The sequence below is a fragment of the Elephas maximus genome, chromosome 6 (genome assembly GCF_024166365.1).
Source record: "Elephas maximus indicus isolate mEleMax1 chromosome 6, mEleMax1 primary haplotype, whole genome shotgun sequence".
Classification (NCBI taxonomy): Eukaryota; Metazoa; Chordata; class Mammalia; order Proboscidea; family Elephantidae; genus Elephas; species Elephas maximus.
In genome coordinates this window covers 85,698,363-85,842,541 of record NC_064824.1, presented here as the reverse complement: position 1 = coordinate 85,842,541, position 144,179 = coordinate 85,698,363, and the positions used below count along the sequence as shown (strand labels likewise).

At 36.4% G+C, this 144,179-nt stretch overlaps 1 protein-coding gene across 5 annotated transcripts; it reads left to right on the top strand.

Annotated features, from left to right (window-relative positions):
- The first annotated feature begins 63,863 nt into the window (after positions 1 to 63,863).
- Positions 63,864 to 143,744, top strand: TFPI (tissue factor pathway inhibitor). Of its 5 annotated transcripts, none has more exons than XM_049887628.1 (9): positions 63,864 to 64,141; positions 91,322 to 91,444; positions 108,306 to 108,503; positions 113,709 to 113,744; positions 117,519 to 117,695; positions 118,366 to 118,437; positions 129,458 to 129,637; positions 130,408 to 130,494; positions 141,237 to 143,744. In XM_049887628.1, exons 2-9 carry the CDS (start codon positions 91,324 to 91,326, stop codon positions 141,290 to 141,292), a joined length of 927 nt encoding a protein of 308 aa, XP_049743585.1. In that variant the 5' UTR covers positions 63,864 to 64,141; positions 91,322 to 91,323; the 3' UTR covers positions 141,293 to 143,744. The 5 variants fall into 5 exon arrangements, with proteins under 5 accessions (XP_049743585.1, XP_049743587.1, XP_049743588.1 ...); XM_049887629.1 differs by lacking the exon at positions 63,864 to 64,141 and adding an exon at positions 89,245 to 89,782; XM_049887630.1 differs by lacking the exon at positions 141,237 to 143,744 and having other exon boundaries at positions 63,865 to 64,141; positions 130,408 to 133,128.
- The last annotated feature ends 435 nt before the right edge of the window (positions 143,745 to 144,179 follow it).

Sequence of the window (144,179 nt, the reverse complement as noted above, 5' to 3'; positions counted from 1 at the left end):
GATACCTCAAAATTAAAAATGTGATGTATAGGGAATAAAATTTCCACTTGAGGGCTTTGAAAATGTGTCCTCACTGATTGTAATGTAAAATACATAGTCAGCTGCAAGCTACTCATGGCCATATGGCTAAGTATAAGTGATTTGACTATGAGTCAATGTTTCTTGTGCACACAGAAAATGGCTTGTATCGCAATTATATTTCAAGAGCAATTCAATTATAGCTTTTTCAAAATCAAGGAAAGATGTTCTGAGTATTCTGGGTTACTTGCAATAGCCACCTCTCAGCTTCATATTAACATAGATGATGAACTCAATTCATCACACAAAATCTGAATTTTTATAATTTGCAAATTTTAAGGTTGTCTATTATTTATAGAAATTATTTTACCTAAAATAATTTATATTCATAATCATGGATTTAATATATATACTTCTGATCTTAGTGAATGCTCAGACTACTACTATAGAAAATAATATTTTAATTTTATTTAAATTATAAGGAATCTGTTATACAAAAAAAAATTAAGTGGCAAGATCTCATATAGTAAGTTGGTAGTAGAGAGAATACATATTTTCATCTAATGCTAGCTATATAATTTATTCTTTTGGTAAGAAAATAATCCCACAAAACCAGTTTTCAGTCAGAAAAAAAAAAATTACTCAAGTAAAATGTGTATGGCTAAATGGCACTCAGTGCATTTGTGCTTTTACTTTTCTCCTTTCCAACATAGTTGTCTTGGTTCTTCAGATGAGACCACAGCTCTTAACCACTGCACCAACAGGGCTCCACTTACCTATTATTGATGTATAATTCTATTTCAAGCATTCTAACGATAATATCAATTAGCTTTTTTTGTTTGATTCATTTTTAATACAGGAGTAAAAACTTCCAAAAATGACAGAATTAAATTTCTTTAGAAGCATTTACATTTGTAAACTACAGTACAGTAAGTAGGCAACCATACCCTACAAATCCCCTGCATTCTCATTCATACCCTCTCATCTCACACCAAGATGTTTATCCCGGTAGCATCAGGGGCTAATGAACCTTAAGAAAGGCTTGGAATAGAAGTTATAACAAGTTATTATAGAGTCTTGAAAACGTAAACTGTTAAAGCAAAAATAATATTAAGCCAATAATAGAAATTGATTGGTTTATTTAATATATGATTTGCAAATCAGGGTAACATTTTGACTAAAATCAAAAATATGTCAAAGATGAGAGAACCTCGAAACACTCTTATACCAAATCTTACCATCATTGCCATGGGAAAATGGGTCAGAACAGAACTGATAAAGAAATTTGTGGTTAGGAAGGCTATTCATACAGCATTGTCTTGAAGAACAATTAAAATAATTACTGATTTACCCTAAACATAGCTCCCAGTCTGACTCTTGGAGTGTGTTTCCCGAAACTGAGTGAATTCTTCAAAAGAGCACAATGCCCAAGGCAAAATGGTCTTACCAGTTTATCTAGACCATTGCTTGACTCAAAAGTGTCTTTTAGGGGCTCAAGTTTCAAAAGGACACCTAAGAGCTATGGACTCTACGGATTAACCCAACTACCATGAAAGCCAGAAATCTGGATTCCAGGAGAATTAAAATGGTTTCTCAAAACCAAAATGAATTTAAGCTTCTACTCCTTGTCACACAGATAGTGATGAATTCTTAAGTACCCTTGTTTACACATGACCCTCAAGCGCTACAAAGTCACTGTTAAATGTCTTCCACTCTTGAAGTTGGATTCTTTTATAATGATTTCATAGATCCAGAATTTACTACCAGATAAATTAAATTCTTTAGTTTGCAAATCACACAGCTTATTGGCCAGAACTCATTAAAAATATATACAATAATAACCAATAAGGATAATGTTGATTTATGGCTAACCATACTAAAGAAAATCTATTGACCTTGAGCCAATTCCAACTCATAGCAACCCTATAAGTAACATCGTGATAAACAGAGAAAATACTGAAGTCATAAAAGATTTCATTTCACTTGGATCCACAATCAACACCCATCAAAACAGGAGTCAAGAAATCAAACAACGTACTGAATTGGGAAGATCTGCTGCAAAAGACCTCTTCAAAGTGTTAAAAAGTTAAGATGCCACCTTGTGGACTAAGGTGTGCCTGACTCAAGCCGTGGTATTTTCAATTGCCTCATATACATACAAAAGTTGTACAATGAATAAGGAATACTGAAGAAGAATTGATGCCTTTGAATTTTGGCATTGGTGAGGACTATTGAATATACCATTGGCTGCCAGAAGAATGAACAAATTTGTCTTGGAAGAAGTCCAGCTCCTTAGAAGTGAGGATAGTGAGACTCCCTCTCCAGTAATGTTGGACATGTTATCGGGGGTCCAGTCCCTGGAGAAGGACATCATGCCTGGTAGAGGGTCAGCAAAAAAAGAGGAAGACCCTCAATGAGATGGACTGATGCAGTGGCTGCAACAATGGGTTCAAGCCTAACAATGATTGTGAGGATAGTGCAGGACCAGGCAGTGTTGTACACAAGGCCGCTGTGAGTGGGAATCAACTCAATGGAATCTAACAACAACAACAACTATATCAAAGAAGAAGAAGGAAAAGGAGAGAGTGGGGCAGGAGAAGGAGAAGAAAAAGTGGTATAAGTAAATGCAGTTACTCTTCAAACACTTTAGCAGAGTATGCAGGAAAAATGGAATGGGTCCATTGTCATTCAGGATTCTGCTTGGCTGGCATGACTGAGCAGGTCTTTCTCTAGTTTGCAAGTATTATCAGGAAGAAGCTATTCTGGGCCACTGTTTCTGGATGGATCAAATAGGATTCCAATTCATAGAACCTAATTTGTGAACTGCAAAGGAAAAAATGTCCTTCCCTTTTAGGGGATTCTTAGTCTTGTTTGGGGCCCTGGTGGCATAGTAGTTAAAGAGCTCCTTTGCTAACCAAAAGTTCAGCACTTCAAATCTATCAGCCGCTCCTTGGAAGCCCTATGGGGCAGTTCTACTGTGTCCTCTAGGGTTGCTATGAGTCAGAACTGACTCAACAAAAATGGGTCAATGGGTGGTTTTGTTTGTGTGCAGTATGCAACTCAGACTAACTGAGTTTTGAAATATAAGTTAATATACATGGAGTTTTTAGGAGAAATTAATTTGACATTCAAACACAGCAGGATTTGAATGTTTTAAAATGGTATTTCCTATATAATTCTCTTATTTAAAAAAAAAAAAAGTGTTCTCCCTTATAGTCTTAGTTTTACTTATACTCACTTTTTTTTGTTTCTATTTCTTTAATGTTACTTCGTATGCTTTGGGTATGTGATAGGTTTAAATGTCAGTTAGGAAGTCACAATTTATCTTCCATACTTTGAAGTAAGTTTTCAAGAAATGTTAAAAAATATAGACATTTGTCCCTTAATGTCTTCACTCACTAAAAATTTAGAAACTGGAAGAGCCTGAGGACTTATAGGAAAATATTGAAATTTCAAAGATAATTTAGTTCTTAAAAATGATAAATAAAGCTAAACCATTTTGTAATCCTTGCTCTATGAATGGATTTCCTTTGAAAACTTCAATAAGAGCCTTTTACATTTGACTTGAATCCCTAGATTTGATAAAAGAAAATGTATTTTAAATTACACAATTCTTGAAAGAATTGGATTGATTGTTCTGCTTTTTTATAAAACTACTAAAAGGTCTAAATAAAAAAAATAGAAGGTAACTGATGTCTAAAGGAAATAAGTCTTTTTATAGATGAACTTTAAGCTTATTTTAATTAATCGCTCAATACTAAACTTATTGACATTACTTTTCACTGCTTAAGAATGTTTGCAATAATTTAAACATGTCTCCTTTTTCTCTGAATAAATTCACACCCTAAATGATTTTTTTATGTTCTTACATATACATTCATTGTGATCAAATTAAATTCAATATATATTTGAGAATATGCAAACATTTTTAGGAGATTTCACATGAAGTGAAGATGCATACAAGTTTGCATGAACATACTCAAATTATATATAAACCAGATGTTAGAAAAAACTTCAATTTAACAGTTTTGAACCAATGTTATAGCAGTTAAGAATGTTCCCTATTGATTTCATTAACAGGTAGACAATTAGAGTTCTTTGATCAAGCTTTGTGAAGACTCTTTTCTCCTTGTGGTGGGCAGCATAAAGGCAAAAACTTTCAGAGCATTTTTTGAATACAGCCAGAATGAATTAACTATAAAAGGTGAAGTTACAGGATGGGATATCCATGTCTTATGAAGCACCAATACAACCTACTCTTCCATTTTTAAGGTTATAATATCCAAAATTTCAAATTAACATAGTTTTCCAATTAGCAGAAGTCTGTAGGTTCTGACTTCTGATATTAATGCTGTTATCTTAACATCCAAACCAAACCCATTGCTGTCGAGTCGATTCCGACTCATAGTGACCCTATAGGACAGAGTAGAACTGCCTGATAGAATTTCCAAGGAGCACCTGGCGGATTTGAACTGCCAACCTTTTGGTTAGCAGCCATACCCCTTAACCACCTCTCCACCAGGGCTCCTGTCTTAGCATAGAAAAGTTAATTCTAGGCATGTTTAAGAAATTTTGGGCTTTATAATTGCACAGTTGATCAAAGGTTTTTGTTGTTGTTTTGTTTTTTCTATTCTTGTTAGTTTTATGAGAAATATTATTTTGCTTTCCATAGAATGGGCTACACTAGTAAAAATGAAGATTTCAAGATTAGATCAATCTATAGATGTAGGAAAGGTAACGTAAAAAATTTCAGATGGATAGGAAAGCACTACAATAGATGCTAGATCTATGCTTCCTTTAGGTGGAGAAAAACAGCAAAAGGAAACTCTCTTAGTTATCTAGTGCTGCTATAACAGAAATACCACACGTGGATGGCTTTAACAAAGAGAAATTTATTTTCTCACACTTTTTTCTAGTAGGGTAGAAGTCCGAATTCGGGGTTTCAGGTCCAGGAAAAACTTTTGTTCTCTGTCGGCTCTGAAGGAAGAGCTTTGTCTTCAACCTTCCCCTGACTAGGAGCTTCTCTGCGCAGGAACCCTGGGTCTAAAGGACGTGCTCTGCTCCTGGTGCTTCTTTCTTGGTGGTATGAGGTTCCCAACTCTCTACTTGCTTCCCTTTCCTTTTTATCTCTTGAGAGATAAAAGGTGGTGCAGGCCACACCCCAGGGAAACTCCCTTTACGTTGGATTAGTAATGTAACCTGGGTAAGGGTGGTGTTACAATCCCACCCTAATCCTTTTAACATAAAATTACATTCATAAAATGGAGGACAACCACACAATGCTGAAAATCATGGCCCAGCCAATTTGATATTCACATTTTTGGGGGGAACATAATTCAATCCATGACAGAAACCATTAACACATATGCATGGAACACTTCAAAACCAGGAAATCAAATGTAGGATGATATAGAACTTCAGGGCTGGTCATGTGGTTCATATTCTTGCTACATAACCAGCTTCCACAAGAGTCCTCTAGGGATCTCATTGAGCCCAACTTCAAATCATCTATCTCACTGTAATCAACAAACAGTGCTAACAAGTTACTACAAACCATGTATTATCAGACCCATGGTTACAAAGGAAAAAATGTGCAAAGCAACAATTAATCAATATGTTTCATGCCTGGGGGGGCAGCGTGTCATATATTTATTATCGCTGTAGGAGAGTTAAAACTCATATCGAATTTGCTGAAATTAACATCACAGCACTACCAGCTCTCCAACTGATAGTCAAGGACTTTTTCCAGCCAAACAATGGGTCATAGCTTGTCAGCAATTACTTGTTAAATTGATGCAGTGTAGCAAAACAGAATACTGTACAGACAAACAACGAGGTTCCAAAAGACCTCCCGTGAGCAAGATCCCCATAAGTCTTTAATCACACACATTGACCTTGCTCTGTCTCCAGTTTGAACAATCAAGTTCTGTGCAAAGAATCTTGGCTTTCAGAGAGCTCAAATCGGAAGTACCAAGCAGAGTTTTTAGGCCTTGGGCTGCTAACAAAAAGGTTGGCCACTCCTCAGGAGAAAGATGTGGCAGTCTGCTTTCATGAAGATTACAGCCTTGGGAACTCTACAGGGCAGTTCCACTCTGTCCTATAGTGTTGCTAGGAGTCGAAATCGACTCGATGGCAGTGAGTTTTTTTTGTTTGTTTGTTTTGGCTATGTAATCAATATAAAACTATCAATGAAGAAACTAAGCTTGAAGGATCTCTAAAAGCACTTTAGGAATTTAAACAATTATCATAAATTCTACCACCCTTATCTTAGCCAAAAGCCAAAAAGCAGACATCATAATTCCCCAATAGTGTTTCCAACCCAACAGTAAATTAACTCTATCTCCTATTCATCTGATCATAAATACTTGTATTATCATATGCTTTACTAGGCAGTAGATAGGATATCAGAAATAGAGAAGCCTTATGATAGGTGTCAAGAAACCAGCTTACAGAAACAGAGATGTTAAACAGTGAATCAAAAATTGCAAAGACTCGGGGAGGGGGAGTGGGTGGAGAACAACTGAGATACAGTAGAAACAAATTACTCGAAGTGTAGGGGAAGTGATAAACCTAGTAAAAAATGGACTCACGATCTTGACATTAAGTTACATACCTTAAGGTCCTTGACCTATTCATAAAAAGACTCTTTTGAATTAAATTGCATATCCCCAAAAGTATGCTGAAGTCCTAATCCAGTACCTATAAAAGTGACCTAATTTGAAAATAAGGTCTTTGAGGATGTTATCAGTTTATTTAACATGATGTCATAGTGGAATAAGGTGAGTCCTAATCCAATATTAGCCCTTATAAAAATAGGAGAAGAGACACAGACAGAGACATAGAGGAAAGACAGCAATGTGGAGACAGAGGCAGAAATTAATTGATGCATCTACAAGTCAAGGAATGCTAAGGACTACCAGAAACAGCGACAAGCTAGGAAGAGGCAAGGAAGGACCTTCCTTTAGAGCTTCAGAGAAAGTAAAACAACTTGAATTTAGAATTTTTGACTCCAGAACAAAGAGACAACAAATTTCTGTTGTTTTACGTCAACCACTTTGTGGTACGTTGTTACTGCGGCCCTAGGAAACTAATACAGAACTCACACACTTTCATAACCAGTTGTCATCAAGAAGATTCTGACTCATGATGACCCCATATGTGTCAGAGAAGAATAAAAAGAAAAATAGTGCTCTAAAATTGCTTTCTCCTTGCAGGGATAGAGCTTGTCCTGGGTTACTTTTCACATATATGAACACAGAACTGGTGCTTCTGAGTACAGGGGTTTCCTCAAGAGAAAATCCAGAAGAGCTAATTTAGAAATGTCCAGTTTCCTGAACCAAGGTCATTAGTCAATAAGATACACCTCGTGGGAAGGAATAAGTGTGGAGATGTGAAGAAAAGGGCTACAAGTTGTCATCATATTCTTCCACATTTTCTTTCCTTTGTAGCAGCAAGTTCCCTCTCCTTTCTGAAAAATGAGGATTTGGGCATAAACGTTTTCCCCAACAGAGCTGGTGAGTCAGAAAATAATGACAGTATCAGTGACTATGTCTGCAGAGCAAGATGAAAAATTTTTGACAAATCTGCTTCAACACATGATTTTTTTAGTATTTTTTTCACTGTTCCTTCTTTATTGAAATGTTTTCATGATTATTAGACGTATTTTTTTTTTCCCCTGGGAAAAATACAGTTATATGTGCCATACTATATTCAGTATTTTATATTTGAAATTAAATTATTATATGTGTATGTACAATATGAGATGCCTGTGTGGTGCCAACAGTTTGGGCTCAACTACTAACAAAAGGCTGGTGGTTCAATTCCACCCAGAAGCATAATAGAAGAAAGGCCTGGAGATCTACTTCTGAAAGATCACAGTCATTGCGAACCCTATGGAACACAGTTCTACTCTGAAGCATATAGTGTCACTGTAAGTTGGAACCAACTTGATGGCAAGGGTTTTTTATATAGTATAAAACATATTAATTAAAAATATTCCATATTTTTAGTAATTTGGTAGACATTGTTTCCAGTTACATATCAGATTAAAACCCACTGCCGTTGAGATGATTCCAACTCACAGTGACCCTACAGGATGGAGTAGAATCGCCACATAGGGTTTCCAAGGAGCAGCTGGTGGATTCAAACTGCTGACATTCTGGTTAGCAGCCATAGCTCTCAGCAACTGCACCACATACCAGATTAGCAGGAAACAATTGCTGTAATTATACTTTAGTGGACGTTCTACGTATTCTGCTCGCTAGTAAAAATTAATTCTAAAATTTTTCCCAATTGGTTTCATCTTATTGGGTGATAGAATGTATAGATAGTGACCTAGTTTTCCTTTTCCATTCTTTCAACTCACTTATTGAGACTAAACCCATCATTTTAAGGATGTGGGACTTCAAACCAACAGTGATCAGAATGTTTAGGTTTTTGTCGTTCTTGCTGTTGTTGTTCCTGCTGTTGTTTTATTTATATCACAAAATTAGTATTAAATCTAAGTCTTCTGAATCACAATCCATCACACCCTGCCTGATGCCTTGCAACATAAATGGTGTTGGGATTTGAAAAGTGTACCTCCATTTATGAGATAGATATTCAACATAGTATGTAAAGAACACAGTTTGGTAATATACAATATGTGTAATGTAAATTCTGTAACCCTGGCAGACACACTGTTCATCTATAAATCAAAGTTCAGTACCATACACTTATTAACATAGTATTTTATTAAATAAACAATTTACTATTCATTTGTTTTAATTAACCATTCTCTTTCAATGTATGTTTTCCATATTTCTCTCTTCATAGGCTATTACTGCATATAATCTTTATTGCACAGATAAAACAGCTTTCTTTTTAACCTGAAGAATCCCTATGTCCAGAGATATAGCTCATTACATCCCTATAAATCATCAATCAACTTGTTTCAGTCAATCTCTGAACCAGCCTTTCTTAGAGATTTCCACAGTTTAATCAGGAATTAAAATTCAACTCTTAATTCTTCTCTGTCCTTGAATGTTATATTTTGGGGGATGATATTTCCTTCTGTTTTGCATCAAGTAGATAAAAAATTACACGTTCTTGAAGAACATGATTTATACTTGAAGTATAATAATTGGTTTTTTATTATATAAATGTTCAGTAACATGTTGAAAGGAATAAATAAATAAATAAATAAATAAATAGGTTTGTAAAATTCCAGTAAGAAATGTGTCTCAATATGCAATATTTGAGTTGATTAAAATAATATTTTATTCTAATAAATTTATTGAGATACAACTTTTCGGTTTTTTCCACCTAAACAAACTACTGGAGCCTTAGTGGCACAGTGTTTAAGTGCTATGGCTTTAAGAGCTATAGCTGCTAAAAAGAAGGTCCGCAGTTGGAATCCATCAGCCACTCCTTGGAAAACCTCTGGGGGCAGTTTTACTCTGTCCCATAGGGTCACTATGAGTCAGAATCGACTCAATGACAAGGGTTTGGTTTTTGGTTTTCATCTGTAGGAAGGGTAGAAATGACAAACAAAACAAATTATGATGTATTAAATACAAACAATTATAAAACATTATATTTTAGAAAATCAGAAGCATTTATCAAAATAAATTAAGGTACTTAAATAGTTAAAGCCTAATTTAAGAATAGAGAGCATATTTTAAAACATTATCCACTGGGCATGAAGGAAAAGTTTAGAAACAAATCTTGAAATGCTATTTCTAAATGTTCAAAAATTTGACATTAGATAAGCAAACAACTAACAATATTATTTGAGGGTCTCATCAGTATTAATTAGTAATTAACTAATAAATTTCTCATAATTAACCATCACATGTCTGTCAGCTTGTTGGACTGTGCTGGTTTGCATGTTGCTGCAATGCTAGAAGCTATGCCACCAGTATTTCCAATACCAACAGGGTCAACCATGGTGGACACGTTTTAGCAGAGCTTCCAGACTAAAACAGACTAGAAAGAAGGACCTGGTATTCTACTTCTGAAAAAATTGGTCAGTGAAAACCTCGTGAGTAGCAGTGGAACATAGTCTGATATGGTGTTGGAAGATGAGCCCCTCAGGTTGGAAGACACTACAGATATGACTGGAGAAGAGTTGCCTCCTTAAAATAGAGTCAACCTTAATGATGTGGATGGAATAAAGCTTTCAGAACCTGCATTTGCTGTTGTGGCACTCAAAATGAGAAAAAAAAACAGCTGCAAATATCCATTAATAATCAGAACATGGAATGTACAAAATATGAATCAAGGAAAATTGGAAGTCATTAAAAATGAAATGGAATGCATAAAACATAAATATCCTAGGCAGTGAGCTGAATATTAGTGAGCTAAAATGGACTGGTATTGGCCATTTTGAATCAGGCAATCATATGGTATACTATACTGAGAATGATAATTGAAGAGTAATAGTGTCACTTTCATCATCAAAAAGAACATTTCAGGATCTATCCTGAAGCATAACGCTGTCAGTGATAGGATAATATCCATATACCTACAAGGAAGACCAGTTAACATGACTATTATTCAAATTTATGCACTAATGCCAAAGATGAAGAAATTGAAGATTTTTACCAGCTTTTGCAGTATGAAATTAATCAATTTTGTAATCAATATGCATTGATAATCACTGGTGATTGGAATACATAAGTTGGAAACAAAGAAGGATCAGTATTTGGAAAACATGGCCTTGGTGATAGAAACGATGCTGGAGATCACATGAAAGAACTGATAGAATATGAATTGAGATGTTTCAGCAAATGGACACAATGCTGGGAACACTCATCTATGCCAAGAAATTTTGAAGACAGCTACCTGGCCAACCAACTGGAAGAGATTCATATTTGTCCCCATTCCAAAGAAAGGTGATCCAACAGAAAGGGGAAATTATCCCATGCAAGTAATATTTTCTGAAGATAATTCAAAAATGTTTGCAGCATTACATTGACAGGGAACTGCCGAAATTCAAGCCAGATTCAGAAAAGGATGTGGAACAAAGGATATCATTGCTGATGTCAGATGGATCTTAGCTGAAAGAGAATACCAGAAAGATGTTTGCCTGTGTTTTATTGACTATACAAAGGCGTTTGACTGTGTGAATCATAACAAATTTTCGATAATATTGCAAAGAATGAGAATTCCAGATCACTGAATTGTGCTCATAAGGTACCTGTAAAAAGGCCAAGAGGCAGTCATTTCAATAAAACAATGGCATAGTGTGTTAAAATCAGGAAAGATGTTTGTTGGGGGTCTATCCTTTCACCATTTTTACTCAATCTCTATACTGAGCAAATAATTCAAGAAACTGGACTATATGAAGAAAATGCAGCATCAGGATTAGTGGAAGACTTATTAACAACCAGCAATATGCAAATGACACAACCTTGCCTGCTGAAAGCAGAGAGGATTTGAAGCACTTACTGGTGAAGACTATATAGTCTTCAGTATGGATTACACCTTAGCATAAAGAAAACAAAGTCCTCATAACTGGACCTATGAGCAACATCATGATAAACAGAGAAAATGTTGAAGTTGTCAAGAATTTCATTTTACTAGGATCCACAATTAATGCCCATGGAAGCAGCAGTCAGGAAATCCAAGGACATACTGCATTGGGCAAATATACTGAAAAAGACCTCTTTAAAGTGTTAAAAAGCAAAGATGTCACTTTGAGGACTAAGGTGCACCTGACCCAAGCTATGATATTTTCAATCACTTCATATGCATATGAAAACTGGACAATGAATAAGGAAGACCAAAGAAGAACTGATGCTTTTTAATTTTGGTGTTGACAAAGAGTATTGAATATACCATGGATTGCCAGAAGAACAGATAAGTCTGTCTTTGAAGACGTACAGCCAGAGTGCTACTTGGAAGCAAGGATGGAGAGACTTCATCTCATGTGCTTTGGACATATTACCAGGGCAGCCCAGTCCCTGGAGAAGAACATCATGCTTGGTAAGTCAGAGGGTCAGCATAAAAAGAGGAAGGCCCTGAATGAGATGTATTGACACATTGGCTGCAACAATGGTGTCAAACATAGCAATGATTGTGAAAATGACACAGGAGCAGGCAGTGTTTTGTTCTTTGTACATAGGGATGATATGGGTCAGAACCGACCGGACAGCACCTAACAAAAACAACCAATCATTAATTTTGGATAGACTGCTGGAATATTGAATTGGTCTAGCTTCTTTTCACAAGATAAGCAAAGATATAAATGAGAAAACCTTTGTTATTTCAAGCAATTTTAATTATCTAAGTTAAAAGGAAAAATACATAAGTAGTGATACCCCAATGTAATTATAAAATCCCATTTAGTCAATGTTTTAACCTCATTTACATAATATTTAAATCCAGTATATATGTATACTTTATGCATACATGTATAATACATAAAGTGTATAAGAGAACTACTTTTCATTTTGAATTTTCTGATCTGGCTTTTATTGAGCTAAGCTTAATAAAGAATTGTGTAAGGTAGATATACAAGGGCAATCTCTAGATATAGGAAAGCGTATATTCATGCATAAAACAGTTAAGTCATTCAAAAAAATGGAACGTAATTATGAATGTAGGGATAGGTTGGATTGAATATATGGTAATTGGCATTGTATATTAACTGAATACATACGGAGTAAAAGATGTTTGTAAAAGCAATATAAAATCAGTATTCTGTGATTTTGTTTTTCTCAAACCAATACTACCCAAATATAAAAGGGAAGGAAAGTATGTAAGAGAAGATTTAGGGGTTTCTGAGAAACACATAAATACAGATGGCTTACATCTTACCTCTCTCCATTTGCCTTGTAAATTACATCTGTGAAGAACAAAGGCATATAGGAGCCAAGTCATCTCTATGAATAAACATCATACAGAAGTAACAGGACAAGGAGTTGTAAAGTCAGTCATAAGTATAAACAAACAGAAAGTTGTGGGTATTAGGGCTTTCCTCTGACTTGGCTTTTCCAAAGTCCTCTTGTTTATTCTGATTGATAATAGAGTAGGAAAGAATCCATAATCATGAACTTTAAGGAGATGTAAGGCCAAATTATAGACCTTCAGTCCATAATGTTGAAGTTCAGAGTTGAAAAACAGATCATTTTCTTTCTAGGAATACTCTACTCCAACTCTGTCCCTGTCACCTACTGCTGTCGCATCACTGAGCAAAAAGCAGACCCTAAAGTTTACAGCTAAAAAGGAGGATTCCAATAGCAATCAAGTAAAGTGTTTATGGAATCCAGGATGACTCCATGCACCTGACAGAGTTCTCCTCATTCAAAATGAGTGGTCTGGTCAAAGAAAAAGCCACAAGGATATGAACAAAGAGTAAAAACAAAGGATAAAAACATCAAATATAGGAAGTAGAAATAAATTTCAGAGAAAGCTTACTGCAGAAATCAAAATAAAATTTATCTTCAAGAATATTCATGTTAGTGCTATTTTAAAAATAGAAACTACTAAAATATCTCAAAATATGGAAATATTAAATAAGTATAGACGATGTACATAAATAAAATACAGTGTTGTTAGGTCGCATTGAGTCGCTTCCGACTCATAGCGACCCTATGCACAACAGAATGAAACACTGCCTGGTCCTGCGCCATCCTCAAAATCGTTCTTATGCTTAAGCTCATTGTTGCAGCCACCGTATCAATCCACCTAGTTGAGGGTCTTCCTCTTTTCCACTGACGCTGTACTCTGCCAAGCATGATGTCCTTCTCCAGGGACTGATCCCTCCTGACAACATGTCCAAAGTATGTAAGATGCAGTCTCGCCATCCTTGCCTCTAAGGAGCATTCTGGCCGCACTTCTTCCAAGACAGATTTGTTCGTTCTTTTGGCAGTCCATGGTATATTCAATATTCTTCATCAACACCACAATTCAAAGGCATCAACTGTTCTTCTGTCTTCCTTATTAATTGTCCAGCTTTCACATGCATATGATGTGATTGAAAATACCATGGCTTAGGTCAGGCGCACCTTAGTCTTCAGGGTGACATCTTTGTTTTTCAACACTTTGAAGAGGTCCTTTGCAGCAGATTTGCTCAATGCAATGCGTCTTTTGATTTCTTGACTGCTGCTTCCATGGCTGTTGATTGTGGATCCAAGTAAAATGAAATCCTTGACAACTTCAATCTTTTCTCTGTTTATCATGATGTTGCTCATTGGTCCAGTTGTGAGGATTTTTGTTTTCTTTATGTTGAGGCGTAATCCATACTGAAGGCTGTGGTCTTTGATCTTCATTAGTAAGTGCTTCAAGTCCTCTTCACTTTCAGCAAGCAAGGTTGTGTTATCTGCATAACGCAGGTTGTTAATGAGTCTTCCTCCAATCCTGATGCCCTGTTCTTTTTCATATACTCCAGCTTCTTGTATTATTTATTCAGCATACAGGTTAAATAGGTATGGTGAAAGAATATAACCCTGACACACAGCTTTCCTGACTTTAAACCAATCAGTATCCCCTTGTTCTGTCCGAACAACTGCCTCTTGATCTATGTAAAGTCTCCTCATGAGCACAATTAAGTGTTCTGGAATTCCCATTCTTTGCAATGTTATCCATAGTTTGTTATGACCCACACAGTCGAATGCCTTTGCATAGTCAATAAAACACAGGTAAACATCCTTCTGGTATTCTCTGCTTTCAGCCAGGATTCATCTGACATCAGCAATGATATCCCTGGTTCCACGTCCTCTTCTGAAACTGGCCTGAATTTCTGGCAGTTCCCTGTCAATATACTGTTACAGCCATTTTTGAATGATCTTCAGCAAAATTTTGCTTGTGTGTGATATTGATGATATTGTTCTGTAATTTCCACATTCGGTTGGATCACCTTTCTTGGGAATAGGCATAAGTATGGATCTCTTCCAGTCACTTGGCCAGGAAGCTGTCTTCCATATTTCTTGGTATAAACAAGTGAGCACCTCCAGCGCTGCATCTGTTTGTTGAAACATCTCAATTGATATTCCGTCAATTCCTGGAGCCTTGTTTTTTGCCAATGCCTTCAGAGCAGCTTGGACTTCTTCCTTCAGTACCTGATCATATGCCACCTCTTGAAATGGTTGAATATCAACTAATTCTTGTTGGTATAAAGACTGTGTATTCCTTCCATCTTCTTTTGATGCTTCCTGCATCGCCTTCACTATTGCAACTCGAGGCTTGAATTATTTCTTCAGTTCTTTTAGCTTGAGAAACACCTAGCGTGTTCTTCCCTTTTGGTTTTCCATCTCCAGCTCTTTGCACATGTCATTATAATACTTTGTCTTCTGGAGAGGCTCTTTGAAATCTTCTGTTCACTTCTTTTACTTCATCAAAATACATTAGAACCTTTAAAATTGACATTATAGGGAAATACATTTTTTTAATTTTAATGATTACATTTTAAAAGTAATATTTAAAATAAGTCTAAAAATATAGTGTGTACCAAAAAGCTGTATATTATATACAAACACATAGATATAGACACAGATACAACTATAAACCAAAAACCCATTGCTGCCTAGGCAATTCCAACTGACAGAGACTCTGTAGGGCAAAGTAGCACTGTCCCATAGGGTTTCCAAGGCATGACTCATGGATTTGAACTACCTTTTGGTTAATAGCCTGAGCTCTTAACCACTGTGCCACCAGAGCTTCAGATATAGTTATAGATAGAGATAAAACAAGATAATAATTGTGACTCTTCCTGGGTATTGCATTATTTGCAGGTGTTTTAAAATATCTTTTTCATAGAAATTTCCTATAGTTTTTAAACTTTCTTTATAATAGATAATTATCTCATAATCAGACATAAATATTTTAAAAGAGACTTTAATAGAAAAAAAAAATGCCATCAAGTTGATTCCAACTCATAGCAACCCTATGCAACAGAGTAGAACTACCCCATAGAGTTTTCAAGGAGTGCATGGTAGATTCGAACTGCCAGCCTTTTGGTTAGCAGTCTTAGCTCTTAACCACTCCATCATCAATGGCAATAGTGAAGGAAAAAGAACGTGCAAGTGTAGCCCATGTTTGGGTTGATAGTTTATTATTAATGGATCACAAAGAAGAGATCCTCTTAACTCACTTCTGCAAACAGGAAATCAGAAAATAAATATTACATAATCAGTACATTGACAAAGCAGGTGTCACACACAACCTTACCTTTTTCTTAAGGCTGCCCCTGAAAATTCACTAACCAAAACCCAACCCACTGCCATCGAGTCGATTCCGACTCATAGCGACCCTACACGACAGAGTAGAACTGCCCCACAGAGTTTCCAAGGAGCGCCTGGTAGATTCGAATATGTGGGACTATTTCTTCTCTGCCTGAAATAAAATCTAGGAAGGCCCCATAACTTATCTATTTACTCTTAAAAAAAAAAATTCACTCTTAGTAAACAAAATTCTCCAATTATTTTACTAAAACAGTCTCACTCTATAATTAATGTATCTGAACAGAGTAATAATCAAAACTCTTGAGTGAATTCAAAATTAAAATTCTACCGTATTCCAACTAAGCCAGCTTCTCCTCTTACCCAGTCTAGCTAGCTGTAGCTTCTAACCCCTCCAGAACTGGAGACACATGGAGGAGAAAATTTAAATGAGTATAAAATCTTTCTTAAGATCTTTCATCTGCAGTCCTAACGGAAAGAATTGCAAGTTCTGCCTGGACATGTGTGACACTCCCTTCAGCTTCTGACCCAAATAGACTCTTTAAACTGAATTTTTTTTTTCCTCACTCCTTCTCCTCCTAATAGTTCATGAGAACTCAGCCCTATTGACCAGCCATCTGTGGGAGTCCTCTTCCAAACCACCCCAGTCCATTTCTTCACTGCCACAAACTATTCGTTTTTCCAAGAATGAAAACACAACTCCTTGTATCCCTCAAGCTTCTAAACTTTGGCAATACTTAGACCAAATTCTTCAAGGAGTTTTGTCTTTATCATTATATCTGAGGTAAGGAGGAAGCATGTCCTCCTCAAAACAAATTTATGGCTCTATCTTAAAAATTATTTCAACTTGATAACTTTTATACACTCAAGAGATTGAGAAGCCAAGGGTTGCAAATTTCTTTTCCAAAATGGCCAATTGCCTCATTTATTTTCCTGTCTCTGACTGAATAAGGATTAGGGGATGGGATGATCTGGTTTCTTTGACTTCAGTAGAATCTCCCTGCCCAAGATAAATAAATACACATCCTATGTATGGACCCGGTTTTATGCATTCCATAGACTAGCTTAGCACCACCTGCCTCTTAGGCTTCTCCTGATTGCACTGCTTGCTAGCCAGCAGTTTCAAGCAGTAGTTATCACAGTCCTCACCATCTTAAAGGCACAGTTTTGTAACAGACGACAGTTATGTTGGAGTTGAGGAGAAGGCTTCCATCGTCTCCATTACAAGCATCACCATAGGAGTCACAGCAACTCCAGTGGCAAAAATTGCATACCAGTGGAGGCTCCATCTTCCTCCAGATGCTGTCAGAAGTGTGGAGGAGTTAACACCAGACAGGATGAGCTTTGACTAATGAGAGACAGGAGATGGGACAGTTCAATGAGCATTGGTTTTATTCCGCCTCTCTGGAGGTATTCTGCACAACCAAGCTGCCAGTTGGGTTTTCTTAGGGGTAGAAGCCAGTTTGGAATTGGATTGTCTTGTATTTCCTTTTCCTCCTTCTCTGCCTCATTTTCTTTCCTCTCATGTTGTCTTCATTTGAAAGGCATTCTCCAATAAAACATGTGTATGAAAGTCTGTCTAGTACTAAATCATATAACAGCTATTAACCTCCTATAGAACTATAGCACTGACAAACGCACTTCCCTTAACATTGGACCAGTTATCTATTTTCAAATCTAAAGTTTTATGATTCCCTACCTTTATAAGTAGATCTATTAAACTCAAATATGCTATAAATTCATTCATTCAACCTATGAAAATTTCCAAGAGGTCACAATTCTGACTTTGAAAGGGAGAAGCAATAAAGTTAACAACTTTTTGCACAAAGATATGTGTCCAGCAAAAGTCATCTACAATGTCTTCCATTTATTTTGACCTCATATCAGCAGAGCACTGAGCTAGTAACAGCTCAATGTCAGAAAGATGAACTGACCCAGAGGAAGTAAAGCATTGGCATTGGCATACAAATTGTCGTGTATTGAAACATCATCTCGCTTGTACCTGGCATACTGGCTCTACTTGCTGACACTGAAACTAGAAACTGGCACATGACATCGCCTGACAAAATTTAGAAGGATAAAGGTTCAACATAGAACGTGATGCAATCACAGTCAGGCTGTAATTATGAGGGCAGTTCTCCTAATTCACATTGACACTGAAATGACAGTTCTTGTATTTATTCAATAATGACACCCTAAGAAATTTACATTAAATACTAAAGTGGTTTCTCTGCATTAAAAACATAAAATCCAGTGAACTTTCAATTTTAGAGCAGAATCTAACTACTAATCACGCCTCAACTGATTACAAAGAAAAATATTATATGATTACGAATGTGTCATAAACACAAAAATAATACCCTAATTATCACATGAAGCCCTGGTGGCACAGTGGTTAAGAGCTACAGCTGCTAACCAAAAGGTCGGCAGTTCAAATCCACCAGCTGCTCCTCAGAAACCCCATGAGGCAGTTCTAATCTGTCCTCTAGGGTTGCTATGAGTCAGAATCGACTCAATGGCAGAAGCTATTATTGAATCACCTAATATCAAAATAATTAGCTCAATCATAATAGGAATAGGAACATTTGTAGAGTACTTCTGCTATGTCAGAAACTATCCTGAGTGCTTTATACATGTTAATTTCCTTCTTTATTTTCATGTGGTAGTTAGTCTCCAGGATGGTCATCAATGATCCTCACCTCCTGGTACCCTTGTGTAGTCTTCTCCCATATTGAACCAGATTTGTTCTCTGTGACCAATAGCATACAGCAGAAGTAATGGTATGCCACTTCCCTGCTCAGATTATAATTGACTGAGGCTTCTTTCTTGGACTTTCACTATCTGCCTGCCCGTCCGCCCGCCCGCCTGCCTGCCTGCCGGCCTGCCTGCCTGCCTGCCTATCATCTATCTATCGATCATCTTTCTCTCTCTCTCTCATCACTGACTCTGGGGTAAGCATGCTGAGATGGTGTGAGCACCCCCTATGAAAAGAGAGGAAATAATCCAGAAAACAGCCCACAAGGAACTGAGGCCTGTTAAAAACCATGTGAGTGAGTTTGGAAGTGGATTCTCCAGCCTCATTTGAGTTGAGAGATTATTTTAGGCCCAGCTGACGGCTTGACTATAAATTTGTGAGAGATCCCAAGCCAGTGGACCTAGCTAAGCTACTCCTGAATTCCTAACCCTCAGCAACTGTGTGAGATAACTATGGATTTTTTGTTTGGTTGGTTGGTTTGTTTGGGTGTTTTATTTAAGCTACTTTGTTTTGGTGAAAATTTTTACACGGTAATAGATAATACACTCACGAAAGGTAGGTGCTTGTTGAAAGGAGCTTTTTTTTCTCCATTAAATCCTTAGCAACTTTGTTGAATTATCAGCTGATAATACATGGAGTCTGAATACATGGAGCCTCTATTCTGTTCCAGTGACCCATCTATGTTTTCCCAATACCTAAGTCTCAATTAACTCTATGGGGCAGTCCTACTCTATCCTGTAGGGTCGCTATGCATTGGAATCAACTCGACGGCAGTAGGTTTTTTGTTTTGTTTTGTTTTGTTTTAAGTCTCAATTTCTGTCACCTTTAGTAAATGCTCTAGGGTACGTTCTCCAACTTCGTTCTCCTTGTTTTCATTTTTTTTTTCTTTCTATCCTATGTCCTTTGCATTTCCATATAATTTTAGAATTATCTTATTAGTTTCTACACAAAAGTCAGCTGAGATTTCGATTGAGATTGTGTTGAATCTACAGATAAATTTGGGGGGAAAGTGACATCTTAACAATAGTGAGACTTTCAATCCATGAACTTGATGGATCTCTCCTTTGGATTCAGTCGTATTTAATTTCCCTCAACATTGTTTTATGGTATCAGTAGAGAAGTCTTGCACACTTCGCAAGATTCATTATTGTGTAATTTTTGCTTTTAAAAGTATCCATTCCTAAAGTACTCGATCTTTCTTACTATACCTACGTATTATGCCTTTGTCTTCCTGTCTGTATTTAATTCTATTCAATATTATTTAAAAGTAACATTTTGAGAGAAAAGTATAAAGTTTACAATCATCATATATTACTAATAAAATATGCAAGCCTTCATACTTTAATAAGTAAAAAGAGAAAAGCATGAAACTAAAATGTACCACAAAATATTCTTTTAAAACTCACTTCTTCAAATTTAATTTATTCTTAAGCTATTTGCAGGCATATTTTTATTGATTATAATACATCTAAATTATATTTTACATCATCACCCCACCTTCTTTAAAAATATCGATACCTAATTTGTAAGAATCATTTCACACATTCATTACACATAAATAAATAAATAAATAAATTGGAATTTTTTTGCAAGTGAAGAAATTGGATTGGCTCATTAATTTGGAGTTGCATGAGTCACTAATTTGAGGTTAGATATTTTAAAATTCTAGGCTTCCATTAGGTGGATGCTAAAGGACATGACAGGAATTTCAGTCAAGAGTGGAATTAGAGAATGGAGAAATAACCAATAGTTAACAAATCAATGACTACTACACTGTTAAAAAACCCGAACCAAACCCATTGCTGTTGAGTTGATTCTGACTCATAGAGACCCTAGAGATGGCGAATAATTGAGAGTAGTACAGAGCAAGGCAACAAAATCAGAAGGATTGCTGTGCTGGCAACAACATACTAGGAGGCCAGTGATTCAAATCAAAGTCTCAAATAAAGGAGCTCAGTGATTCAAATCAAAGTTTCCCTTTGGCATGTGAAAATCCTAGTATCGCACCTTGTGAAGGACAGGTGAAAATAATACTTTCATGACCTCTTTTCCCTTATGCTTTCTTTAATCATACTCACAAAATCTCCCAGGAGCTTCTTTCAAAATTTATAGCTGCTATGGAAAACGGTTTGGCACTATATAACTTAGCAATTCCACTTAAAAGCAGCGTCCATGGAAACACTATTCACAATAGCTAAAAGGTGGAAAAACAAAAATGTTCATCAACAGATAAATGTATAAACACAATGTGGCATGTACATGCAATGGGATATTACTAAGCCATAAAGAGAAATGAAGTCCTGATGCATGTTACAACATGGATAAACCTTGAAAGCATTGTGCTGAGTGAAACATCAATCACAAGAGGACAAATATTGTATGATCTCACTAATATGAAATACCCAGAATGTCTAAAGATTAGAGTTTATTAGTGGTTTTTTTTTTTTTTTTTTTTTTTTTTTATGGGTAGGAGGAAGGGGCAAAGTGGAAATCACTGTTAGGGAACAGGGAGTTTCTTTTTGTGGTGATAAAAAATTTGGCAACTGATATTGATGATGGTTGCACAATATGGCTGATGTAATTTGTCTCACTGAATTGTACACATGAAAAAATGTTGAATTGGCAAATATCATATTGTCTATATTTTTACAACAATAAAAAAGAAAAAATATACATGAAGAGGTTTAATCCACAATACAAAAAAAAAAAAAAAAAAAAAGAACCCAAACTCACTGCCATCGAGTTGATTCCAAGTCATAGAGACCCTATATGACAGAGTAGAACTGCTCCATAGAGTTTCGGAGGAGCACCTGATGGATTCGAACTGCCGACCTTTTGGTTAGCAGCCGTAGCTCTTAACCATTACACCACCAGGGTTTCCACAATACCAATAGGTATTGTAAATCCCAGGCATATGTGTATTTTAACAAAGACACCCAAGTATCAGACACAATCTAAAGAATATTTGTTATTTTATTTAAGGCTCACAGAACACTGACATTGGTAATATGAGCATCAGCTTATAAAAGAGGGAAAATAAGACACAGAGGAAGTAATTAATAACTTTTCCAAGGAAACCCATCTAGTTATTACAGTTCTAACCACTATGCTGTACTAAGCTCTTTAGCTACTAGTGATTTATATAAAGTAAGCTAGTGATCTCTGTCATTTTTTTTTAAGCTAGTGATCTCTGTCATTGTCATTTCACAATGGGAAAAATGGAGAATTATTGGAAGTGCTTCCAACATGAATCCCTACAGGAAGGAGGCTGCCACACTGATTCCAACATGTCCTTGGTTATGCTCACACCATTTCCTCTTCCAACACTCTTCCTGGCACCACGTATGACTACAAAACACCTAAGCTCCATTAGAGAGCTGAGTGTCCTCCTTTTCCTCCCTGCCTTCACGGTGTTGTGGAAGGTTTGTGAGAGTCTACTTTCCCTTAAAATGAGGAAATCTGTGAATTACTTTGTATTTTAAAATCTAACTCTGCTTTGGAAGTTTGCTTCAGAAACAGATGCAAAAAATATCACAGTTACATTCTCAGTTTTTAGGGGGAGATTTTGAAATGCATCACCAGAAGTATACAAAATGTGTTTACTGTTAACAAATTGATGGGCATAATTGGTTTTAGTTTGTGATTTAAAAAGAAATCCATTTATGCCCATTTTAGCTACTCAGCTTAACTTTTAATTTCACACTTTATCAACTTTATTTTTGCTGTTCTCATCACTTGAACTGTTATTTTTGTTATGCTTGGTTAACAGTCATCTACTTTGGCAAGACAGCCTTTGCTTTGAGCAGCTATCTTTCCTGATTTAGTCAATACACTCTACTTCACTTAATATTCCAATAAAAAGTTACATAGGGAACTAGGAAGAAACAACCCATACATTTAACAGTTAGTCCATAAAATTAGTAATTACTACCTTAAACACATGAGAATAATTAGGCCTCCTCAAACACTTTTAATGGCAATGTGCACTCTTCATTTGATGATAATGACATAATATTACCCAAGCCAAATCAAATCCTTTGCCATTGAGTTGACTCTGACTAATAGTGACCCTATAAGACAGAGCTGAACCATCTCATAGGGTTTCCAAAACTGTAACTCTTTACGGAAGTAGACTGCCACATTTTTCTCCTATGCAGTGGCTGGTAGGTTTGAACCACCGATCTTTTGGCTAACAGTTGAGCACTTTAACCACTGTGCCACCAGGACTCCTTATGACATAATATTAGTATTTATTAAGCAATAATAAATATGTAAACAAAAATAAAGAAGAAAAACTACTTGTAGCTGGCTATATCTTCACCTTGTTAAACTTTTAAAAAAATTTCCATGTGTTCCCATACCACACCATAAATAGCTAATAATGTCCCCAAATCACAAATATTATATAAATTTTAGTTTTGCCTCAGCAATTTTAGTAAAATGTGACATTCTCAAAAGTTGTCACCAGGAAAATACATTACTCAATATTGTATGTTTTCAACTGAACTTCAAAAATAATAATTTCACCGTTCAGAGAAGAAAGACTTGTTCCCTCAAACAATGCATTTATTTTCTTATTCTGGTGCGTATGACTCCATAACTCCTAGTCTCAGATTTATCAGGGCATATATCCCAGCATCCTGAGACTCTGGCCCACCATTAAAAATTAGGGCTTATTTGGGTCACATTGGCAAATCTCTGCAGAGCAAGGCTTATCTCCAATTCTCCCTTGAGTTTTCCAAGCAGGTCAGGAAACAATAAATTAAAACAGAAATACAAAATAACTTATCTTCTTCTCCAGCTAGTGTTTCCAAGAAAGTTAGAAAGTTCTAGAAGTTGGAGAAGAGTCAGGGGAACATTGCTACAGACAAGTACCCCCAAACTGATGAAAATTACCCATTCCTTTCATATTCTTGGAGAGAGACAACAACAAATGAACAAATGTTTCTTGAGTGCTCATACCTGCCAGGCAATTTGTTCAATGCTTGACCTGTATCATTTCATTCAATCCTCAGAATAATCCTACAAGGTAGATTGGGGGGTGGGGGGTGTGAAGCAGTTTAGGCTTAGGCTTGATGAAAAGTTTTACTAACTTGGCTAGGTGTGTTTGGGCAAATTTCTTAATTGCTCTTTGCCTCAGTTTCCTTGTTTCTAAAATAGCAATAATCACAGATCTATTTTGAGGATGATATAATTTAATGCATACAAAATACAACAGTGTCTTATAAATGGAAAACTAAAAATTACTTTTTTAAATTATTCTCTCTAGTCAAATTAATAAATACCTTAATTTTCTTTTGTTTGTGTATTCATTTGCACTAAGCCCATAGTATGCACTACCTAGCTAGGTGCTACGTGGGAAGCTGAGGAATAAATTCTGAGCAAAGCAGGCAGCCCCTGGACTCAATGATATTAAGATCTTATAAACCCCTAAAGCACTCTCGTCAGATGACCTCAGATATAAAAATGAAAAGAAAAATAACTTCACAACTTACCTACAGTCATTTTAAGGGTAAAATTTGTTCTTGGCTGTTCCAAAATATCTGCTAAAACCTTGAAAATTGGGATTTTTTTTTCAATTTAATTTAAGGATAATTGTCACACGTAAAATCTTAAAAGAATGCCTCCGTGAAATTTAATTTTTTTATACAAATTCTAATATGAGGTGTTTATAAAAGATCACAAGCCCTAAGTTAGGAAACTGACCGGGGAAAAGAAAAATGGAAGTAATAATAGTTCGGCATTAACACGAGGACTGCTCTTGACTTTTCCATTCTTAAAAATACCCCATTGGCTTATCTTATTACTCTCCTAGCAGTCATTATTCTTACTGATGTGACACCTCAATGTGTTTACAATTTCAAAACCGGGAGATAATTCACCTTCTTTGACAAGTTGCATCAGGAAGCTATAAGGGATCTTACCGACAAAAGAGTTATTACTCTTCGATTAAATATTATGGATGTTGTCCCTGAATAAATAGTGCTGAATTCTTTTAGCTTGTTACTGTTGCCCATGGTAATATCCAGAAATTTCAGTTCTTACTTTTAGGTAACAATAACTCATATAATGCAGTGTAATACAGCAAATCTATTTTTTTTTTTTGAGATATCAATAGCTTGCTAGCTGTAAGTACACCAAAGCTTCTTTTAGACAAGTTAATACTAGAGAAATCAATTGGCTGCCTGCCCTATTGAGTAAATAATCATGTTTTGTTTAACCTCTTTTGTAATAATTAAACTCTAAATTATAACTTGCAGGGACTATTTGCCCAGAATTTATGGACCAAATGAAAAATAGATCTCTAACACAGCCTATTAACTTAGTCCTCTCAGCTCATACCTGTGATTTCCGGAGACCAACGTAATCACTTCTCTTTCATAATGACCCATTCAGGCTATATATATCCTCTCAGAGGAGTTACAAGATTTTCTTTTTCTTTGTAGGCCATTTACTAACTGGGCAGGCTTACCGCTGGCACTATTTCTACAAAGTAGAGAGTTCTTCAAAGACCCATGACAAACATAGGATGTTCATCCACAAATCTAAATACTATCTCTTATGTAGGATACCAGGGCAACTGGAGGTACTAAGAATACAAGTAATACATGCAAAGGGACATGTTTTGAATAATTTTTGTGTATTTTTTTTTTATTTACTAGGGGTCACAAAATAAATCCTTATCAAAGAAATTACTAAAACCAAAATGTTATCTTCAACATGTAACAACTTGTTCTTTTCTCCTATAATATATTGTAGAAATATTGATATGATGTTTATATGCATAAATATATTAATACTAATACATATGTTGATAAGAATAGATACAACCTTTCCTTAGGAACTTTATATTTTCCTTAGACTTCTCACGTTTAAAAATATAATAACATGAATAATCTGCAAATTTGATCCATTAGTTTGTTATATAAACCAAAATTATGTAGCTTATATGCTTATGCACAGCTAAAGGTGAGCAAATATCTCAATGTAAGTTATAGGTTATTTGTAGAAAAATTTAAAAATAAAACGTTGTTAGTGTTCAGTCATCTTGCACTTGATTTTCATTTTTTGTGTCTTGTCCGTGCAGTATTGTTTTAAAATGCAATTTGCCAAAAGCATAGAGAAATGTCCAGAGCCACAGGAAATATTTGAGGCCACAGTGAAACAGATATTCTTCTTCCCCTTAAAACCTATCTCTAGGAGATCACCGTTTGCCTGTTAGGTCAATTCTATCTGGCATACTACCAAAAGCAGTGTGCTTATCAGTCATTTGTGAGCATTTTCAAAGTCATTAATGGCCAGTAAAAGATAGCATAGAGGAGCAGTCCGGTTGTTGACCACAAAAAAAAAAAAAAAAACCCTCTACTGAGTATACTCTGTACCCCTTTGCTGACAGTCTATTCTGACTCATAGTGACCCTGTAGGACAGAGTAGAATAGCCCCATACAGTTTCTAAAGCTGTAATCTTTGGAAGCAGACTTCCACGTCTTTCTCCCACAGAGTGGCACATGGGTTCCGACTGCCAGCCTTCCAGTTAGCAGCCCAGTCCTTAACCACTGTACCACCAGGGCTCCTTATATACTCCATAGATAGAGTTACTACATAAATTCATATCGCGGAAGGGGAAAAATGAAGACTGAAAAGTGCTGATACCTCTCCAGAAGTCAGCGCTATATGCTACTGGATAAAATTCCCTTTGTTAACAGAAATTCTTTATCTAAAACTTTTACACGATGTACTGGAAGCTCAGCCATGAACGGTTATGGAGTCCCACACAGTTGGAGGCATCTTGCAGATCTGCTGAAGCCTGCCTCCTTTAATCAAGGACGCTCTCATCTTCCTTTAGAGGCCTTGCAGCAATCTACTGTTTGACCATAGCAATTACCAAGCTCAGTCATCACACAGTATCATTACTCATTAACATCAACCAGACCTGACGTAAAAATTCTCTGTGATTACTTGGAGGAATTTTCTCTTTTATTCTAAAAGTTTCCTGTGGTTTAGGTTATCAGTCAGAGATTACTGCATAGTTTGGGGGTTGTATACTATTTTAAGAAACTAATGTATCATTAAATGTGGCACTGTATCCATACAGTATGTGGCACCCTGGAAGAAAGTCTTCAATATAAGATAGCTTTTACTTCCTGATTGTAACTCATTCTAGTGTTTAGTTTTATACCTTTTTGACTGTAAGGGAAAACCATGACATTTTTTATTCATTCAACATCTAACTTTTCAAGCAACAATATTTTAACAAAATAGTTGTCAGAAGATCCTCACTTCTACACCACAATAATTTGTTTACAGAATATCTTTTATAATTAGCACTTTTTTTTTATTTATATACATTGAAAATTGTCAGAAAAACTTACTTTTTGATGGTCAAACCTCCAATATGCCCTAGGTTTGCAAATTTGATCTCTATGGCAAAATGGTTGAATCTAAAGGCCATGGCTGAGACTTATCTGGACAGAGAGGCCCCTCACGTGAGAAAAACCCCATTACCTTACTACGCTCTAACGAAGACCCTAGCAGAGGGCAGTATGTCTTGATTGACATTCCCCCTAAGTCCACCCAAAGTAAGAATGAAATACAGCTAAAAATGGAAATCAGAGTTGCCAAAGAAGGGGTAAATGAATGCTGGGCAGGCAAAGTAGTAGAAAATGATGGATATTTTATAACTAAAGTGAATGATTTCTTCTCTGTAACATGTTTATATATTTAAGTTCTTCATGAACATTAAGTACCACTAAAAACCTGTTGCCACTGAGTCGATTCTGACTCATAGAGGCCCTATAGGACAGAGTGGAACTGCGCCATAAGGTTTCCAGGGAGCACCTGGTGGATTCGAACTGCCGACTTTTTGGTTAGCAGCCGTAGCTCTTAACCACTATGCTACCAGGGTTTCCTTAAGTACCATTAGAGAGTAGTATTTTAATAATATGGTCTCTAGAGTCAGACAGACCTGCATTCACATCCTAGCTCTGCCTCTTCAAGCTTTAGGATTTTGAATGTGTTTCATAATCCTCATAGTACTCCTTTGTTAATTCCATGGGGGTTATTATGAAGTTTTTTAAAAAAAAAAAAAAAGTAGGTCAGGAAATAGCATAAACTATTTACTATTTCTCTATAATCTACTATTAATATAAGTAGCACTAAGAGCTTAGTGCACTCAGTAAGTGCTAGCTATGATGACAGTGAAAATAACCATTATTATTTTCATTAACTAACAAAATACATAACTGTCATGTCAAAAGAATACTTTTCCAAAGGAGAATTAACTGAACTAGGAACTTTCTTTGGTTAAATAAAACTTTAAGTATCATAAATTGCATATGCAAAAACTCTGCAGTCAGAGCAAAAGAGATGACTTTGTCTTCATAGAATGACAACAATAACAAACTGCTAATATTATTGGAGCTACCTTTCATTGTGCACCTACTTTGCTCCAAACAAAATACATAATGACACCAAATCCTGAAAGGTAATAGTAATTAGGAAAAAGAATAGTAATATTAAAACTACCCCAGGGAGTAGACAGAGGAAGACACAAATTTTCTGAAGATTTTAATTTGAGAGGCAGTCTTTATGAAAAATCATGTAACATTATTAATATAAAATTAGATACAGGATCTTGGAAGGAGCTCTTAATAGCCATTTGGTAAGTATGCCTCAGGCAAGAAATACTATCATTATTACCATTTTGAAAAGAAGATACTGCTCCACAGAGTGGTTAGATGGCTTGACCAAAGTATCATAGTTGATGAATGTTAGAACTAGGTATCAAACTCGAAATTGTTTTTTCATTTTACAAATAATAAATCTCATTCTAAACAAGTTTATGTAACTTGCCAGAGGTCCCAGAATTATTGAGTGATGAAGGCAAGATTAAAACCTAGATCTGTCAAACCCTAAAGCCCTTACTGTCTTCACCAAGCTTTTGACGCTGACTTGTGAAGAATTACAGCACAGGATATCGAAATTTTTTTTCCCAGATTTTCATTGCTTTTGGTCAAATACCCAAAAGAATGAGAGTTAGACTGGATCATGAAGAAAGGATAATTTCAGAGACAAGACTGCTATTTTCTGAGGTTGTGTTTTATATGTTTTAAGTGAGATATTTTATATCTCTTATTTGCAACACAGTTTCCTATCCATCAGTTAACTATTATGCAATAGAGCATTGGATATTTCAAAACTAAAATTTCCATATTAATTTTATCCTAAAGCTTTCTGAGTTTTACATAAAAAACTCATTGTAATATAAAAAACCTTTTCTTTGGATGGAAACCCTGGTGGTCTAGTGGTTAAGAGCTATGGCTGCTAACCAAAAGGTCAGTAGTTCGAATCCACCAGGATCTCCTTGCAAACTCTATGGGGCCGTTCTACTCTGTCCTATGGGGTTGCTATGAGTCAGAATCGACTCAATGGCAACAGGTTCAGTTTTGGCTTTTTTGGATTCTTTGGATATACGAACAAGCTTGCTCTAACTTTAGGATTTCAGAAAATTTCTCATTTTCTTTATTACTGTAATTCTTCATAGAATATCCTTTTCCCTTGTATATTATCATGTACACAAATTAAGTAAAATTGATGGTTTCCCCCTAATAACAATAATGAAAAAGTGTATTCATATCAAATTATCTCAATGCACTACACTGGGACCAGAACAAGGATGGTGGAAAATATATTTTTACTATACTTATTTCTCCATAATGTATCTAACATTTGAAATTGTTATACAACTTGACAGGCAAGTGAAAATGTGGTAGTAACACAGTATTCCTTTACATCCTATTTTGCTTAGGAAAAAGTGGTAAAAAAAAAAGAAAGAAAGAAACCCCCTTTCTTATACTATTAAGTTATACAGGAAATAGACAAGATATTTTAGGATATATCAATTATTCAGCAACTCCATTGATTTTGAAACAGTAGTCAAAATCCTGAAGTTTCTTAACAGGCTCTAATATTCCTTTAACTAATTCTGTCTCTCTCCGTTACTCTCTCACCACCCAACACAAATGCATGCCATATTTGTGGGTACAATGTCAATCAGTAACATCTCTGAACTATTAATTTTAAGAAGGATGTTGGGGGTATGATGGGACAATGGGACAATTAAATAATGCTAGATATCAGTGATTCTAAAATGACAATGTAGCATTGGTCTGTGATTTCTTAAATATTTAGCAGCAAAATAAGAAAAGTCATAACACTATAGCTAATTATTCATTAAGCTAAAACTACTCCCTTTAAGTAATCATCTTTTATTCTGGGATTTTTTTTTCTTCTATTTAAAAGATAAAATATTCTTTCATTGACTAAAGTAAATGGAAGGACTATAATTGTCTTACAAAAATAAAAATTTGGTATTCTGCTTAAATCACCTTATTTTTAAATAGAATGGTACTTGACCAGATAGATCTAAAAATCCAAAAACTACTGTTACCTAGAAATTACTATGACATATATTTTCGGCAGAACAAACATGTGTATATCTTAAAACCCTCAGGGAAATAACCCTTCCCAATAAAAGTGACTTGTGCCAGATTTCTTGTTTTTTCTCTTCTCTACATCTTCATGCCTTCTTGGGCTTCAGTGCTTCTGCAAGCACCACCGTTTGTGGCCTTACAGAATGTTTTAACCACTGTTATGGATTGAACTGTGCCCCTAAAAAAGATATCTTGAAGTCCTAACACTCGGTACCTGTGAATATGACTTTGTTTAGAAGCAAGGTCTTTGAAGATGTTGTCGGTTAAGTTAATGTGTGGTCTGGAATTGGGTGGGTCCTAATTGAATATGAGTAATGTCTTCATAAAAGAGGGGAAGAAACACAGTGACACACTGAGGGCCATGTGAAGACAGAGATGGAGCAACGTGTGGCTGCAAGCACTACAGGAACACCTGGGGCTATCTGAAGCTGGCTGAGACAAGAAAGGATCTTCCCCAGGAGGCTTTGGAGACAGCATGGCCCTGCTGACACCCTAAAACCATACTTTTAGCTTCAACAACTGTGAGACAATACATTTCTGTCATGTTAAGTTACCAACTTTAATGTACTTTGTTACAGCAGCCCTAGGAAACTAATACATTCAATATTATGGAATCCTGTACAAAATCACCTCAGGTCACAGGCACCATTTTGTGTGTGTGTGTGTGTGTGTGTGTGTGTGTGTGTGTGCTTTAAGTGAAAGTTTACAAATCAAGTCAGTCTCTCACACAAAAACTTATATGCACTTTGCTACATACTCCCAATTGCTCTCCCCCTAATGAGACAACCCACTCCCTCCCTCCACTCTCCCTTTTCATGTCCGTTTTTCCAGCTTCTAACCCCCTTTACCCTCCCATTTTCCCTCCAGGCAGGAGATACCAACATAGTCTCAACTGTTCACCTGATCCAAGAAGCTCACTCCTCACCAGCATCCCTCTCCAACCCATTGTCCAGTCCAATTCCTGTCTGAAGAGTTGGCTTTGGGAATGGTTCCTGTCCTGGGCCAACAGAAGGTCTGGGGGCCATGACCACCGGGGTCCTTCTAGTCTCAGTCTGACCGTTAAGTCTGGTCTTTTTACAAGAATTTGAGGTCTGCATCCCACTGCTACAGGCACCATTTTTAACAAAGAAAATGTGCTAGTAAATTCATATCCATGGAGTTCATATATCACATCTCTCAGAAGTAACATGTTTGATAGGGAATGGAAAGCTGAAGACTTTAAAGTGATTACTGAGAGATTAAACCTTTGCTTCCAGCATGCTATCCTACAGATTGCTAAATATGCCATAGGCCGGTGGCCAATATATTGTGCCAAATTTCCTACTGGCAATATGAGCAAGCCTGTGATTCTAAGACAATGACTTTCTTTCTTGGTCTTCAATAAACTGCTAGAAAAAAAAAAATAGATCTAGACCTAACTACATCTAGATATAGATATAAACATGGATATAGATATTGGTATCTTCCTTCATGAAGACCTTTGGTTCCATAGATTTAGAGATTTTATTGCCCAGTGAAAAAATATTTCCTTGGAAATGGTCGTAGTTCCAAAGTAGTAGAAGCTGAGACTACCCCTGGCCATTTTGATCTCCTGTGACACTGAACCAACAGGTAGTGAAAAGCGTCATTTTACTGTACAGGATAATTGACACTGATTAGTGGGGGAAATTTGGATTACCCCTACTCAATGAGACCAATGAAAACTATATTTGGAATCCAGGGAATGCCCTTGGGTATCTTTTTAGTGCCTTTTTTGGAAGGGTGTCTTTTTAGCATCCATGTGTACATAATATTAAGTCATGGAAAACAACACAGTGAGCAAAGAACCAGTAGAGACACAAATACTGCAGGAATAAAGGTGAAGAGTTTCATTTGAATCAAGCAGAGTATAACAGAAACATGAATGGTTGTGGAAGGCAGCTGTAATTGTCAACTATGAATTCATGAATGATGACATAGGCAGGGGCTACAGTAGCTATACTTCATATTTATTAATTAGTTCTTCCCAGCACAACTCTTTTTTCACGACAGAGTTTAAAGTTTTAAGTTTCAGATGGGAGTAAGACCTAATTTATGTCTCCCTTTTATGATAAGGTAGCTGATGAAACTTCATGCTTCCTTATGTTGGCAGCACAAACTTTTCACTCAGAAAGAAGACAAGACTGGATACTCAAAGGCAAAAAAGGTAGACTGTGCCAGGTTTCTTTACATTTCTAGGTTTATTTCTAACCCTTCTCCATCGTGTTCTATTTCTTTGGGAGGCTGATATCTATGGACTACATCAACAGGGCTACCATTGCCACTAGTTTGGGGTTGGATTCTGTCTTTGTGGAGTCCTGGTAAAAAACCAGGAAAATAGATGAAGGCGAGGGGGTAGGGAGGGAGGGAGAGAGGGAAATAAGAGAAGGGAAGGGAAGAGAGAGGAATCAAGGTATTTACCTCATGTTTTTTTCATTCTAAGGTTGCCTTGAGGGGTGTGTCCCTCACATAAAGGTCATTTACTGTCAAGGTGGCACCACTCAAGGCAGTCTTCTCTAAAAGACTCTCTTTCTTCTGGATTCCAGTCCCCTCTTCTCTCCCTCTGACATGTTAGTTCTAGAGGTACTGACAGCTAAGTTAATATTAGGCCTGGATCCCTGCACTATTCTTATGTCAAACCTTTGTAATTAGCCCTTTGGAAAATAAACTATTTTTGAATTATCCAAATGTACATGAGCTATCTATTTCTTGTAGGAATTCTTACGTAAAACCAGCTATTGGGCCTGAGTGGTGCAAACAGTTAAGTGCTCAACTACTAGCTGAAAGGTTGGTAGTTCAGCCTCAGAAGATCGGTCCTGGTAATCTGCTTCTGAAAGGTCACAGCTTTGAAAACCCCATGGAGCAGTTCTACTCTGTACACATGGGGTAACCATGAGTCAGAATCCACTTGACCACAACTAACAACATTTTCATTTTATTGTAAGAATAGAAAACGCTGAAGATAGAGCACAATCCAGTCATTAAAAATCAGAGAGCGGATATACGTAGGGACAGGGAGGTAAGGGCAGAGAAATAAGCCTATAAGATTACAAAGAGAAGCAGAAAAGAAGCTATTAATTGCATAATATGTAATTTGTAGCAGTCACTATCCATATTAGAGCAATAGAATTAACAAACACTCATTAAAAAATAAACTGTGAGATATCACATAAGCAGATTATAGGAATTTTCTGATGAAAATAATGGTTTGAACATGAGAAAGAGACATTGCAGCACAAATCAGCATGTGCAAAGGACAACACAGGACAAACAACACAGACTCAGAAGTACTTGATCAATATTAGAAGCAAAGGATATCCCATAGGGACATGCAAGGCAATTCTCATAGCCACACCTAACTGAGGGTATTTCAGTTTCTTAGTGTGAAAAAGAAAAGTTGTAAATGAATATATATTATTATAGTTTCTTGTATAGTATTAATTTGCAATTCAATGCCTTTGAGTGTGTTATTATTATTAACATATGATTTTTGTTTTTAAGTTTGTTTTAATAAGGTACTAAATTTAAAAAAAAATTAGGTTTCATGATAGTGGGTGAGTAGATGTAAACATAATTAAACCAAACCAAACCAGTTGCTGTCAAGCCAATTCTGACTCATGGCCACCACATGTATGTCAGAGTAGACCTGTCCTCCTTACGGTTTTCAATGGTTGATTTTTCAGAAGTAGATCACCAAGCCTTTCTTCTGTGGTATCTCTGGATATATTCTAACTGCCAACATTTTGGTTAGCAGAAAGGCACTTCAGCTGTTTGCACCACCCAGGGACTATAGTTAAGTAAATAGTAAGTAGATCAAACATAGGTTATAAAATGAAGTGGGCTGTTGTTATTGTTATTAGTTGCCATCCAGTAGGCTTCAACTCATGGTAAACTTACATATAACAGAATGAAATGCTGCCCTGTCTTGCTCCATCTTCATGCCTGTTTGTATATTTGAGTCCGTTGTTGCAGCTATTGTGTCAGTCGATAGCACTGAAAGCTTCCCTCAGTTCCCCTCTGCTTTTACCAACCATGATGTCCTTTTCCAGACATCTGTGGTCTTTCCACAGACTGAATGCATGAATTCTTCTCCTGTCTTCCTTTTTCATTTTCCAGTTTTTGTATGTGTATAAGGTGTTTATTTACTCATGAAATATGTTCCAGAATGAAGTTGGGGAGGAAACCGATGTGACCAATATGAAGAAGATATTTTCTTAAAAAATACTTTTTCTGGGGGAAATATTTGGGTACACTAGAAGAAAACAGCTGCAAACAACCATTGCTAATCAGAACCAGGAATATACAAAGATGAATCTAGAATAATTGGAAATCATAAAAAAATGAAATGGAACACATAGAGATAGATATCCTAGGCATTAGTGAGATGCAATGGACTGGTATTGGTCATTTTGAATTGGACAATCATGTGGTCTACTATACTGGGAATGACAGCTTGAAGAGGAATGGTATTGCATTCATCATCAAAAAGAACATTTCAAGATCTATCCTGAAGTACAACACTGTCAGTGATACGATAATATCCATACACTTACAATGAAGACCAGTTAATACGACTATTATTCACATTTATGTACCAACCACTAGGGCCAAAGATGAAGAAATAGAAGATTTTTATCAGCTGCTGCAGTCTGAAATTGATCGAACATGCAGTCAAGATGCATTCATAATTACTGGTGATTGGAATGCGAAAGTTGGAAACAAAGAAGAAGGATCAGTAGTTGGAAAATATGGCCTTGGTGAAGAAACAATGCCAGAGATCGAATGATAGAATTTTGCAAGACCAACGACTTCTTCATTGCAAATACCTTCTTTCACCAACATAAACGGTGGCTACACATATGGGCCTCGCCAGATGGAACACACAGAAATCAAATTGACTACATCTGTGGAAGGAGACAATGGAAAAGCTCAATATCATCAGTCAGAACAAGGTCAGGGGCTGACTGTGGAACAGCCCATCAATTGCTCCTATGCAAGTTCAAGCTGAAACTGAAGAAAATCAGAGCAAGTCCACGAGATCCAAAATATGACCTTGAGTATATCCCACCTGAATTTAGAGACCATCTGAAGAATAGATTTGACGCATTGAACACTAGTGACCAAAGACCAGACAAGGTGTGGAATGACATCAAGGACATCATCTATGAAGAAAGCAAGAGATCACTGAAAAGACAGGAAAGAAAGAAAAGACCAAGGTGGATATCAGAGGAGACTCTGAAACTTGCTCTTGAGCATCGAGCAGCTAAAGCAAAAGGAGGAATTGATAAAGTAAAAGAACTGAACAGAAGATTTCAAAGGGTGGCTCGAGAAGACAAAGTAAAGTATTATAATGACAAGTGCAAAGAGCTGGAGATGGAAAACCAAAAGGGAAGAACACGCTTGGTATTTCTCAAGCTGAAAGAACTGAAGAAAAAATTCCAGCTTCGAGCTGCAATAGTGAAGCATTCTATGGGGAAAATATTAAATGATGCAGGAAGCATCAAAAGAAGATGGAAGGAATACACAGAATCATTATACCAAAAAGAATCAGTCGATATTCAACCATTTCAAGAGATAGCATATGATCAGGAACCAATGGTACTGAAGGAAGAGTTCCAAGCTGCTTGGAAGGCTTTGGCAAAAACAAGGCTCCAGGTATTGATGGAATATCAATTGAGATGTTTCAACAAACAGATACAGTGCTGGAGGTACTCACTCGTCTATGCCAAGAAATATGAAAGACAGCTTCCTGGCCAAATGACTGGAAGAGATCCATATTTATACCTATTCCCAACAAAGGTGATCCAACCGAATGTGGAAGTTATACAACAATATCATTAATATCACACGCAAGCAAAATCTTGCTGAAGATCATTCAAAAACGGCTGCAGTGGTATATTGACAGAGAACTGCCAGAAATTCAGGCCAGTTTCAGAAGAGGACATGGAACCAGAGATATCATTGTTGATGTCAGATGGATCCTGGCTGAAAGCAGAGAATAGCAGAAGGATGTTTACCTGTGTTTTATGGACTATGCAAAGGCATTCAACTGTGTGGATCATAACAAACTATGGATAACACTGCAAAGAATGGGAATTCCAGTACACTTAATTGTGCTCATAAGGAATCTTTACATAGATCAAGAGGCAGTTGTTCAGACAGAACAAGGGGATACTGATTGGTTTAAGGTTAGGAAAGTTGTGAATCAGGGTAGTATTCTCTCACCATACCTATTTAATCTGTATGCTGAACAAATAATCTGAGAAGCTGGACTGTATGAAGAAGAATGGGGCATCAGGATTGGAGGAAAACTCATTAACAACCTGTGTTATGCAGATGACACAACCTTGCTTGCTGAAAGTGAAGAGGACTTGAAGTACTTACTAATGAAGATCAAAGACCACAGCCTTCAGTATGGATTACACCTGAACAAAAAGAAAACAAAAATCCTCACAACTGGACCAATGACCCACATCATGATAAACGGAGGAAAGATTGAAGTTGTCAAGGATTTCATTTTACTTGGATCCACAATCAACTGCCTTGGAAGCAGCAGTCAAGAAATCAAAAGACGCATTGCATTGGGCAAATCTTCTCCAAAGGACCTCTTCAAAGTGTTGAAGAGCAAAGATGTCACCCTGAAGACGAAGATGCGCCTGACCTAAGCCATGGTATTTTCAATCACATCATAGGCATGTGAAAGCTGGACAATGAATAAGGAAGCCCAAAGAAGAGTTGATGCCTTTGAATTGTGGTGTTGGAGAAGAATATTGACTATACCATGGACTGCCAAAAGAACGAACAAATCTGTCTTGGAAGAAGTGCGGCCAGAATGCTCCTTAGAGGCAAGGATGGCGAGACTGTGTCTTACATACTTTGGACATGTTGTCAGGAGGGTTCAGTCCCTGGAGAAGGACATCATGCTTGGCAGAGTACAGGGTCAGCGGAAAAGAGGAAGACCCTCAACGAGGTGGATTGACACAGTGGCTGCAACAATGAGTTCAAGCATAACGGTTCTAAGGATGGCACAGGACCGGGCAGTATTTCGTTCTGTTGTGCGTAGGATCGCTGTGAGTCAGAACCAACTCGATGGCACCTAACAACAACAACAACAACAACGTAATAATGCAATAATGGATCCTGGGAATGCCCCTTGAGTATACACTCAGTAGCAGGATTATACTATCGTAGGAAATAGGCAATCTCATTTCCAACAAGGATTGGTAATTTTCCTCCATATTGGTTTTCCCGGTGTTCACTCTGATCGTCAGGATAAGTCTTTTCGTAATTCTCTGCATTCTCACCAACACTTGATGTTATCAGACTTGCTATTTTTTTACGTCTATGCATATAAAGTGGTAGCTATTAAGAAGATACACAATTTATCTCTCCAAAACATGGCATTTTTTGAGAGTTCAGGGGAACAATAATAATAAATCCAAAACGATATCCGTCATAAACTGCAATCATCGCAGACAAACCAGGTCAGTCGCCCAATCATTAATACTTTAATTAGCAGGTCTTTGATTATTAGTGAAGTTGAACATTTCATCTTAAATGTATCAGCCATCAGAAAAATCTTCTAACAAAATGTATTTGTATCCTTTGCATGTTTTTCTTCTAGTTCCCTTTTTCTTATTAATGGTCAAAACCTTACTGTACATTTTAAGTCTAATTCCTTGGTTTCAGTTATCTTCTCCCAGTCTGTCCTTCACCTGTCTTTGTCTATTGTGTCCTTCACTGAAGAAAGATATATGTAAACATATTTCATGCTTTTAGGGACTTAAGAAACAATACTTCATGGTAACAAAAAATATTCTCTTTTTTCTTCTATGAGTAGCATATTTTACCTTTTACATTTAGGTCTTTGATCCATCTAACTTTAACTCTTATATAGGTGTGAGGTTTACATAGAAGCCAGCTTCTCAATCCTACCCCCTATACAATCTATTCTTTTCTTGCAAATATGTTAAGCTATACCTATCATGCACCAAGTTTCCCTATATTAATAGAACCTCTTTTTCTGGACTATTCTGCTCATGGTTATAGTTGTCTGGTCACGTGCACATATCAGGAGGCTTTTATTATTATATCTTTGCAATACGTCTTAATATCTGGTAAGTTAAATACCCTCTTTTTCTTTCTAAACTTTCTTCACTGTCTGCGGGCCTTTATTCTTACACACACACACATGCACACGCACACAATTAAATCAAGTGGTCAAATTGCACAAAATTTCTTATGATGTTTTCATTTAAAGTGTATTGATTTTATAGATTAGTTTAGGTACAAGGAGATTTTGTAGTTACGTATCAGAAGATCCAAACACCACCACCTTGATACTTGAAAGAACTGATGTCCTTGCATGTAATTCCTGCATGCATTTACTTTTTCCTTCTAAATCTGGTAGATTTGCACCTGCATAGCAGAGCCTATGTCACATCCAAAAGTGTAGATTCAGTTATCTATTGTCAAGCCAATCAAAATCAAGGTAATTCTCTAATAAGCCTTGATTTAAAGGGAAGCCTGCATATGCTGATTATACTTTTATTCAATCTCATTCAAACTGCATCTTAAATACCCACATAAAATGAAACTATCAGGATAAGGTATGAATATGAAAATATTTCATAACTTATAAGATATTATAAGGTATAAGGTGGGATGATTGATTTTGAGGGTAGAGAGGCAAATGCTGACTAGCTTCTGGAATAGAGTGGATTCTACAGCAAAAGTAGTTTTTAAAGTAAGTTAGCACTCTGTCTTACCAAAATATAATAAGATAAAAGCAGCCAAAAATAAATAAATAAACTGCTTTTCAAGATAGATTTTAAAGTTCTATATTTTCCACAGGTTTCCTACTTAATACTACACAGCAGTTCCTAAGGTAGTAGGAATGGGCATACAGGCAGGTACATGAGCATATAAACTGAATTGCTTTCATTTTAATTTGTTCTAGCCAATGTTGAATAAGTGAGCAAAATTTTCATTAACAATAGTCTGGTATTGCATGAACTATACATAGATACGGATATAGGTGTCCCATTGCCATTGAGTAGACTCTGACTCATAACCAAAAAAAAAATACCAAACCCACTGCCTTCGAGCCAATTCTGACTCATAGCTACCCTATAGGACAGAGTAGAACTGCCCCATAGAGTTTCCAAGGAGCATGTGGCGGATTCAAACTACCGACCTCTTGGTTAGCAGCCATAGCACTTAACCATTATGCCACCAGTGTTTCCTTCTGACTCATCCAAAAAATGACTCATAGCCGCTCTTATATCAGAGTGGAACTGCCCCATAGGGTTTCCAAGGTTGTAATCTTTATTGAACCAAACTGTCACATCTTTCTCCCACAGAGCAGCTGGTGAGTTAGACCCTCCAAATTCTCGGTTAGCAGATAGGCACATAACTAGTGTGCCACCAGAACTCACTAGATATAGGTATAGGTATAGATATATAGATTTTTTTAGTTGCTCTTTGGTCACCATAATTTTCCTAAAAGTAATTCATTCCTTAAATTATCATTAAGTGCTTGGATTTCCTGATACAAGTTTTTCACTTACAGAGTTCCAGGTTGTTACTCTAACATTTATCTAAAAAATATATCTTCTTATTTCCTTCCAATATTCTGAAACCAATATCATTACCATACATTATTATCCTTTATTATTAAAGTTCTGTTATGCATATTATATTTTCCCAACATTTTTGTTGTTGTTAGGTGCCATCGAGTTGATCCCAACTCATAGTGACCTTTGTGAAACAGAACAAAACACTGCCTTGTCCTGTACCATCCTCACAAATCTTACTGCGTTTGAGCCCATTATTGCAGCCACTGTGTCAATCCATCTCATCAAGGATCTTCCTCTTTTTCTCTAACCGTCTACCTTACCAAGCATGATGTCTTTCTCCATGAACTGGTCCTTTCTGATAAAATGCCCAAAGTAGGATGAAGTTTCACCATCCTCACTTCCAAGGAGCGCTCTGGATGTACATCTTCCAAGACAGACGTCTTTCTTCTGGCAGTCCATGGTATATTCAATATTCCTCACCAACACCATAATTCAAAGGCATAAATTCTTCTTTGGTCTTTCTTATTCATTGTCAGTTTTCGCATACATAGGAGGCATTGAAAATATGACTTGCGTCAGGTACACCTTAGCCCTCAAAGTGACATCTTTGCTTTTCAACACTTTAAAGTGGTCTTTAGCAGCAGATTTGCCCAGTGCAATACGTTGTTTGATTTCTTGCCTGCTGCTTCCATGGTGTTGATTGTGGATCCAAGTAAAGTGAAATTCTTGACAACTTCAGTATTCCCTCCATTTATCATGAAGTTGCTTATTGTTGGTTCAGTTGTGAGGATTTTTGTTTTCTTTATGTTGAAATTTAATCCATACTGAAGGCTGTAGCCTTTGACCTATATCTCTATATTACCCATTGCCATCAAGTAGATTTCTACTCATAGTGACTCCACAGGACAGGGTAGAACTGCCTCCATAGGGTTTCCAAGGACTGACCAGTATATTCAAACCATTGACCTTTTGGTTAGCAGCCTGAGCTCTTAACCACTGACCCATCAGGGCCCCATCTCTATATTAGAGAGGATGAATTAAATTGCAAATAAGAGGCCTATAATGACAGCAGCTTAAAAAGAAAAGTTTACCTTTCGTTAAAAACTTAAAAAAAAACTTGTAGTGGTTTTGTTCCATAAAAGTCAGGAATGGTAGACTGGTATGTTGATTGGTAATGTTAGGAACACAGGATCCTTTCATCCATCCTCTTTACCATTCTTAGCTGATGCCCTTGTCCACCTGATACAAGATGGTTCATCATCAATGGCATTCTAGCCAATAGAATTAAATTATATGGCTACACATAGCTTCAAGGGAGACTGGAATAAATAATCTTTATTCAGGGGGCCATAAATTCAGTTTTATTGTTAGTATTATAAAAGAAGGGAAAGAATAGATTTTAAATAGGGTGAACACACGTCCCGGTTTGCTGCGTAAGTTTAGGTTTACACGTGTCCTTTGAGAATTGAGCCCCCTTTCACTCTCGGTAGACTCCCAATTTAGAAAATAAACTACTTGAATACCTAATATTAGAAGAAACTAGCAATAATACAAGAAGCTGGACTATATGAACAAGAATGGGACATCAGGATTGGAGGAAGGCTCGTTAACAACCTGTGTTATGCAGGTGACACAATCTTGCTTGCTTCACATGAAGAGGACTTGAAGCACTTACTGATGAAGATCAAAGTCTACAGCCTTCACTATGGATTACACCTCAGCATAAAGAAAACAAAAATCCTCACAACTGGATCTATAAACAACATTATTATAAACAAAGAAAATATTTGAAGTTGCCAAGGATTTCATTTTACTTGAATCCACAATTAATGCCCATGGAAGCAGCACTCAAGTAATCAAAAGACGCATTGCATTGGGCAAATCTGCTGCAAAAGAACTCTTTAAAGTGTTAAAAAGCAAAGACGTCACCTTGAAGACTAAGGTGTGCCTGACCCAAACTGTGGTGTTTTCAATCACCTCTGATGCATGCAAAAGCTGGACAATGAATAAGGAAGACTGAAAAAGAATTGATGCCTAAGAATTGTGCTGTTTGTGAAGAATATTGAATATACCATGGACTGCCAAAACAATAAAAAATATGTCTTGGAAGAAGTACAACCTGAATGTTCCTTAGAGGCAAAGATGGCAAGACTACATCTCACGTACTTTGGAAATGTTATCAGGAGGGATAAGCCCCTGGAGAAGTATGTCCTGCTTGGTAAAGCAGATGGTCAGCAAAAAAGAGGAAGACACTCAATGAAATGGATTTAGATAGTGGCTACTACAATGGGCTCAATCATAACAATGTTTGCAACAATGGCATAGGAACAGGCAGTGTTTTGTTCTGTTGTACATAGGGTCACTATGAGTCAGAACAGACTTGATGGCACCTAACGACAACAACAGTAAAAAATGTCTGCCTGAAGCATTATGCTTTTTTAAGAACTGCCTATATGGGATCAAATCGACAACAACAACTCAAGAGATTAGGGGTCAGTGAGTTTATGTGAATAAGATAGGAACAACTCAGAAAAGGAGGGTGAGAGTTGTTGTACAACTTGAAGAATATAATCTAGTATCACAAAAGTGTACATGTAGAAACTATTGAATTGCTATATGTTCTGCTGTGTATATTCTCAACAACAAAAACATAAGTAAAATATAGAAAAAAAACTCATGGGTCAGAGGATTTCTTTCACAATGTGTAAAAATATTTCATGTATGTTTGAATATCTATGACTTACAAGATATTATTTTTTAAAGTTATACTTCAGAGACTTTTGTTACAATCTTACTCCAAGGACAATGCATACCACTGATAGGTAATGTTTAGAGCCATGTCTCATGTGTCTATGTATCCCTTAGAATGTGCTCAATAGAGCATGTCCATAAGCTAGATAATTATTATAGTTTAAAGTGTTTATTAAAGAACAAAGAATTTTACATAGAAAGGCATTTTTGGAACATTAAGAGAGTGTATTGTAGCCTGGTTATTTTACATTACGAAGTTTGTCTATTTGTTTTGTTTTGACTCTGTGTTTCTTTTATCATGTTAATTTTAGGTGTCCAGAAACCCTTTGTCCCAATTCTTCTCTTGAAACCACAGTATATTTTTATCTTGTTGTATTTCCGTTCAGCACAGAGATCCAAAATTATGTCCCAGTTCCTATAACCTGTTGCCGTAGAGTCGATTCCAACTCATAGTGACCCTATAGGATAGAGTAGAACTGCTCCGTATGGTTTCCACAGAGCATCTGGTGGTGATTCCTATAACCAAAACCCAAATCAAACCCACTGCCGATGAGTCTATTCCAAACCATAGCAACTCTTTAAGATAGAGTAGAACTGCCCCACAGGGTTTTCAAGGAGCACCTGGACTGGAACTGCCAACCTTTTAGTTAGCAGCCAAACTCTTAACCACTATACCACTAGGGTTTCCAAAATACAGGAAAATGCAAATACCTAAAATAATTTTGTGCCCTTTGAAAAATTCAATGTAGCTCTAGCATTCGTCTATGGTCTCAGGTACCTCCAGTCACCACTGAAGCCTGTCTCTGATTTTGTGCCTACAGAACATAGAAAGCTGAGAGAACCTAGCACAGAAAAAAATGGGAGATTCATTTCCATTATATAAATCCAACTAGGTACCTAGTAATGTAGCTTGTATACATTATTTCAAGACTCAGAAATAATATGCTATGTGACTAATGTTACACATTGGAACTGCCATCACTTTCAGACCTAAGGATGGATAGAGAGAGAGAGAGAACACAGCTGCACATGTATGTGTGTCTATAAGTATGCATAAATTCTGGATCTGTTCAGTGAAAGGGCCTGGAAACAGATACTTGCTTTAAATACTACCCTGTAATAAAATGTATCAGGCAGGGATCCTTGGACAAATGGCTGATTCCAGGACTTAGGTACAAGACAGCCTGGGACATCTTTTGCCTGAAATTCAGGATGTGCTCTAAGAAAAATCAAAAGAATATTTAAAATCAAAGGTGGGTATCAAATTCATATTTATATTAATCCTCAGGTGTATATAAACAATGTTTTATATTTATTTTCTCGATGATAATAAATGTACAATTATATACTGAAGTATAATACAATGGGAAATGATATATACATAAAGATGTGAGTCCTAAAAATTGCTTGATATGTATTCATAAGTATTTCAATCCAGGGAAGAGTTAAGTAAATTATTCCTTTGAAAATTAACATTTATTTTAAATTTATATCTTATCCCTACCTCCAAATTAATTTTAACGTAATATTCTTTATGATTATAAATCACTTTAAGTGTTATATTTTGCAGTGTTTAAGTAGTGATTGCCTAAGCACAGGTTTACTATTTAACACATTTTAATGAATAATATTCTAAGTGCTACTGTACATTGTGGTGTTGAGTCTGACTCATAGCAACCCCATACACAACAGAATGAAACATCACCTGGTCCTGAGCCATCCTCACAGCCATTGCTATGTTTCGGTCCATTGCTGTAGCCACTGTGTCAATACATTTTATTGAGGGTCTTCCTCTTTTTCACTGGCCTTCTACCATATACTTGGTAAAGTACAGGACACTAGCAATCAATAAAGCAGATACCATGTCACCTTCAAAAAGTTTATAGCTTAGTACGGCAAGTAGGTTCAACAATATGTTCCATGGAGGTGAATGTTTAGAGAAAAAAAGCACAATGTTCTAAGATAATGTAGAGTAGAAGACTCTAACCCAGTGTAGGAATGAGAAAAAGATGCTTAATTAGAGAGAACTGACAGAAATTCAAGCTGATTCAAAAGATGACCTGGAATAAGGGATACCATTGCTATCAGATGGATTTTGACGGAAAGCAAAGAATGGCAGAAAGATGTTTACCTGTGTTTTATTGACTATGCAAAGGCATTTCACTGTGTGGATCATAACCACTTAGGGATAACATTGTGAAGAATGGGAATCCCAGAACACTTAATTGTGCTCATGGGAAACCTGTACATAGACCAAGAGGCAGTCATTCAAACAGAACAAGGGAGTACTATGTGGTTATAAATTAGGAAAGGTGTGTGTCAAGGTTGTATCCTTTCACCATATTTATCCTTTCACCGTACTATATGCTGAGCAAATAATATGAGAAGCAGAGCTGTATGAAGAAAGTGGTATCAGAACTGGAGGAAGACTCACTAACAACCTGCAATATGCAAATGACACAGCCTTGCTAGCTGAAGAGAACTTGAACGGCTTACTGAAGATCAAAGACCACAGCCTTCAGTATGGATTATTCCTCAACATAAAGAACAAAAATCCTCACAACTGGACAAATAAGCAACATTGTGATAAATGGAGAAAAGATTGAAGTTGTCAAGGATTTCATTTTACTTGGATCCACAATCATCATTCATGAAGCACATTTAGGATATCAAACAACGCATTACACTGGGCAAATCTGCTGCAAAAGACCTCTTTAAAGTGTTAAAATGCAAAGATGTCACTCTAAGGACTAAGGTCTGCCTAACCCAGGCTATTGTGTTTTGAATTCCATCATATGCACGCAAAAGCTGGACAATGAATAAAAAATACCGAAGAAGAATTGATGGCTTAGAATTATGGTGTTAGCAAAGAATATTGAATACACCATGGACTGCCATGAAAGAACAAGACTGTCTTGTAAAAAATAACAGCCAGAGTGCTCCTTTAGAAGCTAGGATGGCAAGACTTGGTCTGGCTTACTTCGTATATGTTATCAGGAGGGACCAGTCCCTGGAGAAGGACTTCATGCTTGGTAAATTAAAAGGGTCAGCGAAAAAGAGGAAAACCCTTGACAAGACAGATTGGTTGACACAATGGCTTCAACAACGGGCTCAGGCATAACAATGATTGTGAGAATGGTGCAGGACTGGGCAGTGTTTCGTTGTTATACGCAGGGTGGCCGCGAGTCAGAATGGACTTGATGGCACCTAACAACAAGGAGTGAGTAGTTTAATTAGACAATGGAGTGGTGAGAGAGACATATATAAAGCACAGGAGGAAATGTGTAAAAACAGTTTTAGCGTAACACTTTACAAGATAAGCTGATCTTATAAGCAGTTTTATCTGGAGGTTGTGATAAGCTGCTCTCTTTTAGACATTTTTTTCCTAAAGGAAGACATTTCTATAAATACATCAGACTGCAATAAAAAAAAACTGTATATAAAAAAACTTATTCCACTTTTATATTAAGCATATGTTTTTAGTACTTGAGTTTATATATGCATGAGTATATATATATTAACAAGCTATACGTATAAAGTGAAGAAGTCCTGGTTGCTCAATGGTTAAGCACTGGGCTGCTAACCAAAAGATCAGTGGTTCAACCCATCACCAACTCCTTGGGAGAAAGATTTGGCAATCTGCTTTGTAAAGATATATAGCCTTGGAAACCCTATGAGGGCAGTTCTACTCTGTCCTTCAGGGTGGCAGTGAGTTGGAATAGACTCTATGGCAATGAGTTTTTATATACAACATATATATAGTATTTAGGAAACCTGGTGGTGCAATGGTTAAGAGCTCGGCTGCTAGCCAAAAGGTCAGCAGTGCAAATCTGCCAGCTGCTCCTTGGAAACCCTATGGGACAGTTCTACTTTGTCCTATAGGGTCACTATGAGTTGGAATCAACTCGATGGCATTGGGTTTTTTTTTTTTTTTTGATAAAGTAAGTGTATATATATGTATGGATGTAGTATGAAAGTATGATTTTAAAATGTTTTGTAATAAAATGTTTTTAATTTTTAAAATATACTACATATTAATCTACCACATGTAGGCTAAACCTTAATCTGCTCCTATTGAAAAGCAAAAAAAAAAAAATCATTATTCAAATAACTTATTTACTCCTGCAGGAATTTCTTAATGAATTCATAGTGCAATTTGAAGTATGTCTCTAAGTTTAGGAAGAAACATATCATGTAATGTAAAAAATGAAGTATTTTTCTAATCCTTGCTATCCCGTGTAGTTTAGACCTAAACCTAATTGACAGGAACTTAAGGTGTGGATTTGCTTTTCTAATAAAGTGCTTATTTAGAAAATATTTGAAATCACTCACTGTCTTTATGAACAAAAGTGTTACATTTGGTAAAGCAACAGTGACACCCAGCGACTACTGGGATTTATTCAAGGAGTAAAGTTAAGATTTGCCATATAAGAAAAAAATGAGTTATTACATATTCAACTGCACCATTTTTTTCTGTTTATTTTAAATGTTTTAAGTCTGTATTAATTTAACAACATAACTGGCTGGAAAAAAAAAAAAGCCATTCATTAAGACAATGAAAAGATAAGGCATGGCCTGGGAGAAAATATTTGCAAAACATATACCTGACGAAGGACTTATAATCAAAACATACGATAAATTCTTAAAGCAAAAATAAGAAAATGAAAAACCCAATTTAAAAATATGCAAAAGATGTGAACAGACACCACTCCACAGAAAGTATACAAATGGCAGACAGGCAAATAAAAAAATGTTCGATGTTGTATGTCATTGAAATTAAAATAGCTATAAGATATCACTACCCTTATTAGAATGGCTAATAGAATGAAGGACTGAGGAATGGAGTGCAGTTAAGGTTGTTTCTGAGTAAAATAAACTTGGGTCCTTATTGGTTATCACCATGTCTTAGTGTCCTAGTGCTGCTGTAACACAAATACCACAAGAGGCTAGAAGTCCAAATTCAGAGCACCAGTTCTAGGAGAAGGCTCTCTCTCTGTCAGTTTTGGGGAAAGATTCTTATCTCTTTCCATATCTGTTTTTCTGGCATTTTTGTGCCATCTATCTTCCCACCCCCACCACATCGTGCTTCTTGTCTCAGTGTCTATGTTGTTCCTTACAACTCAGAAGTGATTAGGTTTAGGACACATCCCACACTGACGTGACCTCATTAACATAAAACAAAAAAAAGCTTGTTGCCACAGTAAATTCTGACTCATAGTGACCCTATAGGACAGAGTAGAACTGCCCCATAGAGCGGCTGGGGATTCAAACTGCTGACCTTTTTGATTAGCAGATGAGCTCTTAACCACTGTGCCACCAGGGCTCTGTTAAAACAAAGAAAATCCTAATTCCAAACAGAATTATACCCACAGGTATAGGATTTAAGATTCCAACACATATTATGGGGGAAGACAACTAAATCCGTAACAGACCACCACTTGTCTGTTGGTTTGTTGTACTGTGGTGACTTGTGTGTTGCTATTGATGCTGACAGCTATACCAACAGTATTTCAAATAGCAGCAGGATCACCCATAGTGAACAGGTTTCAGGGGAGATTCCCAACTAAGACAGACTAGGAAGAAAAGCCCGGCAATCTACTTCCAAAAATTAGCCAATGACAATGTTATGGATAAGTACAGAATATTACCCAATATAGTCCTGGAAAACAAGCCCTTCAGGTTAGAAGGCACTCAAACATAACAATAATCAAGATGTCACAGGACCAGGCAATAAGGTCACCTCGAGTTGGAGCTGACTCTACAGTAGCTAACAACATCAACATTAATTATGACTAGTAAATGCTACCAACAAAGTAGTAAGTTTGGAAAAAAAATTGTAGAAAAGCATAAACAGAACACGTATCAGGAGAAACATTTCAAGACAGAAAACAGCCCTGTAACTTACGTCGATAAAGGGATGTTAATGCTCACTGAAGATTATTTCCAGGCTTAGGAGTATAGAGATAATAGAACATAAAGAACATGCAAAAATATGTATTACCCAGTTTTCATCTAAATTTGTGAAAGAAAACTTACAGATATTCTCTAACTTGCAGATAAATGTGAAAAATCTGAATCAATATTGTCACTCATTTCATTACCTAGAGTTTAGTGAGGGAGTGAAAACTGAGTATCGTCTTTATGCTTTGTTTAGTCTGACTCTTGGTTGCAGTAAATGTCACCTGGCTTCTGAACAACTTATACCTGAAAGAAAGAAAAATGACGCTTGCCAAAGCAGTAGACATAGATGTTCTTCTCAATCCAGGTGGGATTTTAGCAGACACCTCACTTTCTAAGCTGTCTAATGAATCAATAATACATGAATCTGACACAATACTAATAGAACTCAGAAAAAAAAAAATAAATCATGCCTTGAAAATACCCTTTCTTGAATTGGTTTTAACATTAATGGGCCTGAATTTGTAAGTGCAGTATTCTTAACTAAACTTGCTTTTCTGTGTGTGCAATGAACAGCTGCTGTTTATCGCTATGTTTCCAGGGAGAAATAGAGGATGTGGTTTTGGGATTGCCTATGCCATGTTACGGTACCAATTAATCAACCTTATTCTGTTTACATTCCACAATACCTCTCTAATCTGAAACAGAAGCTCAATTTATATTTTCCCTATTTCTTTCCACTTGCAGCTCTACTCATTAAATATTGAGAATGTTGTTGGCTGCAATGATATTTTCCGATTATACTTCCGCATTTTTTTTTTTTTTTCTGCCAGAAGATTTTCCCCAAGGCCAAACTTTTTTGCTCCAAGTGTTCAGGTAAATCCTTCTGTAGTTGTGACTTCAGCCAGCCGAAACTACATGATGTAGTAAAATGTAAGTTCCAAGAAAACAGGGGTGTTTAGCTGCAGTAGCGGTATGCAGTAGGTGATCAATAAGTAATTGGTAAATGAACGATTCAGTAAATGCTCTGCTTGTATTATAAGAAGGTGGGAGGCAGCAAGGCATTATGGCTACTACATGTTAAATATTTAAAGTTAGAAATCATGTTAACAAATTATTACATAAAAATTCTACATCCTACTTAGACAAAAATGCATCATAAAGATGAAATTGAAAGATATATTGTAAAGTGATGATATTCACATGGCTGAAAGTTGATAAAATACCAAGACATCTCAATTGAATTTGTATTATGTGTATTTGGCTATTCTGTTAACTGCTTAGTGGTGCTTAGATGAATAACAAATTAAATGCACATATAATTCACAAGTATTTATATATTCCATAGTAATGATCTTTCTTGCCTTCATTTCAATAAAATTAGCAATTATGTTATAATGAAGATTGTCAGATACTTTGTCTTCTACTAACAGTAATGTTAGAGAAGATTAAAAAATTAAAAGGTAATAGTATTTAAGTATAATCAATTTGAATATATTTTGTTAAAAAGGCAAATTAAATTAAATGTAAACATTTTTACATTTTCATTGCATTCATTTAATTTCAAAAGGTTTTTTCTTTCTAAAGTGTTCAAAATTATTAATTAAAATGCAAATGCGCATTTTTTTCTTTAAATCAAAGTTTAAAATTAAAAAAATTATATGAAACTAAAATTTTTAAATATTTGGAAATTTTAACTAAATCTTATCAAATGTTTTAAGAAAAATAAAACCATCAGCAGTTCTGGTGTTCAATATTCATCTAGCACCAGTGAAAAGAATCTTTATTGTACTTCACATACAATAGACCTACATATTAACAAATTTCACAATTATATGAATTCTTTGATACGGTAAAATGGGTTTGCTAGCTTCCGTTGTTGCAAATACCTCACTGATCTGTGTGCTTCCCCAGAAACAGGAACTGGAAGCAAATGCGAAGCTAGGAAATGGGCACTCAGCACTACGGGAAATGCTCTATTGTATTCCTGAGAAACGATTTGACAAGGTGGTTAATGTGGTTTTTTATCTTCGAGGAACACTTCTGTCAGTCAAATTCCCAGCACGCACGGAGCAGGAAAATGGGGTAGCTTACAACAGAGGAGCCTGGCCGACACTACCTTAATCAAGTGATCAAAGTGGACATTCATCATCAGTAATGAGACAAACCAAAGTCAAGTGCCCTCAATGAAATGAAATGAGAACATAACAGCCTTACATCTGTAATAGTTCTAGAAGAGATGCATAACCTAAATTTAATCATGAGGAAACATCAGACAAACCTAACATTCTAAACTTGTCTATAATTCTCAAAATTGCCAACAGAGGCAGTCATGTTAAAAATGCCCTGTGTGTCTGTGTGCTGATATGCAATATATTCTATGATGTATATTTTAAGTTTTAAAAAAGGAGTTGGAAAACAGTATCCCAATTTTGAAAAAAAAAATATGGACATAAGACATCTCTGAAATGACAAAGAAACATTTAACAGTGGCCACATTTGTAAGAAGGATGTAGTCAGGAGATATTTATTTTCAACTTCCCATTTTTCTATACTGTATTTTTTTTTTTTTTACCTGAGCATATATATTCTTTAAAATTTTTTTAAATAATTTAATTTCTTTGACTATTGCAAACTTCATATTTCAGTCTCGGAAAATGGGAAAATATTGCCAAACAACAATAAAAAAATATTGCTTAAATTTAATCAACACAAGACTGAATTGCAGGTTGTGATACCTGGAGTCTTGTCCTCTTCATGTCATTAACTATCTATGAATATTTGAGCAAGACACTTTGACTCCTTGGGATTTAATTACTGATTTTTATAGATGAGATTTCTTCTGACACTAGTCTTAAAATATAACATAAGATGCATATAACATGTCAACAGAGGGCAGTAATTAACCACAAGTAGTCCAGTGTTCTCTATGAGCAAGAATGAATCATTTTTATAGAATTTGAAGGAAGATAGTATTCAGAGCACCACTATTTCTTCTCCATCCCCTACAATTTGGATTATTTTCCATTATTTTTTCCCATCCCTGCCTTCAGCGAACTAAACACATCCTTGTTTCAAACAACTGCAGTCCTTTGGGTTAGACGGGGAAGACAAAGGAGAAAGAAGGGGAGATTTATGAAGTGTGTCTCATGATGACAGAGGAGGCCCTGTCAAAAGAACTCAGTATGCCATTTACTGTCTCTGCTTTCTAGCCACCTGCATGGTGGATGCTAACTCAGTAGTGCCCACTGGAATGATCACAGACAAGGTAACTTGACAGATTTGGGTTTTAAACGATGTTCAGCCACATATTGCCTTAAGTACTAAAGCTCTGGCCATTTCATGAAGCTTTCCAATTATCAGATTCTTACAATTTAAAATAGGTTCAATTGCTACTTTAGAGAATTGTTGTAAGAATCAAATGAATTATTTATGCATACAGTATAAAACCAAAAAAACTAAACCCATTGCCATCGAGTCGATTCTGATTCATAGCGATCGTACAGGAGAGAGTAGAACTGCCCCATAGGGTTTCCAAGGAACGCCTGGTGGATTCTAACTGCTGACCTTTTAGTTAGCAGCTGTACCTCTTAACCACTAGGCCACCAGGATTTCTGGATATGGTGTAGTGCCAAACATATAAGAGTTGTGCAATAAAGTTTATTAGTATTAGTAGTAGTATCAAATAGATTTCTTTGTTTTAGGACAACTGAGCCTAACAATGGAAGGCATATTGCATTTTTTATCCTTAAACATATATACGTGCATGTGTGTACGTGTGTGTGTATTTATATATTCCTTTAATAAAAAATGACTCATTTTGTTTTCCTGTACCAAATTTCCTGTACCAAATTGTAGGGGACAGAGAAGAAATAGTGGTGCTCTGAATACTATCTTCCTTCAAATTCTATAAAAATGATTCATTCTTGCTCATAGAGAACATTGGACTACTTGTGGTTAATTACTGCCCTCTGTTGACAACATGTTATATGCATCTTATGTTATATTTTAAGACTAGTGTCAGAAGAAATCTCATCTATAAAAATCAGTAATTATAAAGGTCTGACTGAGACTAGAGGAATCCTGGTGGTGATGGTCCCCAAACCTTTTGTTGGCACAGGACAGGAACCATCCCCGAAGCCAACTCATCAGACATGAAAGGGACTGGACAGTGGGTGGGAGAGATGCTGATGAAGAGTGAGCTAATTATATCAAGTGGTCACTTGAGACTGTGTTGGCATCTCCTGTCTGGAGGGGGGATGGGAGGATAGAGAGAGTTGGAAGCTGGCAAAATTGTCACGAAAGGAGAGACTGGAAGGGCTGACTCATTAGGGGGAGAGCAAGTGGGAGTACGGAGTAAGATGTATGTAAACTTATATGTGACAGTCTGACTTGATTTGTAAACGTTCACTTGAAGCTCAATAAGAGTTAATAAAAAAAAATCAGTAATTAAATCCCAAGAACAGGTAAACTTTCATCTAAATTATAAGCTTTACAAAAGGAGAAAAAAAAAAAAAGGAGGAAATCATTCACGATATTAAATAAGAACTCTCATAAGTCAATAAAAAATACACACAAAAATAATCAAAGAACATAAATGGCAATTCACAAAGCAAAAAATAAAGATATCCAATTAGCAGGTAAACATTTTATTTCAAGGCTATTCAATGAACTGTAATGTAACATTTCACCATGTTTTGCCCATAAAACTGAGAAAAAAAGTTTTTTAATCTCATTGAGGGAGTTAGTATTACAGCAGTTTACTATCACAACTGTGAAGTGGGAGTGGTAGAAATTTATATAAAAATATAATTTATTAACCATCAAATTCTGCTTTCAATTTTGTATGAAACAAATCAGCATATGAAAACAGCAAAGATTTATTTTTAATTTCAGATACTGAATAATCAGTGAAAACCTCCACAAGATATACCAATGCTATATTGTATATATTAGAAGGAAGAAACAAACAGAATTTTATGTGAAATTTCTTGAATAACTACTTTAAAAACAGCTTTAAAACAAGAAGATATTTCTAAAGGTGAAGTATTCTTTCTTAATAGGTGCATCAAATCGGTTCCCACTCATGTAACAGAACACAACTTTGCACCCTCCTGCATCATCCTCCTAGTGGTTTGAGCCCATTGTTGCAGTTACTGTTTCAATCCATCTTGTTGACGGTCCTCCTCTTTTTCACTGACCCTCTACTTTACCAATTATTTACTCAGCATACAGATTGAGAAAGCATGGTGAAAGGGTACAACCCTGACGCACACCTTTCCTGACTTTAAACCAATCAGTATCCCCTTGTTCTGTCCAAACAACTACTTCTTGATCTATGTAAAGGTTCTCCATGAGCACAATTAAGTGTTCTGGAATTCTCATTCTTGTCAATGTTATCCATAATTTGTTATGATTCACACAGTTGAATGCCTTTGCATAGTCAATAAACACAGCTAAACACCCATCTGGTATTCTCTACTTTCAGCCAAGATCCATCTGATATAAGCAATGATATTCCTTGTTCCACATCCTCTTCTGAATCCAGCTTGTATTTCTGGCAGTTCCTGTCGATGTACTGTTGCAACCATTTTTGAATTATCTTCAGCAAAAATTTTACTTGCGTGGAATATTAGTGATATTGTTTGATCATTTTTTTCACCTTTCTTTGGAATAGGAAATAATACTGATCTCTTTCAGTCTGTTGGACAGGGAGTTGTCTTCCAAATTTCTTGGCATAGACGAGGGAGTTCCTCCAGTGTTGCACCCATTTGTTGCAGCATTTTCTCAGTTTGTTACAATCCTCATTCACTGAGTAAAGATTGTATTTATTAGTAGGATTCAGCTTATTGCACTAAAATGAAAATTCCAAGAAGACAGGGGTTTTATCTGTCTTGTTCTTTGCTGTTTCCTTAGATCCTGAAATAGTATTTGTCATATAGTCAGTGTTCAGTAAATAGGTCCATGTAATGTAACTAAACGGTATTTTATTTTATCCTTTAGTTTACCTTAAAATTTTTTCTAAAACAGTTTTTAAGTAAAAATATTTTAATAGAACTTTTACTTATAGAAAATAACTTTTTAAGTTTCTAAAAAAGTGATTATATCTTAGCAATGTTTTTACGTTTCTTAACAGTAATCCAGTCAAACCCTCAGCCTGCCAACTATTGCTGCTTTTGTAGATTGTGTCTTGTGTCATTAGACAAAGGGGGACAGATAATCATAAAACTACCATATCAGTGAGCCATTTTTGCTAAAAATTCCAAATCACACTAACTAATACTATTTTTTCTGGTTCCTCTTAGAAAATATTGGAGCCCTGGTGGCATAGCGATTAAGAGCTCAACTGCTAAAAAAAAAGTCAGCAGTTCGAGTCCACCAGCAGCTCCTTGGAAATGCTATGGGGTGGTTCTACTCTGTGCTAAAGGGTCGCTATGAGTCGGAATTGACTCGAGGGCAATGAGTTTAGATTTCTTAGAAAAGACTGGTGAAAATACAAATATATACTTTAAAAAGGGAGATAAGAATTTTAAAAATACATTTTGAATTAAAAATTATGACCCAAACTAAGTTACTTATAAAAGGCACTTAGAAACTAAAGCATTCTGGATAAAATAAGAAAGACAAAATGTATTCAATTACTTTTGAGCTCATAAACATATCATTTAGAACTTTTTTTGAGATATATGGACATAAAAATAATCTTGGAACTCTAATACAATATAAAATTTTAATGAACCTTTATAGACACATTCCCCCATGTGTCTGTCAGTTTGTTGTGCTCTGGTGGCTTGCATGTTGTCGTGATGCTGGAAGCTATGCCACTAGTATTCAAGTACAGCAGGGTCATCCACGGTGCACAGGTTTCAGCTGAGCTTCTATACTATGACAGACTGAGAAGAAGGACCTGGAAGTATACTTCTGAAAAAAATTAGCCAGTGAAAACCTTATGAATAGCAGTGGAACATTGTCTGATGTAGTGCCAGAAGATGAGCCCCTGAGGCTGGAAGGCACTCAAACTAGGACTAAGAACTGCCTCCTCAGAGTACAGTTGACCTTAATGACATGGATGGAGTCAAGCTTTCAGAACCTTCATTAGCTGATGTGACATGACGCAAAATGAGAAGAAACAGCTGCATATATCCATTGATAATCCAAATGTGGAATGTATGTAGTATGAATCCAGGAAAATTAAAAGTCATCAAAACTGAAGTGGAATGCCTAGACATCGATATTCTAGACATTAGTGAGCTCAGCTGGACTGGTACTGGGCATTTTGAATCAGGCAATCATATGGTCTACTATGCTGGGAATGACAAATTGAAGAGGAATGATGTCAGGTTCATCATCAAAAAGAGCATTTCAAAATCTAATCTAACCTGAAGTGCGATGTTATCAGTGGTAGGGTAATATCCATATCCTACAAGTAAGACCAGTTAATACAACAATTATTCAAATTTACACACCAACCACTAAGCCCAAAGATAAGATTTTTGCCAGCATCTACAGTCTGAAATTGATCAAACACGCAATAAAGATGCATTGATAATTACTGGTGATTGTAATGCAAAAGTTGGAAAAAAAGAAGGACTGATAGTCGGAAAATATGCCTTGGTGATAGAAACAAAGCTGGAGATCGCATGACAGAATTTTGCAAGACCAGTGACTGCTTCATTGCAAACACCAGTTTTCAACAACATAAATGGTGACTCGTGGACCTCTCTAGATTGAAATGTTTTCCGATAAGAATCTCTACGTTTTTTTTAAATTCCTTCCTGTGACATCCCAAGAGAAGAATCTTACTTAGTCTCTGGGAGATAAATCTTCAACTAATGGAAAGATGTAATTATTTATCTAATAAAATGTAGTTGTCCATTGATCTGTGGCAACAATCTTGGGCCAAGCTTCCTTAGCAATTTGAATCAGTAAGACAGATGAGATGATCTATAGTATAAGTAACTATCTCTCAAACCCAATCCATAAAGAAATATAAATTAATTAAAGTTTATGCTGGTAGTGGAGACAGAAATAGAACTTTCTGTCCTAACATACAATCTTCCTTGGTGATTCAGAATGAAATAGTTTGTGGTACGAGAAGATAGACTTTTCATGCAATTTGTCAGTGTCTGTCCTGGAGGCAAAGTCAAGTCTGTCCTTAGAAATAATTTTTGCCTGTGGGACTATTAAATTATTCAATATTGTGATCATAAAGTTACTGAGTCCTATTTGGTTTAAGGGCTAGAGGGCTTGCTGCTATATCAATTAGAAGGAAACATTGATCCAACTTCTCTGGTTTATACCTTGCTATATTGACAGAGATGGACTTCATACATTATATATACATTAATAACAAACCCACTGCTGTCCAGTCCATTCCTTCTCCTATTGACCCTGCAGGAGACAGTAGAACTGCCCGTAGGGTTTCCGAGGCTGTAAATCTTCAGAGAAGCAGATTGCAACATCTTTCTCCCACAGAGCTGCTGGTGGGTTCGAAATGTTGACCTTTCAGTTAGCAGCAAGCACTTAACCACTGTGCCACCAGAGTTCCTACATATACATTAATACAAGGCCATTAACAAGGCTGAAAATAAAAACTATGAAAATTAGAGTTGAAATAACATTGAAATCAATAAAACTATTTTATATAAACTATTACAGATGGGATAAGCAAATTGTAAGAAATAAATGGAGTATATGTAATTTAAATTAGAAGATGATTAATAAAAATTGTGTCACAGGAAAATAATTCAAATAAAAAGAGCTAAAAGTTAAAAACCCAAAACCAGTGCAAAAGATAGAAAATACATGGAAACAAAACAAAGTCCATGAGATTAAGCAATAAAACCCAAAAGTATTTAAAAGTATGAACTCCAAGGCTTAACGTTCCAATGCAGAAGCAAACAGTATCCTGAGCAGCAGGAACCATAAAAATCGAGATTACTCCTTTCTACAACAACAGCATTGTCCTCTGAGTCTTGGCTTTCTTTGAAAGGTGTCTCTAGGCAGACACACTGAAGAAATACATACTGAAACTCAATGGAGTGCAGCAGTAGCTAATCTCCTTCAGGTTAGGCCTGTGGAATTATTTTCAGAATTGTTGATTCTCCTTTCCATGGCCTTTTCTCTTTGTGTTCATTCACCCAAGGTTTCCATATGTCCATACTGATCTCACCCCTTTTGTAAGGAAAAGATCATCTTTAAGTCACAAACACCTTAGTCTGATAAAGTGTGGTGAGTCATCACGGCTTAATGATTAAGCACAAGCATTCCGAAGTTAGGTTTAGTACTTATAACTTATTTAAACTCTTGCGTGCTACATAGGGTTGTTATAGAAATCAAATTTAGTTAACCTATTTAGGTTACTTATAATAGTTCATGGCACATAATGGCTTTAAGATTTTTTGCTAAATAAAACATTACTTCTCCTAATAAAACTTGAACTTAAAGAAACTGTATGGTGTGTAGACCAATGCATTCTTCTTTATTAGACACATTTCATATATCTTAGACCTGGGACAAGAGATTGGGTAAAATTTACTGCACTTGTATCAGAGCTTATCAAATTGAATCTCACAGGAGTTTACTTTTTTTTGCTCCTAGGAATGGATGGAAAAAGTAAGCTGGGCAAGACGACTGTCTTGATTTTTATATTCCACACAGAATTGGGGAGGGAAAGAAAGAGACAAGAGGTCTTATCTGCTAAACCCCAAACCCAGTGCTGTCGCGTCGATTCCGACTCATAGTGACCCTATAGGACTGAGTAGAACTGCCCATTAGAGTTTCCAAGGAGCACCTGGCAAATTTGAACTGCCAACTCTTTGGTTAGCAGCGGTAGCACTTAACCACTATGCCACCAGGGTTTCCTCTTATCAGCTAGATGTCCCAAACCCCCATCAATTCTTCACAGAACTCTCCCAGTATGAAATTGTGACACCACTAAAGTCTTGTAACTTTGAATATAAATCTTGGAAAAAATAATTTGTGGCAAAAGAGAAAGCACACAGAAGAAATTCAGTCACCTCCACCCCCCTCCACCCCCCACCTTCTGATAAAATTCATCTTTTCTGTGAAGGATTGATGGTGGTTTAGGACATCTAGCCTCTTATCTGCCTCTTATCTGCTAGATGTCCCAGACCTCCATCAATTCTTCACAGAAAAGGTGAATTTTATCACAAAGTGGGTGGCGGGGGGGGAGGTACTGAATTTCTTCTGTGTGCTTTCTCTTTTGCCACAAATCATTTTTTCCAAGATTTATATTTAAAGTTGCAAGACTGTAGTGGTGTCACAATTTCATACTGGGAGAGTTACCATAGCTTTCAATTTATTTAGTCACACAGTTCACATTAAATAGAGTTGATGTTTTTGTTTGTGGTATTTTTAAGGTAACCCCATCACAAATAAAGGTTGTTTCACTCAAGAGAAAAAGAAAATGGAAGCAAAAAAGCTCCTCTGGGAGTGAAATACTGAAGGCATTTATTGCCATACTTGTCTGGCATGGGCTGCCCGAGAGCACTGTATGTTGAAATTCACAAAACTTGCCAACAAGGTCACCCTTTTTGCAGTAAAAGCAATTGACAAAAAAATCAGTGGAAAGTAAACAGATTTAGAGTACTCTTTTATTCCTGTTTTAGAAGTTCATATATTTTTTGTCATATTTGCACAAAAGGAGTTAGACAAACTAAATCACATTAGGAAAAATCTCATTAATAAAGGGGGGGTTTCTTAGAAATATCATGATGCTATTTAATAAACCTGTTGTCACTGAGTCAATTCCAACTCATAGGACCATATAGGACAGAATAGAGTCTAGAAAGCCAGAAACAAAAGAGCTAGAATTCAATTTATTTAATTTTTCCTTTGTGTCATTTTTTTTAATTGTGCTTTAAGTGAAAGTTTACTAATCAAGTTAGTCTCTTACTCAAAAACTTATATACACCTTGCTACATACTCCCAATTACTCTCCCAGCCCGCTCTCTCTCTTCACTCTCTCTTTTCATGTCCATTTTGCCAGTTTTTAACCCCCTCTACCCTCTCATCTCCCTTTCAGGCAGGATGCCAACATAGTCTCAAGTGTCCACCTGATCCAGGAAGCTTACTCCTCACCAGCATCCCTCTCCAACCCAATGTCCAGTACAACCCCTGTCTGAAGAGTTGGCTTTGGGAATGGTTCCTGTCCTGGGCCATGACCACCAGGGTCCTTCTAGTCTCAGTCTGACCATTAAGTCTGGTCTTTTTACGAGAATTTGGGGTCTACATCCCACTGCTCTCCTGCTCCCTCAGGGGTTCTTTGTTGTGTTCCCTGTCAGGGCAGTCATCCATTATAGCCAGACACCATCTAGTTCTTCTGGTCTCAGGCTGATGTATTCTCTGGTATATGTGGCAGTTTCTGTCTCTAGGGCTCGTAATTACCATGTGTCCTTGGTGTTCTTCATTCTCCTTTGATCTAGGTGATTTGAGACCAATTGATGCATCTTAGATGGCTGCTTGCTAGCGTTTAAGACTCCAGATGCCACTGAGAGATTATATTTTTGAAATGTCAGTAATTAGCAATAACACGTTATGAAATGCAATGCCCAGATAGAGATCATATATAGAGATTAGTATTCTTTATTTTCTTAGGTTAATATGTGTTACCTGTTAAAGAAAAACCACTTTCCCAAGATCTCCAAATTTAAAAAATCCAAAGTATGACAGATTTCCTTCTCTGGAGAATTTTCTTAGTCCTCGAACCATGACTGGGTCTTTGCGGTGCCACAAGTAACAACTATGTCTCAGTAGACATTATCATTTTATAATTAGCAAGGGATATCTTATTAGTAGGAAACACTAGATAAAACAACAGTAACATAATGATTTTGGTAATCAACTTTGCATGTGTGTATTTATTTTATATCCATGTGAAAATTTACCCTAATTTGAGAAGAAATTGCTTTTTCTACAGATGGAATCAGCTTGCTTGCCACCATAACATTTCTGAACATCCTGTTGTTATTACCACACTGCTTAACTAAGAATTTCTGAAACATATTTCAAACTGCTGTTTAATTTTATTCATAGTTATTTATAAGTGAATTTTCAGAAAGCATTCCGCTGAAGTTACTTCATGTCCAGGAATGAAGTATACAGGAAAAGGAAAGAAGATAGGGCACCTATGAGATGCAGGGGATGGGGACCAGTGGTCCAATTCAGTCCCGTTGGCCAGGGTTACTTAATCAATAATATGGATCCCGTCAGGATACCGTATCTTTGAGGGATGAAGAAGAGAATAGGGAATGTAGTATTCATTTCTGCCTAAATTATGCTGCAATAGCAAATAATCTCAAAATCTATAGAGCTTTTATCAACAAAGGGTTTCTTTCCAATCCTATTGTGGATTATCTGTGTTAGTGCCTGTCTTAGTTATCTGGTGCTGCTATAACAGAAATACCGCAAGTAGGTAGGTTTAACAAACAGAAATTTATTTTCTCAACATTTGGGGGCTAGATGTCTGAATTCAGGGCACCAGGTCTAAGGAAAGCCTTTCTCTGTCTGTTGGCTCTGGTGGAAGGTCCTTGTCTCTTTTCAGCTTCTGTTTCTTGATTCCTTGGAGATCTCACGTGGCATGGCATCTATTTTCTCCCATCTGTGTTTTCTTGCTTGCTTGCTTAATCTGCTTTTATATCTCAAGAAAGATTAACTTAAAACACACTGTATGCTAATACTGCCTCATTAACACAACAAAGAAAACCCTATTCCCAAATGGGATTATAACCACAGGCATAGTAGGATTTGCAACATATATTTTGGGGGGCATAATTCAATCCATAACAGTACTCCACTTCTACTTTTTGTGGTCCAGTTTGAAAAAGTAGCCCTTATCTTGTTATGATAGTCTTCTTCCTGAGAACCCAAAAAGCCAGTGCCATCGAGTCGATTCCGACTCATAGTGACCCTATAGGACAGAGTAGAACTGCCCCCATAAAGGAGAAAAAAAATAAGAGTAGAACTATAAAACTGCTCATAAAGCTTATAAAAATTCTATTCAGCTGTGGCTTATTTATTTTCCCTCTGCTGGTAGTATTTTATTCTATTTGCCAAAGGTAACAATATGGTAAAACCTGACTTCAGGATGGAGAGAAATATCCTCTTCTCAGTGGTTACCAAGGAGGTACCCAGAAGGTAGGGTACCAAATATATTTAAACAAATAATATAATCTACCACAGAGAGGAGTAGGAAAAGAAGCTAAATTTGCCCCTGCTCCCTTACACATATCTAATCATTCCTGCTTCCTGATGAGATGGATCTTTTTTAAAAAATATCTCCATTTAGAAGTTAAGAAAATTGAGGTACTAAATGGTTTTAAAAAACAAATCGTTTAAAGAAAAATAAATCATGCAGATACTCTGATTTCAAAGTCATGCTTCATATATACTCTAGACATCTCAACTATTATTAAAATGTTCATGATCTTAAATGTTGCTACGAAATAGGCAACAGGATTATACCAAGTAGTATTTTAAAACTTTTCCTCACCTTTTAACTCAAGCAAATAAAACCAGGAAGAAAAAACAAAGGCTTCATATCAGTTGTTGAGTTGATGTTTCAACCCATAGGAGGGAAAATACGCTTGAAACCCATGGTTTTAAAATGCAAAGACAATGGTCTAAAGCGAGAACATATTTTTAGTTCCAAAATATTGGCAAAATGCTAACCGACAAGACTAAACTAGAAGTGATAACTCTCGGTACAGTGAGAACAGTAGGCAGCAAGTGAACCAGATGCCTTTCCCCAAACACCAGGAAGATATCTAAGCTCCTTCAAGTTTTTAGATGTCTTGTTATTGTTGTTGTTGTTGTTGCATCCCATCAAGTACATTCCAACTCAGTAGGCCTATCAGACAGAACAGAATTGCCCATAGGGTTTCCTAGGCTGTAGTCTTTACAGGAGCAGATCATCAGGTCTTTTCTACCATGGAGTAGCTCATGTGTTCAAACCATCAACCTTTTGATTAGTAGCTGCTCTTGGGAGAAGGAATTGACTGGGTGAGAACTTTCTTTTTAAGGTAGTTGTGAGATTCAAATGAGATAATTTATGTGCCAGGCACCTAATAATTACCTAATGAATACTTAGAACACACAAGAGGATAAGTTAACCCTTATAGAGAGATCAAAAGAAAGAAAAAAAAATCTGAGATGGAGAAATAAACTGATAGATTTTCTGATAAAATGGCTTCAGACTTCACTGGCAAGTAGATCCTTTCATGTTATTAAATCTCTAGTGACCTTAGTCTAATATGACCATATGCATTATGGAAATACGGAGGCCTAACCTCATTTATAGGGACCAAGAACAAGGCAAGGACGAATGATAGCTTTAAAGATAATAATAACAACAGCATTGAGGATGATGGTTAACATATATTGAGGGCTTGCCACGTGTTGAGGCTGTCATAAGAGCTTTATGAGTGTTCATCCCTTTAGTACTTATATCAAATCCTGGAATATTTATTATCCCTATTTTAAAACAACAACTTTAGGGAAAAAGAAACTGAAAACAACAACTTTAGGGAAAAAGAAACTGAGGCAAGTGAATTCAAATAACTTGGCCAGAGTTGTAAAGCCAGCAAGTAGCTGAGGCAGGGTTCAAAGCCCAAACCCAAAAATCAAACCCATTGCTGTGGAGTCGATTCTGACTCATAGTGACCCTATAGGACAGAGTAGAACTGTCTCATAGGGTTATCCAAGGGGCACCTGGTGGATTCAAACTGCCAACCTTTTGGTTAGCAGCTGTACTACCAGGTTTTCCCAGCATTCCGGAATTAAGAATACAAGATACTACCTCTAATAAGAGTGACCTTCAGTAGTATTCAGTGATTTTTCCATAAATACGCAGATACTGTGGATAAAATAATTTGCAGGAAAAAAAATGTTCATTTTATTAATAACACTGTAATGATAAATATGTAATGTTTGAAGAAAAAAACTCTGAAAAAAAAGTGTTGCTGTTTTTGTTATTTTTGTTTTAACTGATTACCAAAAGAATCCTGGAAAGTAAAAAAATAATTATTCTCAAATAACAATGTCTGAAATCTTAGTGTAAGCTTTTTCTTTCGTCTATTTACTCCATAATAGAAAAGCCTTAAAAGAGTTTGGCAAAATTAGCCTAAATACAGTCAGAACTGGAGTGACCTAAACAGGAAGCAGCGCTTTTCCCAACTGCCGGTGATCTCTGAAACAGACTCTGAGGCTCCCTCTTTGCTCCAATAGACAGGAGCTACTTAGCTGTATAATCGCCAGATTCTCAACTGGCCTTTTCACTGCTAGCAGGATCAGATTGCATTTCTCCCATTATTCTCCACTCCCAGGCTTCTTGATCAGTTTAAGAAGCAGAAAAGATAAATTCTTCAATGCCTGGAAGGGAAAACAAAATAACCTCAACTCCGTTTTGAAAAAAATTCTTTCCAAGAACTTTCTTCAGAAATTTTACTCGTGAGTACTTGGCAATATACTTTCTAGCGCGTAAGAAATAACCTTTATTGCTTTTTCTGGGGGGTGGGAGCGGGGGGTGGGGGGGGCAGAAGCAGGATGCTAAGAGACCATCAAGGGAGATCCACTATCCCTCTAAAATAAAAATCAGTAGTGTCCTGTAAACAAAGCGAACTTACATTGTAATTCAAAATTAAGATCTCAGCATTTTGCATTTAATTCTTAAACAAAGAATCAGATTTGTGATTATGCTTATAAGACCATGAACATTTTTTAAAGAAAATGGTGAAATACAGCCTTTTTAAATTTTAAGCTTGCAGTAGCAATTACTCACTGATTGTGTCTGTTGATTGGAATTTTTTTTGAAGGTTTAGCTTACCTTTTATTTAGTAGAATATAAAGAAATATAATAAACCATATAGGAGCAGCATGTTTAAAGAATTTTTTATTGCCATTAGTCAGTGATATTTAAAATTAAATATAAGCATTAGAATTCTTGTAATCTAAACTAAATATTTTAGGCCAGTATTATCTAACCTGTCTAGAGAAATATTTTATAAGTTTCCAAAGACCAAAGCTCATATTCAGGGATGCTTAAGTAAAAATTAAAATGGTCAAACTTCTGTGTAGTACAATTCTGGAAATTTAAGCCATAGATTTCATACCTACGTGATACGCTGTCTGTCCTGGTTGCTCAGGACACAGTACTGAATGTTGTTTCCGGTAGCAAAGGAAAGCACATGGTGTAATAGTGCCCAACAGTAGAACTATAATGGGACAAACATTTAATTATGACAGAAGTTCATTTATATAAAGGAATTAGAAAAAAAGTAAGGGCCAAGAGCCAGTGCCATCTGGAAAAAAAGAAAAGATAAGCAATAGCTATACTGTGACTCAGTGCTCTGGAAATTAGTCACAAAATGACTTTGTATAATATGTGATAACAAACAAAAAGGGCAAACCCCAAGCAGGAAACTACAGCCCAGAGAGTCATACTTATGTGTGTAACATACTGTTTATGTAAGAGGGAAAAGCCTGGGAAAATTTTGAGAAATTGTGAAGCTAACAGAATCCTTATGTGGGACATTTTAAGGATTCTTTTAAATTTGTCATTCTATTGCATGATTATCTCAAGGCATGTTACCCATACCTCATCTAACCCTTAAACTAAAGAGTGAATAGTCTCTTTGAAAACTTACTGGCATAAAAAAGTTTAATTCAGGACCGATTGTTGTTGTCGCTGTTGTTGTTAGGTGCCATGGAGTCAGTTCTGACTCACAGTGACCTTATGTACAATGGAACCAAACAGTGCCTGGTCCTGTGCCAGCCTCACAATTGTTGCTATGTTTAAGCCCCTTGTTGCAGCCACTGTGTCAATCCACCTCGTTGAGGGAACTTCTCCTTTGCTAACCCTCTACTTTACCAAGCATGATGTCCTTCTCCAGGGACTAGTCCCTTCTGATAACCTGTCCAAAGTATGTGAGATGAAGTCTCACCGCCCTCACTTCTAAGGAGCATTCTGGCTGTACTTCTTCCAAGACAGATTTGTTGGTTCTTCTGGCAGTCCAAGGTATATTTGATATTCTTCACCAATACCATAATTCAAAGGCATCAATTCTTCTTTGGTCTTCCTTTTGCATTGTCCAGCTTTCACATGCATATAAGGTGGCTGAAAATACAGTTTAATAAAATTATAGACATATTTATAGGGATCAACAGAGATTGAAAAATATTAATGTAAATACAGACCACAATATAGACATAAAGGTATAATTTTAAATATCTATGTTTAGCAAATGGAACGGTTATATTGAGGAACCAGATTAGTCTTCTTCAGGCTACCATAGAATCTTGTTGGGAACTTTAATGACATAAAACACTACTATCTGATTTCTCTATCAGGTATGATGAATTGGACAAGTTTGTTTTGTTTTTTAAGGTATCAATCTGATTATCAGTAAATCATGTGTTTTACCACCAATGCTTAGATGAAAACCTCTTTTGAAACTTGGATCCTGGTCAAATGGTTTATGTCATCAATTGGTGTTTGCTCAACTGATTGTCAGTAACTACGCCTCATGTGCCTGTTGGGTATATATCTAATTCGACAAGAATTTTCTATTGTAAAGTAATAAGTTGTAAATTATTTTAAATACATGAAATGGAAAATCGATTTTTATACTAAACTACACTTTTCACAACTTTAATTTACTCCTTTCTCAAGAATTAAATTTCTAACCTTAGCTGTCTACATTATTCAAATTCAGGAGATAAGTGGGCAGGATGGGGCAAACTACTAGTGGAAAAAAGCCATGCTCCGAAGTCTTCATTTATTCCCAGAATGTCTAGCACAAAACTAACCAAATAACAAATGTCTTTTAGATTATTTAAGGCTGATCGATTTACTGAATTTAGTGTCACAAATTTTTAACATAGATCTCAACAGACATGTCTACAAAAAAGAAGAAAAAATACAAAGTAAATACCCTTACCAAAGAAAAAGGCAAAGACAATATCAAAAATAAAAGGAAATACTTAGCAATTTTAAAAATCCTATTTCGGTATGTATTTCGTATATTAAATAAGATGACTAAAATGGGTTAATTATATCACCAGTTCATTTTACTATGTGGACATGACCGGTGAATTTTATTACAATCCAACTCATCTATTCTCAATAAAGGTGGTCTTCTGGACCCTTGTTGTTGTTGTTGCTTTGTTTAGCATCTAAAGCATATGACTTATTTGGGGTATTTAACTTGGGGGTTTGCCTTTTTATTAAAAAAAGAAATTTTTAAATGCATCTGCATCATGAGACTTTTTATAAACATATAGTAATGCTGTAATTCTTTCCTATTGTTACCATCTTCATTAAGAGAAATCTGTAGACATGAAGTGACTTAAAATTCTTATTTCTGGAATCTCAATATTATGATAAAAAAGTGCAAATTTATTCTAAAGACCTCGTTTTATGCTAGGGCATCTTTCTTGATTCTCTGAGATTCTCGAAGACTGTTTTCTTGGTGCAATATATCATATCCAGGGGCCCAGGCTTCCAATTAACTTTTCTGGATATCTTCACTTCTCTAAGTGGCAGGTACCATGTAGAACTAGAACCTAAGATTCAACCAGCAAAGGGCTGAGGACTACCTGGTCAACTCCACCTTTCTTCTTTTTCAAAACCAACAACAACAAAAATACCGGGCCTGTATCAAATCTGCCGTTTCACCTCTCTTTGGGCCTCCCTTTGGGATTCTATGTTCTCTCTTGGTTGGGATAAGCACATTTTAAAATTGTTGTTTAAATAAAGGAATAAAAGGTCACTAACGTCCATAACAGAAGCCTCAATGCTGCAATACTTCTATCCCAATGGTGAACCACAAATCTTTAGGGAGACTTGGAATCTTTGCAAGGAATTCTCCAATCAAAAAAATATATTTGTTGATTAGGGCAATTTCAACATCAGGGGTGTGAAAGTATCCATCAATATGACACTGATAAATGTAAATAATATTTTTTATTACTATGTGTAGTGTGCTGACACTCTTAATCAGTACCACACCCTCAGTGCATCCCCACCACCAACCTCATTGTGTACCACCACCTATCCTTTCAGTTTCACTGATCTTTCTCTACTGTTTTTCTATTTTCTGTTTCATTCATTTCCATCTGATTTTTGTTGCTTTCATTCCTCTGCTTCCTTTGTGTTTCACTTTCTCTCCCTCTTCTAGTTTCTTAAAACATGAGGTCACTGATTTGAAACCTTTTATTTTTCTCTAATATAAACATTTAATGTTATAAACTTACTTCAGCTTTGTCTTTCTTTAGGTTATCTATATTTTCATTTCCGTTCATTTCAAAATATTTTCTAATTTTGTTTGTCATTTCAACATTGACTCATGGGTTATTTGTTGTTGTTGTTGTTGCTGTTAGCTGCCTTTCAGTCAATTCCAACTCATGCTAACCCTATGTTTGCAGAGTAGAACTGCTCCATAAGGTTTTCAAGGCTGTGACATTTTGGGAGCAGATCACTAGGTCTGTCTTTCAAGGCACTTCTGGGTGGGTTTGAACTCCCAACATTTTGGCTAGTAGTTGAGTGCTTAACCATATGCACCACCCAGGATACAAATGGGCTATTTTAAAATGTGTTATTTAGCTTTCAAATATTTTGAGGGTTGTCCAAATATCTTTGTTACTTATATCCAATTTAATTTGATTGGGGTCAGATAACGTATTTTATATGGCTTCAGAAGGTTCTGATGCAGTAAGACTTGTTTTATGGTGCTGAATACAGTGTAACTTGGCAAATGTTCTAGATATACTTGAAAAGTATGTGTATCATGATACTATATAATGGAATGTTTTAAAATTGTCAGTTAGATCAAGTTGGTACATGGTGTTAATCAAGTTTTTTAAATCATTACTAAATACTTTCATCTACCTATTTTTTATTGAATATTGGGAGATGGTTGTTGAAATCTCTAATTCTAAATTTGACAATTTCCCTTTCCAGCTCTGACAGTTTTTGCTTCATGTATTTGTAATCTCTATTATTAAGTATATAAATATTTGATTGTTTTGTCCTATTGAGAATTTTACCCTTTATCACTATGAAATGACCCTTTTTATCACTGATAATATTATTTGCTCTAAAATACATTTTAATATTAATATAGCCATCCCCAGTGGCCCTGGTGGCACAGTGGGTAAAAGCTCAACTGTTAACCAAAAGGTCAGCAATTTGAATCCACCAGGCACTCCTTGGAAACCCTATGGAACAGTTGTACTCTGTCCTGTAGGGTCACTATGAATAGAAATTGACTCAATGGCAATGGGTTTATAGCCATCCCAGGTTTCTTTAAATTAATATAAGTATGATATAACATTTTCCATCTTTGTACATTTAGCTTATTTGTATAAAAAAAAAATACTCATATAAATTGGGTTTCTTTAGGCAACATGTGGGTTGAGTATTGTTTTTTGATCTAGTCGGCCAATATTTGCCTTCTAATTGGGGTGTTTAGAATATTTACATTTGGTGTAATAATTAATATGTTTGGGTTTGAATTAATCATCTTCCTACTGGTACTCTTTTTTTTAACTTATTTATGCCCTTTATTATTATTTATAAATTATTATTTAGATTATTTTATCTTGTTTGTTGGCTTATTAGCTATAATTCTTTGCTTAGTTATTTTAGCAGTTGCTTTTGCATTTATAGTATATATCTCTAATTTACCTGCATCTACCTTCAAGTGATATTAAATCACTTCTCTCATAGTATAAGAAACTTAAAACAGTATACTTCCATTTTTCTCTTCCTAGCCTTTGTGCTATTGTTGTCATACATTTTGTTTCCACATACATTATAAATCATATATTCTAATGTTATTATTTTTGTTTAGACAGACAATTATCTTTTTAAGCAAACTTATAACTCGAGAATACTTTTAAATTTACAGAACAGTTTCCAGGATAGTACAGAGAGTTTTCATATACCAGGTCCTCCTGTTATTAATATCTTTCATTAGCATGGCATATTTGTCACAGTTGATGAACTGCTTATCTTTTAAAGAGATTTAAGTTCTAAATCTAGCATCCTCATTCCTTTGTATAGATCTACTAACTCTTTTCTGTGTTATTTCTGGGTCCATTTTAATTGTTTGATTTCTCCCTGATTTTGGGTAATATATCACTATGAGTCAGAATTGACTCGATGGCAACAGGTTTTTTGTTTTTTGTTTTTGTTTCTTTTTTTTGCATCCCTAGTTATTTTAGTTTGGATGTCTGATCTTGTGACTTTTACTTTGTTGGTTGCTGGATATATTATATTCCTATAAATATTCTTGAGCTCTATTCAATACAGTTAAATTACATGGAAATAGTTTTATATTTTGGTATCTTGCTATTAAGCTTTGTTAGGTAGGACCAGAGCAATGTTTAATCTATGATTAATTTTTCTCCCACTACTAAGGCAAACAACCTTCTGGATACTCTTATTTTTGATGCCCTGGGAATTGATGTTTTTGTCACTTGGAAGTAGAAATCATTCCCAGGCCTATTTGTGCTCTGGAACTCGTCCTCCCTAATCCTTTTAGGTGGTTCTTTAAAGAGACTTGGGTAGTTTCTTCATATGCATGCACTGATCAATACTCAGCTGAACCTTGAGGACCATCTGAAGATCCATGGATCTTTCTTTCTCTCTCTATAGTTCTCTACTGCCTGGCATTCTGCCTGCAAACATGCCACCTTGGCCTCTGCAAACTCCCTGCTTTGTCTATCAGCTCAGGGAGACAACTGGGTACCTCCTGGTTTCCCCTCCCGACACTTCAGCATGGAAATTCTCTAAGGGCAGTTTGCTGGAGCAAATGAAGGGCTCAGCTCTCCTGTTTCCCATCTCTGTGGAATCACTGCCCTTCGCTGCCTGAAATGTAATTAGTTAAAAACCAGTTTCATATATTGTATCTGTTTTTTCAAGTGGGAGGGTAAATCCAGTCCGTGTTAGTCCCTCATGGTTGGAAGTGGAAGGGCTACTCTTTAAGCTATATTTTAATAATCGATGCAAATAAATAGAAAGATAAATTTTAAGGGCACCTAGACTATATAGCTCATTAGTTTGCCTGGATAAGATTAAACACACAGTGATCGCCTGTTAATTCAGGAACTATGCTAGGTGAGTTCGTACATTTATATACATTTTCTTATTTATACAAGGCAGAATTTAAATTTCAGCATTTTCACAAAATAGTTATTTCTTCTCAAATAATTTGTTTCATTATGTTTTTCTGATAGCAGTAGCTGCTTGGGCAGCTAATGCCTCGTTCACTTCTATTTTCAATGACAAATGAGCTCTACATGCTCAAAAACAATCAAGTTATCACTTGTTCAGCAGGCACTTCCAAAATACAAGGCTTAGTGTTATGTACAGGAGCCTCTAGAATTTTCTAAAGAATTAAAGAGTAATCTTTATGAGCATTTTCTATCACAATATCTCATATTTATCTTTTCTTCCCTGGTTGCTGATTACTTACTTCCACATGTAGCAAGCTGGGAAAAGTTAACATATAGCACGAAATACAACTTTCTCTTTTAATAAAAGGAAGCACAGTGCCAGGTGCATCCTGCTCAATTATTTATACCACCTTAGGTAAATGACAAATTTACAGACATAGTTTATATTTTAACATTGGAATTTGGCTTCATATCTATGTAGGGATACGAACATTATTCAAGTTCTTATGTATCCAACTGGAATTCTGTGGTCTTAATATCATTCAGCAAAACTATTCAATCTATGAGAAAAGGAAATAGGTACACAATAAAGAAATCACTGTGACATTCATATTCAAGTGCTAATGCAGGTTTTTAAAAAAATTATGATAGATAATTTATCTTAGAAACTTCCAGGCCTTCCTTTCAATACCAATAATTTTATTCTGGTTTAAAATCACTTCTGTGTTTTTCTCTGAGGTAGTTGCAGAAGAATATATTAGCTCGGAAAGATGTTTCATCAGGAGAAACATAGACTAGCTTCAGTTCACATGGCAAAAGAGCTCTTTTTTTCTATGTGTGGCCAGCTCTGCCTGAAACTCTTAAAGCCTTTCTAATCTGCAATCATTAATATTACTCTGAAAAATTCCGGAGGTACCTATGTTTGCCATGTAACATGTATTGTGTCAACACTGTTCTTCCCATCACTAAATTCCATGTTATCAATTCCTAACTCAGAGGACATAAAGATACAAGTGATCTTCCATCCTCCCTTATAGGTGCTGAAGGCCTGACCTACAAGAACATGGGTGTGTGGGAGTCCATGGATGTCTTTGAGAATATGTGTGAAAAATGTCTGTGCTTGTGGGTATTTGCACTCTGGGAAAGGGTCCATAGCTTTCATCAGATCCCCCAAGAGCCTGCACATGACCATGAAAGATGTATATCTAAAAAAAAAAAAAAAAATAGAATATCTAGATATGATTAAATATTTAGGGGTTAGAATATAGAGTAAGGAACAAAAAGTGTCCAGCAATAATATGTCCTAAAGAAGGTGACATAAATATTTCAAAATCAAATAAGCTTAACATTGAGTGAGGGGGTGAGGCAGAGGTATTTTAGGGATAAGAACTCTTTAGGAAAAGAAGAGGCTTTATCTTTTGAAGAAACCAGGGAAAATATTAAATCATTTTACTCTCTCTTTCAGTTTTATCACAACATTTGAATAAGCAATTCAATTTTTAATATCTTCAAAGCTCAGTACACACTATAATTATGATATATTAGATCCTTTGCAATATCCAAAAATTGTATAATGTACTATATTTTCATCATTTATAAATTAACGTAATTATTAGAACTTGAAGTAGCTTACAAAGAAAGCAAATCTCTGGTCTCCATTTTCAAGAAAATTATAATCAAGGGAATTATAGGACATTTAACCAGAAAGCATTGTCTGATTCCTGATTATATGATTATGTGTGAAGTAGAAGTGGGATACAAGAAAAAAGAGAGGCATTTTAGACTAACTTAATGCTCCCAGTGTTTACGTGTGTTTTATTGACTATGCAAAGACATTTGACTGTGTGGATCATAACAAATTACGGATAACATTGCAAAAAATGGGAATTCCAGAACACTTAATTGTTCTCATGAGGAAACTTTACACAGTTGTCTGGACAGAACAAGGGAATACTGAGTGGTTTAAAGTCAGGAAAGGTGTGTGTCAGGGTTGTATCCTTTCACCATACCTATTCAATCTGTATACTGAGCAAATAATCCGAGAAGCTGGACTATATATGAAGAAGAACGGGGCATCAGGATTGGAGGAAGGCTCATCAACAACCTGCGTTATGCAGATGACACAACCTTGCTTGCTGAAAGTGAAGAGGACTTGAAGCACTTACTAATGAAGATCAGAGACCATAGCCTTCATTACGGATTACACCTCAACATCATAAAGAGAACAAAAATCCTCACAACTGGACCCATAAGCAACATCATAATAAATGGAGAAAAAGATTGAAGTTGTCAAGGATTTCATTTTACTTGGATCCACAATCAACTGCCATGGAAGCAGCAGTCAAGACATGGAAGCAGCAGTCAAGAAGTCAAAAGATGCATTGCATTGGGTAAATCTGCTGCGAAGGACCTCTTTAACTGTTGAAAAGCAAAGATGTCACCTCGAAGACTAAGGTGCGCCTGACCCAAGCCATGGTATTTTCAGTCGCATCATATGCACGTGAAAGCTGGACAGTGAATAACGAAGACTGAAGGAAAATTGACGCCTTCAGTGAAAGGAGTAAAAAAATCAGTCATTATTCCTTATCATGTTTATTATACTTAGGGATAAAATCTTTAGTTAATATTAGGAGCCATAACATTTTTTTAGTCAGGAAGAAAGTTATCTGATTTATCATATTATCTGAAACCAAAAAAATAAAAATCCAACCTCAGCCAACTTGAGCATGATTTTTTTCTTTTCCAAATGATGATAATATTGTAATGTTTTGTAGGATATTCCCATACATAGAATAACACTTCACTCTCCTTTTCTCATACTACAAGGTGAGACAATCAGAAGCAGAAAGTTGGGAAATCTCTAATACATTTGCCTAAGCAGAAAGAAAAGTTAGGGATGGAAAGAGACTTACAGGAGAAATGACAAAATTGACCTGGCTTTAGCTATTGACCCATGAAATAATAACAGATAATATTAATCTGAATTACATGTTATAAATCAAGGTTCTAATTTAAACTCTGTTAGGAAGATCTTCCACCACCCATCAGTTTGTCTTCCTGTGGTAACTTGCATGTTGCTGTGATGCTGGAAGCTATGCCACCAGTATTTCAAATGTCAGCAGGGTCTCCTGTGGGAGACAGGTTCCATGTCCACCAAGAACCTGTGAATGTGACCTTATTTGGAAATAGAGTCTTTGTAGATGTAATCAAGTAAAAGTGAAGTCATACTAGATTAGAATGTTCCCCAAATCCAATGTGACTGATGTCCTTTTAAGAAGAGAGAGATTTAGACCTAGAGGTGGAAACACATAGGGAGAAAGTCATGTGATGATGGAGACAGAAGTTGGAGTGATGCAGTGGCAAGCCAAGGAACACCAAGGATTGCTGACAAGAGAAACTAGGAGAATGACATGGAAAAAATTCTCCCTGAGACTCCAGAAGGAACGAACCTTGTTGACACTTGATTTTGGACTTCTAGGCACCAGCATTCTAACAGAATAAATTTCTGGTTTTAAGCACCTCAGTTTGTGGTAATCTGTTAAAGCAGCCCTGGGACTAATACAAGGGCCTACCATGTATATTGCACTGTTTAGTGTTTCGAAGGGAATTAACACTTAAAAACAATAAAAAAAAAAAAATACAGGCTCCTTTTCCTCCTGCTATACCATGAAAATCTGCCTTCTCGGCATCTCTTTGTCCCTTAGGTGGTCCTCTTTTTTTTTTCATTAAAGGTTAATTCTTTACTTCTAGGAAAATTTATTATGTGAGCGCAGTTCTCCATTCAGCTTCCACGTGTCAAACTTCTCACACATTTTACACACTCCTCATTCTAATTTATCATATTTTCTTTCCATGATTTCAAAGTTTTTTTTTTTAAATTTCACTATACTTAAAATGCATCTCCAGATAGTAATCCCTTCCCATTTACAGCTCTCAGATTATTCATGGCACTAATCCCTTTAGCCTTCTTTGGTTTTGATTATTGTCTGATAATCTTTGGTTTTGATTATCCCTGGTGTTGATTATCCACGTTTGGTTTTGATTATCATATGACATGATTTATTGGCACATTGTGTTTTTCCCTCTTATTTTGCAATTTTATACAGAGAAAGGTCACTCTGTAACCCCTTTTGTTTAGTATCAAACTAAACTCAAATTGTTAAGGGTTACTGCTGAGGAAGATGATGTGTTGTTGTTGGTGATGTTAAAGATGTCCAGAAATTCTGTGACTATAGCCAATGGTTCAAACTATGCTTTTTTAAAATTTGAAAATAAACTAAATCCTGTTTCTCACACTTACTGCCTCTTCTGTTTTATTTTTTTCCTGTTGCCTGATTTGGGGTCACTGATATTTATTATTCTAAAAAATAGAACAGAGCAATTTCCTCTAACTCACAACCTTTATTAAAACTTTAGGCTCTATTCTGGAGGTATTTGCTATGTCTGTAGAAAAATCACAAATACTACTTCGCAAATTTTTTGTAATGACTGCTCCTTCACCTAAAGTTTAGTGGTAAATATTACATATTTAGTTTTAAAGCCCTGAGAATATTTATTATACAAAGATTATGGTACAAAATTATGGAAAAAAATCTCCAATTTTTAAAGAAAACTTCTGAGTAATTTCATAGTTATTTAGCCCACACAACTACGGGCTGAGAAAAAAGCGTTCCTCAATTTCAAGTAACAAGAATTGACGTAACTGGATGTGCTTCTCTACCAGATCTGTGATTACAGTTGAGAAATAAAGGTAGAGATACGTAAGCAGTGAGGACTTGATTTACCTGCCAAGGCTTTCCTCCTTGTTATGAGCTAAAAGAGACACTTTCTTATGAGAAGAGTATTATAGAGAATAATTAGTTTCCCAGGACAGATATTCCCTCTTAAGAAACAACAACACCAAAAAAAAAAAAAACTGCAAAATTTGGTAAAGCTGACGTCCTTCTTATGTAGGTGTATTCTACCTTTCCTCTAACAGCGTGCTAGGCCATGGCCAGTTCTGCCTAAATCTTAATAATGCAGCAAAAATGGTACATGAAAGTCTGTAGCTGTGCAGAAAGGAAGGATTGGCTAACACATTAATGAGACTCTAGGGCTGCTGCATCCCCTGCCCCAGTCTAATGATAAAAGGGCTGGTTACCCTCAGTTTTAAGAAAAATCTCCCGATGAGGTTTAGAAACAACTTCCTTGGGATAGCAGGGTGGCCTAAGCGAGCTGTATCCACAAAATCACATGCATCCTTAACTAGTGAGAATTCATTTCAAGCCTTGGTGACTGGTTTGGTAGTGATCGCAAAGCAAAGCCAACATGAGCTAGACCTGAATCAACATTATTGCCCAACTGCACACCTGGACCTGTTCTTTGCAGGTTGCCTTCCTTAAGCAGTTACCCAAAAAACCAAACCCAGTGCCGTTGAGTCGATTCCGACTCATAGCAACCCTATAAGACAGAGTAGAACTGCCTCATAGAGTGTTCAAGGAGCACCTGGTGGATTCGAACGCCGACCCTTTGGTTAGTGGCCGTAGCACTTAACCACTATGCCACCAGGGTTTTCTTAAGCAGACAGAGAGGATTTTTTTTTTTTTTTTTAACCAGCTGGCCTGTCAATCCGGAGCCCTGGTGGTACAGTGGTTAAAGCATTCCACTGTTAACCAAAAGGTCGGTGGTTTCAGCCACCAGTGGCTCTGTAGGAGAAAGATGCGGCAGTCTGCTTCCATAACAATTTACAGCCTCGGAAACCCTGTAGGGTCTCTATGAGTCAGAATTGACTCAATGGCAGTGGGTTTTGGGTTGGGTGGCCTAAGAATATAAATTTTATTTATAACAGTATGTGCTCAAAGTTCAAAAAAACTGACTTGTCAACATGGTTTGGAATATGATTCTCATTGTAGGCTGGTGATTGCCTTTTGAAATCCTTACTGACTATTTTTAGAATAACAAACGACACTAATAAATCCACAGATTAATGTGCAAATTTATTTTCATGAATATTTAAATTTTCTTTAACCAAGAATATTCTAAAAAATCTGACAGTGTAATGATTACAAGCAAGTTCTTCAGAGTCAGGGATGCCTACTCTGCCACTTACAAGCAATTTTCTTAGATAATTTATTTTATCATTTTGAACCACTGTTTCTTTCATTCATCAAATGAGGATAAAGTATCATAACTTTAGGGTGAGCGTGAGATATAAACAAGAAAAATAAAGTAATAGTAAAGATTTGATAGTGGAAACTGCTATTTTTATTATCATTGTTATCAAAATGACAATAATAAAACCGTCTCTGTGGTGATGAAATGGTGTAAAAGCAGGCATTTAGGGAGAAAATCTAAACAAAGACTTAATCTACAATATAAAAATTAACCCAAATAATTCAATAGTTGACTATAATTACATGTTTTAAATAGGGCTCAAATGAAATGAAATAGGAATTGGCTCTTTTTAACTCTGGCTTCAACTTTTTTTTTTTTAAATGTGGTGTGTATATGTGGTTTCCACTTCCTTTAAAGTTATTGGGATAAAAGGGAAAATATAATCCTTGACAGATTTTTAAGTCCCTGTTTTAGATGTGCTCTGTTTAGGCTTGTTCTAATCTATTTAGTCCGGCTGTGATTCCTGGGTGAAATTCTGTGCTTAGTCCCAAGTGTAAGGGGAAAGCCGTCACATTTCCTGTGTTGCAACTTACGCCCTTCTCTAACGCGGTTAGCTAAAGTTTGGGCCAACAGCCAGCTTCCTATCTATATACTAAAATAGCAATGTGGAAGTATTTTTATAGTAATAAAAAACAGTCACTTAAAACTGAAATACAGAGTGTGAACCAGGAATAGAAAAAATTTAGCAAAGTCACTGAATCAAAAATTATAATAATGATCGTTGTAAAAACTTATAATGAATTATACTTGTACAGTTAGCAGATTAGAAAAACCAATTTTTATCCTGTAGTTTCCTTGGTGATATTACCTAACCATTTTCTCAAGTCACAAAAAAAGGTGAGATTTCAAAGAGAAATAAACATATAGAGATGTAAGCAATTATTTGTTACTCATATTTTACTGAATTGGAGTTTGGTCTCTGTTTCCTAAATCTTGTTCATTTTAAGGAGGCTCTAGGATACTTTGATTCAGGATTTAGTCGCTCCTTTCCCACTTATTTGTCATTTAATCATATGATGCTAGAAAATGAATCACTTGTCATTGCCAACATACATTCAGTATACCTGCCCTGTTGGCTGCGTAGTATTCTCTTCAGGTTACAGTGACCTAATAGATAAGAAACTACTTTAAAAATAGTAAATCATTACAAAAAATGATGTGTTATAATAACATATCCTTGTACTTCTACCATCATTTCTTAAGTGAAATATAGGCCCTATACAGCCAGAACGTCATGATATTTGATCTTAATATTAGTCTTATACCATAGTCTTAATATTAGTCTTTTACTTTTGATTCCAAAATAATGATTATAGTGATGACTTAATGCCCCAGGAATGCAGGACTAGGAGGGTAGTTAATAAAGAGATAAAGAAGGCTAAGTACTGACTTGTTAGGATTTGGAACGTGGCAAATGTTCAGTTACACAGCCTAAGATCTCCCTTGGGAAACTACCCAAACATTTGCATTCTCACGAAGTATTTATTCAGAAAATACCCTTTCCCTGAGAAAAATCCAGCTGTTCAAGTCTCTCCCTAAGATTATGCAAGCTCAGTAACCCTTCATGCTGGAACAAAAGTTAGAAGTCTACTGGGAAATATATTTAACAGAAAGCCACTACTAGACCCTGATCATTGTGAATATTTGGGAATTCTCAGCTGAGAATACTACTTATAATAAGTGGACTTCAAAACTGAAAAGAGGGGGAAAAATGCTATTTGTTCATTTTTCACTTAGAATTCTCCTGGGGTCTTTTGTCTCCATCTCTCCCCTCTACCTCCCAGTTTTATTCTGATGTCTCCTTTCTTCATTCATTGTTCTTGGTGTTAGTGTGCTGCAAGCTCACCCTAAATGAGAAACAGCCAATACATGGATTAAAGACAAAAACAGGCAGTCAAGTTTTAGTGAACAGAAGGGTAGACCCCATGAGGATCAGTCCAATTGAGTGGATGTAAGTAACAAACACCAGAAGAATAACAACATTAGGCACTGCTGAGCAGAAAATTGGAAGTATTCTTCAAGTTATCTCTTTCCCTATTCTGATTGTCAGGATTTGTCTCTCTGGCCTTTCTTTGTAGCCTGTAGAGAAGTAGCCCATTTGAGATTTGTTCCTTTTAGACATAGCAAATTACTTACTGAGTTTAGAGATTAATAATAAAACTTTATAAAAATAAATGACATCCCATTATTCACCTAGCACCCAGATTGTGGTTTTTAATGCCAGTCCCCAACTAAAGCAACCAGGACTCCCTTGATAAATTGCTAATTCTACTACTCAGCCAGTAAATATGCAAGACAATCCTAGAGCATCTTGCAGTACCAGAAAGTAAAGCTTGCTGTTGTGTGCCATCCAGTCGATTCCGATTCATATTGCCCATAGGACATAACAGAATTGTCCCCCCATAGGGTTTTTTGGGCTATAATCTTTGTGGGAGCAGGTCACCAGGCCTTTTCTCCCACAGGGTGGGTGGTGGGTTAGAACTGCTGTCTTTTCAGTTAGCCAAGTGCTTAACCATTGTGCCATCAGGGCTCCTCAGAAAGTAACCAAATCCATTGTTGTTGTCCAGTCAATTTCGACTCATAGCGACCCTACAGGACAGAGTAGAACTGCCACATAGGGTTTCCAAGGAGCGGCTGATGGATTAGAACTGCTAAATTTTGGTTAGCAGCTGAGCTATTAAACTCTAAATGCAGTGCTCAAAAAACAGCCCCACACACACATTGATGGGGCTATGTCAAATAATCACAGAAAACCAACTAAGAGGGATCCCCATAGCCAAAGCTGGAACAACTTGAGCAACAAGAAATATAAATAAAAGTATTGGATTGTAACCCAAAATATAAAACAAATATCCATACTGATATAAATAAGTGGTTGGATAAATTAATGGATGGGAAAGAGGAAACAAATCTTCCATGCAGAGGAATTCCAAAAAATTTATGTAGATACTTGTCTTAGTGCTGCTGTAACCCAAATACCATGAAAGGGTGGCTTTACAAAATAGAAATTTATTTTCTCAAAGTTTAGGAGGCTAGAAGTTCAAATTCTGGGCACTGGGGAAGGACCCCTGGCGACTCAGTGGTTAAGCACTCCACTGGTTACAGAAAGGTTGGCAGTTTGAACTCGCCAGCCACTCTGAGGGAGAAAGATGTGGCGGCAGTCTGCTTCCGTTAAGATTTACAGTCTTGGAAAGCCCATGGTGCAGTTCTACTCTGTCTTATAGGGTCATTTGAGTTAGAATTGACTCCATGGCAATGAGTTTGGTTTTTGGGGCGGGGGGAGGTTTAGCTATACAGGAGAACTATCTCTCTCTTGGCTATGGGAGATCTTTGTCTCAGTTTCTATTCCTCAGTTCCTTGGCAATCTTCTCATGGTATCTGTCTTCCCCCTTTTCTGTTTATCTCCGTCTATGTTGCCCCTTGTAACTCAGCAACAATTAGGTTTAGGACGTAACCTACACTGATAGAGCCTCATTATCACAACAAAGAATACCCTATTCCTGAATGGGATTATATTCACAAATATAGGGACTATAATTCCATGTTTTGTTGTTCTTGTTGTAAGGTGCCTTCGAGTTGCTTCCAACTCATAACAATCCAATGTACCTCAGAACCAAATGCTGCCCAGTCCTGCGCCATCCTCATGATCCTTGTTATGCTTGAGCCCATTGTTGGAGCCACTGTGTCAATCCATCTCGTTGAGAGTCTTCCCCTTTTTTGCTGACCCTGCATGGTTTGCGTGATGTCCTCCATGGACTTGTCCCTTCTGATAACATATCCAATGTAAGATGAAGCCTTACATCCTCACTTTTTAAGGAGCATTCTGGCTGTACTTCTTCCAAGACAGATTTGTTTGTTCTTTTGGTAGTCCATGGTATATTCAAAATTCTTTGACAACACCGTATTGAAAAGGCATCAGTTCTTCTTCAGTCTTCTTTATTCATTGTCCAGCTTTCCCATGCATGTGAGGCAATTAAAAACACCATGGCTTGGGTCAGGCATGCCTTAGACCTTAAAGTGACATCTTTGCTTTTTTAACACTTTAAAGAGGTCTTTTGCAGCAGATCTGCCCAATGCAGTATGTCATCTGATTTCCTAACTGCAGCTTCCATAGGTGTTGATTGTGGATCCAAGTGAAACGAAGTCCTTCATAACCTCAATCTTTTATCCGCTTATCATGACGTTGCTTATTGGTCCAGCTCTGAGGACTTTTGTTTTTTATGATGTTGAAGTGTAGTTTATACTAAAGGTTGTAGTCTTTGATCTTCAAGAGTAACTGCTTCAAGTCCTCTTCACATTCAGCAAGCAAGGTTGTGTCACCTTCATAATGCAGGTTGTTAAGGAGTCTTCCTCCAGTCCTGATGCCCCATTCTTCTTCATACAGTCCACCTTCTCAGATTACTTGCTCAGCACACAGATTGAATAAACCCATTGCCATTGAGTCTCTTCAGACTCATAGTGACCCTATATGACAGAGTACAACTGCCCCATAAATTTTCCAAGGAGTAGCTGGTGGATTCGAACTGCCGACATTTTGGTTAGCAGACAATCTCTTAACCACTGCGCTACCAGGGCTGCACAGATTGAACAAGTACTGTGAAAAGGTACAACTCTGATGCACACCTTTTCTGACTTTAAACCACGCAATATCTCCTTGTTCTCTTCAAACAGCTGCCTCTTGATCTACGTACAAGTTCCTCATGAGCACGATTAACTATTCTGGGATTCTCATTCTTCCCAATGTTATCTATGATTTGTTATGATCCACATAGTCAAATGTCTTTGGATGGTCAATAAAACATAGGTAAACATCTTTCTGGTATTCTCTACTTTCAGCCAGGATCAGTCTGCCATCAGCAATGATATTCCTCATTCCACATCTTCTTCTGAATCTGGCTTGAAAATCTGGCGGTTCCCTGTTGATGTACTGCAGCAACTGCTTTTGAATGATCTTCAGAAAATTTTACTTGCATGTGGTATTAATGATATTGTTTGATGATTTCCACATTTGGTTGGATCATGTTCTTTGGAATATGCATGAATATGGATCTCTTCCAGTCAGTTGGCCAGGTAATTGTCTTCCAAATCTCTTGGCATAGACAAGTGAGCACTTCTAGCACTGCGTCCATTTGTTGAAACATCTCAGTTGGTGTTCCTTCAGTTCCTGGAACCTTGTTTTTCACTAATGCCTTCAGTGCATTTTGGACTTCTTTCTTCAATACCATCATTTCTTGATCATATGCTACGTCCCGAAATGGTTGAATGTCAACAATATTTTTTGGTATGGTGAGTCTGTATATTCCTTCCATCTTCTTTTGATGCTTCTTGCATTGTTTAATATTTTCTCCATAGAATCCTTCAATATTGCACCTGGTGGCTTGGATTTTGTCTTCAGCTCTTTCAGCTTGAGAAACGCTGAGTGTTTTCTCCCCTTTTGGTTTTCTAACTCCAGGTCTTTGCACGTGTCATTATAATAACTTTACTTTGTCTTCTCAAGCCACTCTTTGAAATCTTCTGTTCAGCTCTTTTAATTCATCATTTCTGCTTTAGCTTTAGCTCCTTGACGTTCAAGAACAAGTTTCAGAGTCTCTTCTGACATCTATTTTGGTCTTTTCTTTCTTTCCTGTCTTTTTTAATGACCTCTTGTTTTCTTCATGTATGACGTCCTTGATGTCATTCCACAATTCCTCTGGTCGTCAGTCATCAGTGTTCAGTGCATCAAATGTATTCTTGAGATAGTCTCTAAATTCAGGTGGGGTATACTCAAAGTCGTACTTTGGCTCTCTTGAACTTGTTCTAATTTTCTTCAGCTTCAACTTGAACTTGCATATGAGTAATTGATGGTCTGTTGTGCATATGGTCCCTGGCCCTGTTCTGATTGATGATATTTAGCCTTTCCATCATCTCTTTCCACAGATGTAGTCGATTTCATTTCTCTGTATTCCATCTGGCGAGGTCCATGTGTATGGTTGTTGTTTACGTTGTTGAAAAAAGGTATTTGCAATGAGGTAGTCATTGGTCTTACAAAATTTTACCATGTAATCTCCACCGTCATTTCTATCACCGATGCCGTATTTTCCAACTACCAATTTTTTCTTGTTTCCAACTTTTGTATTTCAACCACCAGTAGTTATCAATGCATGCTGACTGCATGTTCAGTCAAGTTCATACTGCAGAAGTTGGTAAAAATCTTCAGTTTCTTCATCTTTGGCCTTTGTGGTTTGTGTGTAAATTTGAGTAATAGTCATTTTAAATGGTCTTCCTTGTAGGCGTATGGATATTATCCTATCACTGACAGCATCGTACTTCAGCATAGATCTTGAAATTTCTTTTTGAGGATGAAGCAACGCCATTCCTCTTCAATTTGTCATTCCCAGCAGAGTAGACCATGTGATTATCTGATTCACAATGGCCAATACCAATGCATTTCAACTCTGTAATGCCTAGGATATCAATCTTTATGTGTCCCATTTCATGGTTGGCAATTTCTGATTTTTCTAGATCACACTTTGTACATTCCAGGTTCCAATTATTAATGGATGCTTGCAGCTGTTTCTTCTCATTTTGAGTCACACCACATCAGCAAATGAAGGTCCCAGAAGCTTGACTCCATCCATCTCATTAAGGTCAACTCTACTTTGACGAGGCAGCTCTTCCCCAGTCATATTTTGAGTGCCTTCCTATCTGAGGTGCTCATCAGCCAGAAGATCAAGGTCAACATCAATAGTCATAAATCATATTGATAGTAAATGTCATGGATTGAATTATGGCCCCCCCCCAAAATGTATCAGTTTGGCTGGGCCATGATTCCCAGTATTATGTGGTTGTCTTCCATTCTGAGATTGTAATTTTGTGTTAAAGAGGATTAGGGTAGGATTGTAATGCCCTTACTAAGCTCATATCCCTGATCCAATGTAAAGGGAGTTTCCCCGGGATGGCCTGCACCACCTTTTATCTTATAAGAGATAAAAGGAAAGGGAAGCAAGCACAGAGTTGGTGACCTCATACCACCAAGAAAGCAGTGCTGGGAGCAGAGCGTGTCCTTTCGGCCCAGGGTCCCCGTGCAGAAAAGCTCCTAGTTCAAGGGAAGATTGATGAGGAGGCCGACCGTGAGAGGAAAGCCTTCCTCTCTAGCTGACACCCTGAATTTGGACTTTTAGCCTACTTTACTGTGAAGAAATAAATTTCTCTTTGTTAAAGCCATCCACTTGCAGTATTTCTGTTATAGATGACTAAGACAGTATGTATTCTTGATATTATGTGATGAAAATTTTACTTTTATATCTGTGATCTTCTTCCTCAAAACCATTATCCCAGTATAGTTTTGAGAAAAATGTCAAACAAATTCCATTATAGGGTCATCCTACAAATGTCTGATTGTTACTCTTCAAGGCTTTCAAAGTCACCAAAAACAAGGAAAGCCTGAGAAGCTGTCAGTATATCAGACAGTGTTCTGCAGCTATTCATAAGGTTTTCACTGGCTAATTTTTTTCAGAAGTAGACTGCAAGGTCCTTCTTCCTAGTCTTTCTTAGTCTTGAAGCTCAGCTGAAACTTGTCCACTATGGGTGACCCTGCTGCTATTTGAATACCGATAGCATAGCTTCCAGGATCACAGAAACACACAAGCCCCCACAGCATGACAAACTGAAAAACATGTTGGGGACACATATTTTGGAAGGACACAATTCAATTTATGACAATACTCCACTCTCAAGCAGAGGGAGCATAGTATGGACTGTACATGGTGACCTACTTCCAAAGAATACAGTATGGAGGGGGGCAGTAAATTTATAGTGGAAAAACCTGACAACCACCTCAGGCAGAAGATCAAGGTCGACATCAATAGTCATAAACCATATTGATAGTATGTATTCTTGGTATTATGTGATGAATATTTGTATATAATATGATGAAAATTATACTTTTACCTCTATGATCTTCTTTCCCAAAATCATTATTGGGTGGGTTGGGAAGTCTAGTTATGAGAAAAGTATCAAACAAATTCCAGTACAGGGTCATCCTACAAAATGCCCGATTATTACTCTTCAAGACTGTCTAAGTCACCAAAAACGAGGAAAGCCTGAGAAGCTCCAACAGGACCTTAAGGATTCAAGACAACTAAATGTAATGTGGTACCCTGGATGAAATCCTGGGAAAGAAATAAAGGACATTAAGGAAAAACTAAGAAAATTGTAATAAATACTCTTCCCTTCTTCTAAAAGTAACAGCCCCCTCCTTCTGAGAGCTACACTTGTCCATTTACCAAACATTAAGAATTACAATGTTCCCTATTCCTCCTCCCCGACCTGGTTTAAAACCAAAATCAAACCCATTGGTATAGACTCGATTCTGACTCATAGTGACCCTATAGGATAGAGTAGAACTGCCCCATATGGTTTCCAAGGCTGTAATCTTTACAGAAGCAGATTGCCACATATTTCTCCCACTGATTGGTTTAGTGTCTACCATATTCATGCCTTTTCTCATGGCTCTCCACCTGAAAGGTATTGCTTCACAGACAGGCACCGGTTCTACTTTGAAACTATCTGTGCTATTCTCAATTGTCAATATTGTCATACTAATGTAAGATTTTAACAGTAAGGAAACTGGGTGCAGGGAGTATGCTCTGTGCCATCTGCTCCATTTTTCAGTAAAACTAAAACTGTTCCAAAACATAAAGTCTATTAAAAAAAAAAAAAATGGTACTTGAGATAAATTGCTTCTTTACACCAAAAGATATTATTTCCTTAAAAGAATTCTCTAAATATTTACTCATGCAACCATAATCCCCTAAAGTGTGGTTTCATTTTTGTTGGTTTGTGATTTTTTGTTTGTTTTTAAGTATTACATGTCAGTGGATTCAATATTCCCCAAAAAACGAACATGGAATTTTCTTTTTTACTTTTATTTTATTTTGTTTACTTTTCAAGAAGGGCAGAGAGGAGGTATTCTCTGACTTCTTCAATTCTCTATAATGCCTTTTTAAGAGAGCTGCATTAAAAATATTGAATTACATATTTTTCTTTAACAACTTTGAAGATATTAGTCTCCCAAAAGTCTCATGTCATAGGATATTATTGAGAAGTATTTTAAGACCAACCCCCTTTTCATTCTACTCATTATTTACAACTTTTTTTTTAATTGATGCATTATAATCCTTTATCTTCCTTTCAATTCCAATAACTTCATAAAGCTCTGTCTTGGTTTCTTGCCAAGCAGTATTCAAAATGGATGTCCCAATTTATAATCCCACCAACATCCTTGCCAACACTTGATGTTGTGAAATTTTATTAATTTTACCTTTTCCTTTTGGTGGTATATGCTATCTTACAGTAGTTTTAATTTGTATTTCCCTGGTTACTAATAATGTTAAGCATTTTTTCGTATGCTCTTTGGCCATGTATATATCTTCTTTAGTAGGTGGCTGATCAAGTTTTTTACCCATTTTGATTATGTATTGATTTGTAGTTCTTTACATATTTTCAATAGAGAATTGTCAGAGATATGAAATTCATTTTCTCTAAAAGGTAGCCTGCCTTTTCAGTGTCTTAATAGTGCTTAACTTGATGAACAGAGGTTCTTGCTTTAAATGAAATCCAATTGATTTTATATTTGGTGCTTTCTAAGTTCTGTTTAAAAAATAGTGGCCAATTTTATCATGAACATATTTCCTATGTTTTTTTTTTTTTCCTACAAGATTGAGTGTTTTATCTTTCACATTTATGTCCTTGAACTCCCCAAATCGATTTTTGTGTAAAATAGGAGTGGGGTAATACGTATTTTTAATGGAGCCAGCTATTTAGAAAAGTAGAATGTAAAGAGATAAAGGGGTGCTAGAAGTGGGATAACCAATGCATAGCTTAAGTCTGTTGTTTTGATCATCTTGCAATGTAGTCTAGTGATGAATTTTGATATTTAAAAAACAAGGAAGTTAATTGGATGTAATTAGGAAAGGTCTAGTTCATCTCAGCAAATTATAGTTTTAGCAGTGGTACCAAATTGCACTGTTTTCTCAGTGATGTGTCCAAATCACTCTTCTACTATTCTGAGATATTGAGTCATTTAGTGCTTTTGGTCACATCTAAGAGGCAACATTGTGGAGAATCTGAAAGAGTACTAAAATAGCTTTCTAATGATCTGAATTCAAGTTCTAGATTGGGCTGGCAGTGCAGTGGTTAAAGTTCTCAGCTGCTAACCAAAAGGTCAGTGGTTCGAACCCAACAGCTGCTTTGCAGGACAAAGAGGTGGCAGTCTGCTTCCATAAAAGAGTAAAGCCTTGGAAACCCTATGGAGCAGTTCCACTCTGTCCTATAGGGCCACTACGAGTAGGAATCAGTCGAACAGCAGGGGTTTGACTGGTTTAAAACCAAAACCAAGCGGCTTGCTACAGAGTCCATTTTGACTCATAGTGACCCTATAGGATAGAGTAGAACTACCCCATAGGATTTACAAGGCTTTTTAATCTTTACAGAAGCAGATTGCCACATCTTTCTCCCACTGATTGGTTTAGAGCTTACCATATTCATGCCTTTACTCATGGTTCTCCACCTGAAGGGTATTGCTTCATAGGCAGGCACCTGTTCTACTTTGAAAATATCTGTGCTATTCTCAAGCTATTTGAGCCTGGTCCATAAATAGAGAAGTAGCCACTCTATTTTGGTGGCTGAATCTTTGAGTTGTAAAGCCCAGAAAATATCATTGGTCATGTATCTGGCTATGTGGAGAAAGTTGAGATACATCGAAAGAGAATAAAATTTATCTAAGTAGTGGATTGGCACAGCAGCCTCAATGATGGACTTGAACATGTGAGGATGACATGGGACGGGGCACATTTTGTTCTGTTGTACATAAGGTCACCATGAGTCAGAGTCAACTCAATAGCAGTGATTGATCAATCAATATATATTTGTGGATTAAAATAGTTTATGATATGTTCCCCAAGACCATGGTCTTCACAGCCCTCAGCCCAGTAATTTGGTTGGGGAACATCTAGCTCAATTGGCATAACATAGTTTATAGAGAAATGTTCTACATTCTACTTTGGTGAGTAGCGTCTGGGGTCTTAAAAGCCTGTGAGTGGCCATCTGAGATACCCCACTGGTCTCACTCCATCTGGAGCAAGGGAGAATTGAAGAAAACCAAAGACACAAGGGAAAGATTAGTCCAAAGGACTAATGGACCACAAGTACCACAGCCTCCACCACACAACTAGATGGTACCCAGCTACCACCATTGACTGCTCTGACAGGGATCACAATAAAGGGTCCTAGGCAAGGCTGGAGAAAAATGGAGAACAAATTCTAACTCACACACACACAAATAAAACCAGACTTACTGGTCTGACAGATACTGGAGAAACCCTGAGGGTATGGCACCTGGACATAATTTTAGCTCAGTAATGAAGTCACTCCTGAGGTTCACCCTTCAGCCAAAGATTAGACAGGCCCATAAAACAAAATGATACCAAATGGACCCACCAGCCCAGGGGCAAGGACTAGAAGGCAGGAGGGGACAGGAAACCTGGTAATAGGGAGTCCAGGGTCAAGAAGGGAGAGCGTTTATTTGTCGTGGTGTTGGCAACCAATGTCACAGAACAATATGTGTATTAATTGTTTAATGAAAAGCTAGTTTGCTCTTTAAACCATCTAAAGTACAATAAAAAGAAAGAAAATAGTCAATTAGAAAATAGAAAACACCAGAATTCATTTACATTAAGATACGATTCTTAAAAAAAAAAAGTAAAACTCAAAGTGCAAAGGAAGCAGTGGTGCTAAATAGTCTTTTCTGATTATGTTCTCCAACTGCTCTGTCTGCACCCAGCGACGGATAACCCTGTAAGAAGTGATGAAAACCAAGTGAAATTGACCACTACAGATTAGTCAGTAAACACAATTAAGCCCGTGCGTATCTACCTTGGCGGGGGGGAGGGAAAGTTTATGATATTATTTAAAAGGAATCTAACATGGCTACTGACTAGAAATACAATATGTTTTAATGTCGCCAAAATGTTGTAAGAAAATAGGTTATACATTTCACTAGTAATTTTAATGAAGCTTAAAGTAAAGTGGAATTTATCATACGGCTACCTATACCTTAATGGTGTATGTTACAGCTGTGATTTCCTACAGACGAAGGTGGAAAATTTTCTAAATTGTTTGATGAAATATCTGAGTATTTACTGATAAGAATTCACTTTCCTTCCTGACTCTAACAGCCTTAGTGAGCTGACGCTTTGAATTTGGACTTTTAGCCTACTTTACTGTGAGGAAATAGGTTTTTCTTTGTTAAAGCCATCCACTTGTTGTATTTCTCCTGTGGCAGCACTAGATGACTAAGACAGAACCTGGTACCAGGAGTCACTGGTTGTGGTTCTAACAGATACCTGAGATGTGGAAGCAGTTTCAAAACTGTGAATTGATAATTGCGACAGCAGCAGAGGACCAGCACAGCAGAGAACCTGAAGTGGCAGAGAAGCAGCAACAACAGAGAACCAGCAGCAGCAGAACCAGGAGACCACCACTAAACGGTGCTGGAGCTGACCCATAGAGTGACAGAGCTGAGTGCCTGTGCTCAGGAGGCTTCCTGGCAGAGTAGGGTGCCTCCAGGCACTTATCGGTAGAGCTACTGAGCTTTGGAACACTTGCCCCAGCAGGGCAGATGTAGGTATAAGGCCTGAGGAGCCAAGAGGCCAAGAAACCAGGACACAGAAACTGAAGAGACAAGGAACACAAGAAGCTGAGCTGTCTCCGTCTCAAAAGGTATGGCCATGACCTCGGGGGTTTCAAAGGGTGGAGCCATGGCCTCTGGTGTTTCTGATGTGGAGTCACCACTCAGATGGACTAGGAGAATGGTGTGCCTAAAGCCGAGGGAGCAGAGTTGCTGCCACAGTGGGCCTGGAAGGCGAAGCTGAAGCCCAGGGCCAAGGGGCCTCCACTAAGAATCTGGAGACTGTGGCCAATACCTAGAAGCTAGAGGGCAGGGTTATTGTACAAATGGTCTCAGAGAACAGAGGACCGTTTCCAAAGCTTTGAGGGCTAATGTAATGTGTTCTGCCAACTTCCTTGAGGCCTGTTACGCCTTCTTTCCCTTCAGTTTCTCCCATTTGTAGTAGAAATGTCAAGTTTGTGCCTGTTCTGCCATTGTACCACCGGAAGCAGATAATTTGTATTCTAGATTTCACAGATGAGAGGAATTTTTTTATTTTGTACTTGGAGTTAAGATTTTTGCTATGATATGATGGAGTGAATATGTTTTGCTTGTTGCAAGGATGTGATTTTGTGGGGGGGGAGCCAAAGGGTGGAATGTCATGGATTGAATTATGTCCTCTAAAAATGTGTGTATCAACGTGGTTAGGCCATGATTCCCAGTATTGTGTGGTTGTCCTCCATTTTGTGATTGTAATTTTATGTTAAGAAGATTAGGGTAAGATTGTAACACCACCCTTACTCAGGTCACCTCCCTGATCCAGTGTACAGTTTCCCTGGGATGTGGCCTGTACCACCTTTTATCTCTCAAGAAAGAAAGGAAAGAAAAGGAAGCAGAGAGTTGGGGACCTCATAACACCAAGAAAGCAGCACCAGGAGCTGAGCACATCCTCTCGACCTGGGGTCCTTGTGCCTGAGAAGCTCTGCAACCATGGGAAGATTGAGGACAAGAACCTTCTTCCAGAGCTGCTAGAGAGAGAGAAAGCCTTCCCCTGGAGCTGACGTCTTGAGTTTGGACTTTGAGCCCATTTTACTTTAAGGAAATAAATTTCTCTTTGTTAGAGCCATCCACTTGTGGTATTTCTGTTATGGCAGCACTAGATGACTAAGACAGAGAAGTATCAGGACAAAGAGAAAAAGGAATCAGGAATTAAAAGCTGCATTGAAGAAATTATAGAAATTGCAAGAAAAATGAATAAGATGGTTCCAACTGAGATGAAATAGCTGTGAGAAAGATGTGGAAAGTAGATTTGCATATGAAAACAGGTCTTAACACACAATTGGCATGTTGATCAATATTTCCCTCTGTTTCTCAATTACTATTCTCTGAATTTCTATTTTGAAGTCTGAAACATGACCCATGTTCATAAATACTATTAAACATACACATTAAGTTTGTGTTTTGCCATAATTTTGAATATTACATACTTGTGCTTTAAATGTGCCCCACGGAACACGTGGAGAGAGATGTATGAGGATGCATTGGCAATATCATAAAAGTTTGCATTTGGAAATATGTGTAAAGATTTGATTAGTCCATGGATTTTTTGCACGTTGATTATTTATTAGATGTGTATGGGCTCTCTGTTTCAGAGATGATGTATACAATGAAGAAAGAACATGTGTTTTGGGCCTCTGTATGTCTGTTGCTTAGTCGTGCCCCTGCCCCTCTTAAGGCCGGTTCTGAGGAAGGAGCAGAACTTACCAACATTACAGGTAAGTGTTAGAAGCACTAGTCTTTTTAAACTATCTAAATATCATAGTTTAAAATCCAAAATTTAATTTCTACTTTTCCATTGTGTATGAAAATTAATTTTCATAGAAATGACATTTTTCTTGGGAAACTTCTTATATGTAACACATTAAAAAAAAAAAGCTTAATCCATAAAAAATTACCTTAGCAATTTAGCAAGACCTTTTTTCCTTATTTTTTTTTTTCCTTAACTCAGGATATAATATGAAACACTGGAGTAGCTCTGGGAATATCATGCTGCAAGCAGCTAAATGTTGTAGAAATTTCTTAATCCTCCTTTAAATTAACAACTCTGTATGAGTTTCTATGAACTCCGCCTGGCAAAAAAAAAGCGTGGGAAGGAAAAGGAAACTACAGACATCTGAGTTTTCCACATTCTCTTCTTCTCATTCTTATTTCCAAAATAAAAACTTCCCACATTAGCCCACTGTGAGAATCTAGTCAAATAGAATACCAAGGGATCTCAGAAATAGCATTAGCTCTAATCCCATAAAGCTCTGTCTCTATAAATGAAAATTTTAAAAATAAAAAAAGATCATACAATGACAATTATTGTAGATTTATCTTTCTTAAAGATTATATCCTTTTACAAATTAGTTAATTATTGATAGAAATCAAAAGTCATTATTAATAGAGAAATCAACAAAGTGATAACTTCTATTTGTATAGCAGTTTACAAAACATTTCCAAAACTACATTCTTATTTGATATCTTTAACAGTTCTTAAATTGTATTCAGGGTACTTCCCTTTGAAAGAATATTGAGTAAGTACATCTTATGTGCCTGAGACTGTGGTTGATGTTAAGGATACAGTGATGACTAAGACCAGGCTTTGAGGATCTTGAAGTTTCCTTGGGAAGACTGAAGTGTAGACAGGTTATTTCAGTATAATGTGGTAAGTGAAGTGATGAGGCATGCCTAGGATGCTGCTGATGGAGCGAAGGGGAGGGGGACTCACTCAGGTTTGGCCATCTGAGACCTTGGCATGGGAAGTGCTGTGATGAAAAGCTTCCTGGAGATAAACCCTTATTGAATAAAGTAAACACCATCATGTGCCCTTTGAAAATAGGCATTTGGACATTAGGAGATAAGCTCCAGTTGTTCATTTAATTTCTTTTCTCAAAAGGGAGTGGGCTGAAGTTAAAATCTTATGTTGGGTCGGGAGAGAATGGTTGTAGAAGATAAATGAAGGGAAAAAGAGACAACACCATCTTGGGAAGTGGGAGGAGAATAGGCCTACATGTTCCCAATATAGTCTGCATTCAATCTCCCTCAAGTGGACTGAGGAAATGCATGCCAATTAATTAGGAGGGTCCTGATACCATTGTTACCACCACCAACCCACGGCCACGGACTTGATTCTGACTCACAGCGACCCCATTCGGTTTGCGAAGCTGTAAATCTCTGTGGAAACAAACTGCCATATCTTTCTCCCTTGAAGCCTCTAGTGGTTTTGAACTGCCAACATTTTGGTTAACAGTATGTTGCTTTAATCACTGTGCCACCAAGGCTCCTTGTTACTCCCCTAATCAGCCAATAAGCCAGAATTAACCCCATCAATAATTAAGCCAAATTTTAAAATCACTACGAGGTAACTTCCAAACCCAGCTGAATAAGGAAGAATTTTGATATTAAAGTTGGATTGAAGAACTCTTGGCTGACTATCTGCAGTCTTGCCTAGTTTTTTTTTTTTTTTTTTTTTAATGAAAATATTCACACCAATACACCCATTCAGAAATTTTTAATGTACAGTTGAATGACAATGGTTGCATACTTGACATTGTGTCACCATTTTCATTACATCTATCCATATTGTTTCACCACCGTTAACAATTAACTTACGCTGCCTGCCCTTTTAAAGTTCTCATCTGTGCTTTAGAGTTACTATCGTCAATTTGATCTCATACAGATAATTCTTCAAAAGTGCACAAAGCTTAAGGCAAACATTCTTTATTAATTGAACTAAATGGTTGTTTAAAGATGACTTCATGGGACAGTTTCGGTTCAAAGTTTAAACGTTGTTTGCAGGCTATAGATTTAGGAGTTCACCAGTCACGGTGAATCCAGTAAGCCTGGTTTTCATAAGAATTTGAAGCTCTGTTCCACTTTTTTTCTCCTTTTAAATTAAGATCCATCGCTTGGGTTCTTGGCCAAAATGTTCAGTAATAATAGCCATGCACCATTCATTTCTTCTGATCCCATGGAAGCTAGTATTGAGTATTTTATTAATTGCTATAAAATTAGAACCTACTCTCATCATTGAAACCATTTTTAGTTTTAATAAAGTGAATTTTAGAAACTATGTTACTGAGTAGGAAATTATGTAATTTAATCTATGTACTTAGAGCCAAATGCCAGTTTAGGAATCCCACTCACACAAATCTGTGACAATATCATACAGTTGTTAATGTGAGAGAGATCCAGTGCGAAACCAAAAAAACAAAAAAAGCAAACCCAGTGCCATCGAGTCGATTCTGACTCATAGCGACCCTATAGGACAGGGTAGAACTGCCCCATAGAGTTTCCAAGGAGCGCCTGGTGGATTCGAACCATCGACCCTTGGTTAGCAGCCGTTGCACTTAACCACTACGCCACGAGGGTTTCCGAGTGTAAAACTACACACAAAAAAACCAAACCCAGTGCCGTCCAGTCGACTCTGACTCATAAGGACTCTGTAACCAAAAACTAAAAAAAAAAAAGAAAAAACGTGAGGTAAATTCCAAACAGTGTGACCTGGGACCATTTTCTTAATCTCTGCAATCCTGTTTTCCAATTGTAAAATGAATATAGTAATAATTTCTAACACAGAAGATTATTGTGATGATTAAATTATATAATGACAAAGTATCTGGAGCATAATAATTACTCACTAGACAGTGTTAACTGTTATTTTTATTGTAATTATTACTACCGCGCTTTGTGATCTTTTGTTTTCATGGTGCACTGCTACCACCTGGTGGCAAATCTCTTAAATAGCAAGTTCAACTTCCCCCGAGTACCCTTAACACTGAAAATATAAAAGCTTTAGCATTAAGAGCAAAAAAGTAGAGGTATTATCAGTGATCTAGAAGCTGACAAATTATTTATTATAAGAAATAGTCTTTTCTGAATGTATATGGCAATTCAGGTATGAAATTCAGGCAAAGTGTTAGGTAATGTTCCCTGTGTTTTACTGGTATAGATCTTCAGTAAGGACCCCAGCTGGTGTCTCAAAAATTCTAAGGTGACATTAACTTGGGAATGAGTACCATCAATTTAAGAGGTGCTATAGTTTTTTTTTTTTTATAGGAATTCTTAGATAATGTATGTAAGTATAAGATTCAAAATATCAGAACATGTTCATTACTAGGTGTTGTCTCAAAATTCATTAGGTGAATGCTGAGATATACTCTCAGATATTTATAGAATTAATAGGTCAATATTTTATTGGTCCAGGAAAACATGTTTATAGAGTAAAACCTCATAGGGCTAATTTAATTATTTTTTATTTTGGAACTGCTCTAAATTGGACTCAGGGCTTAGGGTCTTTTTTGTACAGCTTTCTATCTTATAACAATTTTTTAACAACTCAAAATGTCACCATGATATTTTTAAAATCTTAAGTAAAGAAAGAATTTAAATATTACAATCATTCATAGCAACGTTTTCTGTTGTTAGCTGTGGTTGAGTCGGCCTAGACTTATAACAACCATACTACTCAGGGAAAAAAAACAGTTTTTTAATCCAAACTGACAATTATAACATCAGTGATGAAGGCACAAAACATGTTTTTCATTAGTCATTTTTTGTTATATGGAGATATTTATCTATTAAAATTATTTTCAGCAACCCCTTCACATGCTATTTATTTTATTAATTTCTATAAAAAATGTTTTTGTACATACTTCAATAAAAATAGAGGATTTCAGAGAGGTTGAAATACATTTAAGGAAGATAATAATTAAGAATTTTACTTTGAAGTATTCATATTTTTTGGTGCCAGAAACTCTTGACATACCTTGAGGTATCATCTAAAGCCAAAAATCGTATTTCAGATATGCATTTTAGTGCATAAAAATTAGGCAGATAATTTGAAAGAAAAAATACATTTACACATACAACTATTTATCAATAATTATCCATTCATATTAATAAATCCATTTACATATATAGTATGGAGGCTAATTGGCCATCATGGGAGAAAGACATGGCAGTTTGTTTCTGTAAAGATTTACAGCCTTGGAAACGTTATGGGGAAGTTCTCCTCTGTCCTACCGGGTCACTATGAGTCAGAATCAACTGGATGGAAATGGGTTTTTTGTTTTAGAATTGGCCTTAGGGATACTAAGTCATTAGTGTAAAAATTATTTTTTAAATGTTATATTAATAAAATCTTATATTATATTTTGTCAGTTGAACACCGTCTCTGAGAAAGTTGAAAACATAAACATGTACACGTATGTACACCTGCACAAAATTCAAATTCAGTTAATGGTTTGATCAGTGTTGTAACTTGCTAACTATCTAAAAAACCTAGTTCATGACAACTGTGTTTGGTGCTGAGTGTTTCCCTGTCTTTAGTAGATATAGGTCTATGTGTCATAATAAATCTTTGTCATATATTATACCTTATAAAATTATTGGTCTGAAAAATTTACTCTTCTGTCCTTTCCATACATAGGCTTAATTTATTTCAGTTTAAGAAAATAATCCATTAATTGAAAAGACCAAATCAGTGAGATAGTATTTTATAGATTAAACCTGGATTTTTTTTTAATTAAAAGTTATGTTAGTGGTTTCAAGTTTACATTTTCTTAAATTATTATTGTCAAATAAAGCAACCAAAATAAACCTATTGCCATGGAGTAAATTCCGACTCCTAGTGAGCCTACAGGACAGAGTAAAACTGCCCCATAGGGTTTGCAGGGAGCAGCTGGTGGGTTTGAACTGCAGACCTTTTGGTTTGCAGTCAAGTGCTTTAACCACTGCCTCGCCAGGGCACCTTCAAATGAAGCAAACAGCATAATAATGTGAATTCATTTTAGAAAGCTATGTTTTAACCCTTCTAATATTGCAAGGAATAATACCTAACATTTTATGACTCAAAAAAATTAACGATGGCATTTCAATTACTTCATTATAATAAGCTTTAGCATTACTGAAATATTGGTAATACTTGATATTAGGTCAATATAGGTTATTAGAATAAAATATTAGAAGCAGAAGAGACTTGATAAAAGCATCTAATCCAACTTTTCTGCAATATATGTTTTCAAGTTTTGAAATTAGAGGAAACTTAATCTGTTCCTTCTAGATACATTTGCATCTACAGACGTATTCTTTGTTTCATCTTTAAAATGTATTTTATAAAAAAAATTAGTGACATACATTCATGTTTCCTGTTCACAGTAAATTATATTTATAGTGCATTAAATCACTTTTTTGATGATAATTTTATCTTTAATACTACTCCAATTGGCTTTGGGGCCCTGGTGGCACAGTGGTTAAGAGCTCAGCTGCTAACCAAAGGGTGTGCAGTTCGAATCCACCAGCTGCTCCTTGGATACCCTATGGGGCAGTTCTACTCTGTCCTGTAGGGTCGCTATGAATCAGAATCGACTCAATGTCTCCAGTAGGTTTTATGAGTCCAAGGCAACAGATTCCCCCCACCCCAAGGGTTTAATTTGAACACTGCTGCCCTCTAGAGGGAAAATTTGTTTAAGTCTTAGTATATCGGTTGCACCAACCACAAGCTTTCACTGTTTTTTATCCTGCTGGTGGATTCTGTAAACAAATTCAGCTTATGTAAAGTTATAAAAATAGGCCTCTATTAATAATATTGAACTTGATAAAAATGTGCAAGTCCTTTCCAAGGACAGAAACTTTTCCTTATTAATTTCTATAGAAAATAGAAATTTTTCTATTAAAATAAGTGACTGAATATTTATGGAGAAAAATTTTTATAACCCAAGGTCAAAAAAATGTCTTAATTGTATTTTAAGGGGTGCTGATGGCACTAGTTTTTTGATGGCACAACAGTTAAGCATGTGACTACCATCAGGTTAGTAGTTCAGACTCACCCAGTGGCTCCACAGGAAAAAGACCTACCAATCTGCTTCCATAAAGATTACAGTCTAGAAAACCCTATGAGGCAGGTCTAATGGGTCATACAGGGTTACTATGAGTTGAAAAGCAACTCAACGGCACCTCACAACAACAGCAACAACCATTCTATTTTTTTTTTTTTATAACTTCTATTAAGCTTCAAGTGAACGTTTACAAATCCAATCAGTCTGTCACATATAAGTTTACATACATCTCACTCCCTACTCCCACTTGCTCTCCCCCTCTTGAGTCAGCCCTTTCAGTCTCTCCTTTCTTGACAATTTTGCCGGCTTCCCTCTCTCTCTATCCTCCCATCCCCCCTCCAGACAAGAGTTGCCAACACACTCTCAAGTGTCCACCTGATATAATTAGCTCACTCTTCATCAGCGTCTCTCTCCCACCCGCTGACCAGTCCCTTTCATGTCTGATGAGTTGTCTTCGGGGATGGTTCCTGTCCTGTGCCAACAGAAGGTCTGGGGAGCATGGCCGCCGGGATTCCTCTAGTCTCAGTCAGACCATTAAGTTTGGTCTTTTTATGAGAATTTGGGGTCTGTATCGCACTGATCTCCTGCTCCCTCAGGGGTCCTCTGCTGTGCTCCCTGTCAGGGCAGTCATCGATTGTGGCCGGGCACCAACTAGTTCTTCTGGTCTCAGGATGATGTAGGTCTCTGGATCATGTGGCCCTTTTTGTCTCTTGGGCTCTTAGTTGTCGTGTGACCTTGGTGTTCTTCATTTTCCTTTGCTCCAGGTGGGTTGAGACCAATTGATGCATCTTAGATGGCCGCTTGTTAGCATTTAAGACCCCAGACGCCACATTTCAAAGTGGGATACAGAATGATTTCATAATAGAATTATTTTGCCAATTGACTTAGAAGTCCCCTCAAACCATGTTCCCCAGACCCCCGCCCTTGCTCTGCTGACCTTTGAAGCATTCATTTATCCCGGAAACTTCTTTGCTTTTGGTCCAGTCCAATTGAGCTGACCTTCCATGTATTGAGTGTTGTCTTTCCCTTCACCTAAAGCAGTTCTTATCTACTGATTAATCAATAAAAAACCCTCTCCCACCCTCCCTCCCTCCCCCCCTCGTAACCGCAAAAGTATGTGTTCTTCTCAGGTTTACTATTTCTCAAGACTTTGTAATAGTGGTCTTATACAATATTTGTCCTTTTGCCTCTGACTAATTTCGCTCAGCATAATGCCTTCCAGGTTCCTCCATGTTATGAAATGTTTCAGAGATTCGTCACTGTTCTTTATCGATGCGTAGTATTCCATTGTGTGAATATACCACAATTTATTTACCCATTCATCCGTTGATGGACACCTTGGTTGCTTCCAACTTTTTGCTATTGTAAACAGAGCTGCAATAAACATGGGTGTGCATATATCTGTTTGTATGAAGGCTCTTGTATCTCTAGGGTATATTCCGAGGAGTGGGATTTCTGGGTTGTATGGTAATTCTATTTCTAACTGTTTAAGATAACGCCAGATAGATTTCCAAAGTGGTTGTACCATTTTACATTCCCACCAGCAGTGTATGAGAGTTCCAATCTCTCCGCAGCCTCTCCAACATTTATTATTTTGTGTTTTTTGGATTAATGCCAGCCTTGCTGGTGTGAGATGGAATCTCATCGTAGTTTTAATTTGCATTTCTCTAATGGCTAATGATCGAGAGCATTTTCTCATGTATCTGTTGGCTGCCTGAATATCTTCTTTAGTGAAATGTGTGTTCATATCCTTTGCCCACTTCTTGATTGGGTTGTTTGTCTTTTTGTGGTTGAGTTTTGACAGAATCATGTAGATTTTAGAGATGAGGCGCTGGTCGGAGATGTCATAGCTGAAAATTCTTTCCCAGTCTGTAGGTGGTCTTTTTACTCTTTTGGAGAAGTCTTTAGATGAGCATAGGTGTTTGATTTTTAGGAGCTCCCAGTTATCGGGTTTCTCTTCATCATTTTTGGTAATGTTTTGTATTCTGTTTATACCTTGTATTAGGGCTCCTAGGGTTGTCCCAATTTTTTCTTCCATGATCTTTATCATTTTAGTCTTTATGTTTAGGTCTTTGATCCACTTGGAGTTAGTTTTTGTGCATGGCGTGAGGTATGGGTCCTGTTTCATTTTTTTGCAAATGGATATCCAGTTATGCCAGCACCATTTGTTAAAAAGGCTATCTTTTCCCCAGTTGACTGACACTGGTCCTTTGTCAAATATCAACTGCTCATACGTGGATGGATCTATGTCTGGGTTCTCAATTCTGATCCATTGGTCTATGCGCCTGTTGTTGTACCAGTACCAGGCTGTTTTGACTACTGTGGCTGTATAATAGGTTCTGAAGTCAGGTAAAGTGAGACCTCCCACTTTCTTCTTCTTTTTCAGTAGTGCTTTGCTTATCCGGGGCTTCTTTCCCTTCCATATGAAATTGGTGATTTGTTTCTCTATCCCCTTAAAATATGACATTGGAATTTGGATCGGAAGTGCGTTAAATGTATAGATGGCTTTTGGTAGAATAGACATTTTTACTATATTAAGTCTTCCTATCCATGAGCAGGGTATGTTTTTCCACTTAAGTATGTCCTTCTGAATTTCTTGTAGTAGAGCTTTGTAGTTTTCTTTGTATAGGTCTTTTACATCCTTGGTAAGATTTATTCCTAAGTATTTTATCTTCTTGGGGGCTACTGTGAATGGTATTGATTTGGTTATTTCCTCTTGGGTGTTCTTTTTGTTGATGTAGAGGAATCCAAGTGATTTTTGTATGTTTATTTCATAACCTGAGACTCTGCCAAACTCTTCTATTAGTTTCAGTAGTTTTCTGCAGGATTCCTTAGGGTTTTCTGTGTATATAATCATGTCATCTGCAAATGGTGATAACTTTACTTCTTCCTTCCCAATCCGGATACCTTTTATTTCTTTGTCTAGCCTAATTGCCCTGGCTAGGACTTCCAGCACAATGTTGAATAAGAGCGGTGATAAAGGGCATCCTTGTCTGGTTCCCGTTCTCAAGGGAAATGCTTTCAGGTTCTCTCCATTTAGAGTGATATTGGCTGTTGGCTTTGCATAGATGCCCTTTATTATGTTGAGGAATTTTCCTTCCATTCCTATTTTGGTAAGAGTTTTTATCATAAATGGGTGTTGGACTTTGTCAAATGCCTTTTCTGCATCAATGGATAAGATCATGTGGTTTTTGTCTTTTGTTTTATTTATGTGATGGATTACATTAATGGTTTTTCTGATATTAAACCAGCCTTGCATACCTGGTATAAATCCCACTTGATCAGGGTGAATTATTTTTTTGATGTGTTGTTGGATTCTATTGGCTAGAATTTTGTTGAGGATTTTTGCATCAATGTTCATGAGGGATATAGGTCTAAAATTTTCTTTTTTTGTAATGTCTTTACCTGGTTTTGGTATCAGGGAGATGGTGGCTTCATAGAATGAGTTGGGTAGTATTCCGTCATTTTCTATGCTTTGGAATACCTTCAGAAGTAGTGGTGTTAACTCTTCTCTGAAAGTTTGGTAGAACTCTGCAGTGAAGCCGTCCGGACCAGGGCTTTTTTTTGTTGGGAGTTTTTTGATTACCGTTTCAATCTCTTTTTTTGTTATGGGTCTATTTAGTTGTTCTACTTCTGAATGTGTTAGTTTAGGTAGGTAGTGTTTTTCCAGGAATTCATCCATTTCTCCTAGGGTTTCAAATTTGTTAGAGTACAATTTTTCATAATAATCTGAAATGATTCTTTTAATTTCATTTGGTTCTGTTGTGATGTGGTCCTTCTCCTTTCTTATTCGGGTTATTTGTTTCCTTTCCTGTATTTCTTTAGTCAGTCTAGCCAATGGTTTATCAATTTTGTTAATTTTTTCAAAGAACCAGCTTTTGGCTTTGTTCATTCTTTCAATTGTTTTTCTGTTCTCTAATTCATTTAGTTCAGCTCTAATTTTTATTATTTGTTTTCTTCTGGAGCCTGATGGATTCTTTTGTTGCTCAGTTTCTATTTGTTCAAGTTGTAGGGACAGTTCTCTGATTTTGGCTCTTTCTTCTTTTTGTATGTGTGCATTTATCGATATAAATTGGCCTCTGAGCACTGCTTTTGCTGTGTCCCAGAGGTTTTGATAGGAAGTATTTTCATTCTCGTTGCTTTCTATGAATTTCCTTATTCTCTCCTTGATGTCTTCTATAACCCAGTCTTTTTTCAGGAGGATATTGTTCATTTTCCATGTATTTGATATCTTTTCCCTAGTTTTTCTGTTATTGATCTCTAGTTTTATTGCCTTGTGGTCTGAGAAGATGCTTTGTAATATTTCGATGTTTTGGACTCTGCAAAGGTTTGTTTTATGACCTAATATGTGGTCTATTCTAGAGAATGTTCCATGTGCGCTAGAAAAAAAAGTATATTTTGCAGCAGTTGGGTGGAGAGTTCTGTATAAGTCAATGAGGTCAAGTTGGTTGATTGTTGTAATTAGATCTTCCGTGTCTCTATTGAGCTTCTTACTGGATGTCCTGTCCTTCTCCGAAAGTGGTGTGTTGAAGTCTCCTACTATAAATGTGGAGGTGTCTATCTCACTTTTCAATTCTGTTAAAATTTGATTTATGTATCTTGCAGCCCTGTCATTGGGTGCATAAATATTTAATATGGTTATGTCTTCCTGATCAATTGTCCCTTTTATCATTATGTAGTGTCCTTCTTTATCCTTTGTGGTGGATTTAAGTCTAAAGTCTATTTTGTTAGAAATTAATATTGCTACTCCTCTTCTTTTTTGCTTATTGTTTGCTTGATATACTTTTTTCCATCCTTTGAGTTTTAGTTTGTTTGTTTGTGTCTCTAAGTCTAAGGTGTGTCTCTTGTAGGCAGCATATAGATGGATCGTGTTTCTTTATCCAGTCTGTGACTCTCTGTCTCTTTATTGGTGCATTTAGTCCATTTACATTCAGCGTAATTATAGATAAATAAGTTTTTAGTGCTGTCATTTTGATGCCTTTTTATGTGTGTGGTTGACAATTTCATTTTTCCACATACTTTTTTGTGCTGAGGCGTTTATCTTAGTAAATTGTGAGATCCTCATTTTCATAGTGTTTGACTTTATGTTAGTTGAGTCGTTACGTTTTTCTTGGCTTTTATCTTGAGTTATAGAGTTGTTATACCTTTTTGTGGTTACCTTATTATTTACCCCTATTTTTCTAAGTAAAAACCTAACTTGTATTGTTCTATATCGCCTTGTATCACTCTCCATATGGCAGTTCAATGCCTCCTGTATTTAGTCCCTCTTTTTGATTATTGTGATCTTTTACCTATTGACTTCCATGATTCCCTGTTATGTGTATATTTTTTTTTTTAATTAATCTTACTTTGTTTGTTTTTGTGATTTCCCTATTTGAGTTGATATCGGGACGTTCTGTTTTGTGACCTTGTGTTGTGCTGATACCTGATATTATTGGTTCTCTGACCAAACAATATCCTTTAGTATTTCTTGTAGCTTTGGTTTGGTTTTTGTAAATTCTCTAAACTTATGTTTGTCTGTAAATATCTTAATTTCGCCTTCATATTTCAGAGAGAGTTTTGCTGGATATATGATCCTTAGCTGGCAGTTTTTCTCCTTCAGTGTTCTGTATATGTCATCCCATTCCCTTCTTGCCTGCATGGTTTCTGCTGAGTAGTCTGAACTTATTCTTATTGATTCTCCCTTGAAGGAAACCTTTCTTTTCTCCCTGGCTGCTTTTAAAATTTTCTCTTTATCTTTGGTTTTGGTGAGTTTGATGACAATGTCTTGGTGTTTTTCTTTTTGGATCAATCTTAAACGGATTCGATGAGCATCTTGGATAGATATCCTTTCGTCTTTCATGATGTCAGGGAAGTTTTCTGCCAGGAGTTCTTCAACTATTTTCTCTGTGTTTTCTGTCCCCCCTCCCTGTTCTGGGACTCCAATCACCCGCAGGTTATCCTTCTTGATAGAGTCCCACATAATTCTTAGGGTTTCTTCATTTTTTTTAATTCTTTTCTCTGATTTTTTTTCAGCTATGTTGGTGTTGATTCCTTGGTCCTCCAGATGTCCCAGTCTGCATTCTAATTGCTCGAGTCTGCTCCTCTGACTTCCTATTGCGTTGTCTAATTCTGTAATTTTATTGTTAATCTTTTGGATTTCTACATGTTGTCTCTCTATGGATTCTTGCAACTTATTAATTTTTCCACTATGTTCTTGAATAATTTTTTTGAGTTCTTCAACAGTTTTATCAGTGTGTTCCTTGGCTTTTTCTGCAGTTATCCTAATTTCATTTGTGATATCTTTAAGCATTCTGTAAATTAGTTTTTTATATTCTGTATCTGATAATTCCAGGATTGTATCTTCATTTGGGAAAGATTTTGATTCTTTTGTTTGGGGGGTTGGAGAAGCTGTCATGGTCTGCTTCTTTAAGTGGTTTGATATGGATTGTTGTCTCCAAGCCATCACTGGGAAACTAGTTTTTCCAGAAAATCCGCTAAAAAAAAAAAATGCAGTCAGATCCCTATCAGAGTTCTCCCTCTGGCTCAGGCTATTCGGATGTTAATGAAGCCGCCTGGGGAGGGTGGGGGAGGGAACAGAGAGATAGGAGAGTAGCACCTCAGAATATAGCCAGAGTTGCTTGTCTTGCTTGGAATGACTATTATATCTGAGATTCCCGCGGGCGCGTCGCCTATGTGTGCTGGCTGTGTGGAGATTGCCCCGGGGGGTCTGGCCCGCTGGAGTCACGGTCAGATCCTCCACTTCCAGCCCCACGTCCAGCGTCAAGGCTCCCCTACTGGGACGGTGCACTCTCGACTCCAAAATCAGTCGCTGCCTCCCGGGGACTTCTCGTCCCTCCAGCCGCGTGGCCGTGCCGCCTCCGCGAACCAGTTGGGCCTCCTCCCGGGGTTAGTTCAGATGGGTGGAGCAGGTCCCCGTGCTTGTGCCGTGACCGAGTGTCCCGGCTGGGACGCTGTTCTCCCCGCTTCAATACCAGTCGCTGCCTCCCGGGGACTTCTCCTACCGGCTGCGTCCCACGCTGCCTGCGCGACCCGGCTGGGCCCCTTCCCGGGGTTAGTTCAGGGGGGTGGAGCAGCTCTCCGTGTTTATGCTGTACCTGCTTCCAGTCCAAATCCCGGCGGGACGGTTCTCTGGCTGGGACGCTGCTCTTCCTGCTCCAAGACCAGTCACTGCCTCCCGGTGACTTCTCCTACCGGCTGCATCCCACGCCGCCTGCGGAACCAGCTGGTCCCCCTCCCGTGGTTAGTTCAGGGGGGTGGAGCAGCTCTCTGTGCTTGTGCCGTACCTGACTGGTACGCTGGCTCCAGGCTCTGGAAACAATCGCTGCTTCCCCGTATTAGTTCGTTCTCCGTCTCTAAATCTGTGTTTGTTGTTCAGGGTTCGTAGATTGTTATGTATGTGATCGATTCACTTGTTTTTCTGTGTCTTTGTTGTAAGAGGGATCCGAGGTAGCGTCTGCCTAGTCTGCCATCTTGGCTCCACCTCAACAACCATTCTATTTTAAAAGATCCAGAGAGCATAGGTTAAGTTCTTCAAGACTTTTAAAAATTGATTGATATGGTAAATGAAGAAATGTTCCAAGCAGTAATTTTCAAAATATCCAACACTTCAAGTGTTCATAATTAGGGATTGGTTTAATATAGGATGATCTACACTTACCTATATACATATAAATAAAAGCAATGTGTAGAACAACATGGATAGCTTTCTCCCATAGACGTGAGTGGAAGAGTAACCACTTAGTAACTTAGTACCAGGTTGGCAGAGTGTGAGGCAGAGCATTACGTACCTGCAGGTATGAGATAACTCATGAGGCATGTGAAAGAAATGCACTCCTGCTGACCATGTGACAAGAGAGAAGAAGGCATTTGAAATCTTTGCCACTCAGGACTCTGGGAATCACTGAAATCCAGTTTTTAAAGCAGGCTCAGAAACTTTTCTGGTCTTGTTTCCCAGGAAATGCTTTATGCTCCCTGTAGCCTTCCTCACAAGACCCAGAGTGACCACCTGCACTGTCAGGGAGCTCACTCCCTGCTTGTTCTCCAGCAGGAAGAATGGAATTGGTTCAGGACAAGACTTACTTCCCAGTGGAACAGAATAGGAAGTTTAGAAATAGATCCAAATACATATAGAAAGTGAGTGGATGATAAAGGAGCCATCTCACATCAGTGCAACAAAGACAGACTTTTTAATAAAAGTATAAGGACAACTAAGGAGCATTTGAAAAGAGCCATACTTCATAATGTACTCAAGAATAACTTCAAATAAATAAAAGATTTGAACATAAAAAAATGAAACTGTCAAATTTATAGTATAAGAACACATGGATGAATTTCTCTCAGACCTTGGAATGAAAAAGAATTTGTTTGCAGCCATAACTTAAAGTCTGGAAGTAATAAAAGAAAAAAACAGATAAATTTGACTACATAAACTAAAACAAACACACAAACAAAAAAAACTGCCTAGTAAAAAACACCAAAGGTAAAATCAAAAGACAAATGACTTATTTCACTTAGCATAACGTTTTCAAGATTCATCTATGTTGTAGCCTATAAAAAAAAAAAATGAAAACCAAACCCATGGCCATCAAGTCGATTCTGACTCATAGTGACCCCATATGACAGAGTAGAGCTGCCCCACAGGGTTTCCAAGGAGCAACTGGTGGGTTTGAAATGCTGACTGTTTTGTCAGCAGCTGTAGCTTGCCATAGTTTTTAGCCACTGTGCTATGAGGTCCCCATCCTAGTCTATAAATAAATGGGGAATTATGGCTTTATGGGTGCAGAAAATTTTGGAAACAAATAGCGATGGTTGTACAATATTTTGAGTATGGTTAATGTCACTGGATTGTACACTTGAAAATGGCTGAAATTTCAAGTTTTATTTTGTGTATAGTTTATCACAATAAGAAAAAAAAGATAAATGACAAGCTGGAAAAACTGTAACTCATAACACAGAAAAGGAAGTAATTCCTAAAGTATATAAAGGGTTCATAGAAATTGAAAGAAAAAGAGCAACAAACAAACAGAAAAAAGGCCAAAGATCAGTGACTAACAATTCCTAGCAACACGAATACCCTCAATACATAATACAATGGTCAGTGACTAACAATTCCCAGCAACATGAATACCCGTAATCACATAAAAAGGTTATTTAACTTCATTCATGCTAACAAAAATGAGAATTTAAAATATACCAAAAAATCATTCCTCTTCAATGGGATTGATAAAAAAATTTAAAGTTTGAATTGTATATGAGACCATGAGGAAATAGGCACTCACATATAATGTGGATCGAGAGCAGAATGGTACAGCTGCTATGAAGGAGAATATAGCAACACTGAACAAAATTACAAATGCCATTTCCCCTTGACCAAGTGAACCCTCTGTCACAAATCTAACTGCAGATACTCCTGCAGAAGTAAGAAATGACCTATATGCAGTATTATTACTGTACCTTTACTTGTAATAACAAAAGATTATAAACAATAGGTCATTGTGGAATAAACTTGGTATAACCTAACAGTGCAATAGTGTGCAGTCATACAAAATCACGGGGAAAAATTCCATCTACTCATTGTGAAGAAATGGCTAGGATTTTTTTTTTAAGTGAAAGAACATTGCACAGAAATATATATAATGTGTTACCTTTTATATAAGAATGAGGTGTGTACATATATACATCCATATATATTCACATATTTGCATAAAGTAGAAGGATAAATAAGAAATAAACAAACATGATTACCTATAAGGGGGGAGGACAGCTTGGGAGTTCATGGGCGGAATTCAGAATGCTTGTAGTCTCTTCTAGTTTTGAATCTTGAATCGTGTAACTGTTACCCATAGAACATTTTAAAATTCTTATTAAAATAGTCTAAATGGAGTTGCCATTAGTAGGAACACAAATCGTTAGTCCACGATGCTCAGGTAAATCCCCTGATGTACCAGAGAAGGGTAAATCCAAATATCTGTTTTTCTTATTTCTGTTACAGTAGCAGATTAGAAATGCCTTGAAATTTCGCCAATAATGCAGCTAAATGAATGAATGTACTGTCATTTTTTGAGTTGTTTTATTTGTAAAAAAGTGACATAACTGTAAATTAGGGAGAGGAACTAAAAGTGTCCTTTGACATCTGCCTCTGAAAACTGCTTAATTAAAAGAAGAGATCTTTCTTTGTAACATCATCACATTCATTTGAATGAGATTGCCCGATTGGCTTATATCTACTACTAGCCAGTTTCGTCTCAGTCAACTTGTGCAGATTTAAGCAAAGCCTGATAACAAGAGTCCAGATAAATTATCCTACATTTTTCCTTGAATATAATATTTTTTGCAAATAACATGTGCCTTCTATGTTTGTTTGCCCACCATGTCTTCTCCCCACGAGGTATTTTTGTAAGCACACTGTACTAATTTTTTTCTTTTTTTTAACAGCAACATGTTAAAAAAAAATTGGCATAGTGGCACTTATGAAAACACCTCTCAAGTGGACGCACAACTGGCAAACAAATGTAGAAGGCATGTGTTATTTGCGTAAAAATAAGGTAGTTGATTAGCATAGTAAAACTTGTCTCACTTGGCAAATTTATTAATTATTATCTACCTTCTTGATAACTTTAAATAACTTTTTGTGGTTTCTCATCACCCTAAGTTTTGCTGTTGATGTACTTTTTCTTAAAACTAGGACATTATTAAAAAGGAGATAAAGAACATTATTATAGTATTAATGAAGAACCTTATTTTTCCCTTGTAGATATTGTGTTACCACCACTGAAACTTATAAATTCATTTTGTGCATTGAAGGCGGATGATGGCCCATGCAAAGCAAGGATGAAGAGATTTTTTTTCAACATTCACACTCGACAGTGTGAAGAATTTTTCTATGGGGGCTGTGAGGGAAATGAGAATCGATTTGAAAGTCTGGAAGAGTGCAAAGAAAAGTGTACAAGAGGTAGGTTTCTGGGACCACCTATCACCCAAGAGTCAGGGTTATTAGAACTAATCATAGATTTGATAATTTTAGAAAAAGTAATTTAATGTTGTTTTAAGAATCCAAGAAATCCCTTTGTTCACATGTTCAGCTTTCATGGTTCAATGATTGTTTTTCATTTTTTCATAGCAGTCATTATAAAATCTATGTATTGCCCTATATTCTTCTCCATAATAAGGAAGAAGATAAACCCTCAAGTGCTCAGAACAAGGTTTATATATGCAATGAAGTGAATGTAATTCAGCCCCCCAACCCCCCCAACTCAGGCAGCTATGAGTTGGTGGGAAAGAAATTTAGTCACATTGACTTAGTCTTTCTCAGCACAAAGATCTCATATCAGTCCTCTACCAATATGATTAATGTGAGAATTAATTTTGAGGCTCCCAATAGCTACTAATTGCAAAACTCAAAGCTGTATCAAAAAGTAGAAAGGTATATGTGGAATTTAAGTCATCCTTGGAACCATAGAACACTGTGGAAAAGAAAATATCTTCCCTGCTGGCACTCGTAGATTTTACTAACCCAACTTTTCTTTTGATATTAATGTTACTAAGTTATAACATTTAGAAGTATATCATAATATGCCAAACTATTAAACCTCATTGGACACTTTCAAAAATTAAAAAATAACATTACAAAGTTACATGTACTTTTTCTCATTTCCTGAATTATCATTGGGATAAATTTTAAATAATTATGGGTTCAAATTTTTAAATATTTTTTTAATTTTGGTTTTGTTTCTCTGAAATTGTAATCCACTTGAGGGATAGAAGAATCAGAATCATCTCTATTTTCCCCATTTCTAGCCCAATATTGTACCCCCATAGAGTGTTCTCAGAACTGGTTGAATTGAAGTGCTATGGAAATGATGTCATTTGTTAGTAACACTAGGTGTGTTGTTTTTCACAAAGCAGGCAGCTCTGCATTCTCACTCTAATAATGCTTCCCAGAATAGCTTTTACAGAACAGCCTTGGCAGTCATGATGCCCTTGGCCTGTGGGAAAGCCCCGATGTGGTAAAAAGAGGAAACTTCTCTGTAGCCCTGTGAGATGCTTTGTTGTATGTCCCAGAGTTGGCAGAAAAGAACCGATGTGAATAGATTTCTTTACCCTCAGAGCATTTATCACCCCCCCCCCCCCCCCGCTTTTCCTCTCCATAGATGTCCTAGAAATGTTACTAACACAGATTAGGCAACTCAGCGGTCCTCAGCGATGCTTTTGGTTTCTGTGATTTCCCCAGTCATTTTCCATTCACCACAGCTTTCTGTACTCCATTCTCTTCCGTACATGTTGAGCCAAGTATTCTTTTGTATTGAATTGAAAATTACTGTTAATCTTCAGAACCTTGGCTAGAGGCCTGGTTGCCTCATTTATTGCAAATGCTCACTTTTTCCTTTAGCAGCCTACTTAGTTTCATCAACTGGTTTCTTCCCTGAAATACCTACCTTTTTTTATAATTCATATTTCTTATATTTCATCATTGTACAAAAGTTATAATTTTCTTTAGAAGTTAAACAAATATAACCATTTGGCTCATAAGTAATTACCCTGTTTCTAACATCTTCTACAACATTACTGGCTAGCATAAAAATGTTAGGTCTCTTGCCTCCATCTCCTCATTAATTCTTCAAAAGCCGCTTATATTTTTATGTGAATATCTGAGTTTTATATAATACTGCTGAGGATATAGCTGGCATCTAGAAAAATATTACTAGGTTTTGTATAAATCACCTAGAGAGAGAATTCCATCTTTAGCTATGATAGACTAATTGGAACCGGACTTCTCCTCCCAACAGAAAAACCTACAAAACTGGGCATAGTATGTGAAAGACCTCTTTGCAAATATTAAACAAAAGGTAGATCAGAATTGTGATTTCTAAGAGAATGGACACATGAGGTGAGCTCTCCAGTTGACCCAGCTTTCTGCAGGGAGGCAGTTCTGGACCACAGTGAATGGAAGGGAACCCAAGTACACCATGATAGGCTCACCAATTGGAGGAAATAGAGATTGGAGATTAGGGAGGCTGAGGTGACTGGGGTTTGTGGGACAGTGTACAGGAGAGGATGGACTTATGCAGAGAAAAATCTCAGAAATCTGCATGGGGGTCCCTTTGAGTTTATCACTAAATAAGAAAATTATTCATACATTGGGTGAGGTTGCATAACTTTGGGAAAATAAATATCAGGAATTTGTGAGCTGAACAATTCCCAGAGCTCCTACATGACTGAACTATATCTGAGTTTCAGTACTAGGACCACATTAACCCTGAAAGCAAAAAATATTCTAGACTTCCCCTAAACAAACTTAAAAACAAATTTTATATACTGCATTTTATTTACACAATGGAATATTATTCAGCCATAAAGATAAATGAAGTTCTGAAATATGCTATAGCAAGGATGAACTACAGACACAAAAGATCAAATATTACAATATGCCTCTTATATGAGGTGTCTAGAATAGGTAAGCTCATTGAGACAGAAAGTAGGATAGAGGTTACTAGGGGCTGGGGAAAGTGGGGATTGGGAATTTATTTTTTAATAATACAATAAAATTCAACTTCCAAAAGCATGATATTTAAAAAATCCATAATCTTTTTCCCCTTCCTCCTCAAAACACTAAATATTCAAAGCAGCAGCATAACTAGGAGAATAAGTACTTGACTAAAATAGACACAAATGACAGAGGTAATGGCATTAGCAGAAAAGGACTTTAAAATATCTACTGTGCATGTGCTTAAGGATTTAAAGGAAAACATGACCATAATAAGGAAAGAAGTGGAAGCTATCGAAGAGAACCAAGTGAGACTTCTAGACCTGAGAAATACAATATCTAAAATAAAATACTCCCAGATGGAATTAATAGCAGATTAGACATGGTTAGTGATAATAAAGACAAAGGAATAGACACTGTCTAACATGAAACACGGTATTAAAAGAAAAACTAAGCAAACCAAAAATAACATAACCCCAGTAACTCATCATACAATATCAGAAGGTTGATCGAAATGTGTAATTAGAGCTCTAGAAGTGAAGGGAGAAGCAATACATGAAGAAATAATGACCAAAAATTACCCACACTGGATGAAGACTATGACTTGTAGATTCGAGAACTTTGACAAACACCAAGAAGAATAAACACAAAGAAAATGAAGAAGAACTGCACAAAGGGATATCATAAGTTGTTGAAACAAGCGATAAAAAGTCAATCGTAATGGTGATGCTAGAGAAAAGATACATTAGATATAAGGGGGCAAAGAAACAGCATCAGACAAAGTCCATTCAAGAAAAGTGCAGGCCTAATTTTCTTCATGACTATGTAGTAAAAAAAAAAAAATTTAACAATAGCGAATCAAATTCAGGATAATATCAACAGATAATTCATTATGGCCAATAGTGGTTTAACCAAGGAATGCAAGATTAGTTAAATACTTGAAGTTGAATCTCTATATTAATTAAATGTGAAAAAACATCAAAAGACGCAAAAAAAAATGAAGTTAAACAACCATTCACAATAAAATATACTCTTGTATTAAAAATTGTCAGTCATACATAATAGTATTCTAAAATCTATTATTTCCACCAATTTGTGTTTATACCAGTGGAATTAATTCAACTTGGACTAAAACGGTAAACAAACATTGTAGACATATTCTTTAATATTGTACAGATACCAAAATCAAGCATTTTTCTGTTCCTATCACCTGGCTGGAAACCCTGGTGGTGTAGTGGTTAAGTGCTACAGCTGCTAACCAAAGGGTTAGCAGTTCAAATCCACCAGGCGCTCCTTTGAAACTCTATGGGGCAGTTCTACCCCGGCCTAAAGGGTCGCTATGAGTCAGATTCGACTCCACGGCACTGGCTTTGGTTTTGGTTTTTTGGATCACGTGGCTGCCGTCAGTAGACAAATCAGAGTGAGGATGACTGTTTTGTGCTGTAGTCTCATGTGACATTTGTATGCATATATTCCTTCCTTGCTCTTAGAAATTAAAACCATAATAGTTGTGCATAAAAATGTTTCAGTGCAGAATTATTATGACAAGACATTATCCAATTAAAAAAGCAGTTAAGTGTTGGTTTGTCACAATGCAAGAATAAAAAAACAGGTTTCTCAAACATTTAAAATACAGTTAGAATAATCAACAATAAATTTTTAATATATCATATTCTTTGGAAAAATTATTGCATAAAACATTGTAAATTCAAAGGGGCAATTGCCCATTGCATTTTCCTTTATAGAAGTTTTACACTCCAAGGGATAATCAGATCGCTTTAAGAAGAAAGGATGATTCATTGGCTAAAAGGTCCAGAAGTCAACTAATATTGTGCTCTCTCTCTCTGTCTCATCATACAATAAATTAAAAGCTGACTTAACCAAAGTTTTCTTGGTAAAACAAATGATTATACACAAAAACAAGCATCACTTCAACCTTCCTAATGTTTACGTGAACAAATTAAAAACCTCACGTATTTATTATATCAATTTGATTGCTACTATCTATCATTCAACGTAGAACATAGAATTCATACTTTAAATGTTGTAGGACAAAGAGAAGTAGCATTCTAGTTCTTGAGAGTGTAATTTCATTAATTCTATGAGGCTAACCCAAATACCATTTCCCAGATGTCTTTTGCTTCATTTCTCTTCTGCATCTGGTAATAATAAAACTCGTATTTGGGTTGAGACAATGAGGCAGGGAAAGGAATTGGGAAAAAGGGTAATTCTGGGTTCTTCCACCCCTGTTCCTGACTTCTATACAAATGAAGTGGTTTTATATGCAAAGTAGTTTGTTTGAATTACTTTCATATTTCACTTCATTCTAATCAACAACCATTTAAATTGCAGATATTGTGAAGAGCAAATTTATTAAAAAAATTTTTTTTTTTACTTACCAATAATTCTTATATTGTAAAATGTGTTAGAAATGTTTTAACATAGTTTTTGAGACATAATATATTAAAATGTAGATGGTTTCAAAGTAACGAAAACTAGGGTAATTTAATCTCTGGAGAAAAGGAAAAGAAATCTAATTTTACTTAAGGCGTTTTGCATGAGAATAATTTTAATGGCAATGAATAAATCCTCCTAATTTATTTGTATCTTCAGTTGAAACATATTATTTTATCAGTTCTGGTAATTGATATACATATATTGTTTTCCTTGCAGATTATCGAAAGATTACACAGACAGTTTTGCAAAAAGGTAAACACTCACTTGTGCATTAATTTGTAACATTTATGTACAAAACATTTACGTAAGGCATATAGAAATTCAATTCTTAGGCTTCTGCAATACAGCGTTGCTCATAAAGCCATGTGATCTTTGATTAAGTTACAAAGCAATATAATAAATCAAATGAATTTTTTTTCCCTCCCTAGTGGATATAATGGAAAATTAGAAACAAAATAATCATATGAGGTGGCGGAGGAAAGGCCCCAAATACCATTTTAACTCTCATTCTGATGTAGCATGATGTTTAGTATCAGATCATTCACAATGCAGAGCCACACGCACAGTAATAACTCAGAGGTATTTAATGATTTAGATGTTTCTAGTCTTGGTTTGGAAATCCTGGTGCGTAGTGGTTAAGTGGTAAGGCTGCTATCCAAAACGTCGGCAGTTGGAATCCACCAGGAACTCCTTGGAAACTCTATGGGGCAGTTCTACTCTGTCCTATAGGGTCGCTATGAGTTGGAATTGACTCGACAGCAACCGGTTTGTTTTTTTTTTAGTCTTGTTTTAGTTTTCAAATCTTTAATACCTTGGTAATCTCAGCAATTGGTGGCTTTAGAAAGGTTGACCTAATTTTTCCCTGAATGGATGTCTTTTGAGTTGTCAACAGTTATGTAAGCAAAGATAACTGGGGGAATTTAACAAAAAATAATCTCTTCAGTGAAAATTATTTAGTGAGTGTATGTGTGCATTTTTATTTTGTGATTTAAATTGTTTTACTAGGTTTAGAAATAAGAATAATAATTTTTGGTAAATATATTGTATCAGCGCAAGAAAAACATTGACAACAGATTAAGAAAGTGATGTTCCTTTTAATAAAGGTTTAGAAACTGATTTGGTCCGATTACCACTTACAACATCTATGTTTGAATGCGAAAGTCTTGAACAAAGTGGTCAAATTATTATTCAGGACATCAAAGGGCTAGCCAATTCAAAGTGCATTTTTATTTTTCTGACTTTGATTTAATTATGTGGGAAAGAGTTGAAAATATATGTGACTCACTGATAAGCTAATTTATTTCACTAACCAGAAATTGAAACAAATTTATAAAATAAATTCAACAGCAATGTTTGTACAATCAATGTAAGTGAATATATATATTTATTTGCAGTCTTTTTAAATAGCATCCTATAAATGTTTCTTGCAAAAGTGTTCTATACTTTAATTAAATGGAATCATCATAATCTGTAATATAAAAAAAAATGGCATATTTATGAATAGGGATTTTTTTTTGTCCACCAAGTAAAAGATGATGTTTCATGAAAAGACATACCAACATTTAACCATTATGGTCTTTTTTCAAAAACACAGAACTAGAATACATATATACAGGTAAAATTTTGCTATAGAATGTAAATTTACCATATTTTTACTCAAATAATGCATGCCTTCTATGTTTGTTTGCCAACCGTGCCCTCCTCCCTCGAGGTATTTTCATAAGCACCACTATGCCAATTTTTTTTTTAACAGCAAATTATTTTATACGTTGCTGTAAAAAAAAAAAAAAATTGGCATAGTGACGCTTATGAAAATACCTTGAGGGGAAAGAACACCATTGGCAAACATAGAAGGCATGCTTTATTTGCGTAAAAATATGGTAATGATTTGGAATCAAATTATTCTGAATTCGTATTATACATGCAAGTTAGAGAATAAGCTATCAATACCATTCACATGAGTAATAGGAAATGTTTAAATGCTAGAACTAATTCCTAAGCTGAAGTTGATTTTTTTATGTGCTCCCTAGCACTGGAATAGTTTTAGACAGTGGAGATTCATTGTAATCCTTTTGGAACAAAATTTGTTCTAAGACAATTCCTAAGCATGCAGCCCCAAACTAGATATAATAGTGAAAATCCTGGGATGTATGTAAATTGGTATATAGCTTAGTCTCCATTCTATGTTATTCAGTTTTAACTAAGCCTCAATTTAGAGCAATAATTTGGTATGCAGATTAAATAAGAATGTTATTTATCTGAGAAATATGGGAAATTAATTTCTTGATTTATAACCCTGTAAGTATTTTAAATGATTGGCTTAAGCACAATTATTTTACAGGTGTGCATTTCTAACTTTGTTTTGAAATAAATTTATGTCCTAGGATGGAAATATACATATACACTTCTCACCCTCTCTCCCTCTTCCTATCCCTCTCCCAAGCATATTCTAGTTGTACATTTTTTAAATTACCTTATCAGCATAATTTATATTACAGTTTATTACTTATACTTAATATTTTTTGCTGAACCCCTTTTGTTATATAAAATTCTCTTATCTTCCAGTAACACACTTCAAAATTTCATAAGTACACATGAATAAAACAAATCAAAATGACAGTAATTGAATAAACTTTTTCTTTTTCTTAAAAAAGTCATTATAAAAACTTAAATGAATTGTTTTGTTTTTGTTTTCCACGTCTATTAACACTTAATTACAAATTGTTCCTATGGGAGTGATAGGAACACTCACTTTGAAAAAACAAGCAGCAATAAACAATAAACAAAATACTTTTACATTGGTACTTTGAGAATAGAAAATAGATTTTTTTAAACCATATTCAAACAGGAAGAGTTATTTAATGAAATAGCCTTTTTATACTAAGATGTTTGTCCTTCTACAGATCTGCAGCTACTGTAGAAATCGTTAACATTATTAAATATCTACTCTTTTTATTGTAAAAACACTCATGAATATTGCTTCCCTGAGATAAAAGAGCAAATCAGTGAGATGTAAAAGAATACCACAATTCACTTTTGACCCTATGGTAGTACAGTTGCAGGAAAAAAAGGGAGGTAAGATTAGAGCCCTAAAAAACTTAGACCTAATATGCCTTGTGATGATAACAATTTTGAAAATTAGCTCAATTCTCTTCTTCACAGAGTGTGCATGTAGATAGAACTTGTAGGCCACAGTGCCACACCTTTTGTGACAGCTGTGTTTAGCCTGGTTTGGAGCACTATCAAAGAAAGGGTATTAGACCTTTTCAAAAGTCTCTCCAATCTCTGAACATGTATTTCCTTTCTGCCTCTGCATTTTTGGAGTCATTCCAGTGTCTGGAAAAGAGAGAGAGAGTAGAAGAGAGAGCAAGCAATGGGGGGATGTCATACCTAACACAAATACCAATTCCTGTATAAGAATTCCGGAACTTCTAAAAATAGCCACAGAAGCTTCCATCCTCATGAAAGCTTATTCTCCAATTTTTATTTTTATTTAAACCATCCTTTTTTTTTTTAGGGAAGCAATAGACTGCACTGCTTTCCCTAATAAGACCCCGCAACTCAAAAAACAGGAAATATTGATAGATGTTACCTAAATGTGGATACACGTAAGCTTAATAAAGCTGAAATAAAATAATTTAACCAAAATTTTGCCATGATCATTTGTACTTCCAAACCAAGATTGGCACATGGTAAAATAAAGCAATTTCTTTTGTTTTCTGGATTCATGAAAAAAAACTGATAGTTAATGGTAGTATTAATATAGCATGAGAAATTGAAATTTCACTCAAGAAAATAGGTGTAACACTAGTAGTTACCTTCTTTATTCTAAATGCCACAGCAGATGTAATAGATAAGTTCAATATTGTATAGCTCTGGGTACAATTATATTTTTACCTTTTATCTTTAATTTTGCATTTTTACTCCTTAAATATCTTCAACTAAGCCAGTTATTTATAAATTTAATTAAAATAACTACCATTCAAAAAAGAAAATATTGTTTTTTGACATTTTTATAATTTCTAGAGAAACCAGAATTCTGTTTTTTGGAAGAAGATCCTGGAATTTGCCGAGGTTATATTACTAGATATTTCTATAACAATCAGTCAAAACAGTGTGAACATTTCAAGTATGGTGGGTGCCTAGGCAATCAAAACAACTTTGAATCACTGGAAGAATGCAAGAACACTTGTGAAGATGTAGGTAAGTTTATTTCTCATCTCACTTTACTTCAGTTTTACACATTCTTTTAGAAATAAGGTATTTTAGAGGCTGGTCAGGTTTACCAAGCTTTTGTTTCAACCATCCAAAGATACATCCGCATTTACTAGGTCTGAAATAAAATTTACCCTTACATTAAAGACCAAGGAAACAGAGAGAAAATAAAGAAATTTAATTATAGTGGGAATTTTTTCCAATTTATGTCATTTAATTTTCCTTTCTAAGAATTATTGCTGTGTAGTTTAGGCATAAGAGTGGGGCCGCTGAAATTCCTTAGACCTATAACAATGTGAAAGTAAGTGTTATTTGGCATCTGCCTCCTAAATTAAAGCGATCAGTTTTATCTGCACATAAAATTTACTAAAGGGGATGGTGTAAATTTTAACTGTTGTGTTTTGACCAAGAACTACAAAGTTACTCACAGAAATATGACCTTCTAAGATTTGAAATGACACATACACACATATACACATATATGTATATATATTCACTAATCTAACATAGCAGAGAGTATAAATTTAAGATAGCAATGAGTATAAAATTGCTAAGAGTCTACTTTTTTTAACACAGCTATTGTACTTTGCTTCATGTATACAGATAAGAGATTGTGACAGTGTGCTCCTATTTTAATTGACTGTACTGTTTTTTTCAGTGAATGATTTCCAGTTAGATACTGTGAATAACTCTCCCACTCCCCAGCCTACCAAGATTTCCAGGATTTGGGGTAAGAATCTTACTTTTTATAGCTGCCAATAAAATATTAGCACAGTGCTAATAGATGGAAATCTACATTAGAGGTATTTTTTTTATTTACATTTGTGCTGTTATTCAATAATAGGTGTATTAAAATAGACTCAAAGTATTCCAGACATTTAATACCATAAAAGTCATCATTTTCCTAATCTATTTTAAAGTATGCTTGGAAGGAGCCCTTTGATTATATATCACGCGAAACTCCTTCATATGATATTTAATTTTATGCCAATTTATCTTATAAAGTGTTGCTAGGAATTGTCAGCCTGAATGTATGTTGGCAAATCATTACCAAGGCAGCAGTGTGTCAAAGGCAGTCTGTGGTGCTTTTAAACTGAGCATTCATCAGGCAAGGTCTCTGGGCAGATTAGGAATTGGTTGAATAACCATACTCAAAATGTATGTCACTTTTCAAGGAGTTTTCTACTGGAGTTCTGCTGGACTCTTATCTGGGTTCTCTCTCGCGTACGTGTGTGTGTGTGTGTGTGTGTGTGTAACATCAGAGTTAAACAAACATATAGAAGGTATGGAGCCCTAGTGGCACAGTGGTTAAGTGTTTGGCTGCTAACCAAAAGGTCAGCAGTTTGAATCCACCAGCCACTCCTTGGAAAACCTGTGGGGCAGTTCTTCTCTGCCCTATAGGGTCGCTATGAGTCAGAACTGACTTGACGGTAGTGGGTTTGGTTTTGGTTATGGGCAGTATGCTCACAAAAATACAGAGTGAAAATATTGGAAAACATGATTAGAAACCATAAATATCTGGACTGTTAGAAACAATCTAAAAAGTTGAAATTTAACAGGATAAATGTGAGGTCCTACCTGGATTTAAAAAATATTTGCTCATGTACACTTTGGAGATTTCCTTAGAAGCAGTCTGTGAGAAGTGTCAACTGTAAACTTGGCATGAGTTTAAAGAGTGCTGTGGCTATTAAAATGGAAAACTTAGGATAAAAAGGAACACTGTCAGGACCAGGAGCTCTCTACCCTGGCCATGTACCAGAATCAGATGGGATTCAGAATCATAATGACCTCAAGCATCTCTCTTTACCACAAACAAATAGGCAAGCAGCAAGCAACAAAACCTCTGCCTGGATGGACCTGAAGGACTGCACATGTTGACTGTCACCTGTCTAGAATGAGGATGTGAATGTCCAGCTTAGTCCCAACCAATGTGACCATGTCAGTGGCACTTGATTCAGCACAGAGTACCACACCTTAGAAGCCACACACAGAACTGGAAACATGTTTACAGAAGGAAAGTGCAAGAAGACCTAAGATCTAAGAGGGAACATTATATTTGCCCGCAGTATTTGAAACACTATCATGTGAACGGAGGATTAAGTTCTGTAACATGTCTCACCCTTCAGGCCTCCTCCCCACCCCCATTCCAGTCCACACATCCCCAGCCTTCCTAACTCCCCTTAGCCCAGTCTAAGCATCAGGGTTAATGAGTGAAATCTAAGCATCAGTGTTAATAAGTGAAATCTAAAGTATACATTTCCCTTTGAAAAATGTTTTCTGTTTAATTTGAAATCTTCAGATAACATGGATGTCTCAGGGAGCAGTGAGTTCTCTATACTGCAGGCATTCAAGTGGAGTTCTAAGAGCGCTTGAGATGTCATAAAGGGGATGCAAACTGTCAGTGGGAGTTGGGCAATATGGTATATTCAGAACACCTTCAAGTCCTTGGATCCTATAATGAGCACAGTGAATTCAAAGCCAGATGAATTTGAATCTGATGTTTAAACAATGTCTCGTTTGTAATAATGATACTGATAAGTATCTTTGTGGTTCTGATTTTTGATCTGTAAAATTAAGTTCATTGCTTTTTTTTTTTTTTTTGGTCCCTCCAGCTTTCAATGCTATTTGAAATGCCTTTCAATGACATTGTTTTATCCAGTGAAATCTCAAGTTAAAAAGCATTTTGAATCATATTGCTATGAAATACATGAACTTTTTGAAAGATAAACTTATTGAACAGACTTAAAGATACATGTGACACAATAAATCACAAATAAAGAAATACATGGAAATCAATTTTCAATATGTTGTTTGGATTATCATTCCCAGCTCAAATGGAAATCTCCAGTCATCTATCAATAAAGGAGTAGAATAGGTTAGGGAAAGGTTTTGCCTTTAAAGTTTTAGGAAATACAAAAATCAAGATTTTTGGCTGGCGTGGTACTGAGTTGGAAAGGGAGAAATCAAGAAAATAATTAAGAGAAAATATTAATAAGTTTTAAATACTGTTTTTGTTCTTTCTAGATGTTTATCTAGATGCACACTGAAATCCATAATAAATAAATAAATGATTATAGAAGTAAATTATTAACTAAGGAAGGAGTAAAAATTGACAAGGTGAATTTAAAAGTCAGAAAACAGTAATAAAAGGATTTCATTTAAAATAATAGATATTTAAGGGATAATGCTTTCATAGTAACTGCAGTTAAAATTAGGGCAAATGTCTGTTTATCTAGACAACTATCTTGTTTTTGAGAGTATAATTTGCCTCAAAATCTGCATTACTCTAACCAATTTTACTTTTTCCTCTTTTCCTAGGGACACTTTTGTTTTTATCTTGTTTTGTAACCAGGCTAATTTAAAACATGAAACACTATTATAGGAACTTCTATGAGACATTTGGTACTAAGGATGGCTTTAGCATGCAGAGGGTGGCAATTTTTTTTTTAAATCATGTATGTATTAGTACATGATATGCCAAAAAAGTAAACATGAACTAGGACTGGCTCAGGCAAATCAGGGTGTATAGACAGAAGAGGGAGGGAGGGAAAGAGACAGAGGCAGAATATCACAGATATACATGCATAGCTGTCTACATGTATTTTATATATATATTTATATATATAATATCTGTACCAAAACCTGTTGCCGTCTAGTCAATTCTGAGTAGAACTGCCCCATGGAGTTTCCAAGGAGCGCCTGGTGGATTTGAACTGCCGACCTTTTGGTTAGGAGCCGTAGCACTTAACCACTACACCTCCAGGGTTTCCATATTACATCTAGTATATACATATATAAGGTTAGATATCAGATATAACTCAAACACACACAGAATCATATATAACATGACTAAATTATGAGCTTTTTGATATCACTATATATCCATTATGTTCTGATCAGGCAATCTTTAATCACATAGGTTTACATTTCTCCCCTCAATTATGAAATGTTAAAAAAAAAAAGATGCATTCTTTCCATGTTAATTTAGTCTCATTCACTTAGCTTAAATTTGTCAATATTTTCTTTTACTCTTCTGCCTATTCCAGAGTATGTCATAAAAAAAAAAAAAAGTCATACTTCCCCTTAAACATGTTTTTCTACCCATTCAGACTATACCCTCTTCATTGTCATTAAATACATATTATCCACCCTCATTCCCCATGATGTTTTATGGGATTTCTCCAACCTAAAATTCATTCACCTTCCTTGTCTTCTTATCTTAGCTGTCTGCCTTTTCAACATTATAAAGAGGCCTTCTTCCTTTCTTTCTCCTTGATTCCCTATTATGATTAAGTTAAGCTTTATTTAAAGTTATCTTAGCTCTGCCTGACCTTGTAGATTACTAATTCTTTGAAGGAAGATATTTTATAGACTACGACCTCCCCCTAAATTAGCCCAGTGTTAAGCACATGACAGATGACTCACAATTTTTATGTATTAATTTTGTGATCCACAGTTACAAACGAAAGAAATGATGGTCCGAGGAATGCTGGTCATACTTACCAAGTCTTTCTGAACACCTTCTGCATTTATTCATCAATGTTCATTTTAGGATTGGGTAGAATTCTGTGCATATATTAATATTTTTGTTTTGGTATTTCTCTGGTATTTATATGGTATATGTGATGCATTTAATAGCCATACCATTAATAAAGCTCAAATAGTTACTTACATACGGTGAATATATTTATTTCAAGGCATCTTTCAGGTAAATGCCTAACTAGCAAAGAAAAACTAATGTTCTCAAGTGTTTATACGGGCTCTGGGCCTTTTGAGTGGACCTGAACCATTCATGTCAAAAATGAGGTATCTTCCTGGTTCTCATAGCTGCCTTTGCTTCTGTATATCAACTCCTGACAGCTGCCTTGGGACTACATCACCTCTATGATATTTTGGAAGAAAAAAATCTTTGGGTAGACTTTAAAAACCTACTTCCAATCCAATCTAGTGCTTGCCTTCTGACTGAGAAAAGGAATATCTACGTAGCCAACACACCCCAGATTCCTCCTGCCAAATTCCATGTCAAAGGCAAATTAACGGATATCATCCTGAAGAACATTTGGCTACTTGAACCTCTCTCTCTCCTAACTGCATTCAATGTATGGCCTAGTGCCAGACTCCACATCCCATTAAAACCAAACCCATTGCCGTCTAGTCAATTTTGACTCATAGTGACCCTATAGGACAGAGTAGAACTACCCCAAGTGGTTTCCTAGGAGTGCCTGGTGGATTTGAACTGCTGACCTTTTGGTTGGCAGCCGTAGCTCTTAACCACTATGCTACCAGGGTTTCCAGACTACACATATATATGAAAAAATAAGAAAATAATCTTTCTTAGTTTTTGGTTATCATTGGCTTTCTGGAAGAGGTATTATCCTCACAAATGACCTGATCAACAGCCTAACACCATCACTGGTGCACCCAATGTACAGAGTTTCAAGAAAATGTTTTCTCCTATTTGGCCTTTTGTTGAAGAGGTAATTACATATAGAGGAATATTACAACCATAAAAATTTTCTGGAAAAAAAATCTTCTGCTATTAATTAAAAGAGATATATTCACAGTTACATATATCAGTTTAATCACTAGCAGTGTCGACAAGTCTGAAGAACCTTACTTCATCCACAACCTACTTCCATAGCCTCAGAGAAGTATACTGCCTCTTATAATGGGTTCTTAGACCAAGAAGCATAGCAGCTTACTTCATAATCCAGATACACCTGCATTGTAGCCTTGGTGCCTCCTGTGCTGACACAAGCGCTGACACTCTGGCAAGCTGGCTTTCTAAAAACAGATAACAACTTATGGAAAGAATCCATCAGGCTGCCTACTTCCTGGCAGGAACCCTGGGGAGAAAGAAAAATGTCGCACTTCATCTCTGCCAAGAGTTCTGCTATCCAAATGCAGTCACCCTAGGTGACCACTGCTTACTTTTGCTAATCCCTTTCTTCCTGGACCATCTCTGGCCTTAACAAAGCTAAATTTTTGTCCCAGGCATAAGAGTTCTCCAGAGCAGAGTTTCTCAGGCATAAACAACAGATACTTCAACGGGAAAAAACTTACAGACTTCCAAATAGTAAATCAAGTGATTTAAAATGGCATCTTTTTTTATATGAATAAGAAAAATAATAGGTATAAGTTTCCTTATGTTTGTGACCATTATACAATTATAAACCAAGATAAATTTACAAATTAATACAAACCATACTACAAACTAATAAACAATACTGCTTTGCTAATACACAAGTATTTTGCTAAAAAAAGAAATTCCTGTTGTAATATGAATCTGGTATTGAGTGCTATAGGACATGTTAAGAATGAGGTTAAGAATAGGTTAGAAAAGCCTGTGCTACTCTATGTTGTGTGAAATTCTTCAACTTTTTCTACTCTTATTCTGTTTAAATACTGCAAAATTTTTGAAGGACTGTATTGGAAACCCTGGTGATGTGGTGGTTAAGTGCTACGGCTGCTAACCAAAGGGTCGGCAGTTCAAATCCATCAGGCGCTCCTTGGAAACTCTGTGGGGCAGTTCTACTCTGTCCTATAGAGTCGCTATGAGTCGGAATCGACTCAACGGCATTGGATTCAGTTTCGGTTCAATGTTTGAGAAGCATTGAAACAAAATGTGTTGGCTCTGAGAATCTCAACTTCACTTTTTCTAGGAACACATCTGTATGGAGTTTCTTGTTTTCTCTCAGGTTCAAACGTTATTAAATGGATCTGACTGACTATGCAAATATGATCATGGACTGCATAAAAGCCTGGGGCTTTGGCCTGTCATTTCTAGAATCAGTACAGATTGAGGATGCCAAACACAATTAATTCTTGCCTTCAAATGCCCTGTCTCTTTGAATACTGTTTGGCTCAGCGCTATTGTTCCCAAGACTTGCTTTTGGCCTCCTTGTTTGGCAAACCATTTTGATTATATATCTTTCATTTAAACTTGATAAATTCCAACTCCATGCATGTAACTTAGTTAGAAGTAGTTAACACCATCTGAACCTAAGCTTCAGAGAAAAAGGAAATTGAGAATTAGATATAAAGAGAAGTTGGAACAACTTTTGCTTTACTTCTGATAAAATTATTAAATATCTTTGTTCGTTTTTTATTTTCTGTGTCTTCCAGTTACTTTTTAGATAGCTGAAAGCATTGGATTTGTGGACAAAGGCATGTGGGTTTCAATTTTATGTAAGCAGGCCAAACTCTCACCATCTTCCCTTCTAAGGAGCATTCTGGGCACAGCTAATTTTAGACACCATTGTAGGAGTATTCGTTTACATAATCTTTTAGTAGAAAATCAATCAACATCTACCAATTTATATTGAATATACCTTTTATAAAATTCTAATTTTAGAACTATCTGAACTTGGGTACACTGGGTTTTTGTTTTTGTGTACAATGACATTAATGAGCCTCTACCTAGAATTGGAAAAAAAAATTGAAATAAGCTAAATATACACAAACAAGGGGTTGACTAAATATACTAGTCAGTTCATGCACTAAAATACTGTACACACATTAAAATGAATAAGTTATACACCTATATCAACAAATACGGAAACAAATCATAAAAGATATTATCAAATATAGTAATATGCAAGCAATGGTACTAATATATGTTTGCATATGCAAACAATTTTGGGAAAGATATATACTAAACCATATATAATGCTTACAAGGGTAGGGGTCAAATTATGGAGAACTTTTGTTTTATATTTTTTATACTTTCATATTATTTCAAAGTTTGACAATGATTATGTATTTTGAATTTTAATATGTATATTTTTCTTTACAAAAATAAGTATGGGAAAAAAGAATTCTTTGATATTTAATTCCCTAAAAAAAAAAAGTCTAACAAGGCAAGAAAAATAATTCACTCATCAAGTTACGAGGTGGTTCAGAAAACCTAATTTGGTTTGTAAAATGAAAGTCTAAATAAGCATGTAAGACGTGAACTATAAGGATGACACCATAGTAAAAAATCAAAGTGAGTATAAGATTCAAAGTTTAGTCCATAAGTTTCAAAATAAATTGACATAAATAACTTTATGTAGAGGTGACTTTGGAGCTCCACCTTACAGTTTAGCAGCAATACTAGGTCACAGCTGTTCCTGACAGAAAAGAAGTGGATCCTGAATTCTGAAACCTATCATAAACCCTCTAGATGGAAGCTATCCAACTTGTATTAATGACCAGATCAAGACAGGATGCATTTGATTATTAAATTCCCTTTGGAAAATGAACAAAAGTCAGGTTAGTACCTTTTTGTTCTATCTCAAATTTCTGTGAGTAATTATAATCTAGACAAAAGGAATAACACTGTGCAACTAGCCTTTATATTTTCTTTCATTGTAGGTGTCAAAAGTCTGGATTTCAAATAGGTAAGTGCCTTTGTTTATCTAGAATCAATTTGTTATTTGAAAGCAGTCAAGCAGACCTCACAGGGTACAAAAAAATTCAATTTCTTCACTTTTGGAGATTGAACTAAATAAAAATTAAGGATTCAAAAATGCCTTTGAGCTAAAAGATCCTTGAGAAACTATCATTACTTTAATTCTACTGTGATCTGTGCTATTAGATGAAAGTCTTGGTGCTCAATGCTAAGATGGCTTTAGGAGAAATGATTAGTTAACCTATCAAGTACAATTCATGTTCTGAAGTATAACGGCCTTATAAAGACTCTCCAACTGATGATAATTACATTTTTTAAAACTTCCAAAACTTAAATGCATGATATAACATCCTTATTGATGAATTTCAAATTTTAACCTGCTATCATTAAAAAAAAAAAAAAAATTTATCAAAATATTTTTCTTTCTAGTGTTAAGACCCTCAGTAGAGATCCAGGTCCAGGCTGAGTTGTGTTAGATGATCTATTTAGGCAGTAATTAAAATCAGAGCAAACAAAGTGAGATAGATAAACAACTGACATAGGGTCAGCTACGGACAGGCACTCTCTGAGTAGGACCAAGTATTTGGTAATGGGCAGTTCAAGTCTGTACACCAGTTCCCAGTCTGCCAGAGATAGCATGCCAGATCCCCTGTGGTTCAGAGGTCACAGAGTCAACCTGATACCCTGGATAACATTAGTAGTGTGATTGCTCTGATTGCATCTGTCCTGGTTAACTGTCTGCTTGCTCTCGCATCTACCCTCTGCTCTCCCCCAGCCCTGTCAAGCATTATGGCTTCTGAGTAGGTTTAGTCACCAGCAGACACTGGTAGAAAGTTCGATGGCAGAAGGAAGACTGAAGCTAGGGTACATCTCTCCTGCCAAACCTGTGTTGTATCATCCATGCTTTCTGCTCCCACTGGAGAGGCCCATTATGATTCTAGCTTTCACCTGGTGTTATAGGCGCCTGGTTTCTGATAACACAGGTTCCTCCCATTGTACCTCTAACATACAGACTGTAACTCCAGATGTACCAGGCTAGTGTGCCTTCACTTGAAATATCCTGAATTTTGGTTAAGGGGCCACACTTACTATAGGTTGTGTTTTAGAGAAAAGAAGGATAGGCTTGCTCCCTATAATCAGCAAACTCACTTCCTGAAACAAGGGACTTGAGGTAGGGCATTGCTAAGACATAATAATGAACGTGTAAAAAAGTGTGCCATTTATAAGCTAATTCATATATATTACCTGTTACTTGCAGTGGGCTAATATGTTTTGTATATAAAAAGTGAAATTGATGTGTAAGTCATATGATTTCACCATACTCACATGTATTTTATGAGGCATTTGTAGGTGCTTATTGGGGAAAAAAATAGCAATTTCCTGTATTTTCTCTGCTTCTTGTATCAGGCTGACTGTTTTTGCTTTACTCCTTTTGGTTCTGAACATATACCTATGACTTTGGAAGCTGATGGAGATAGAGACGGGGGCCGTTGGTAACCATCTCATACTCTAGGCTGTGGATTGATGAGAAGCCACAGAGTGCACATTGGAAAATTCTTCACAGTAGTAGGGCTTGATTACAACACACTTCTTTGAACTATTAGAAAATTCTTCTCTTATAAACCACTTTTAATAACAGGGAGTTTTAACATTTTCTAGAAAGCTGAACAACATTTTTCATCATATGCATTCTAATTTTGATGTATAATGACACATAATTGCACACTATTCCACTGCCGTCCAGTCGATTCCAACTCATAGTGACCCCATAGGGTTTCCAAGGCTGTAAATCTCTATGGAAGCAGACTACCACATCTTTCTTCCATGGAGCCCCTGGTGGTTTTGCACTGCCTACCTTTCAGTTAACAGTAGAGTGCCTTAACCACTGCGCCAGCAGAGTTCCTTAATTCTACACTATAATCCTCACACAAAATGAGGTAAAATAGACTACAGAATTCTAAACAATAGTTGTTTTACAGAACCTCTTAGTTCCTTTTAACATCACAGTGTTTATAAACCTATTCGAACTCCTAAGTAAAGCTTATTCTTTATAAGATTACAGTTCATGTAATCCAAGAATTCAAAAATACTACCTTTCTAAAATTTCCTCTATATCCTTGCCATAGTATTTGCTACCTGTATTTTCCAAATTTTTTTTCTACAGTACGTGAACTATCATATTGACATTCTGAAGTTAATTTAAATATTTTGAAGGCAGGAAATGGTTAAAAAAAAGTATATAATTTAAGAATTTTTTTTTTCTAAACTTGTTTTTTTCTTTATTTTACAGCCTATTCATCTGTGGTTCACTTACTACCAGACCACCTCTTGCTTTCTGCACAACCTATTTGCCTTCTTTGGCTACTGGATTCCTCAAAGTTCTATATTCTTCCAGTGTTGGAAATCTAGCTTCCTCTTCGTCTGCATTTGCCGTGCCACATCTTACCATTTGGCAAAGTCACTAAAGTTTTCTGACATTGATTCCTCACCGTTTCACTGCTTACCTGCAGTATCAGCTTATTAATATCAAGCCATTTAGCTGTGCTACTGAAGATACAAGCTTTACCTCACTGACAGGAATTCCCAAAGGAACTAAAAACTACCATGAGACTGAAACAATTTCTCTGCCTTGCCTTTAGGGAATGAACGTTTACTACCCTTGTTGCTTTTTTTTGTCTTTGGAAGTGTTTTGTTCCATTGGCAGAGTAGGTTGTTTTTATTTTAATGACCTTAGCCCTATTGCTCCCTTTTCAAAAACATCTAACTCACCTAGAACTGATGCTTCATTTCACAAATAAAAAAATGTTGCTAATTTATCCTTCAAGTTAGAACTTGCTACGCATGAATTTCTGCAGTTTACATTGTGATCGTAATACATCATTCAGAGCTTTTTTAGTCAAAAGAAGAAACTCTTCCTCAGCTTCAGGACTTGTGAATAAGGACTTTGCTCATCAGAACATTTTCCCCCAAAGTTAAACTCTTCATGAACAAATGATACGTAAACCTTGATAGTTTAAAAAAAAAAAAAATTGGTTCCAAATGATAAGAAGCTGAATTGTTGCATGGTGGTTGTTTTTACTGCTTACAATTAATTTATATTAAAAGTAATCATAACACTTTCCTTAAGTATACTTATCTATTTTTTATTCATTGGAAAAAGAACTCAGCATAGAGAACATTGGGAGATAGGTTAAGCAGTTTCTTAGAATTGAAATACATGAATTTTATTAAGTACTACTCTTATTCAGATTACTATTTTACATAGACATGCCAAAGAACTAAGTTATCAACAGTATACAATATGAAAGCCACAGAATCACATCATATATGGCTTACCATGTTCTCTTGATGTTCTTAGAATTTCACGGCCCGTCATGGTGTCTGACTCCAGCAGACAGAGGATTGTGTCAAGCCAATGAGAGCAGATTCTACTTCAATTCAAACACTGGGAAATGCCACCCATTTAAGTACAGTGGATGTGGAGGGAATGAAAACAATTTTACTTCTAAGAAAGCATGTCTTAGGACATGTAAAAAAGGTATAGAAGATATTCTTTTCATTAACTCGCTAGTTTTAGAATTAATTTATTGAAATTATAAATAGATCTAATGAGTTAATTCAAATTATAAATGCATCTAATCTACTAAAATATCAGGACATTCATTCTTTTATTATAAGAAACAAAGTATTATGATTTAGCTAATGTCACCTTTTCTAGTACATTTTGATAACAGTGCTGGATATATTGACTGCAGTTCCTCATATGTTTTCATAGAAAAAGAAACTATTTTATAAAAATTATTTTACTCTTTTAAAATTTAAATACAAAGCATTTTAAAAGTTTATACCAAAATATTTTTGTTTGCCAAAAATCACAAAAAATTTAAAATTTACTAATTTTCTTCCAAATATAAAAGTGATGCATGTTTATAGTAGAATACAAAGAGTATGAAAATATAAATAAAAATAGTCTATGGCACCACCAACCACATACAGCCATATTTTCTTTTTTTAATAAAATGAGTATCAAGTTCTAACTGAAGATAAACTAATAATAAAAGTCAACACTATGCTTATCTGCTTTTTGCTAACACCTATATATACAAATATATATATACTTTTTTTAATATATACAAAGCTACTTCCTTAGACATAGTTGTTCTACACAAGGGCATCGACAAATTAAAAACATTGTAGCCAATCACATCTTTTGGTTTCAGATGTTAAAAGAAAATTTAGAAATATGTAGATAAAACGTGCTGTTGTGTTACTTTATCATGCATGTATTTGTTGCTCTTCCTCTTGTAGGTTTCATCCGAAGAATATCAAAAGAATTCATTAAAACCAAAAGAAAGAGAAAGCAGCAAGTGAAGATGCCACATGAAGAAATTTTTGGTGAAAAGATATAAATTTGTTACATAATCAGAAGATTAGCTCTACTAAATACTTTCCATGAAGCTTAACACTATGATTTTTTTTTTTTCTTTCCCATAACCCTTTTGGGAACCCTGGTGGCGTAGTGGTTAAGTGCTACCGCTGCTAACCAAGAGGTGGGCAGTTTGAATCCTCCAGGCGCTCCCTGGAAACTCTATGGGGCAGTTCTACTCTGTCCCATAGGGTCGCTATGAGTCGGAATCGACTTGACCGCAGTGGGTTTGGTTTTGGCTTTTTTTTATGACCCTTTTAATGAATATTTTCAGGAAGTAATTTTCTGTGCAAATCATACCTGCTATTAACACATTCGTGTCAGAGTTACCTTTCCTAATCTAGTAAAATAGCTTATTCTAGGGCTGTAATTCATTAACAGGAGGCGCTCTGGTGGTGCAGTGGTTAAAACGGTTGGCTGCTAACCTAAAGCTCTGTGGTTTAGAACTCCAGTTGCTCTGCAGGAGAAAGACATAGCAGTCCATGTCCATAAAGATTCGCAGTCTTGGAAATCCTAGGGGGCAGTTCTACTCTGTACTACAGGATCACAATGAGTCAGAATTGACTCGATGGCAATGGGTTTAGTTTTTAGGATTTATTAACCAAATACTCTTCAGTTATCTTCGACTCCCTTTCCCTTTCTATTTGCCTTTTAACTACAAACTATCATACTACTGGCCACATCACATCAGTCCCTTTTTGCATTTGGTAATTATCTATTTGAGAATATGTTTTCACTTAGTTGTTTGTATCATATGTATAATAATCTCTTCGGATTGAGACATGCAGCTATTCAATCAAAAGGATTTTTTTACTTTCAAATCTAAAATATGACAAGCATCTGCTTCTAACAAAAGTCACCCAGTTGTACATTGGAATGAGCTGGTAATAATACAATTCTATCATGTGCTTCCCTCTGTAATAATACAATTCTATCATGTGCTTGCCTCTCTAGATACACGTTTTTCCTTTTGTATTATCTAGGACCCCATTAGTTTTGCACCAACTGGTATCTGAACAGTCAAATCTGTTTCCCGTGCCTGCCTGATTTTTTTTTTGACTTTTGTTTAACTATGGCTTATTATGTAAATCAAGATGATTTGAGTATTTGCACCTTAAGTACAGGCCACAATAAGAGAAAAATTGGAAGTCTGTGTAAAAGGGAAGTTTTTAATGACTATCAAAAGCAATTCTATTTATGTATTTTCTAACTTTATTGTTTGACATAATTTTCCCTTACCCAACATGGCAAGAATATTTAAACCCCTTTAACCTATTTATTTATCATTAGGCTTTGCACACAATACAACCAGTGATTCATGCTAAAAAAAAATTTACAAAAAGGTATGTCATCTCTATAGAAGAAAAAGTTACCAGCATGGAAGATTCTACTAGAAAATCCATATACTATTGACTCAGAGTCACAACTAACATTTCTCTGGAGTTATCTACGCCTTTCTTTCTCTGCTGAACCATGTGCAGTCTGGCACCTCAGTATTCTTGTAGACATTTCAGTTTCTATGACAGTCACTTCAAATTTTACAATCAAATATGACCTGGTCATCTAGAGACAACTAACCACCTCATCCATTTGGCCGACCTTCGTAACTTCTGTGTACCAAGAGTATTGTAATTCTGCCTGTTTCCCAGACTTGAAAGTTTGAGCTCAATTTTGATTTCTTATTTTACCAAAGCATATCTAATCAGTCTCAAACCCTACTGTTTCCTTTATAATTAAGTTCATTCAACTCCCAGGCTTTTTACCCTCTAATGCATCTTCACATCAGTATTGATTCTGAAGAATTAATTCAGTATCTCTCTCCACCACTCAAAATACTTCAAAGAGTCACTGACTGGTACTCATTCTCACCATCTTTGCAATTTAATTTTGATGTGAATTTCTGGACTTACCCACACCACTCTCTTTCATGAATACTTCAATTTAGTTAAAAGAATTTATTTACTGTTTACTGGATATGTCTTTAACCTCTGAGATTATTTCATGCCGATTGCTTATTTAAAAATCTGATACGCTCGAGATCACTAATCTGAAGTCAGGGCCCAGCTACAATATGAAAAGTCCTAACATAAAATAATAATTTTCCTTCTATGGCATAAAAAGTATATCATTACAAGACAGTATCCATTTGTCAGCTTAAGAAAGATGTTATACCATGATTTCAAATATTTAGTACAGTACATAAATAACTGCCCTAACTTGGATCTTCTTGTGAAATCTGACACTTGAAAATCAAAAGCCATTATGAACTACTCTCTGTTGTCATTTACTCATTGAAAGCAACATCTTCAAATAAGAGAAAAAAAATTTCCTTAGAGTAATTGGCAAGTTGCCACCAAGAACATATAATCAGCACATCAGTGAGTTGACAATTTTCTCCAACCACAACCATTCATTGATTCATTACCTATTCAAGACAGCTACACACTGGGATGGTTTGCAATGTTTAACACATGTAAACATTATTTGTACTATGTTTTTAAGTAAGAAGCCTTCTGGTGGTATTGCCTTGCTTTATTTTGCATAATTAAATGCATGTAACTGAATGTTATAGAAGATTACATTTTACAGCATATATGTATTTACTTTGTTTACTCTCTATATTCAAAATTAACATGTTATTCTGAAAACTGCTGTAATGATTTTATTTTTTACATTACAGTAAAATATATTATCTTGAATAATAAAAACTCACTGTTGCCTCATGTAGTTATATTTTAAAATAATTTATTTAGTGCTGTTCAGTTATCTCAAAGATAGAGTCCTGACACACCCAAAAATTTATTCCACCACCTCCGATCAACTTAAATTAAAATTTGTCCATACCTCCCCCTTTAATTTAAAAGTGTATATTCTATAATTATGCTTTCTTATTTGTCAAACACAATTTACACATCCTGCCTTGCAAACCATACATTCTGTATTTACTCCATGATATGTATTTCTACGAATCATTTCATATTAAAAAAAAATTGCCTTCAAGTCAATTCCAACTCATGCCAACTCTGCGTGTGTCAGAGTAGAACTGTGTTCCATAGGGTTTTCAATGGCTGATTTTTCAGAAGTAGGCTGCCAGGCCTTTCTCCTGAAATGTCTCTGGGTGGATTCAGTCCACCAAAATTTCAGTTAGTAGCCAAGCGTATTAACTTTTTGCTCCACCCAGGGACTCTTAAATATAAATCATATAACTATATAGTGTATAAATGTTCCCAATCCTGACTATTTGAGGTTTACCTGGACCATCTCCCTGCCAGAAGAAGGAAGAGAATGACAAACTAGCCAACTATTCAAGGGACTTCTTGATTCTTTCATCAGCTGCTCCTGCTCTCATAGCTTTGTGCTTAAGTTTTTCCAACTTTTTACTTTCAGTTCCTTTTTAAGAACTTTAATTTTTGGACACACATTACTGGCTTTTCCTTCATCCTGCTGTGTAGAACAGGAAACCCTACCCTTGTCAGTCCCTCAGGTCCAATCTCTGAAGAATTGATGTCCTGACTATAAGTACTCAGACAAATTTTAAAGGAGGGATTCAGATAGTAGTGATTTGCGGTTATTTTATCTTACAAAAAGAGAGGATGAGGGAGAGAGACAGAGAAATGCATTTTAATTGTATGATACTATGAGTAAAATAGAACAGTAGGACAATGAATATGAATTTTTCATCAGTTTGTTTATATATGAAAGAAATTCCAATCTAAACAGAAACAAATCAAGGTTGAGTTTATCACAAAACTGAAAAGATCAGAGGTATTTGGCTTTGGGTATGGAAGGATTCAGGGCCTCATAATAAGTCATAAAAACCTAGTCTATCTTTTTCTCTTAATTCTACTGGCCAAACATATTTTGCCTTTATTCTCTAATTTAATAGTGTTTCAAGATACCTTCCAGAAACTGCAGGCCCACATCCTTCCCAGGAAGAGCCTTTTAGACAATTTAGACTTCTCTTAACTGAAGAAGTTAAACTAAAGTTGTGACCTCACTCTCATTGACCCAGATGTCTCATGGCCAGCCTTGACCCACACACTGTGTTTAGAGGGATAAGCCTTCCTGATTAGCCAGGAGGTTCGGTGTGCAGTTGGTATAAAGAGTATCTGACATGTGTGGGCTGACTAAGAAAGACTGCCACTATGGTGAGGCAGGTGAGGCACTTACTTGGGTACAAAATTTAAGGGGACAACCAAAAATCTGATCCATAAAAAGTATATGTTAGACCTCATCAAAATTAAAAACTTCTCTGTGAACGACACTGCTAAGAGAATGAAAAACACGCCACAGGCTAGGAGAAAATATTTGCAAAACTCATATCTGATACAGGACTCATATTCAAAATATGCAAAGAATTCTTAAAACTCAATAAGAAAACAAACAACACACTTACAAAATGGGCAAAAAATCTAAACAGACAACTCACCAAAGAGGATATACAGATGGCATATAAGCATAAGAAAAGATGTTCCACATATGTCAGCAGCTAATTGTGAACAAAAATAACAAGATATCACCTATTGGCATGACTAAAATCCAAAAATATTGACAACAAATGCTGGTGAGAACGTGGAATAAACCACCATGGTCTGTCAGTTTATCATACTCTGGTAGCTTGTGTGTTGCTATGATGCTGGAAGCTATGCCACTGGTATTAGACTACACAGGGTCACCCATTGTGGACAGGTTTCAGCAGAGCTTCCAGACTAAGACTAGGAAGAACAACCTGATGGTCTACTTCTGAAAAAACTGGCCAGTGAAAACCTTATGATTAGCAGTGGAACATCGGCTGGTATAGTGCCAGAAGATGAGCCCCTCACGTTGGAAGGCACTCAAAGAACAACTAGGAAAGAGTTGCCTCCTCAAAGTAGAGTCAACCTTAATGACGTGGATGGAGTCAAACTTTCGGGACCTTCATTTGCTGAAGTAGCATGACTCAAAATGAGAAGCAACAGCTGCAAACATCCATCAGTAATTGGAATGTGGAATGTATGAACCTGAGAAACTGGAAGTCATCAAAAATGAAATGGAATACATAAAGATAGACATCCTAGGCATTAGTGAGCTGAAATGGAATGGCAGTGGTCATTTTGAATCTGGCAATCATATGGTCTACTATGCCAGGAATGACAAGTTGAAGAGGAATGTCTTCACATTCATCATCAAAAAGAACATTTCAAGATCTATCCTGAAGAACAATGCTGTCAGTAATAGGATAATATCTACATGCCTACAAGGAAGACCAGTTAATATGACTATTATTCAAATTTATGCACCAACCAATAATGCCACAGATGAGGAAATCAAAGATTTTTACCAATTTCTGCAGTCTAAAATTGATCAAACATGCGATCAAGATCCATTGATAATTACTGGTAATTGGAATGTAAAAGTTGAGAACAAAAAGAATCAGTAGTTGGAAAATATGGCCTTGGTAATAGAAATGATACCAGAGATCACACGATAGAATTTTGCAAGACAAATGACTTATTCATTGCAGATATCTTTTTTCAACAACATAAATGGTGACTGTACACGTGAACCTCACTGGATGGAATACACAAGGAATCAAATAAACTACATCTGGGGAAAGAGACGATGAAAAGCTCAATATCATTAGTCGAGCAGGACCAGGGGCTGTCTGTGGAACATATAGTCAATTGTTCATATGCAAGTTCAAGTTGAAGCTGAAGAAAATTAAAACAAATTCACAAGAACTAAAATACAACCTTGAGGATATCCCACCTGAATTTGGAGACCATCTCAAGAATAGATTTGACATACTGAACACTAATGGCCAAAGACCAGATGAGCTGTAGGATAAATGGACATCATAAATGAAGAAGCAAAGGGTCATTAAATAGGCAACAAAGAAAGAAAATACCAAAATGGATGTCAGAAGAGACTCTGAAGCTTGCTATTGAACGTAGAGTAGCTAAAGCGAATGGAAGAAGTGATAAAGTAAAAGAACTGAACAAAAGATTTCAAAGAGCGGCTCAAGAAAAAGTAAAGTCATTGTAATAAAATATGCAAAGACCTGGTGTTAGAAAACCCAAAGGGAAAAATATCCTTGACATTTCTGAAGCTGAAAGAACTGATGAAAAAATTCAAGCCTCGAGTTGCAATTTGGAAGGATTCTATGGGCAAAATATTGAATAATATAGGAAGGATCAAAAGATGGAAAGTGTACATGGAGTAACTGTACCAAAAAGAATTTGTATATATTCAACCATTTCAGGAGGTAGCATATGACCAAGAACTGATGGTACTGAAGAAATCCAAGTTGCACTGAAGAGGCTGGTGAAAAACATGGCTCCAGGAACTGATAGAATACCAACTGAGATGCTTCAACAAATGTATGCAGCACTGAAAGTGCTCACTCGTCTATGCCAAGAGATTTGTAAGACAGCAGCCTGGGTAACTGACTGGAATGGATCCAGATTTGTGCCCATTCCAAAAAAGGTGATCCAACAGAATGCATAAATTATTTAATAATATCATTTATATCACATACAAGAAAAACTTTGCTGAAGATAATTCAAAAGCTGTTGCAGCAGCATATCAGCAGGAAACTGCAGAAATTCAAGCTGGATTCAGAAGAAGAGGATGTGGAACAAGGGATATCACTGCTGATGTCAGGTGGAACTTGGCTGAAATACCAGAAAGATGTTTACCTGAGTTTTATTCACTATGTAAAGGCATTCAACTCTGTGGATCATAACAAATCATGAATAACACTGCAAAGAATGGGAATTTCCAACAATTATACTCATGTGGAACCTGTACGTAGATCAAGAGGCAGTCTTTCGAACAGAACAAGAGGATACTGTTGTTGTTAGGTGCCATCAAGTGGGTTCTGACTCATAGCGACCCTATGTACAACAGAGCGAAACACTGCCTGGTCCTGTGCCATCCTCACAATCATCGTTATGCTTGAGCCCATTGTTGCAGCCACTGTGTCAATCCATCTTGAGGGTCTTCCTCTTTTTCACTGGCTTTTGTTTCTACCAAGCATGATGTCCTTCTCCAGGAACTGATCCTTCCTGATAAACATGTTCAACGTATGTGATACCACATGGTTTAAAATTGGGGAAGTTGTGGGTCAGGGTTGTATCCTTTCATTATACTTATTCAGCCTCTTGGGCCCTGGTGGTATAGTGGTTAAGAATTTGGCTGCTAATCAAAAGGTTAGCAGTTTGAATCCACCAGTCACTCCTCAGAAACCTTATAGGGCAGTTCTACTGTGTCCTAAATTGACTTGACAGCAATGGTTTTGTTGTTGTTGGGTTTATTCAATATACTGAGTAAATAAAGAAACTGGACTATATGAAGAAGAATGCAGCATCAGAATTAGTGAAATACTCATTAACCTGCAATATGCAGATGACACAACCTTGCTTGCTGAAAGTGAAGAGGACTTGAAGTATTTACTGATGAAGATCAAAGATTACAGCCTTCTGTATGGATTACACCTCAACATAAAAACAAAAATCCACACAACAGGACCAATAAGCAACATGATAAATGGAGAAAAGATTGATATTGTCAAGGATTTCATTTTACTTGGATTCACAATCAATGCCCACACAAGCAGCAGCCAAGAAATCAAATGTTGCATTGCATTGGGCAAATCTGCAAAAGACTTCCTTCAAGTGTTAAAAAGCAAAGCTGTCACGTTGAGGACAAAGGTGCACCTGATCCAAGCCACGATATTTTCAATCATGTCATTTGCATGCAAAAGCTGGACGATGAATAAGAAAGACCTAAGGAGAACTGATGCCTTTAAATTATGGTGTTGGTGAAGAATATACTGAATATACCATGGACTGCCAAAAGAACAAACAAATCTGTCTTGGAAGAAGTACAGCCAGAGTGCTCCTTGGAAGCAAGGATGGCTAGACTTCCTCTCATGGACTTTGGACATGTTATCATGAAGGACCAATTCCTGGACAAGGACATCATGTTTGGTAAGGTAGAATATCAGCAAAAAAGAGGAGGAGACTCAACAAGATGGACTGACACAGTGGTTGCAACAATGGGCTCTAACATAGCAATGATTGTGAGGATGGTGCAGGACCAGGAAATATTTCCTTCTGTTGTACATAGGGTTGCTAGGAGTTCATATTCACTTGACAGCACCTAATAAAGACAACAACAATGTGAAGCAATAGGGACTTTCCTTCATTGCTGGTGAAAATTCACAATAGCACAGCCACTTTGGAAGACACTTTGAACATTTCTTATCAAATTAAACATAGGCTTACCATATGATCTATTAATCATGTTCCTAGCTGAATTAAGAACATATCCACATGAAAACCTGCACAAAGATGACTACAATAGCTTTATTCATAATTGCCAAAAGTTGGAAGTAACTAAAATGTCCTTCAATCTGTGAATGGATAAACTGTGATATATCCATACAATGAAGTGTTACTTGGTGAAAAAAATGAATTATCAACCCACAAAAAGATTTGGAGAAACTTTATGAATACTGCCAAGTGAAAGAATGGAGTCCTGGTGGCACAGTGGTTAAGAGCTCAGCTGCTGACCAGGAGGTTGGCGGTTCAAATCCACCATCAGCTCCTTGGAAACTCTACGGGGCAGTTCTACTCTGTCCTATAGGGTCACTATGAGTTGAAATTTACAACAGCAATGGGTTTGGTTTTTATTTAAGTGACAGGAGTCAATCTACAAAGGCTACATACTGTATGAGTCCAACTATAGGTAGTCCACGACTCATGACTGCATTCCGCTCCAAGGACTCTATTGTAATTCAGTGCTGACATAAATCACATACCTCGTTTTTTGTTTTAGTTTTCATTATTATTGCATTTTATTATCAGTATCTTTGTAAATCCAACCTTTGTCCTTGGTGTTGGAAACATTGCATGTAAACTTATAGTTATTTTAATACATACATATATAGAAAACACACAAATCAAAAATTTACTCTGGCGATAATGAAGAGTTGGAAAACGTTAGCATTTTGTCAGATGTGGTAATGACTCCACTTGTGGACGGTTCTGGATCATCTGGATTTTCCCTGGGAATGGGGATGCTGTTTCTAGTCAGAATGTTAGTGAGAGTTGTCTATATGGTTTTCTTTTTTTCTTCATATATTTTGAAGTTACAATCTCAATTCTTCCAGAATCTGCAATATTGAATTTAGTAATTAGCGCTTGAACATCTGCAAGTGAGTACCTGAGAAAGATAGTAGCATCACCAAATTGCATGCTGTAACATTGCATGTAGTAGTTATTACTAAAAGTAATACGTACAAAAAAAAAAGGATGGCCATTGTCTCAGGCTGGCTTCTCTAGAGAAGCAAAACCAGTAAAGCATATAAATATATATAAAGAGAGATTCATATCAAGGAAGCTGCTCACACAATTTTAGAGGCTGGAATGTCCCAAGACCATGGATCAAGATAGAGGCTTCTCCTGATTGACACAGTCGTAGGGGCAGGCGAACCCAAGGATCAGCAGGTGGGAGAGTGGGCCTCTTGTTCACAGGCTGTGAAGATCAATGAATCCCAAGATCAGCAGGCAAGCCTGCAAGGCTTCTCCTGATTCATGTAGCTGCAGGAGCTTGCAAACCCAAGGTCAGCAGGTTGGAGAGCAGGGCTCTTGCTCACAGGCTGTGAAGATTGATGAATCCCTAGATCAGCAGATAAGCTGCTAGCTCAAATCCCAAGGACCAGAGGTCAGACAAACAGGAGGCAGCTGCAGGATCCAGAGAGGCAAAAGTCAGAACATCCACTCATATTCGGGTACAGGCCACAGGCCTGGGTAAACTCCCTTTCAACTGATTGGCTGCTCACAGCAGCTCCTATCGTGGGGGTCATCATATATAAACACTGAGAATCATGGCCCAACCAAGTTAACACACAGTCTTAACCATCACAGTTGTTAAGTACAGTTCACCTTAACTCAAATACCTCATAAATCAGGGACTACCTTTATATGAAATTCTGGAAAAGACAAAACTATAGAGGAAGTAAAAAGATTATGGTTGCCAGGATTTCAGAGGAAGTGAAATGAATAGGTGGAACACAGGACAACTCAAGGCAGTGAAACTATCCTATTGATACTGTAATGATGGGTACTATGGCATTATACATTTGTCAAAACCCATAGGGTTATACAATACAAAGAGTGAATCTAATGTAAACTATGGACTTAGTTAATAATCATGTATCAGTATTTTTTTTATCAGTATTGTTTCATCAGTTGTAACAACGTAGCACACCAGTGCAAGATGTTAGTAAGAGGAGAATCAGCATGCAGAAGTGAGAGGGAATATATAGAACTCTCTGCCCTTTGAGGACAATTTTTCTGTAAACCTAAAACTGTTCTAAAAAATAAAATCTATTTTAAAAACATTCCAAGGTGGCATAAAAAAATCTAACTAAAATAATATTTTATGCAGTATTTTTTAAAATTCAAAATTAACATAAATATCCATGATAAAAAAATCAAAATTTTAAATAAATATGCAGCATCAGTAACAGTGCTATGCTGAGCTATATTGGAATTTGGACAAAAGGAAAAACCAGAAATACTGATGAGCATACAGATTACTCAAACGGTCCCAGAGGGAAAGAACCTCAGATACCCTCAACAGTAACCAGCTCTAAAGTACCTTTTATTAGGGTTTTTTTTTTTTTTAAATCATTTCAGTTTTACTGTCTCCCTCTCTCTTCCAGCTCCCTTGGATCATCTCCCAAATAGAGTATCTGCTCTCCAAGTCTTGTGGATCTGATTTTGAGGGAAGATGAAATGTAGGTCGGTATGTTCCTCATTTATCCCCAACTGCTCTGTTACCAATTATAATTAATATTCCCTTATAATTAGTTTTCACAAAGAAATAAGACAGCAAGAACACTACAGTATGAAGAAAAAACTCTCAGTACATGAAACACAATAACCACATAATAAAAGAAGATAGTCAAGAAAACCTTGAATGCAATAGAAAAAGCCACAGAGATGGAAAATAAGGTAGAAAAAAAATAAGAAAATTAGGTGACCAATCGAGAAACTCAAACTTGAAATGATAAAAGGTACGGAAAAGTAGAAGAAATAAAATAGAGAGTAGAGGCTTTACACAACTAAAGAACATGAGTTTCATTTATTGAAACACTGCATTGCACCTAACAGATGAAAACTCACTGAACACACCCCTTACATACACGTGCACACACACCCACACACACCTCCAAATACTAATGATGAAAAGTCCTAAAACCTTCTAGATGAGAGAATGTGGGAGAGTAAGTCACATATATAGAAGAAAAAAGTAACAATAGAATTGTATATCTCAATGGCAGAAACGAAGGAAGCCAGAAAATGAAACAAGGCCTTCAAAAGACTGAAGGTTGTTCAATAGCTGCTTATTTGTTATAAACCCGTTGTTGTTGTTGTTATTAGGTGCTGTCGAGTCGGTTCTGACTCATAGCGACCCTATGCACAACAGAACGAAATACTGTCCCATCCTGCGTCATCCTTACAATCGTTGTTATGCTTGAGCTCGTGTTGCAGCCACTGTGTCAATCCACCTCGTTGAGGGTCTTCCTCTTTTCCGCTGACCCTGTACTCTGCCAAGCGTGCTGTCCTTCTCCGGGGACTGATCCCTCCTGACAACATGTCCAAAGTATGTAAGACGCAGCCTCGCCATCCTTGCCTCTAAGGAGCATTCTGGCCGCACTTATTCCGAGACAGATTTGTTCACTCTTTTGGCAGTCCATGGTATATTCAATATTCTTTGCCAACACCACAATTCAAAGGCGTCAACACTTCTTCGGTCTTCCTTATTCATTGTCCAGCTTTCACATGCATATGATGTGATTGTAAATACCATGGCTTGGGTCGGGTGCACCTTAGTCTTCAGGGTGACATCTTTGCTCTTTAACACTTTGAAGAGGTCCTTTGCAGCAGATTTGCTCAATGCAATGCATCTTTTGATTTCTTGACTGCTGTCTCCATGGCTGTTGATTGTGGATCCAAGTAAAATGAAATCCTTGACAACTTCCATCTTTTCTCCGTTTATCGTGATGTTGCTCATTGGTCCAGTTGTGAGGATTTTTGTTTTCTTTATGTTGAGCTGTAATCCATACTGAAGGCTGTGGTCTTTGATCTTCATTAGTAAGTGCTTCAAGTCCTCTTCACTTTCAGCAAGCAAGGTTGTGTCATCTGCATAATGCAGGTTGTTAGTGAGTCTTCCTCCAATCCTGATGCCCCATTCTTCTTCATATAGTCCAGCTTCTTGGATTGTTTTTTCAGCATACAGATTAAATAGGTATGGCGAAAGAATACAACCCTTAAGCACACCTTTCCTGACTTTAAATCATGCAGTATCTCCTTGTTCTGTTCAAACTACTCCCTCTTGATCTATGTACAGGTTCCTCATGAGCACAATTAAGTGTTTTGAAACTCCCATTCTTCGCAGTGTTATCCATAGTCTGTTATGATCCACACAGTCGAATGCCTTTGCATAGTCAATAAAACACAGGTAAACATCCTTCTGGTATTCTCTGCTTTCAGCCAGGATCCATCTGACATCAGCAATGATATCCCTGGTTCCACGTCCTCTTCTGAATCCAGCCTGAATTTCTGGCAGTTCCCTGTTGATATACTGCTGCAGCCGTTTTTGAATGATCTTCAGCAAAATTTTGCTTGCATGTGGTATTAATGATATTGTTCTATAATTTCCATATTCAGTTGTATCACCTTCCATGGGAATAGGCATAAATATGGATCTCTTCCAGTCAGTTGGCCAGGAAGCTGTCTTCCATATTTCTTGGCATAGACGAGCGAGCACCTCCAGCACTGCATCTGTTCATTGAAACATCTCAATTGATATTCCATCAACTCCTGGAGCCTTGTTTTTCGCCAGTGCCTTCAGAGCAGCTTGGACTTCTTCCTTCAGTACCATCACTTCCTGATCACATGCCAGCTCTTGAAATGGTTGAATATTGACTAATTCTTTTTGGTATAATGACTCTGTGTTTTCCTCCCATCTTCTTTTGATGCTTCCTGCGTCGTTTAATATTTTCCCCATGGAATCCTTCACTATTGCAACTCGAGGCTTGAATTTTTTCTTCAGTTCTTTCAGCTTGAGAAATGCCGAGCGTGTTCTTCCCTTTTGGTTTTCCATCTCCAGCTCTTTGCACATGTCATTATAATACTTACTGTCTTCTCGAGAGGCCCTTTGAAATCTTCTGTTCAATTCTTTTACTTCATCAATTCTTCTTTTTGCTTTAGCTGCTCAATGCTCAAAAGCAAGTTTCAGAGTCTCCTCTGACATCCACCTTGGTCTTTTCTTTCTTTCCTGTCTTTCCAGTGATCTCTTGCTTTCTTCATGGATGATGTCCTTGATGTCATTCCACAACTCATCTAGTCTGTGGTTACTAGTGTTCAATGCATCAAATCTATTCTTCAGATGGTCTCTAAATTCAGGTGGGACATACTCAAGGTCTTATTTTGGCTCTCATGGACTTACTCTGATTTTCTTCAGTTTCAGCTTGAACTTGCATATGAGCAATTGATGGGCTGTTCCACAGTTGGCCCCGGCCTTGTTCTGACTGATGATATTGAGCTTTTCCATCATCTCTTTCCACAGATGTAGTCAATTTGATTTCTGTGTGTTCCAT

Bases quoted from the DNA above. Each gene is read 5' to 3' on its own strand.
- TFPI (XM_049887628.1), top strand. From the start codon at position 91,324: ATGATGTATACAATGAAGAAAGAACATGTGTTTTGGGCCTCTGTATGT. The intron at 91,445-108,305 runs GTAAGTGTTAGA...TTTCCCTTGTAG, and splicing joins AGAACTTACCAACATTACAG to ATATTGTGTTACCACCACTG. The intron at 117,696-118,365 runs GTAAGTTTATTT...TGTTTTTTTCAG, and splicing joins GAACACTTGTGAAGATGTAG to TGAATGATTTCCAGTTAGAT.